This window comes from Furipterus horrens, unplaced genomic scaffold (genome assembly GCF_987537825.1).
Source record: "Furipterus horrens unplaced genomic scaffold, mFurHor1.1.pri manual_scaffold_4, whole genome shotgun sequence".
Classification (NCBI taxonomy): domain Eukaryota; kingdom Metazoa; phylum Chordata; class Mammalia; order Chiroptera; family Furipteridae; genus Furipterus; species Furipterus horrens.
In genome coordinates, this window is record NW_028327174.1 from 168,344,472 (window position 1) to 168,447,368 (window position 102,897).

The 102,897-nt window shown below is 36.9% G+C and overlaps 1 protein-coding gene and 1 non-coding gene across 7 annotated transcripts; both read right to left on the bottom strand.

Annotated features, from left to right (window-relative positions):
- Positions 1–830: 830 nt before the first annotated feature.
- Positions 831–73,467, bottom strand: GKAP1 (G kinase anchoring protein 1). Of its 6 annotated transcripts, none has more exons than XM_090275877.1 (12): positions 73,400–73,467; positions 63,667–63,919; positions 60,817–60,960; positions 40,685–40,762; positions 36,698–36,821; positions 34,413–34,435; positions 20,365–20,517; positions 10,440–10,541; positions 6,965–7,028; positions 4,843–4,913; positions 3,936–4,013; positions 831–1,789 (listed from the first exon to the last, which is right to left on the bottom strand). In XM_090275877.1, exons 2-12 carry the CDS (start codon positions 63,874–63,876, stop codon positions 1,742–1,744), a joined length of 1,095 nt encoding a protein of 364 aa, XP_090132003.1. In that variant the 5' UTR covers positions 63,877–63,919; positions 73,400–73,467; the 3' UTR covers positions 831–1,741. The 6 variants fall into 6 exon arrangements, with proteins under 6 accessions (XP_090132003.1, XP_090132002.1, XP_090132004.1 ...); XM_090275876.1 differs by having other exon boundaries at positions 73,339–73,467; XM_090275878.1 differs by lacking the exon at positions 40,685–40,762 and having other exon boundaries at positions 73,339–73,467.
- On the bottom strand, positions 29,543–29,706 carry LOC150013241 (U1 spliceosomal RNA). The gene has a single exon (XR_016510860.1). It is a non-coding gene; the product is annotated as a U1 spliceosomal RNA (small nuclear RNA).
- Positions 73,468–102,897: the final 29,430 nt, after the last annotated feature.

Consider the following 102,897-nt stretch of genomic DNA (forward strand, 5'->3'; position numbering starts at 1 on the left):
GGAAACTAATTGGGCATTTCTAAGAAAGCACCTGGCCTTCCCACACCCAAAACTAATACAATCCCAAGGGAAGGAAGGGGTGAGCTCTTACCCACCCCCTAAACATACTGGCCTGTGCATTTGCAGGACTTTCTGGCCCTGGAAGCTGCATGGCTAATGGTGGCACTGGGCCCACAGGTGGGTTCCAGGAGAGAGCCTGAGGCTTAACAGTGGCCAGGAAAAAAGCTGAGCTGCCTGGATGACCACTCAGAGGCCACCTGTTGTTCCCAAGTAACAGTATTTTATTTTTTTTAATTAAAAAAAAAATTGCTATGAGCAATATCCAAGATTTAATTTTTTATTTTTAGAAAGCGGTGAAGGGAGAGGGACAATATTTGGTTGCCTCTTGCATGCCCCCAACAGCCTGTGACCTAGGCATGTGCCCTGACTGGGAATCAAACCAGCAACCCTTTGGTTCACAGGTTGGCGCTCAATCCACTGAGCCACACTAGCCGAGGCCCAAGTGATGGTATTTTAAATGGGAGAAGGAACTCTGGACGCTGCCTTTGGTTTTGGCCTGGTTGAGGATGGCTAGGTTTTCCTCTGGGTTTCCTGGTGGGGATGCCATTCTCCCAGATCATGCAGCTTTTGAATAAAAACCTCTTTCCTTTCTCACCATCCTCCACCTCTAGAATTTGCCTATTGGTGGCAGGGGGCAGACAAACCCCCACTTTGGTCCAGTAACACAGTAATTTATAAGGTTCATGCAACCTTGTGGAAGAAGCCAGACGTAAAAACAATGATGACATTGCTTATTTATTTAATAAGTATTTTTTCTTCAAAGACTGTCATAAAGTGGAATCTTTCATGTAATGCTGGTATTAGAGGTCAAGAGCAGTACTGATGTATCTACCTTTTCATACAACCAAAAAAAACCCTTGGTACTTCAAATGAATCATATTTGTATATCACTGACTACCCTGAAAAATGAATCCCATAAACTACAAATTATTCTAGTAATTGATTATACCAACAAAGGAGCTCTCATCCCCACCCCTCCACATCAACACTCGATTCTCAGCATGCCATGTTTCTGTCCCCAACCCAGACTGTTCTTTAAACAAATATTTCAGCCCAGATTTTGTTCCTTTTACCTGGATGCTTTTCAACATATTTACAGAAAACATATCTACCCTCTAAAAACTATCTCATGCAAGTTTTCTCAATTTCCAAACAATGTGATGTCACAATCTAAGTTGTATGGTAATTATTTTTGCGGTTGTCTTTACCCATCCCACCTTCTGTTTTCCCTGAGAATAAGCTACTTGAGGATATCACCATTTTTCACTCATCTTATATGCCACAAAGGTTTAGCATGCAGAAAGGTCTGAGTAAATAGTCACTGGATTTAAATAATCCAATTAATTGGTTGTGCTAAAAGCAAAAATAATACTTTCACATTGTTTCTGAAACTTAAAACATCAAACATATTAATGGAAGAGTAAATTAACTTTATTGACTGATGAAAAACTAAAGTGATAAGAAGTATGAATAGTAAACAATAATCACTGCATTCTGCTGGAATTCTTTTTCTTCTTTTCACTTTATGCCAAAAGGACCAAAAATTATAGACTGTTAGTAAGCTAATCATTTTAAGTATTTCAACAAAAACTGCATAGCTTAGCAGTTGCACAGCATTAAATATATACATTTTTGCAAAACCCTGAAATTTTTAATTTCTTGACCTCAAAGGCCAATGGAATCACCTACACTGGTCGAATTCAGAGTTTCTTTTCCCTTTTCTGCCACCCTGTAAAGAAAAATAGGGCAAATTATTGGGGAAATACCATTTTGGGGACATTTTCAAAGTAAAAATATATGAAACTGAAGGCATTTTTGAGTATGAGAAGAAAGCAATTTCTTTTTTGAGTTTGTTGCAAATTTGAATGTGCATTCTACTAAATTATCTTTACGGGGTTATTTTTCAAATGGTTAAAGTAGTTGTAGAAATCAGTTTTGTCTATTGGAATTAGCCTAGACTTAGTAAGATCACCAATATCTTATTTTTTAAGAGTTCTTGTAGACTGTCCCAGATTGTTTTTAAAATAACAATTCTGATCAATACTAAAACAATTTATTTCATATGATCAGCAAATTAATTATATCAGTTCATTACCCTTTCAAGTAATTCAATTTCTAAAGCAAGTTTTATCTAGACATCTTATCAGATAGCATTAGAAGCCTCATTTTGTTCACACTGGGTTGGAAAGTAGATTGTACTTTTCATATTGCCCAGTGACATATATACATCTGTATTTAATCTGCTCTACATGAAACTCCATCTATGGTACTTGACTTGGACCCAGAAAAGAGAAAGGCAGCTTGAAAGACAAGCAGTATATTACATTAATTAATTTTAACATCAAATTTTCTGCCTTATTCTAATTTTGAAAGTAAATACTCGTAGAAATATGGAAAGTACAAAGAAGAAAATTAAAATTATCCATAACTACTCTACCCCTCCCATTTTAACCATAAATAATGGTTTGATGTATTTGCCTTATAATAATTTTATTTTTTTCTCCATTTTTATAAACTATGGCAATGGTACCCAAATTTAGTTGATCATTAGAATCACCTGAGTAGTAATAAGTTTTAAAATTCTGATGTCTAGACTTTGTCCCAGACCTATTTATTCATAATTACCAAGAGTGGCTGAACTATCTGTATTTCAAAAAGCTCCCAAGTGATTCTGACAATCAGCCAAGTCTGGGAAAGTACATTTCTTAAAATGGTGGTTATATCAGGGGCACTTGAAACCCAGACCAATTTATTAATAATGGTGGCAGTGTCTTTTTTTTTTTAATCTTTTTTCCTGCATATAACTTCCTTTGTTTTAAAAAAATCAAGTCTAAGACCACTGTTATTTATGAGCAAATAAAGCTTTGCAAGAATTCATTCAGAGAAAACAAGTATAGAGAGGATATGTAGGACCTGAGATGTGTAGTGACTGTATTAAGAACAAGATTTATTTCCTTACAGCAGAAAAATAAAAGTAAATTTACCAATGTTATACAGCTTAAAAATCTTACCTTGCTTCTCAACAAGATTAAAAAACATGAACAATTTCAAGAATCATTTTCAAAGCCTCCCAGACAAATTCTACTTCCTGGACTGATGAAATATTAAAGCTGGGGCTAAACAACTTCAATGCTCTCTGGGTCACCACTAGTTTTCAAACTTTTTTTGACTATGACCCCACCTTAATCAACATATTTTACATCATGACTTAGACACATACATACAGATAAATGTATGTGTGTGTGCTTATATGTACATATACACATACACATATACTGAAACAAAGCACTGATATTTTTTTACTGCTTCATCCAGAAAAAAATGCTGAATGCCAGCTTGTGAATGCAGAAGAAATGATAGAATTAGAAAAATCACTATTTTGCAACCACCAAAATAACTGCTGCAAATATCATCAATGGATGCTAAACCATTGGGTAAAAAGAAAAGGATAATCACACAATCTCAAAGCATCACTCCATGTTATCATTTATTAATTACAAAGGGGAAAATATACCTTTACAATGAAGACATCTAAAAGACAGTACTGTACCCAAGTGATTAAACTCACTATATAATGGGACAGATATCATTATGTGCCTTCCTTCAGTCTGAGTCAATGGTATGTATACCACATCACCTATGTAGTACCAAGGATGTTTCTGAAATACTTTAGTTATTGCTAATACTTTAGTTAATACCAATACCTAGAATAACCTTAACATTTTCTAAAATGTAGACTATATAACAAAATTAATAATATTTATGATTAATAAATTTTGACCTAAGAACAAAATAGTGCAATTATTCAATCACACAGTATCTATTTCAAATGTATTATTTGTGATGAAAACACTTTCAAAATTATAAAAGCATACCTGGTATTTGGCTAATTCTGCTTGTAATACTTTCACTTTAGATCTTTCTTGTTCTAATGCAGCATGAAGGGAAGTCACCTATAACCAAATATTCAATTTTTAAAAAAAACTTTTACTGTCTTTTTAGGCAAATACTCTTAATTCTTTTTTTAGCTTCGTGTAATCATATGTGTGTGTATATATATATATATGTGTGTGTGTGTGTATAGTATTAGTTTCAGATTTGAACAGCATAGTGGTTAGACAATCATATACTTTACAAAGTGCTTTCCTCGGGATTTCCAGTACCTGCCACCTGGTACCATTCATATAATAACCTTATTAATATTTATTCACAATGATGATTTTTGACTACTTGATAAATGAGCATCAGAGAACATTCTGTCCTCACCTCCCCAATTTCAATTAGAAATTACTTAGCTATATATTAGATATAGAGAGGAGAGGATAAGCTCACCATTCTAAGACCACATAATAAGAATGGGAAGGGGAGAAAATCAAGTCCAAGAGTAAGGTAAGTTCTACCTGCCCTTTCTATCTCTATATTCATAGTCCACATCACCTACAGTACAACTTATCTTCCCTTATTATTCAGGACACACCTACCTCTCTTACACAGTAAACAATCTTTATTCATTTGCTAGTACATATTGAAGAGTAATAATGAAATATAATTTATATCACTTTTTTTCTTTTTTATTGGATGCATTGGGGTGATACTGGTTAATAAAATTATGTAGGTTTCAAGTGTATAATTCTAAATAGATCATCCGTATACTGTATTGTGTGTTCACGAATTTATATCACTTTCTTGCAGTGCTGATGACTATATTTTTGTTTAGTCAAGTTTCATAATTCAAGACTAAAGCACAGCCAAAGAATACCAGTCTTGTATAGTTTTCCTTACCTGTATAGTCAGCTCATTCTTGATACTCTGTGATTCATCAACTTGCAGAAGTATTTCTGCTTTATCTTTCACTGAAAAGAAAAGGAAAAAGAATAGTATAATTCTTTCAAATCACTCAAATAATTTAACAATACTTTAATGACCCAAGAAAACAATGCAGTCAGGCAAAAATAGTTGTCCTCATACTTAATGAATGTATTTCTTGACCATACATAGCTCTTTTTCACTGGTCAATTCTGATTATACATTATCCCCACAGCAGTTTTCTTGGAAATTTTCCATTTTCTATAGCAGTTAAATATTAATTATAAGGTAGGATGAAACAGTATAAAGGACAAGGAAACAAGAAAATAAAACATTTCACATAGGGATAAAACTTTAAATACCCTGACTAATTTTCAAGATTAAAAAAACGTAGTGTGTTTGTTTTGTTAAATTGTCAGGGTGAGCATACCACAGGCCCACAAAAATTATTTTCATACCAATAAAGCACTGTCAAACATAGCTCCTATCACACAACTGATCATATAACATCTGTGGTCTCTCAGAGCTATTCATTTGCCTAAAGTGTTTTTTTTTTTTTTTCTGTCTTTGGGGAAGCAAGAGATCTAATATTTTGGCCCCCAAGTTTCCTAAGCATTAAAAATCTCCACATGACTGACAAATTCCATGGTAATGCCTACTGAATGAAAAACTAACTCAACTTTAAAACAAGCTAAGAGAGATTGAAGAGGTAAAAGTATAACTGTTACACAGTTTTTATTATATTCCCATCTTTTAAAAATATTTCACTAATGAACTGTTTGACTGTTGTATCTTCTAACTCCATTTTCCCCACAGACCTACGTACTGTATTTTTCATGTAATGATCCTATATCAAATTTTTCTACTTGGATTATTTATAGTATGAGTATGCACACCAATTTTATCTACTTGTAGCCATTTTTAATCCATTATTGAGAGTAAGCTTTTATCAGTTAATTTTCTCACTTTTTACAATGTTTTTTAACTAAGGAATATTTCACATATATAAAAATCATACCGTCAATAATATCCTAAATTTATTCAGTTAGAAACATACCTTGTAAATATTTATTTTCATGATTTTATTCATTAAATGATCTACATGAACTCAGTAACATAAACATATCTAAATGAATCTCAGGAAGTTTGTATCAATTTGTTCAAATAATGCTTTTCCTCATTATTCTTTAACTTCTATTTCATCATAGTTAAGCTGTATAATAGTTATAATAAATAGAAAAGTTATAAAAATAATTCTGAATCTACTTCAAGATATATATTCTGCTCAACTGAACAGGATTCCTGGTTTTTACTCACTGTTTCAATAACTATTTAATAATATAATTAAAATTTTTGTTGAACAATTCCACTTCCACTATCTTCATATTTGAAATAATTGTTTTGGTCTTGTTTACTTATTCTTCAAAGTGAGTTTTACAATTTCTTAAGTGCTATACAGTACTCACAGGAGCTATACTTGATATTTCATTAATAATTATTAACAGGGAAAATTGTTTATTAGACTTCAGAAGATTTTCTCATTTCTTCATGACTTTATGTCTCTTTTATGGTTTTTAATTTCCTTTGCATAAGCTTTATATTAAAAATTAATACACATTTTCTTTTCAAGGTTAAGTGTCACTAAGTAAACATATTCAGGAATACAACTGATTTGTGGGGATTTTCATACATCAACTTTACTAATCTTATTATCTCTTATCAATTTCGATTGGTTTCCTTGGCTTTCTGGAGCTGACCTATTGCTAAAAGTTTAGAGTGGCAGCAAAAATATGAAGAGTAGAGGGTCAGGGAGAAGGAAAACCTCCAATGATGACAGGCCTTCTCCTCTAATAATTAAAAACCAGAATCTTAAGCAAATGTTATTGTTTTCATGCTAACTGTAGTCTAATAATTTATAAAAACTAAAATTTCAAGATTTCTCTTACATGAATAATTGTAAACTTGTATAATACCTAAGGTGCTATAAGAGTGACTTGTAATAAAAAATTACCTGCAACAATTCAGTTTGTATAACTCTGGGAAACTTTTTATTTTGTTAAGATTAACTTTTAATTCTAAAAACACAAAAATCACTTACTTTCACCTTCCTGAAGCATTTTCAATAACTGTGCATTTCTTGCCTTTACTTCTTTATATTTTGCCTAAGTGTCAAAGAAAAAAAGATTTAATTTTGTAAATTATATAATGATTTACTCTCAATTTACGAAGCTATGAGTTCTCAGCTTGCCCAAATACATAAGTTACTTTTGAAAGAAACAGGGTAGAGGGAAGTGTATTCCGAACTGTCCATTACTTAAATTAAATCCCTGATATAATAATAGAATATTATAGGTGACTGAAGAATAAAGAAGAGAGGGACAGAAGTAGATATAACTCAGGATAATATTAAAAGTTTCCTGAAGCCTTTGTCTTTTCTTCCTCAAATAAAATCCTTAACATTTCAAAATAATTTGATGAAAACAAAAAGAAAAATGATTCATAGCTCTCATATACCAGGAGTACCCAGTACTACACTAGAACTTTCTGTATCTGCCACTGTTCAAGATGTGACTATTAACTGCTGGACATGCACCTAGTGTGACTGAGAAAATACATTTTAAATTTTATTTAACTTTAAATTTTGGTACACAAATGTAGTACTTACTGAATTGTACAGCAGCACAGTTACGTCTTCTCAGTTAAAATTAAATTTACTAATCTCTTGCTATTTTATTAACTAAATATTGTTAAAGTAATTTTTGGCTGATGTGAATTAGTAATTTACTGAAATATTTTTTACTTCTCTCTAAATTTTCTCTCCAATGGCTTAGCTTCTTCTCATACTGTGTAAATGATACAATTATACATTTATGAAGAAGAGAAACTGTGTTTCCACATTAACCCCCAAATTCCAGAGAATTTTCACTCTATACCACATTTATTCAACAGCCTTATTTATAAATACTTAATGCATTAGAAAAAAAACAATATATTTAATACATTATAGAAAAACCAGAAATCAGAGAAAGAGATCAGTATAAGAAACTTGTCATTTCCTCTCTCCTCGTGTACACAGATATGTACGGAAGGTACCAGATTCAAAGTCTTTCATATAAAACCAGTTTAATGTATTTTAGAATCAAGTCCAATAAAGATGGCTTTTACTAAATACAGAACAGAAGTAGGCATAATAGTAAATGAAAGCGAATAGACCTTCTGAGCATCTTAGAAATGAACAAGAAAGGTAAGTCAGATGAAAACATAAAAGTATTAAGAAAAAACTTTATGTCAACTACAGCTATATTCACTATGAATATAGAAATATATCCACTGTGAATATGTAACTGTATCTTATGAAATTCTAACTCTCAGGACTTCAATGTTACATTTACCAAACTATCTCTAGTGCAAGTCTTTTGTTCAAGGTCCAGAGCAATGTACATGGAGTCACCTCTTATGGCAGTCTTAGTGTCTCAAGTCAGCACTTAAAGCAAAAATTGCAAATGATCGACATTACCCATGAAAATTCTTTGTATTGCTCGTAAAATAACATATTGAACATATACAATTCTAAATAGTAAATGTATCTATAGAAATATAAATGTATAAAATGCTAGTACCATGCAATTTATAATAAATAGCACAAACAAAATATGCACTGCCCTTACTGGCATTTTTAATGTCATGAAAGAAAGCAATTGAAGTTAAATACACATATGCTCTGACTCCACTGTGCCCTACTGCATCCTGAACACCTATGCTGAATCCACAGCTATTTCAAGATCAACATGTCCAAAATGGGATCTATTATTTCCACTGCCTAAACTAGTTCACAACGTGGTCTTGCTCTTATGCTCAATACCTGTTCATTGTTTTACCAGACTATGTTCACTCCAGGCCCTCAGCTATGTGCATCACCATCCCACAAAACAATTTTCATGTCACTTCCCTTCTAAATTCTGACCCCAACAAACATCTCCAATATCATGTTCTACAACTTCCCATTTCTCTAAAGTTGGTAACAATGCATTTCCTACCATTCCAATTCCATGTCATTGTATGTGCTATTCTCTCTACCTGGAAACCCAATCTTTTCTGTAGTATCCTTACCAATTTTTAATAGCAAAAACTAATTCCTTCCTGTTTCTGTGCTTCTGGAGCATTCAGTCAAATCTCAATTACAAAGTCTACACTGCAATTATTTATATGCTTATCTTCCCCATTAGACTATGAGCTTTTTGCTAACTCATCCTTGTATTCTTTGATCTGGGACATGGTATGTGCTCTACAAAAGTAAAGAAAACTGTAAACAACAACTATAAACATGTCAAGTGAAAGACAAGAGTAGAAGAGGAAAGAAACTGTTAAGAATCATTAGGGCTGGAACTCGATTTATCATTTTTTTCACTATTACATATGCACAGTCCAAAAAGACACTTGAGATAAATAAAAAGATTTTTTTTTAAGCCTAAGGAAGGAAGAAAGAGAGTAATAGATAGGTTTATAGTAAACATAAATTGTATAATTAAGAAGAGTTAGTGACCATGTGGAGAAACTGGAACCCTTGTGCATTGGTAATGGGAAGGTAAAATGGTAGAGCTGTTATGGAAAATAGTTTCGTGGTTCCTCAAAAACTTAAATGTAGAATTGCCACATGACCCAGCAATTCTCCTCTTAGCTATATAACCAGAGGAATTAAAAGCAGGGACTCAGCCCTGGCTGCTGTGGCTCAGTGGATTGAGTGTCGGCCTGCGAGCCAAGTGTCGCTGGTTCAATTCCCAGTCAGGGCACATGACTAGGTTGCACGTCAGATCCCCAGTTGGGGGCGCGAGTGAGAGGCAACCACACAGAGATGTTTCTCTCCCTCCCTTTCCCCTTTCCCCTCTCTCTAAAAATAAAATAAGCAAACAAATAAATTATTTAAAAAAAAAAAAAAGCAGGGACTCAGATACTTGTACGCCAATGTTCATAGCAGCATTATTCATAATAACCAAATGGTGAAAACAATGTGACTGTCCATCAACAGATGAATTAAAAAAATGTGGTATATACATACAATGGAATATTATTCGGTCATAAAAATAAATGAAATTCTGACACATGCTAAAACATGGATGAACCTTTAAAATATTATGCTAAGTGAAATAAGCCAGACACAAGAGAACAAGTACTGTATGATTCCACTTATATAAAGTACCCAGAATTAGCAAAATCATAGAGAATAAAGGTTACCAGATGCCGCAATGAAGAAGAAATAAGAAGCTGTTTAATGGGTACAGAGTCTGTTTGGAATAATAAAAACGTTTTGAAAACAGAAAGTGGTGATGGCTATACAACATTACAAAGGTACTTAATGCTACTAAATTGTACACTAAAAAATAGTTAAATGGCAAATTTAATGTTATATATAATATAAAAATAAATTATATTATATTCCAATTTTATGTCATTAATGAATTTAAAAACCCAAACAAAAGAAACATTATTTCTATCATTCAAACATTAAACATATTTATATATAAGAAAAACAGAAAGTGCAGATTACTAGTTTACAACAGTAAATAAATACAAACCTCCCACTGAGTGATCACATTTCTCAGTTTCTGGATTTCAGCATCTTTCCTTTCAAGTTCCAACTTTAGTCTTTCAATTCTTCCATCTTTCAAAACTACTTCCTGAAGAGAAAAAAAAAAGATTATTTTAGAACTAAGATAGTCTGCTAATTCTGGTTTACAATTTTCTTTTGTGAAAAGTTTAAGAGGAAAAATCCCAATTTTCTCAATTTTAACTCACTTTCTACAGCAACCTTAAACTGTTGACTGCATTTCTACTTTTATTCAGTGGTATAATTATAATTATGTACAAATATGCAAGCAAATAAGATATTATGATTATCTCAAATGACAAACATACCCTAGAATAATATCAGGGCTTTGAGATGATATATTTATAAACAAGCTTATTAAAATTGCTCTGTGACAAGTTTAGTCTATCTTTAAGACCATCAAAATTGCACTTACGATAAAAAATAAAAATAGCTTTTCTTTATTATCAGCAATTAGAAGGTAGAAGATACAACTAGAAAAACCAGTTTCTCCCAATAGCAATAAAAACATCCCCAAGAATAAAATTCAGAAATTTTCAGGATCCATAAAGAAAAGTATAAAATAACAAAAAAGATCCATAACCAAAAAATGTTTGTAGATAGAAAGACTAAATATTACTAAATATATTATTTTTTATAGTCAATACAATTTCAATTGAAATTCCAAAAGGTTGTTGTACTTTAGAACTTAGCAAGATAGTCAAAACTTCATCTGGGAGAATACAGAATGGAAACAAAGTTAATGCAATGAAGAGAAATTTGCCTAACAAATTATACTATACAGGAAAAATAACTAAAATAGCATGGTCATGGCACCCAGGTTGAAAGAGCAGTGTTATAGAAAAGAAAGTCCAGATAGAGATATAAGACATAAAAATTTATTGTAATATAAATATAGTATTTTAAAGAAGTGGAAAACAAAGGCTGAATAATGATAGATTATAGGACAAATGGCTAACTGGGAAAAATCAAGTTAAATCCCTCCGTCTTGCACCATATACCAAATTAAACAAACTTAAATTCAAAAATATCAAACCAAAGTATTATTTTTGATAATAATATAAACTGGTTCTACTTATCTAATGAGTATGTGAAAACTTTAACTTATTCTAAAAATATGCAGTGAGCACCTCACTGCTGCCGGGTGCTGGATATATAATGATGAACAGAACTAAAAGGGTTATTGCCCTGGTGGGACTTGTCTGCTGCAGGAGGCAGATTAACACAAAGAAATGCTGTGGCTTCTGGCCAAGATAGAGATGTAGGGAGACATACTTTGCCTTCTCACACCACCATAAGAAAGATCACAACCAATCTCAAAACAAAAAACAACAAGAACTGCCAGAAAATCAAACTGTATGGAAGTTCAACAAGCAAGGACTTAAGAATAAATACTCATCTAGATGGGCAGGAGGGGTGGAGCCATTGAGACGGGATGGAGATGATACAGTGTGGTGGCAAGGCAGTGATGGCACCCCACAGAATGGGTGGGCAGTCCCACATTCACCTGTGGCAGGTAAAAGCTGGGAGGGACACCTGGGGAGCGATCCCAGACTCAGGCCAGACCACACAGCTCATGGTTCCAGCACTGGAGAACATAAAGTGTCATAGCCTCTGGCCATGAAAACCAGTGCGGGTTGGGACGGCAGAAGAAAACTGCTTATCACTCAGTAGAGTCTCTTCAGAGAGCTCCATGGTCCTAGAACATATGCAAACCCACCCACTCTGGGAACCATCACCAGAGCAACAGCTAGAAGGGTGCCAGTTGCAATAGGGGGGTGGTGAGTGCTAAGCAAGCAGCATTGTTCCCTCTCAGACCCCTCCCCCACATACAGCACCACCAAACACTGAAATGGGGTTGTCCTACCCTGATGAATACCTAAGGCTCAACCCCTTAAAATGTAACAGTTGTACTCAGACAGGGGGTCAAAGCAGCTCTACGTAACACATAGAAACAAACACAGGGAAGCTGTCAATTTGAGGAGACAAAGAAATATGGCACAAATAAAAGAACAGATCAAAAGTCCATAAAAAGAACTTAAGTGTAATGGAGACAGCCAACCTATCAGATACAGGGTTCAAAACACTGGTGATAAGGACGCTCAGAGAAATGATTGAGTATGGTAAATGCATAAAAGAAATGAAGGCTACACTAAGTGAAATAAAGAATAATCCACAGGAAACCAATAGTGAAGGGAAAGAAGCCAGGGTTCAGATCGATAAATTGGAACATAAGGAAGAAACAAACAATCAACCAGAACAAAGTGAAGAAACAAGAATTGAAAAAAACTAGCAGAGAATAAGAAGACTCTGGAACTGTTCCAAACATGCCAATATCTGAATCATAAGAATGACAGAAGGAAAAGAGGAAGAGCAAGAAATTGAAAACTTAGTTGAAAAAATAATGAAGGAAAACTTCCCTAATTTGGTGAAGGAAATACACACAGAAGTCCAAGAGTCACAGAGAATCCCAAACAAGTTGGACCCAAAGAGGATCACGCCAAGACACACCATAACTAAAATGCCAAAAGTTAAAGATAAAGAGAGGCTCTTAAAAGCAGCAAGGGAAGAGTTACCTAAAAAAGTATTCCCATAAGACTATCAGCCAATTTCTCAAAAGAAACTGCAGGCAAGAAGGGACTGGCAAGAAGTATTTAAAGTGATGACAAGCAAGAGCCTATATAACCAAGATTACTCTCTCCAGCAAAGCTATCATTTAGAATGAAAGGGCAGATAAAGTGTTTCCCAGATGAGGTAAAGCCAAAGGAGTACATCATCACTAGCCATTATTATATGAAATGTTAAAGGGACTTATTTAAGAAAAAGAAGATCAAAACTATGAACAGTAAAATGACAGCAAACTATCAACAATTGAATCTAAAAAAAAAAAACAAAAAACTAAGTGAACAACTAGAACAAGAGCAGAATCATAGATATGGACCTCACTTGCAAGGTTATCAGCTGGGAGGGGAAGGGGGAGAATTGGGAAAAAGGTACAAGGATTAAGTAACATAATTAGTAGGTACAAAATAGACAGGGGGATATTAAGAATAGTAAAAGAAAAGAATCCAAAGAACTTATATGTACGGCCCATGGACATGAACTAAGGGGGAGACTACTGTAGGTAAGGGAAGTACGGGGTAGAGGGGGGCAAAGAAAAAAGAATTGGGACAACCTGTAATAGCATAATGAATGAAATAAATTAAAGACAAACAAATGCTTACAATTAGGAACTGAGGTTTTTAAGCTATGAAGAAAAGAAGTATAGTGATTTAAAAAAGAGAATAATTGGATTATTCAGGTAAAGGCCTAATTTGGGAAGGCCTTGTAGACCATAAGAATGGTCTGCATAGTATTCTAAGTAAAATAGAAGTAGTGAAGTATTTTGAACAGGACTGTTAAGATTTACGTTAGATATATGTTTTTAAAGGATGACTTTGGTTGATGTGTGCAAAATAGATTAAAGTGGGGTAAGAGAAGTGGAGAGACCCTTTAACTGCTACATTAAGTCCAGGTCAAAGGAGATTATGCCTTTGAGTAGGGTGGAAGCAGTTTAAGTGGAAAGAAGTGTATCATGTAAGAAATTATTTGGAAATGCAATCAAGAGCATTTGATGAGAGGCTGAATGTGGCAGTTGAGAAAGATGGACACTTCAAGTTTCTAGTGTAAGGAATAAGTGGGTGAACCAGAATTAGTAATATACATACTAGATGAAGGGAGTAGTCAAAGAACATATATGCATGACCCATGGACATGGACAATGGTGAGGGGACTGACTGTATGAATGCGGGGGCGGGATGGTGGAAGGGGGCAAAGGGGGAAAAACTGAGACAACTGAGATAACATAAACAATAAAATATTTAAAAGAAGAAAAAAGGAGAATATAGATACTATTAGGCCCAGGAATCGCATTTCTAGGAATTTATCTTAGAAGTGAGAAGAGTATCTAACATTCACTGAGATTTATTATAACAAAAAATTGGAAAGCAATTTAAATGCCCAACTACAGGATAATATAAGCTATAAAATACATTAACATGATCCCAAAATTATAATGCTATATGCCAAGGAAAAATGCTGGGAGGACATAAAACAAAATTTTAATAACTCTCTTAAGACATGGTATTATGAAAGATTTTCACTTCACTTAAAATTTTCTTTTATCAAAATTGTTTTATACTGAATATATAATCATTGAATGATATAAAACACTTTAATTTTTAAAAATGAAACCACATAAGTATTATAATAGTATCTAGATGAGTATGAGTATCTGTATCTATCATCTTTGAGTAGGAAAGCCCTTCTGAACATGACACCAAAGGGAGAAAACTAAAAAGACAGATTTAACATCATGAAAAATCTCCAAAAATACTATAACAAAATCAAAAGAAATGAAAACTCAGAAATAGTAAGTCATAATCAATATGACAGGCAAACGAGCAAGAAGTATGAAAAAGTATATAATCTCAATAGTAAGCAAGAAATGTTATATCAAACTGGTACTATAAGTTTTTCTTACTGTGGGTAAATGAAAACCATTTAGTTATTAAAAACTCAATTATTTAATGTCCAAGAATTATTACTTAATTACCTAAAATGGTCACCATCTGCATTTTACTAAAAAGTAGTCCATATAGCGGTTTCTACATCACTGGGGGGTAGGGTATATATCCACAGAAAAGTAGGACAACAAAATATACACAGAATCAAATTTCATGAACTATAGATACACTGTGACATTTTTTGTTTTTGTAAATTTTGGTTAACAATCTACTAAACTAATTTCAAAACCTGTTAAATTAGTTGACACTCAGTTTGAAAAGCACAGCCAAAAGACTTGAAATGTCAGGTCAAGGACACTGTAAGTCCTCACTTGAAATCATGGATAGGTTCTTCAACTTTGAGCAAAATGATGTATAACAAAACCAATTTTATCACAAACAAGAGTTAAGTACTATGGCATCATATCAATATTCAGATGAAATAACATCAAATGAAACCACCTCATTCAAGGACCTGCTATAGTTGATTCAACAGATACTGAAGTTTAAGGACATGGAAAAGAAGATAGATTTGAAAAATATTTCAAAGTTTAAAAACTCCAAAGCCTTGAAAAACAGAAAAGTGAAAAACAAAGTTTAGAGTCTGGCTATCTAGATAAAATGATAAAACCAAAAACAGAAATGATGAAAGTGAAGCCAAGCACTTAGTTTGGAAATTAGATGACGAGCCTGAGTTTCAACATGGTGAGTATAAGGTATACACTGAATAAAAGGGTGAAATATATCATAAGGTAAATTAATAAAACAGAGACCCGAAGGCCATTAAGGTGAATAGAATCTGGAGTGCATGAACTACCTACCCAATTCTAGTGAAGTTGTGAGAAATCATCCTGCTGATAGAAGATAATGTTGATACACACCAAAACAACACAGATGTTTATATCCTTTGACTCAATTACTATTTTTAAGAATTTTTTCTAAGGAAATCACTCATCAAAAAGTTAAATATACAAAGCTGTTCAATGAATATCAGGTGACCAATTCTAAACAACCTAAATGTTTGATAACAGGGTACAGACCAAGCAAATTACAGCACGTTGAATTGACAGAATATAATGCATGGTTTACAAAAGGGCTATGAAACTATATTCCTTACTGTTACAATTATTTTTAAATACTTATATATGTGGCATTTTCCTAGAAAAGAAGTATTCAAAAGTGAAACAAAATGTTGTTAAGAATGCCCAAATTAGGGTTGAATTATTTTTCACCTTAAAAAATTCCTGCCATATTAATTAATGTACAATAAGAAAGGATTTTAACTTTGGCAAAAAGAAGAGAGGAGTACAATGGGGAATGGAAGGAGGTAAAGTGGCCCCAATCTACTTTTTTTCCAATTACACTCAATGACATGAGAAAATCTTAAATTTTTAATTATGAAAAATTTCACATATATATACGAATGATACAAATACAGTAAAAGGAAAAATAATGCAATATACAGATTAGGGATTTTAACATTGAAAACAGTATAGAAGATCCTCAAAAATAGTTACCATAAGACCCAGTAAACACTCTTTTGGGTATCTACCCGAAAATTTTGAGAACATTTATTTGCAAAGGTATATGCACCCCTACATTCACTGCAGCATCATTCATGGAAGCAACTTAAGTGTCCTTCAACAGATGATTGGATAAAGAAGATGTGGTACATATATATAATGGAACACTAAGAAAAGATGACAACATGGATGGATCCTGAGAATATCATACTAAGCAAAATAAGTCAGACAGAAAAAGTCAAGAACAGTATGACTTCATTATATGTGAAACATAAAACTGAAAGCAACAAATGAACACACAAGAAAAACAAACAAAAACTCATAGGCACAGATGACAGTATACTGGTTACCAGAGGGAAGGGGGATAGGAGGTATAATAGTAAAGGGTAAAGGGGGTCAAATATATGGTAACAAAAGTGGGACTTTGGATGGTGGGCACACAGTGCAATATAAGGATGATATATCATAGAACTGTACAGTTAAAACCTATATAATCTTACTAACCAAGGTCACCCCAATAAATTTAATGAAAAAAAGAATTTAGACATTACCAATACTTTGGCATCCCATATGTGCCTCTCTCCAGTTATATCCCTATCTCCCCCCTCCTAAAGATAGCTATTATTATAAATTTTATGTTTGTCATTCTCTTCCTATTAGTCTCTTACTACATGTATGTATATGTATACATATATGTATATTCCCTGAAATATATTAAATTTTCTATTTTTTGAAATTTATGTAAATGGTATCAAGTTATTATTCGATAACTTCATTTTTTAATGAAAATTGTTTTTGATATTTATCCATGTTGCTAAATATAGCTATCATTCATTTCTCCTATCAATTTTGTTATTACAAACAGCTGAGTTTTCAACATTCTTTTTGAACATGTCTCCTGGGTTTAATAGAATTTCTAGAACATGCATTTTGCCCATCATCTTCAACTTTAAAAGTTAATGCTAAATTGTTTTCCAAAATGGTTATACCGATTTACATGATCACTAGTAGTATGTTACTGTTGTTTTATATTCATAATAATACTATTATCTAATTCCTATCACTAGTTCTTATCTTCATTTAGTTTTTCCTAGGCACTGCAGTGGAAATTAATATTACTGTATATAAATTCATTCTCTACTCAAAACTTTCAAAAATCCCTTATTATGTACTAAATCATAAGTCAAGCCTTTAAATCCTCCATAATCTTTTTCAATCCACCTTACCAAACTTATCTGGTACTATTCTCCTCTATGATCCTTTTGTTCTAATTAAACTGATTTTATTTCCTCAATACTTTTACTCATGGCATTCCAGTTTCTTCTCCCTGACCTCTGCATGTTCAAATTCTACTGTCTTTTAAATTATAATTCAAAAGTCATTTCCTCTAAGAAAGCCATCTCTGATCTCCATTCATGTGAATTACTATCACACTTCATCCTTTAATGGACTTACTGCTTTCTACCTTGTATAAAAATATTATCTATTAAATGTGTATTGTGTACAATATACTCTGCTAAACATTTTAAATCATAATTGCTAATTTTCCTACTAACAGTGCATGAAAGGCAAGTAATTTCTTCATAATGTGACACAGCTGATAAGCTGCAGCTTAGAAGTTATATTTTGTTACTAAGTTTTTAATTTCAAAGACTTTTGCATTTCTACCATACTGCACTGTCCTATGGTTTTATTAGATCATTAATATTAACCATTTAACTAAACATACATACCCAATTTTGATCTATAAAGGGTTTGAGATATTTGTTGAAATATATTAATATCATTCTTTCTAACCAAAAATTACCTGAGACAGCTTAAAAAAATAACAAGATAGAGCACAAAGGGGAAAATCATAGTCAATATAAAAGAAGAAAGCAAATATGCTAACCATAAATGTTAAATTAACATGGTTGTTTGGACTGTACATAAACTTTTAACAGTCGAGGCAAGACAGTAAAATATTAAATTTAATTCAATGCCAGAAAAGAAGAAGCTCACAAGTACCTGAGGGCAGGCAAGGATTAACCACTACTAAATTGAAAATAGATTTTCATGTAGAATTATGTTAGCGTTATTTATTAACCCAGAGAAGGAAAACTCTGATTCCAAAAAACCTCCGCTGCCTTGCGGCATACCTCTTCAGGGGAAAGGCTAGGGGAGTAAACCCCGACAGAAAATCCGGAGCCGGAGTCCCTAAGGCGGTTTGACGTTGTAGTCAACACCGGCAACTCCTGCGGCGCACCTGAAGCCAAGCTGTATTGACTCCGTCTTTCCCTTGGATCCTTCAGCTGCGAAGAGGGGGGGGGGGGGTCTGCTGCATGGGCAACAGCAGACCCTCCATATCACCCTGCCCAGGCTCTGTAGCTTCAGCTTCACTGGAGAGGACACTCCAGCGACATCGCAAGATGTCGATTCAACACGGGAGGAGACAGATACCGTGTCACTCCCGAGTCGGACTGCACAGCCATTCTCAGCGGTGCAGATAGACTCTTAAGAAGCTACACCATCGTCTCTCGAGACGGACGGCTGCCGACGACGATTTATTAACCAATCTTACTGCTGCATTGGAGTAAATAGTTCTTAAGGGTCTGACTTCTTGGGCCCTATAAAACAATACTGTAGGTGTTTAATTTGTTTAATGACTGAATTTATTAGTCTTTGGAAAAGAAACAAAGAGATAACATTCACTGAAGAGAGTTACAAGATGGGAAATGGGCTTTTAGAATTTGAAATAGCCACTATAGAAATTTGTCAGAGTCAGAAAAAGATGAATCAAAAAAAGACTGTTAAGTAGAATATGTAAAAAAGTTAGCACTCATTTACAGAACAAAATATTAGCACTGTTTTTCAGGAATATACCTGGCAGCCCAGGAATTAAATCCTGCATGTCAGCAAGCAGGGAATGAAAGAAAATCAAGGAAGTAAGGGGATAATGTTCACATATAAGGTGAAGAACAGGTTCATAGTTTAAGAGAAAGATAAAAGACTAGAGGTAAAAAAAAAACCCAAACAGATTTACAGGTCTCTCTATGTGATATCTTGCTTTTTAAACAATAATTTAAAAATGTAAACACCATTCTTATAGCCTATGGAACTTACAAAAACAGACTGCTAACCAGATTTGACTTGTGGGCCACAGTCTACAACCCCTGGTCTATAGGATCAAATTCTAACTTATTTTCACATAGAAAGACCTTCATATAATCTAAATGCAATCTATTTTTCTGGTCCTGTTTTCTCATTCCACTTAACTTTACACTTGTTAGATGTAGTATTTTTCAGTTTCTTGAATATTCAATCTATGGTCTTTCATAACTCTGGGACTTTGTTCTTGCAGTTCTCTTAGGCTTTCTCCATTTCTCAGCTTATACAGTTATTTATCATTCGAAGTCCATCCCAAATGTCACTTCTTTATATATCTTTTACAATTCACCCAAGTGACTTATTACCTTTTCTATTCAAAACCTCTTTATTGTTTATCTCTCTCTTAAAGCCTTCAACATACTGAATGATATTCTTTATAGAGGTCTAACTCCTCCAATCCACACTACTCTGAGTGTTTAAGCAAAGGACGGTCTTAACCATCTTGGTATTCCTACTGCCCTACACTGGAGCGTAACAATACCTAGCATATAGGACATTCTCAATAAATGTTCATCAATGAATGAAGTACTTCACACTTTTTAATATAAACATCTGTGACTAAGTCCTCAAGCTATAACTTAATAGAATCATAATTGGATTCTACTGCCTTTTTATAAAAAAAAGAAAATTTTTATTTTAATTTTACTGTGATTTTAAAATAATTTTCTATTTTACATGCCTGGTTGTGTTCATGAGCTGTGCAATTATCTGTTCCATTATATTCTGTAAGTTGCTCTCTTCTTTTTTCTCTAATAAGAATTCTATGAACATCATCTTCCAGTCTATTGAAGAATCCTCCATCATGTGATAAAGTCTGAGAAGAACTCAATTCCTGTCAAAAATGAATTATTATTTACTATCATTCAACACAAAAGTGTATGCATTTAATAAACCTAGTCAGCCGCTAAAAGGAGAAGAAAATGGATAACTGAGAGACAACCATCTAATTCTTCTCTATTTGAAAAAGATAAACAGTAGTGACACATTTTGAAGTGTTTTCTTCTTCATATTTTTGAGTTTGGTATTGCTTGATTTAAAAAACATTTTTTATCCACATACATTTCACCCATTTACTGGGCACAATTCAATGTTTTTAAATGTGCTCACAAAGTTGTGCAACCATAACCACAATAAATTTTTTAAAATTTTAATCCTCTCGATATATTTTATTGATTTTAGAAAGAGAGGAAGTGAGAGAAAAACATCAATGTGAGAGAGAAATGTTGAACAGTTGCCTCCCGTATGTGCCCTGACCAGAGATCAAACCCGCAACCTAGGTATGTGCCCTGACAGGGAATAGAACCTGTAACCTTTGGTGTACAGGAGGATGCTCCAATGGAGCCACGTGGCCAGGGCCCACAATCAACTTTATAACAGTTTCATCACCCCAAAAAGAAACCCTGAATCTCGTCGTCGGCAGCCGTCCGTCTCGAGAGACGATGGTGTAGCTTCTTAAGAGTCTATCTGCACCGCCGAGAATGGCTGTGCAGTCCGACCAGGGAGTAACACGGTATCTGTCTCCTCCCGTGTTGAATCGACATCTTGCGATGACGCTGGAGTGTCCTCTCCAGTGAAGCTACAAAGCCTGGGCAGGGTGATATGGAGGGTCTGCTGTTGCCCATGCAGCAGACCCCCCCCCCCCCCCTCTTCGCAGCTGAAGGATCCAAGGGAAAGACGGAGTCAATACAGCTTGGCTTCAGGTGCGCCGCAGGAGTTGCCGGTGTTGACTACAATGTCAAACCGCCTTAGGGACTCCGGCTCCGGATTTTCTGTCGGGGTTTACTCCCTTAGCCTTTCCCCTGAAGAGGTATGCCGCAAGGCAGCGGAGGTTTTTTGGAGTCAGAGTTTTCCTTCTCTGATGTGCCCTGACTGGAAGATCGAACCAGCGACACTTAGCTCGCAGGCCGACGCTCAATCCACTGAGCCAAACCAGCCAGGGTAAACCCTGAATCTACTAGCAGTCATTCCCCATTTCCTCCTAATACCACCCACCCTAATAGCGCCAGCCTATGAACCAAAGGATTGCAGGCTCAATTCCCAGTCAGGGCACATGCCTGGGTTGCAGGCCAGGTCTCCAGTCGGGGGTGTGCGAGAGGCAACCACACACTGATGTTTCTCTCCCTCTCTTTCTCTCTCCTTTCCTCTCTCTCTAAAAATAAATAAATCTTTAAAAAAACATTACTTTCGGTATATTCCAGTAAGATTTCATTTTGTTTTATTTTTTAAGATTTTTATTTATTTACTTTTACAAAGAGGGGAAAAGAGGGAGAAAAAGAGGGAGAGAAACATCAATGTGCAAGAGATGCATCAATCCATTGCTTCTCACGTATCCCCAACTGGGGACCTGGCCCACAACCCAGACCTGTGCCCTGACTGGGAATTGAACCAGTGACCTTTGGGTTCACAGGCTGGTGCTCAGTACACTGAGCCACACCAGCCAGGGTCAGTAAGGTTTCATTTTAAAGCAACAAATAAAACATGCTTAAAATGCTGCTGAACTTCTGAGGAAGGAATACCATGATGGTGGCAACTAATCAGCCTACGGATTTCACGTCCCTAACAACTACTTCCAAAAACTAGAGACAGGGGCTTGGATGCATGGAACAGACTGACAGCTGTCAGAGGGGAGGGGGCTGGATGAAAGAAGGTGAAGGGATTAAGCAAAAAAAAAAAAAAAAAACAGCCCTGGCCATGTAGCCCAGGCTGTAGTTTCAATCTCCAGCCACAGCACATACAAGAAGCAAACAGTGAATACATAAATAAGTGAAACAGCGAATCAATGTTTCTCTCTCTGTCTCTCTCTCAAGACAATGAGGGACTGCCCTCAGAGGTTGCCCTGGCTGGGTAGCTAAGTTGGTTGTAGCTTCATCCTATGCACCAGAAGGTTGCCGGTTTGATTTCCAGTCAGAGTACATGCCTAGGTTGTGGGTTTGGTTCACTGTTGAGGCACGTGTACAAGAGGCAACCGATCAATGTTTCTCTCTCACATCAATGTTTTTCTCCCTCTCTTCCCCTTTTTCTAAAAATAGTTAAATAAATTCTTTAAAAAAAAAAAAAGGAGAGCTTTTAATGTTACTGAAGTTAAGCTGCTATATATTTAAATTAGTGTTTTAACTTTTAAGACATTAAATGTAATCTTTGTGGTAATTGCAAAGAAATAGCTCTTGAATATACACAAAAGAAAATGAGAAAAGAACTTACACATTTCACCACACATCAACAACTGAATCTAAAAAACAAAAACAAAAATAAAAACAAACTAAGCAAACAACTAGAACTGGGACAGAATCATAGGTATGGAGATCGTATGGGGGGCTATCAGTGGGGAGGAGGAAGGGAGAGAATGGGGGGAAATGGTACAGGGATTAAGAAGCATAATTGGTAGGTACAAAATAGACAGGGGGATGTTAAGAAGAGTAATGTAAATGAAGAAGCCAAAGAACTTATATGTACGATGCATGGACATGAACTAAAAGGAGGATTGCTGGAGGGAAGGGGGTTACTGGGTGGAGGAGGGCAAAGGGGAAAAATTGGGACAGCTGTAATAGCATAATCAATAAAATATACTTAAAAAAAATTTCACTAGAAAAAAAATAAACTGAACACTAAAGAAAATAGCAATGCAGGAAATGAGAGGTAAAAAAAGCTGTAAGTCATATAAAAAATAAATACCACACTGACAGAAGTCCCTCCTTCTCAACAATTACTTCAAATAAAAATGGATTAAATTCTCCAATCCAAAAACAGAGATTGGCAGAATAAATAAAACATTTTATCCAAATACATGTTCTCTACAGGGACTCAGCTGAGATCCTCATACACAACTAGGCTTAAAGTGAAGGAATGGAAAAGTATACTCTGCAATTATTAATCAAAAGGGAGAAGGAAATGACTATATTAATATTAGACAAAATAAATCATAAATAAAAAATAGACAAAGATTTATATATATGTATATATCTTTAATCCTCACCCAAGGGTATGGTTATTGATTTTCGAGAGACAGAAACATCAACATGAGAGAGAAACACCGATTCGTTGCCTTTCATACATGATCCAACTGGAGACTGAACCCATAACCTAGGTATGTGCCCTGACTGGGGATGGAACCCGCAACCTTTTGGTGCATGGGATGATGCTCCAACCAACTGAGCTACCTGGCCAGGATAACAAGAAAATATAAAATATTGAACATATATTTACATACCTAATGACCATAAAAATATATGAAGAATACATATATATTTTAACAGATTTGAAGGAAGAAATAGTTCTACAATAATAAAGACTTCAATACCCCACTCACAATAATGAATACAATAATCATACAGAAGATACATAAGGAAATAAAAGACTTAACACTATAACTAATAAGAACTAACAGACATAAACAGAACACTACCCACCAGTAAAAGTATACAGATTCTTCAAGTTCATTTTCCAGGATAGCCCACATGTTAGTCCACAAATGAAGTCTCAATAGATTTTAACAGACAGCTATCACACAAAGTATATACTCTGACCACAATCGAATGAAATTAGAAATCAGTAACACAAAGAAAAGTGGAAAATTCACAAAATTGCAGAATTTAAATAACACTTTTAAACAACCAATGGGTCAGAGAAGGAAATCACAAGGGAAATAAGAAAATACTTGGAGGCAAATAAATGCTGATACACAATATATCAAAATGTATGGGACACAGTGCAAGTGGTGCTAAGTAGAAAATTCATAGCTATAAGTGCCTATTTAAAAAACAAGAAAAATAAACAGCTTAACTTTATAATTTAAGGGACTAGAAAAAGAAGAACTAAACCAAAAGCTAGAGGAAGAAAGGAAATTATAAAGCTTAGAGCAGAGATAAACAAAATAGAGAACAAAAAAAGAATAGAGAAAAGTCAATGAAACCAAAAGTGGGTTCTTCTAGCAGGCTAACAGGTGGTGTGTGTGTGGCAGAGCAGAGTGGAGGAATTGAGCAAAAAGAAAAAAGAGAGGAAAAAACTCATGGACACAGACAAAGTATGGTGGTTTCCAGGGGAGGAGGGATGACAGGAGGTGGAGGAGGATATAGAGAGGATGATGGTGATGGAGAGAGACTTGATTTACAGTAGTGAACACACAATACACAGTGTATAGATGATGTATTGAGGAATTGTACATCTGAATCCTGTATAATTTTGTTAACCAATGTCACCTCAATAAATTCAGTAAAAAAATAAAGTTGGTTCTTCAAAAAGATCAATGAACTTGACAAATCTTTAGCTACATAGACTAAAAAAGGGGGAAGACTCAACTAAAATCAGAAATGAAAGTGGGAGCATTACTACTGATTCTACAGAAATAAAGGAGGACTGTAAGAGAGTACTATGAACATGGTATATCAAATAAACTGGATATCCAAGATGAAGCAGACTAATTGCTAGAAACATAAAACCTACCAAGACTAAGGGTAACAGAAAATCTGAACAGAACTATAACTTAGTAATGAAATTGAAATTGAATAAAAAATCTCCCAGCAAAGAAAAGTCCTTGGGACCTTGTGGCTTCACTGGTGAATTCTACCAAACATTTAAAGAAGAACACATTAAAAGAAAACCACAGACCAATATCCCTTATGAACATCAATCAAAAATCCTCAACAAAATACTAGCAAATAGAATTCAGAAAAAAACATATTGAAAGCATACACCATAGCCAAGTCAACCCACAAAATCGTAAAAAATATTTGCAAATCACATATCTGATAAGGGATAAATATCAAGCATATATAACTCCTAAAACTCAATATACAACAAACAACCCAATTCAAGAATAAGCAAGGACTTAAAAAGACATTTCTACAAAGAAGACATATGAACAGCCAATAAGCATATGAAAAGATGGTCGACATACCTAATTATTAGGGAAATGCAAATCAAATCAATAGGGAGATATCACCTCATACCATTAGGATGATTACTATAATAAAACAAAACGAAACAGCCAATAAGTGTTGACAAGGATAGAGAAACATCCCTTCACACTATTGATACAGCCACTGTGTAAAAGAGTATGGTGATTCTTCAAAATATTAAAATAGAATTACTATATGAACCAGCAATTATACTTCTGGTTATATTTCTTAAAGAACTGAAAGCAGGAACTCAAAGAAATATTCATATACCATGTTCATACCAGCACTACTCACAATAGCTAAAGGTTAGAAATAACTCAAGTGTCCACTAACAAATGAATAGATAAGCAAAATGTGGTACACACACACAAAAATGGAGTATTATTCAGCCATATAAAGAAAATTTTGAAATATGCTTTAACATGGATGAAACTTGAGGACATCATGCTAAGTGAAATAAGTGAGTCACAAAAAGGCAAATACTGGATGTACTCAACTTACATGAGGTACCCAGAGTACTCAAAGTCATAAAGACAAAAATAGAATGCTGGTTGTCAGGGGCTGGGGTGTGGAAAGCATGTGAAACTATTGTTTAATAAGCATAAAGTTCCAGTTTTACAAGAGTTATGGCGATGGATGGTGGTAAAGCTGTACAACCATGTAACTGTACTTAATACCACTGAACTGTACACTTAAAAAATGGTTAAGATGGTAAATTTTACATTATGTGTATTTTACCACAATAAAAAAAGAAAAAATGAATCATAAGACTTTAAAGAAGAACTAAAACTATAAAGCTTCTAGAATAGGCAATTGTGGCCTTGAGTTAGGCAAAGAAATATTAAATGCACAACAAAAGCACAATCCATAAAAGAAAAAGTGGATAAACTAGAATTCATAAAAAGACACCATTAAGAAATTAGAGGCAAGTCAGTCTGGGAGAGAATATTTGCAAATCACATTATTTAATACAGTACTTGTATCCAGAATGTGTGAAAAAATCTTACAAAACAGTAAGACAACACACTTAAAATGTGTAAAATATATAGACGTTTCACTAAAGATATAAGAATGGTCGATGAGTACAAAAAATATGCTCAAAATTATGAAAAGAAAAAACTACTGATATAGACAACACAGATGAGCCTTCAAATATTTTGTTGAGGGAAGAGAACCAGACTTAAAAATAACATACTGAATGCTTTATTTTAAATAAAGATACAAAGCTAATCTATGATGATAGAAATCACAAGAGTGGTTGCCTGTGGGAGCAGGGGGAGGGTGTGAGGTATTATAATTACTGGGACAGGGCAGAAGGGAACATTCTGCTATGACAGGGACATGGGCCATACAGATATATGCATGTGTCAAACCTCATCAAACTGCACATTTAAGACCTATGCATTCTATCGTGTGTAAATTATACCTCAATTTAAAAAACAAACCTAGCTTCTCACTGAGTACCTATTTCATAACTGGAGAACACACCATTTATAGAGTAAACTGACAAATATTAATGCTTTGTTCAACAATTTCTTTCATATTTTTTAAGGGCTCCAAATCACTTCCTAAAAGAATATCCTCCCAGCTTCACAGTATCAAGATATAATAGTAACAGGCAAACCTCAAAATGCTTCATCTATATCTGCTATTTGTCTTTTGCCACACTTGGGTGCTTTGAACTTATTCCAAGAGGAACTCTCAATAATGATGTTCTTTAAATGAGCTATTATATTAAAAATGACATAATATGTTTGGTATATCTACTTTCTCCTCTTTCCTAAGGTAGACATTCAAGATTCAAGTCTTGAACTTGATTTAAAACAATTACTTATTAAGACCTTACAATGTAATTACAGTAGTCCCTCTCTATATCGTGGTTCACTTATTGCAGCCTCACTGTATTGTGGAATTTTTAAAAATATTATATTTAATTATCGCAAATTTTTTGCTATATCATGGGAATTTGCAGTACTGTATACGTATGTTGTTAAAGTTACGTAGGTTTAAGAGTGTAGAATATGTTTAAGAACATAAGTAGTGTTTATAAAAGTGTGGAAAAGGTTAATAAGGGAGTGGGAAAGGTTAATAAGGGACTGGGAATGGTTTATAAGTGTGTGGGAAGGGTTTATAAAGCCTTAAAATATATATAAATACTAAAATAAATGTAAGGTTCCTACTTCATGGATTTTCACCTATAACAGGGGCGGGGGGTCTAGAACATAATACCTGTGATAAGTGAGGGAATACTGTACTACTATGCTATGCATAGGCTACTCTCACAGAACTCAATCTACTGACAAAACTAACAAATACAATAACAAACAATTATTAAGCACTCGTCTTTATGCATCAGCAATGGCAAATACTTGTAAGCATGCAGCCACTTATTCCTCTTTTATAAATGATAAACATAATCGATAGTGGCACATTTTCTTCCTGAGCAAAGTATGCAGTCTCAGAATTCTTAATGCAGAGCTCAATGAAGGCCCTAACAATGTGCTTAAGTTGGCAGAAAAAATTTAAAAATCTATGTGCTTCTATTATAATGTTGTAAAACATACCAAAGAAGCAGACCAAAAAAAGGCTAGGGAAGGTTTAAGTAAGAAGGCAGAACATTCATTCATTCATCAACCAACATCATTTGTATTACCTACTATGTGACAGGGCTGGTTTGGCTCAGTGGATTGAGTGTCGGCCTACGAGCTAAGTGTCGCTGGTTCGATCTTCCAGTCAGGGTACAGCAGAGAAGGAAAACTCTGACTCCAAAAAACCTCCGCTGCCTTGCGGCATACCTCTTCAGGGGAAAGGCTAAGGGAGTAAACCCCGACAGAAAATCCGGAGCCGGAGTCCCTAAGGCGGTTTGACGTTGTAGTCAACACCGGCAACTCCTGCGGCGCACCTGAAGCCAAGCTGTATTGACTCCGTCTTTCCCTTGGACCCTTCAGCTGCGAAGAGAGGGGGGGTCTGCTGCATGGGCAACAGCAGACCCTCCATATCACCCTGCCCAGGCTCTGTAGCTTCAGCTTCACTGGAGAGGATACTCCAGCGTCATCGCAAGATGTCGATTCAACACGGGAGGAGACAGATACCGTGTCACTCCCGAGTTGGACTGCACAGCCATTCTCGGCAGTGCAGATAGACTCTTAAGAAGCTACACCATCGTCTCTCGAGATGGACGGCTGCCGACGGGGGACTATGTGACAGGAATTAGGACTACCAGGGAAACTACATGGACAAGGTATGGTCCCATACTTCCAAGAACTCAAACTCTAGTGAAAGAGCAAAACAATGATAAAACAGGCTGTTGATGGCTATGAAGTATACACAAGGTACCCAAGGCATCTAAATAATACCATGATTAGGGAAAGCTTCCAGGAAAGAGGACCTCTTTGGCCAAGTTCTGAAGCATAGTTAGCCAAATAAAAAAGATGGAAGGGGAGTGACATCTTGTGCCCCCCTTCACAAGAAGTTATTCATGGACAAGACAACACTGGAGAAATGAAAGGGCAAAATGAGTAGGCAAGGTAGTATGAAAAAATATACTGGGTTCAGAAAAACTCCAAATACTTTTACAAGGCTTGATACAGAGTCAATCTAAATTGTGAGAAAACATTTTTAAAGTAGTAACTAAAAGGCAATGAATGGCTGGGAGAGTTCTGATTTCATAAACTCTCTTCTACCATTCAATTATTATAATACTATATGCATGTATTGCTGAATTTTAAATTTATTTATTTATTTTGGGGGGTGTTACCAAATTACTTTATTTGAAGGAATGGTACAAATGAAGGACATAAGTGGATGATTTGGTACAAGGTATAGAAAAGATTTAATAAAGAAGCTCTAAAAAATAATAAATCAAAGAAATAATCATTAATAGCTGCTAAAAGCACTGAGTCAAAGTGATGCAAAACTATAATGGCTGACAACACCTGCACCCACTGATCAATTTTTTTTTTTCAGGGGAGAGCACGAACGCAGTCCCCCACTACCACAAATTATGCAGTCGAGTTTCCCACATTTGGGGAAATCGCAGGGGTCAGCACATCCGGAGTGCAATGGATAAGCCTCGCCCTGGGAAAACCACCTTCGTGATCATGGTATCTCCCCTGCCAGGTAAGTATCCCACTGACCAATTTTTTAAATAAACTTTTAAAAATTTTAGAATAGTCTGAGAGAAAAGTTGCTGATAGGACAGTTTCCACATATCTCTCACCCCCTTCTGATAACATCTTACGTTATCTCTGTATATTTTACAACCAAAGAACTAATATTGCTGCATTACTATAACTAGATTGCACTGTCCTTTTTCTGTTCCAAGATCCCATCTAGGATATATTAATTTAGTTGTCATGTCTTCTTAGCCTTCTCTAGTCCATGACAGTTTCTCAGACTTTGTTTCTTATAACCTTGACAGTTTTGAGGAATACTGGTCCTACTGGTCAGGTATTCTGTAGACTGTCCCTTGATTTGGGTTTGTTTGATATGTTTCTCATGGTTAGACTGGGTTACGTGGTTTTTTCGAGGAGGGAGAAACCAGAGTCACAGGCCATTTTCATCATATCATATCAAGGTTACATGCTATCAACATAATTTATGACTAATATTAACATTGGTTACCTGGTCAAGGTTGTGTTTGCTAGGTTTCTCCAGGGTCACGTTACTTTCCCTCCCTTTGTAAACTCTAGTTTTTGGAAGCAAGTTACTATGCACAGCCCATACTCAAGGGAAGTGGAAGAAGTTCTCTCCCCCAGTGGGGGAATATCTATATAAGTTATTAATAATTTTCTGTATAGAAGATTTGTTTCTTCTATTTATTTATTTATTTAATCACTTATTTATGTGAATATCAACTCATGGATATGTATTTTATACTTTGGGTACCAATATTATGTTATTTATTTTGTATCTCAAATTGTCCCAGCTCTGAACATTGGGAAGTACTTTCAGCTTGTTTCCTACAACCCTCTGACATGTCCCTATATTTTGGTTTTTTTGAGTCCTTCCTTACTTCCTACTACCACAAAATGCTCCACGTTTATCTTGTATATCCCCTGTTGCAGCCCTAGAAGCAGCCATATTTTTTCAAGTAATCCTAGTTCCTTTTAACGGAGAATCAATTTTAACATCATTAAAATTCTATTCCCCAAGATATGACTGGAAGCACATCGTACCATCTAGAAAATACTCTTGCTTCCCTCATCTCCTCAAAAACAAACAAACAGAAAAGCAACCCAAATCTATCAAGCCTCAAGAGCTTATTAACAGGTGACAGGATATCCTTTAAAGATGTAACTCTGAGACTCCCCATAATAAAGCGATCTGGCATGAGTGAAGCCAAAGATAGCAACTAAGACTTGGGAGAGAAATGAAGAGTCTCCAAGTTATATAAGTTTCTCGATCTAGTCAACTTTCTCTTTTTCCACTGCTTGGTTACATGAACCAATAAATGTCTCCCTTTTGCTTATGCTGTATTGATTTGGGCTTTTGTTACTTACAACCAAAGCGAGCTAACAAATACAACAAGTACAAATAAGGCACGGCAACAAAAATGAGCTTAGCATGTTGAAAGGAGTAAGATAATAAATTGAACTGCTTGGGTAAAACCAGATTTTAGGTGAGATTTTTAAAGGCTAGGTAGAATTTATTTACTTCTAAGATTTAATGGCCTATTACTGCTATTCTCCTGTGTTTTGGTAGGATTAACTATAGGGCTAACTTTTTTAGCATATAATATTCATTTCAATCACACACTGATCATGTATCATAATCTTGGAAATCAACAGATTCAATCTTCCCTTACTTCTCAGCTAAGATGACTAGGGTCTAAAATTAATAAATTATTTATTCAAGCTCATATATCTAAGGTAGAGATTCTAGAAGCATAATGCAATAAAAATAAAACAGGCTGTGGATCCAGATAGAAGCGGGTTTGTACCCCAGCTCCCTTTTTTTTTTGAGAGAGAGAGAAAGAGAGAGACCAATTTGTTATTCCACTTATTTATGCATTTATTCTTGTATGTGCCCTGACTGGGGACCAAGCCCACAGCCTTAGCATATCAGGGACTATATTCTAAACTCTTATCCAGCCAGGGATTAATATAATTTTTAATAGGTAGTACACAGACATGATAGAAAATTCAAAAGTCTATACTGTGAAAAGTTAGCCTTTCTCCTATCCCTGTACCCCTCCTTCCCCACCCTTCGGCAACCACTGGTACAACTTCTTGGGTGCTCTCCTAGAGACACCTATTCCAGCATATTAAAGATTTGACCTTTTAGACTTTAAGACTTAAGACAGATGATGATCACTAAAATTTTTAAAGATACTGTATGGTACCAGAGACCTGGAATTTAGAAGGGCAGGTAAAAGTAGGACTAAAGAGAAAGGAGTAGCTATGAGATACTTAACCCAGCAGCCCTAGCATTTAAAAAGGTAACATATTAAAATTAAAAACAAACAAAACTACTTCAAGGATCAAATAATGCTATTTAAAAGGCATGGTTAGTTGAGGTTTTTAAGAGGTGTGTACAAGCCCCTACTCTATTACTCATTGTGCTTCTCTAGACTTCTCTTTAAATGCTCTTGACTACACTGTAGTGAAGGGTAGGGGACTGGTGTAGCAGTGGCAGCCAAGAGCTCCTGGACATTAATGAAGAAAAATTGTTTCCATCCTCTGTTCCTGAAAGTGTTATTTTTATTTTAAACATTTCAGGGTGAAAGAGATACAAAGAACTGGGGTTGGAAAGAAAGTACTGAGACTAATAACATGTAATCATAAATTATGAGGTGAAGGGAAAAAGAAAAAGGGGAATGATAAAATTAACCTGAGAACAAGGTTGTCTAGCAGTTAGGTGAATATACAGGCAGTTAAGTAATCCTCATCACCCAGCAATAAAGTAAAAAGTATTTTCTCTTTTGAATTTTATCCAGTAAATATCTGAGTTATGAGAGGAAGGGTAAGATGTGTATTATTCTCCACAGAGATTAGGAGTTTTAGAGTACCCATGGAAAAAAAACCTCTAGATATAAGTAAAATATTAAAGATGGAAAGAATTAAGTCAATTATTCAGCATACAATATAACAAAGACTAGGATATTTTTAGGAGTAGAAAATGTGTCATTTAAGAGTTGAAATCAGAATTTTTTTCAAACTTTTTTGAACTCTCTGAAAAAAGTTTTTCCACATTACTAGAGCAATTGCATAACCATTTAAATATTCAGGTCCCAAAAAGTAATACCTCTAATGGAAATGGAACATAACTTTGGTATAGGCAGTGTCAAAAATAATGTGAATAACATTTTCTTCTGACCAATTTCTTAAAAGTGATATAGGAAATAAATTATAATTAGACTACATTTACAAATACAGAAAACGTCTTAAAAAAATGGCACAACTGTAACTGAATAACCAAAAAATAAAATTTTAAAAAAATAAATAAATAAAATAAAATGGCCAAAAAGAAAAGAATTATTCAAAGTAAATTTTATTCCATATTATTTAATGACAGAAAATTAGAACACAGCTCTAAAATTATAATGCCAGACCAAATATATACTATGCCACATACCTATACTTGTTTAAATACAACTCAGATTAAGTATGTATATTACATAGATGAGATCCTAGTTAGCCTGGTTTTTTCTTAATTCTTTCAAATCAGGAAAGAATAAAAAGCAAGCATGGAGCAGTTTATAAAAATTAGTTTTCCCTCCACTAACAGTTGGGGGTAGTTTCTTAAGAATAAGGTGTACCATTTGTATCTGCTTGCTCATTCACTTAATGCTAACCCCCATTTAAATCAATGGATTAAAAAATGGAATCAATCCAAAAGTACACGTTTTCCACTTTTAAACATAAAATTCATACTCAGTCTATATTTGCGGTCATTTAAATTTAATCGAAGAAACGGTAACAGTGGTTTGTAAATAACTTCAAAAGAATTTCTAGCATCCGTTTTACTAACAAATCAACTCTGCGAAAAGTTAAGAACTATATTATTAATATAGTCACAGTTAGATACATGTTGTTTTCATATACATGAATTTAATTTCCCTGACTTGTCAAGCAAATGCCTGAAACAACAAAAACAATGATCAAAAACCATATATATATTCTAAAGTGAAACCAGGGGATATCTGACCATTTGGGGAAAAAAATCAATTAATGGAATTATTGACAAAATACACACACAATAGAAGAATAAAACTTTCAAATTATTACCTAAAAACCTCTCTTAACAATTTTTAGTACCATCCTCAAATTAAAAGCTATTTTATAGCAGTCTCACTTCCCAATTTTCAAAGGTCTGTAGAGGCTTTATGGAATCTTAAAAAAAAAGTAACCAATAACACTAAGAAGTTATGGCTGCACTATCCTCTAATAGTGAATGGTAAGAAAAGTTCATGATCAGGTTAATCTTATCCATGTGTTTAAACTATGTAATCACAGCTAACCTCACAATTTCTATATTTCCAAAATATCTTGAGACATGGTTTCAGGATGTTTTTAATAAAGGTTAAAATACAGACTAAGCTTCCCTAAAATTTTAACTTACATGCCTTAATCTTTTGGCTCATAGGCACACACAAATTAAGATACTAAAGCCTAATATTAATAGACTTCATGTACATAATCATATTTTTATTCTACCACAATATATTTTATATCCTTATAACTGCCAGAAACATGACTGAGTTTACTCATGAAAAACCTATGGGTTGTCCCTTAAATGGCTATGTCTCAAAAAAGACTTACTGCTATACATTAAAATATTATGCTTAAAATCATCAAGTGTTTCCTAAGATGAAGATGGTTATGACACTTACCTCTGTCCTTTTACTAATGTGATCTGTAAAAAAAAAAAAAATGGTGACACTTCATTGAAGGAAATTAACATATAAAAATATTTTAATATGTAAAAATATTTAAAGTAATTCAAAAGAATTTCAAAATTATAATAAAAATTTCTGAAGTCATTTGGGGATTGCTTAGGATTCATCAGATTTATTTTTCTAGGAATAAGATGTTAAAATTCAGTATAAAACTATTAATTTGTTCAACTTAGAGACTAGGTCTTATATCCCAGTAAATGTCACCCATAACAAAGGGTATTATTAAATTTTAAACATTTGAATTGTACATCATTTAAGTTTCTGGTTTCACAAAATATTTTTGGAATGAGAGAGAACTTGAGGTGGTACAAATATGTCTAAAATCAAATCACAGGATACTATGACTGCAAAAACTATACACAGGCTTTGTGGAATAAAATTAAAAGTCAAATAGTAATTTCTGTCCTTTAAAACTATAATCTGGTTTTTTTATTTTAAAAAATACATCAGGATTTAATATACCATTTAAAAATTCTAAAAATTGATGTATATTTATAGAATGAATACAAAAAAGGCAAAACAAATATATCTAGGTAAACAAATCGCTGATTTAGTAACAGCACAGCATTTGTGAAAAGGGATTACCAAATGAGGTAAAGACATAAGAGAATCCACCCAGACAGAAAGCTGTTACTGAAGTACAAATAGGGAGCAAGTGTTCTTATTTAAATTGAAAATGATCAGGATATCTAATATTTAATAATGCTTCTTATGGACAGCAGAAATTTTCCATTCTCAAGGACTAATAATTGAATAGCTTTCTGGCAACTGAAAATATAAAAGCTGAACCAGTTCTCTAAAGTACTCATTGATGAGAATAGAGTCCATGAACATAGTAAATGTCAAAATCACAAGATTCAGGTCTAACTACTATATCCTGGTATATTACACATTCTACTAGCATGTTCTGCTTAGCATACCATGTGATGCCAACACCTGATGAAGAATGTGTTAGTCATGCCTTGTAAGAGTTGTAGTTTTCCTTTAACAGTATCATACTGATGTCTTTCTCAATCCATCTAATAAATTTATATAATACTTAATAAATCAAACATATGGAAAATAAAGATGTTTTAAAAAACATTTTTTCATGTTTCTGCTTAGTTTCTAATGAAGTATTTCTTAAATAAAATCTTTCTTACTAAAATTGGGAATTTTACTTTAACGTACATCTGTTCTTTTAACCCCAAATAAAGCAATTTTCCTGATCCATAAAGGAAAGCAATATAATCCTTTAAGTTTATTCCTAATTTCACAGATATGCTTGTTTCCGAAAACAGTGAAGTAGGGTTTTTGTTTTTTTTTTAATTATTGCTATGATATTAATAATCCTCACAGAATGAATGCCCAATATATTAAGGCTAAATTCATATGAATCAAATGGGCTACTCTGCCAATGAACTGTCCATTTGGTTAGCAACTACACTGATTGGTATAAGCACAGTACTATACAAAAAAATCTTCTAACTGTGTTGTCTTATATGGAAGCTACTAGTCACGTGCGGCTACTTAGCATTTGAAATGTGGCTAATGCAACAAAGGAACTTTTTATTTTAGTTCATTTTAACTTACATTTAAGTTGCCACACAGGAATAATGGCTACTATAAAATACAGTACAGATCTAGGGTTTTCACCACTTCCAATATTTTTTTAAAAAGAGCTTTGTATTCTGTCTTCAAAAACTTAGTGGATGATATAATTTCCTTCTGTCTTCTCTTTTTGACAAAACAATACATATGTTATTATACTATAAAAAGTTTTCCTGTACTAAGTCTCATTCTAAAAATCTTGTATTTTAATTTTCTAAGATGTAGTTACAGATAACTTGAGGAGGTTGACCAATAATGGAGGAAACCTGAATATACTATTCCCAAACTAGTTAAGGCCAAATCACTTTATGTACAAGGATAATAATATGTTTGTTTCATGATGACTTAAAAACTACAAATGTCAATTTTTCTTTTCAGTGAATGTTAGAAAAGAGACAAATTCAGAAATACAAAAAGATAAATTCTAGTTCTGTGGTGTTTTTATGACTGATTTTAAGTTACTTTAACCCCTAAATGGTTTATTTCCAAAAAGGTGTACATTCTATATTCTAAGTAGCAGATTAACAAAACAATTACTGATTTTAAAAATTAGAAAGGTACTTACAACTTAAGTATACAAAGACTTAGGAACAGTTACTCTAGCATAACAAATTTCATATGTATATTACCTTCAGATTGAAAATCTTTTAGTGGTACTGTGAGAGGTTTGTCTTTTCCCTGATGATTCTTCCTTTTATCTTTTTTATTCATAACCTTTGACTGAGATGAAGCATTTTCAGTATTTTCATTCTCCTGAAAAGAATTATCAACAACCATTAAGCTTAATTTACACTAGTAGCATCAACTCACCAACAGATAATATGTTTATTAAAGGATAAAAGGCAAAAAATAAAAGCTTAGGCAAGCCAACCTCTATAAAAGGATACCTGTTTATTTATATATTCTGTCTTTTGCCTCTTAAACATTAAAATAAAAACAAAAAGCTATATCTTGGTCTATATCCCCTAGTACTTGCCACCTTCTCTTTTTTTAATACTTATTTTTAGAGAGGGGAAGGGAAGGAGAGAGGGAGCGAAACACTGATGTGAGAGAGAAACATCAATTGTACATGCCCTGACCAGGGACCAAACCCACAACCCAGGCATGTGCCCTGACCAGTAGAGCCAGCGACCTTGTGCTCTGTGGGAGGGCACCCAACCAACTGAGCCACACCAATCAGGGCACCATCATCACCAATCAGGGCACCATCCTCTTCTTCATTTCTGGACCAAACTTAAAACAATAATCTACAATTTGCTTTCTCACTCTCCCTCCCAACTCCCCAAATCTGGCTCCTGCTGTTTTCTGACACTAAAATTAATGTCAGTTTCCTTTTAAATGTCAAACCTGAAGGAGATTATTTTTCAAGCATTTCTTGGTTTTCTCAATACATTCCTTACTACCCGAGTCTCCTTTACTAGATTCCCTTTTCCCAACTCTTCTTAAAAATGTAGCTGCTATTTACTATTATTCCATTCTAACCTATTCTTTTTTAACATTTTATTTCTTATGTATTGTTTTTTCTATTACAGTTGTCCCACATTATCTCCCATTGCTCTCACCCCACCCCACCCACCCCTTCTTCCACAGTCAATTCCCACCCCGTTGTCCATGCCCATGGGTCATTCATACTAGTTCCTTAACTAGGCCCTCCCCCTTCTTTTCTCTTCTACCCTCCCACATGGTCACTGTCAGTCTGTTTCTTGTTTCCATGCCTCTGGTTCTATTTTGCTCATTTGTTTGTGTTGTTCATCAGTTTCCTGTATTAGGTGAGATCATATGGTATTTGTTTTTCACTGCCTGGCTTATTTCACTAAGCATAATACTTACCAGTTCCATCCATGTTGTCACAAAAGGTAGGAGTTCCTTTCTTTCTGCTGCGTAGTATTCCATTGTGTAAATGTACCACAGTTTTTTAATCCACTCATCTACTGATGGACATTTAGGCTGTTTCCAGCACTTGACTATTGTAAATAGCACTGCTATGAACACAGGGGTGCATAGGTTCTTTTGAATTGCTGTTTCAGGAATCTTTGGGTGTAATCCTAGCAATGGAATCGCTGGCTTAGAAGGCAGTTTCATTTTTAGTTTTTTGAGGAAATTCCATACTGTTTTCCATAGTGGCTGCACCAGTCTACATTCCTACCAACAGTGCACTAGGGTTCCCTTTCTCCACACCCTCATCAGCACTTCTTGTTTCTTGATTTGTTTACAATGGCCATTCTGACCAGTGTGAGCTGGTATCTCATTGTGGTTTTAATTCGCACCTCTCTGATGGCTAGTGATGCTGAGCACTCTTTCCTATGCCTATGGGCCCTCTGTATATCCTCCTTGGAGAAGAGTTGGTCCATTTTTTAACTGGATTGCCTGTCTTCTTGGTGTTGAGTCATATAAGTTCTTTATATATTTTGAAGATCAAACCCTTGTCCAAGGTATCATTAGCAAATACGTTTTCCCATATGGTTGTTCCCTTTTCATCTTGCTGATGTTTTCTTTCACTGAGCAAAAACTCTTCAGTTTGATGTAGGCCTACTTCTTTAATCTTTCCTTTGTTTCCCTTGCCCTAGGATATACATCAGTGAAAATATTGCTATGTGGGATATCTGAAATTTTACTGCCTGCTTTCCTCTAGGCCTTTTATGGTGTCATCGCTTACATTTAAGTCTTTGATCCCTCTTGAGTTTATCCTGGTGTATGGTGTAAGTTGGTGCTCTAGTTTCATTTTATTGTACGTCCTTCCTTGTCCAGTTTTCCCAATACCACCTATTGAAGAGGCTATCTTCACTCCATTTTATGCTCCTTCCCCCTTTGTCCAATATTAGTTGACCATATAGACCTGGGTTTATTTCTGGGCTCTCTATTCTGTTCCATTGATCTATATGTCTGTTCTTATGCCAGTACCAGACTGTTGATTACAGTGGCCTTGTAGTATAGTTTGTTATCAGGTATTGTGATTCCTCCTCCTTTGTTCCCCTTTCTCAAGATTGCTGAGACTATTTGGGGTCTTTTTTGGTTCCATATAAATTTTTGAAGTACTTATTCTAGGTCTGTGAAATATGTTGCTGGTATTTTAATAGGGATTGCATTGAATCTATAAATTGCTTTGGGTAGTATTGACATTTTAATGATGTTGATTCTTCCCATCCATGAACATGGTATATCCTTCCATTTATTTGTATCTTCCTTAATTTCTTTCTTCAGTGTTCTGTAGTTTTCCAAGTACAGGTCTTTTACCTCCTTGGTTAAGTTTATTCCTAGGTACTTTATTTTTCTTGTTGTTATAGTAAGTGGAATTTTTTTTCTAGTTACTATCTGATATTTTATTGTTGGTGTACAGAAATGCCTTTGATTTCTGAATATTGACTTTGTACCCTGCTATTTTTCCAAGTTCACTTACTAGATCAAGTAAATTTTTGGTAGAGTCTATAGGGTTTTCTATGTATACTATCATGTCGTCTACAAATGACAATTTTACTTCCTCTTTTCCAATTTGGATGCCTTTTATTTTATTTTTTTCTTGTCTCATAGCTGTGGCTAGAACTTCCAAAACTATGTTGGAGAGGGTGAACATCCTTGTCTTATTCCTGATCTTAGGGGGAAAGCTTTCAGTTTTTGCTCAATGAGTATGATGTTGGATTCAGGTTTCTCATATATGGCCTTTATTATGTTGAAGTATGCTCTCTCTACTCCCATTTTGCTGAGTGTTTTCATCATAAATGGGTGTTGTACTTTATCAAATGGTTTTTCAGCATCTATTGATATGATCATGTGATTTTTATCTTTTTGTTTATGTGGTGTGTTACATTTATTGATTTGTGAATATTAAACTATTCTTGATCCATGGAATAAATCCCACTTGATCATGGTGTATGATCTTTTTAACGTGTTGCTGGATCCGGTTTGCCAATATTTTGTTGAAGATTTTAACACCTATGTTCATCAGCGATATTGGCCTGTAGTTTTCTTTATTTGTTGTCTTGCAAGTTAAATAAATTTTATGGATCAAAAATATCCCAATACATGTAAAGGACTAAGGTTGAATAACATGAAGATAATATAAATACTCAATTTAAATATACAAACTGGAAACCAACACTACTGTTTCCTTCAATGTTAATATAGTTACAAGATGTAGAATGCATTTCAGCACATAGCCCCAAAATCACAGCTTAGTGACAAATGCTGAGTTCACAAAACCAAATTATCAGAAATATCCTTCAATTTACTTTAGTTAATTGTAGTGTTATGTCTAGCAGAGGGTATCTTAATGGATGCCCCTGTACTCATACTTATGTTACATTTTTTAATCTATTTATTTTCTATGTTCATTTAAAATAAGTTAAAATAAATCATTTATTATTTATTTTCTTCCCTAATGCTAGGTGGGGGAACTTTTGCAACTAAAAACATTCCCAATAATAAAAGCTTAGTCCACTTGTTTCTGCTGTCTCTCAAAATATGAGGAGAAATCTTATAAAAACTTCATAATAATATTTTGATACTAATAAATTTTTAGGACAAACTTTAAAGAGAACTTTAATACCAAATTCAGGAAGTCTGGTGCTAACTTTGACTACCTAAAGCTAATGTAGCTAAATGAATAAATGTGTAAATACCTTTTTGTGTTCTTCATATTCTAATTTACTTAGCAACAATGCCTTCTCAAGATCTGCTTCAAACATTTCAGATGTCAGCTAAAAAAAAAGTTTCACAATAAACAGATGATAGCATTATACCACATTAGCAAAATAACCCTGACAATACATACAGGAAAAGAAAACAAATATATTAAAAAACAGTCTAGGTTCTACAAAGTTATCTATCCATGCAAAAGTAAGGAGCCCTGTATTTTATAGACCATACCAAAGCATAAACTTCCAATTTTGAAATTTCCATTTCCCCTTCATTGTCAATAATTTGCTGTAATAGCACATAATACTTTTACTTTCATTAAAAAAAATGAATTTGACAGTGCAATGGATGTCAAAGGCACTATGCTGTTCAGGACACTGAAAATATAATAGTGATTACTATTCAAAGTTACAAAAATACTAAAAAATAATAAGCATTATAAAACATACCATTTTCTTAAAATAGACTAATTCACAGGTACAGAATCTTTTAATAACGTGACCAAATGTCCTGGTATATGCCTGATGTTACAGAATAATTACAGTGTATCCTTTTACTAGCCTTTTACTTATATGGTTACCCTACCTTTAAAGTCACCTAACAACATAACAAAATTATTTTATGCAATCTGCATCTTTTGGTTCTTCTTTCCCAACACAAAATCTCACCTTAACTTCTTACAATCTAGCTTCTACCACCCTCTAATCAAATAACTCTCCAAGAATTTTACTCATTGCCAAACAGAATTGCTACAATAGTTAGATGGGACTTTGAGCAGTCCATCATTGGGAATAAGGTATGTCCACAAATGAATATAGAGGATAGTTGCAATGTGACAAAAAGTAAACATCTTAAATTTATGTGCAAGTATTTGTCAACCTATATGTTATGGATAATAATGCATAAATTTAATAGATAGGTCTTTTTCTTTCTGTCCAGAAACCATTCCTTTATTCCTCTGAGTAATAAACTTCATTCCAATGTCATATGATTATAGCAGGACAGCAATCATATAGTCCTATATACCATTAACCAACATATCCACAGAGACATCAAAGCTACTATTATCAACACCAGGGTCACTGCAAGGGATCCAACTTTTTAAATCATTATCCAAGGAAAGAGAAACATCAATCAGTTCCCTCTGGTTGCACCCCAACCAGAGATCAAACCCAAAATCCAGGTATATGCCCTGACTGGGGATCAAAACCACCACCTTTTGGTGTACGGGATGATGCTCCAACAAAGTGATTCACTGGGACAGGGCAGGATCCAACTCTTTTTTGATCTCCTAGGAATTAAATTTTGAGAACACAAAGCAGGTGGGGTTAAATCATCTGATGACAGCTCTCTAAAATTGAATGTACTAGTTCTATATATTAGTTCATGCACTTGAGCACCCCAGAATTCCTTCGTTTCCATCTTTTTTAATAAATTATTTTTTAATATGTTTTATTGACTATGCTGCTACAGTTGCCCCAATTTCTTTTCCCTTTGAGAAATCAGCTGATAGTCTAATTGGGACCCCTTTGTACATAATTCTCTTCTTCTCTCTTGCTGCTTTTAAGAGTTTCTCTTTAATTTTTGACATTTTGATTATAATGTGTCTTGGTGCGGTTCTCCCTCGGTCTAGTTTTTCTGTAACTCTCTGTGCTTCCTGGACCTGTAAGTCTATTTCCTTCCCCAAGTTAGGAAAGTTCTACTTCATTATTTTTTCACATAATTTTTCCATTTCTAGTTCTTCTTCACCTTCTGGCAACCCTATGATTCGGATGTTCGCTCGCTTATAGCTGTCTATGAGGTTTCTGAGCTTCTCCTCATTTTCCTCACTTTTTATTTCCTCTTTCTGCACTGGTTGACTGTTTGTTCCTTCCCTATGTTACGATTTGTTTATTTGATTCCTGGTTCTCCTTCCCTCACCACTTGTTTTGTATGTTTTGTTCATTTCAGCAGGACTAGCCTTCATTCCTTCCCCATTTTGATTAAGATCCTTTGTTATTTCTGAAAGCTGTATTAGAACTATAGCTTTGAACTGAGCCTCAGAAAGATTACCTATTTGTTCATCCGTTAAATCATGTATTTGTTTTCTGATCAGCTGCGTGATTGGGATCTCTATCATTATCCTTGCCATCCTGACAGTTTTCGTTTACCTCTCCTTCTTGGGCGGGGCTGTCACACCTCCTATGCTATCAGGGGCAGAGTCCTGTGCACTCATCACTACTGGGCGACCCTTCTCACCACACTGTGGCACTTTGTGTGGGGGCGGGGGTCCAAGATGGATTCCTGCCTTTCACTCTTCGCTGAGAGATCAGGAGCCGCCTCCTCCTTCCCCACGCCCTCTCGGCCTCACAGTCCAAGGCAATGGGGGTCTACCTTCCCTGGCACTGGAATCGCGAGTTGACAGGTTTGGTCTGCAGCTAGGTGCACTCCCAGGTGCTTCTCTCCTCCCCTTAAATACGGGTGTCTCTGCTTACCACAGTCCCGGCGCTCATGCTGCAGCTACTACCGCCAGCACAGCTTGATCTCTCCACCCCAGCTTCGTGCCTCCTACCCGTCCGGACAAGCACCACTTGTTTATAACTTCATATGTTGGACTTACATGTAGCTTTATTTTCTGGAACTTCTGGTTATTTCTGATTTTGCAGTAGTTGTAGTCCTTCTTAGTTGTGGAGGGAGACGGAGCATGTCAGTCTAGGCCTCCATCTTGGCCGGAGGTCTAATAGTTTATTTTTTATTGTATATTTTCCCACTACATTTTAACCTTATTTCCTCTTCCACCTTCACCCACCCACTACTCCCTGATATCTCCACACTGTTATCTGTGTTCATGAGTCTTGTATCTTTTTTGCTTAATCTCTCCACCTCTCTAACCAGCCCCAAGCATTGTCAGCCTGTTCAACTCTGAATCTGTCCCTATTTTTGTTAGTTCAGTTTGTTCATTAGATTCTACATAGGAGTGAAATCATATGGTATTTGTCTTTCTCTGACTGGCTTATTTCACTTAGCACAATGTTCTCCAGGTCTATCCATACTGTTACAAAGGGTAACACTTTCTTCCTTTTTACGACTGAGTTCTATTCGACTGTGTGAATGTCCCATAGTTGTTTTATCCACTCATCTGCTGATGAACACTTGGGCTACTTCCAAATCTTGGCTACGGTAAATAATGCTGCGATGAACACAGGGGTGCATATGTTCCTTCAATTACTGTTTTTGGTTTCTTCAGATACGCATCAAGTCCCAGAGGTGGAATCGCTGGGTCATAAGGCAATTCCATTTTTAATTTTTTTCAGATAACTCTATGCTGCTTTCCACAGTGGCAGCACCAATCTGCGTTACCACCAACAGTGCAAAAAGGGTTCCTCTTTCTCTACATCCTCGCCAGTACTTGTTTGTTGATTTATGATAGCCATTCTTTCATGTGTGAGGTGATCTCTCACTGTGGTTTTAATTTGCATTTTTTGGACAATTAGTGGTGTTGAGCGCCATTTCATATGTCTATTGGACATCTGTATGTCCTCTTTGGAGAAGTGTCTATTCAGGTCCTTTGCCCATTTTTTTTAATTGGATTGTATGTTTTTCTGGTGTTGAGTTTTATAAGTTCTTTATAAATTTTGGGTATTAACCTCTTATCAGAAATATCAGTGAGGACTTCCGGCCAAGATGGAGGCTTAGACGGACACGCTAGGTCTCCCTCTACAACTAGAGAGGAATACAACTACTTCAAAACAAAGGATAACTAGAAATTCCAGAAAATAAAAATACACGGAAGCCCAACATATGAAGTTATAAACCAGCGGTGCCATTTGGGCAGGTAAGAGTTAAAGAGGGCAGCGCTGTTTGCGGTCACACCTGGAGCGGCGGGGCAGCGAGGAATCCCGGCTGCGGTCAAGCCCCTGGCGGTGCGCGACCCCAGCGCTGGGGAGAGCGGCCGCCGCATCGCCTTGAACAGTGAGGCCCAGGGGGGCGGGAGGACGGATCCCGGTCTCCTAGCTGAATAACTGTGTGAATCCATCTTGGACCCCCGCCCCCAAAGAAAGCACCACAGGGCTGCGAAATAGGTCGCAGACAGGCGCCAGTCGCTGAATTGTGACGCGTACACAGGCACTGCCCCTTACAGCCGGCCCAAGAAAACAAAACGCATCTGTCAAAATGAGGCAGACAACTATAGAAATCCCGGTAGCACAGCTCACCAGGCAACAGATAGAGAACCTGACAGATGAACAGATAAGAAACCTGTCAGAGGCTCAGTTCTGGGCCATTGTTATCAGGTGGCTTACAGAATTCACAAAAGAGCAGGAAAAAGATAAGAAAGAAGCGAAAAACATTCATAACGAAAGGAACAAAACCACATACGAGACAGATGGTGAGGAAAAAAAATCCAGAGTTCATTTCAACAAACTGGAATATGGAGAAGGAACAAGCAGTCAACCAATGCAGAGAGAGGAAATGGGAAGCAACAATGAGAGGATCAGAAACCTCTGGGACAGCTATAAAAGGCCCAACATAAGAATCATTGGTTTGCCAGAGAGCGAGGAAGATGAACTAGAACTTGAAAAATTGAGTGAAAATATAATAAAGGAGAACTTCCCAGACTTGGGGAAGGGAATAGACTTGCAGGTCCAGGAAGCAAGGAGAGTTCCCAAGAGACTGGACCCAGGGAGAACCAATCCAAGACACATTATAATCAAAATGTCAAAAATTAAAGATAAAGAGAGAATCTTAAAAGCAGCAAGAGAGAAGAAAAGAATTATGTACAAAGGGGTCCCAATTAGACTATCAGCTGACTTCTCAAGAGAGACCCTACAGGAAAGAAGGGACTGGCAAGAAATATTCAAAGTAATGAAAATCCAAAACCTACAACCACGAATACTCTATCCAGCGAAATTGTCATTCAGAATAGAAGGACAGAGAAAGTGTTTCCAGGACAAAATAAAACTGAAAGAGTTCATTAGATCCAAACCACTGTTATATGAGATGTTAAAGGGACTGGTTTAAAAAACAGAAGCTAGGGAGATGAAACAAAGGCAAACTAAACAGGCAACGAGAGTGGAAAAGGAACTGTGGGTACGGGAAGCATACTGGGGGGAGGTCAACAGGGAGGGGGAGTGGGGAGAGGGAGGGAGATGATATAGGAATTGGGGATCATGGTAGGAGGGAATGGAATAGACGGAGAGAGGTTGGGAGGAACTGTATGCACAACTAATGGACATAATCTAAAAGGGGGGGACAACTGGAGGGAGGGGGGCCACCGGGTGGAGGGGAGCAGAGGGAAGGGAAATTGGCACAAATGTAATAATTTAATCAATAAAACACATTAAATCTGAAAAAAAAAAAGAAATATCAGTGAATATGTTTTCCATTCAGTGGGCTTTTTGTTGATGGGTTACCTTGCTGTTCAAAAACTAGTTTGATGTAGTCCCATTTGTTTATTTTTTTTGTTTCCTTTACCCAAGGAGATACATCAGAGAAAAAATATTGCTACAAGCAATGTCCACCATTTTACTGCCTATGTTTTCTTCTACGATCTTTATGGTTATAGGTCTAACATTTAGGTATTTAATGCATTTTGAATTTATTCTTGTGTGTAGCATAAAAAGGTGGTCTATTGCATTTTTCTGCACATATCTGTCCAATTTGCCCAACATCATTTACTTAATAAACTATCTTTGTATGTGTTTGCTTCCTCTGTTGAATATTAACTGACTATAAAGGTGTGGGTTTATTTCTGAGCTCTATATTCTATTTCATTGATCTATGTGTCTGTTTATATGCTGTTTTAATTACTATAGCCTTATAGTATAGTTTAATATTAGGTGGCATGATTCCTCCAACTTTGTTCTTTCTCTAGATCACTGCTGCTATGTGGGGCCTTTTGTGGTCCTATATAAGTTTTTGAAGTATATGTTCTAGTTCTGTGAAATATGTCATTGGAATCTTAGATAGGAAAAGCGCTGAATCTATAGATTGCTTTGGGTAGTATGGATATTTAAATGTTGTTAATTTTTGCTATCCATTAATATATTTTGTGCTTCCACTTATTTGTACTTTCAACTTCATTCTTCAGTGTCTTATAATTTTCTGAGTACAAGTCTTTAACATCCTTGGTTAAGTTTATTCCTAGGTATTTTATTCTTTTGGAAGCAATTGTAAATGGGATTATTTTCTTAATATCTCATTCTGATAGTTCATTATTGGCATATAAAAATGCAACCAATTTCTGGATAGTAATTTTACATTCTACTACTTTGCTGAATTCATTTATCAGTTATAGTAGTGTCTTGGTGGAATCCTTGGTGTTCTTTATATACAGTATCATGTCATCTGCAAATATAGAGTTTTACTTCCTCTCCAACTTGGATCTTTTATTTCTTCTCCTCATCTGATTGCTACGGCTAGGACTTCTAGTACTATGCTGAATAAGAGGTCAAAGTGGACACCCTTGTCTTGTTCCCAGTCTTCAGGGGAACACTTGTAGAATCTGACCATTGAGTTTGATGCTGGCAGTGGGCTTGTCATATATGGCCTTTATTAATTTAGGTTTGTTCCCTTTATTCCCACTTTGCTGAGTTTTTATCTTCATCTGGTTTTGGAATTAAGCTAATGCTGGCCTCATAGCCTGGTTAAAGGTTTGTCAATCTTGTTAATCTTTTCAAAGAACCACCTCTTGGATTCATTGATCTTTTGTATTGTCTTTTTAGACCTTATTTTGTTTTTTTTCTGCTCTGCTCTTTATCATTTCCTTCCTTTTACTACCTTTGGCTTTGTTTGTTGTTCTTTTTCAAGTTCCTTTAAGTATAAAATTAGATTATTTCAGATTTTTTATTGTTTGTTGAGATAGGCCTATAATGCTATGAATTTCCCTCTCAGGACTGCTTTCCCTGTGTCCCACAGATTTTGGGTTGTTGTGTTCTCATTTTCATTTATTTCAAGGCATCTCTTTATTTCTTCCTTGATCTCATTGTTGACCATTACATTGTTTAATAACATGTTATTCAGCTTCCATGTCTTTATGTATTTTTCAGTTTTCTTCCAGTGATTGATTTCTAATTTCATAACATTATGGTCAGAGAAGATGCTTGATATGATTTCAATCTTCTTAAATTTATTGAGACTTGTTTGTGTCTAATATGAAGTATATCCTAGAAAACGTTCCATATGCACTTAAAAGGAATGTGTATTCTACTGCTTTGGGATAAAATGCTCTGAAGATATCATTTAAATCCACTTGATCTAGTGTGTCATTTAAGGCTGCTATCTCCTTGCTGATTTTCTGTCTGGAAGATCTTTTGAATTCAATGGGGTGTTAAAATCTCTATGACTGTATGTCTGTCAATCTCTCACTTTATGTTCATCAAGATTTGCTTTACATAGTGAGGTGCTCCTATGTTGGGTGCAGAAATGTTTATTAGGGTTATATCTTCTTGCAGGATTGTTCCCTTTATCATTAGGTAATGTCCTTCTTTGTCTCTTATTATAGCCATGATTTTAGAGTCTGTTTTGTGAAATTTAAGTATTGCTACCCCAGTTTTTTTCCTTTCCATCTGCATGAAATATCTTTTTCCATCCCTTTACTTTTAGGCTGCGTGTATCTTTCATTCTGAGGTGAGGCCTTGAAGACAGCGTATGTATGGGTCTTGTTTTCTTATCCATTCAGCTACACTGTCTTTTGATTGGAACATCAAGCCATTTACATTTAAAGTGATTATTGATAGATACATGTTTATTGACATTTTATTTTTTTAACTATTTTCCTCTGTTTTGTGTTTGTTTTGTTGTTGTTGTTCTTCTTCTTCTTAAAGCAAGCCCTTTAACATTTGTTGAAATACTGGTTTGGTGGTAACAAATTCCTTTAGTTTTTTTTATTTGTCTAGGAAGCCCTTTATTTCTCCTCCAATTTTAAATGACAGCCTTTCTGGGTAAAGTAGCCCTGGTTCTAGGCCCTTGCTTCTCATCACCTTGAGTATTTCATGCCAATTCCTTCTGACCTGAAATGTTTCTGTTGAGAAATCAGATGATGGTCTAATGGGAGCTCCCTTGTAGGTACCTAACTGCTTTTCTCTTGTGGCTTTTAAGATTCTCTCCTGCCTTTCAGCCACGATGGAGGCATAGATAGACATGCTGTGTGTCCCTCCACAACTAAGAAGGAATACAGCTACCTCAAAACTAGAAACAACTATAAGTTCCAGAAAATTGAGCTGCATGGAAGTCCAACAAAGAAAGATATAAAGAAGAAATACTCATCCAGACAGGCAGGAGGAGTGGAGCCAGGGCAGAGAGGACACAGTGTGCAGGCAGCAGCAGCAGTGACACTGGCTGTGGTCAGCCAGCAGAAAGCACAGTCACACATCAAAAAAAGTAGGTAGAAAAACCTGGGGTGCAATCCCAGAACCAGACCACACAGCTCATGGTTCCAGCGCCAGAGAAAATAAAGCCTCATTGCTTCTGACTGTGAAAACCAGTGGGGTTTGGGGTGAAGGAAGAAACTGCTGGTCTCTCACAGGGTCTGTTTTTTCAGAGGCCCCCATGGTCCTAGAACATCCACAACCCACCTCTTCTAGGAACCATGGCCAGGGCAATAGCTAGAGGGGCACCAGTCCAAATGGGAAGTGGGAGAAGGGCCTGGAAAAGGGACAAGTACTGAGTAAGCAGTATTGTTATGTCAGAACCCTGCCCTACATACAGCAGCACAACATGGTGAAATGGGTTGCCCCGCACTGACGAATAACAAAGGCTCTGCCCCTTACCATGTAACAGGTGATACAGCGCTACCTAAGACACAGAAGGAAACACAGGAGCCTGTCAAATTGAGGAGACAGAGAAGTATGGCCCAAAAGACAGAACAGAACAAGGCTCCAGTGGGAGAACTAAGCGACGAGGAGACAGCCAACCTAACAGACGCAGAGTTAAAAACACTGATGATAAAGATGTACAGACTTAAGAGAGATGCTTGAGTATAGGCAAGCACAGAGGGGAAGAAGTGAAGACTATGTTAAGTGAAACAAAGGGAAATCTACATGAAATCAATGGTGAAGGGAAGGAAACCAAGGTTCAAATCAATGATTTGGAACATAAGAAAGAAATAACAATCAACCAGTACAGAATGAAGAAACAATTGAAAAAAAATGAGCAGAGGCTTAGGAACCTCTGGGACAACTTTAAATGTGCCAACATCCGAATGGAGTAAAGGAAGAGCAAAAAACTGAAAACTTATGTGAAAAAATAATGAATAAAAACTTCCCTAATTTGGCAAAGGAAATAGACATACAGGTTCAGGAAGCACAAAGAATCCCAAACAAGCTAGACCCAAGGAGCACCACACCAAGACACAGCATAACTAAAATACCAAAGGTTAAAGATAAAAAGAAAATCTTAAAAGCAGCAGGAGAAAAGAAGGAGGTACCTACAAAGGGTACGTATAAGTCTATCAGCTGATTTCTTAAAAGAAACTTTGCAGGCAAGAAGGGACTGACAAGAAGTATTCAAAGTGATGAAAAGCAAGTACCTACAACCAAGATTACTCTAACCAGCAAAGCTGTCATTTAAAATAGAAGCGCACTTCCAGCCAAGATGGAGGCTTGGATTGACATGCTCCCTCTACAACTACAAAGGAATACAACTACCTCAAAATAAAAGATAACTAGAAATTCCAGAAAACTGGACGGGTAGGAGGGGTGAAATCGGAACCTGAAAGGAAAGGTCGGCGGTGCTGTTTGCAGGAGCAGCAGGGGGAGCAATCCCAGCTGCAGTCGAGCCCCGGAAGCTCGCCACCCCAACGCGGGGAAAGGCAGCGCCCCCACTGCATCAGACGGTGAGGCCCAGAGGGTGGGAGGACAGATCCTGGTCTCCCAGCGGAGAATTAAGGCAGGAATCCATCTTGGACCCCCGCCCCCACACAAAGCGCCACAGCGCGGTGAAAAAGGTTGGGATCACAGCCAGTCATTGGGTAGTGATGAGTACATGGGGCTCCGCCCCCACAGCCTGCCCAGGAAGCAAAGCAAAACACAAATCTGTCAAAATGAAGGAAACAACAATTGAAATCCTGGTGACACAGTTCACCAGGCAGCAGATGAAGAACCTGACAGATGAACAAATAAGAAACCTTTCAGAGCTATTGTTAAAAGGTGGCTTACAGAATTAACAAAAGATTTGCAACAGGACAGGGAAGGAAAGAAAGTCACTCATACTGAAATGAACAAAAAAATGTACGAGACAAGTGAGAAATAAAATCCAGACATCAAATCAACAAACCAGAACATAGAGAAGGAATAAACAGTCAACCAGTGCAGAAAGAGAAAACAAAAAGTAAGGAAAGTGAGGAGAGGATCAGAAACCTCTGAGACAGCTATAAAAGAGCGAACATCCGAATTATAGGGTTGCCAGAAGGTGAAGAAGAACTAGAAATGGAAAAATTATGTGGAAAAATAATGAAGCAGAACTTCCCGAACTTGGGGAAGGAAATAGACTTACAGGTCCAGGAAGCACAGAGAGTTCCAGAAAAACTAGACCCAAAGAGAACCACTCCAAGACGCATTATAATCAAATTGTCAAAAATTAAAGATAAAGAGAGAATCTTAAAAGCAGCAAAAGAGAAGAAAAAAATCATGTACAAAGAGGTCCCAATTAGACTATCAGCTGACTTCTCAAGAGAGATCCTGCAGGCAAGAAGGGACTGGCAAGAAATATTCAAAGTAATGAAAAGCAAAAACCTACAGCCACGAATACTCTATCCAGCGAAGCGGTCATTCAGAATAGAAAGGTAGAGAAAGTGCTTCCATGACAAAATAAAACTGAAGGAGTTCATCAGATCCAAACCACTGTTATATGAGATGTTAAAGGGACTTGTTTTGAAGAAGGAGGATCAAAACTATGAACATTAAAATGAAAACTGCATCACAAGAACCAACAACAGAAGTTAGGGAATCAAAACAAAGGCAAACTAAGTAGGCAATGAGAGTGGGAAAAGAACTATAGGTATGGGGAACATACTGGGGGGAGGTCAGCAGGGAGGGGGAAGAGGGAGAGGGACAAGAGATGGTATAGAAATTAAGAAGCATAGTAGGAGGGAATGGAATAGACAGGAAGAGGTTGAGAAGAACTATATGCACAACCAATAGACATGGACTAAAACGGGGGGACAACTGGAGGGAGGGGGGCCACCAGGTGGAGGGGAGCAGAGAGAAGGGAAATTGGGACAACTGTAACAGCATAATCAATAAAACATTTTAAAATAAATAAATAAAATAAAATAGAAGGGCAGATAAAGTGCTTCCCCAAGTAAAGCTAAAGGAATTCATCATCACCAAGCCCTTATTATATGAAATGTGAAAAGGACTTACTTAAGAAAAAGAAGATCAAAATAATGAACATTAAAATGACAACAAACTCACAGCTGTCAACAGAACCTAAAATAAAATAAAAACAAAAACAAACTAAGCAAACAACCAGAACAGAAACAGAATCATACATATGGGGATCCTTAGGAGGGTCACCAGCTGGGAGGGGGAAGATGGAGAAATGGGGAAATGGTGCAGGGATTAAGAAGCATAATTGGTAGAGACAAAATAGGGGGAAAGGGTGAACCCAAAGAACTTATATGCACGACCCATGGACATGTATTAAGGGGGTTAGGATTGCTGGAGGGAAGGGGGGGTACTGGGAGGAGGGGAGCAAAGGGGCAAGAAATTGGGTCAACTGTAACAGCATAATCAATAAAATATACTTTAAAAAAAATTCTTTCCTGGTCTTTAAGCTTTGCCATTTTAATTATGATGTGTCTCAATGTGGGAATCTTTGATCCACCTTGTTTGGGACTATGTGCTTCCTGGACTTGTGTATCTTTTTCTTCACCAGGTTAGGGAAATTTTCAACCATTATTTCTTCAAATAGTTTCTCAATCCCTTGCTAACCCTCTTCTCCTTCTGGCATCCCCATGGTGCGGATGTTGTTATATTTCACATTGTCCCAAAGGTCCCTTGAACGCTCTTCATTTTTTTAAATTCTTTTTTCTTTTGCTGCTCTGATTGGGTATTTTTTCCTACCTTGTCTTTCAAATTGCTGATTCAGTCCTCTGTTCCATCTAACCTATCATTTATTCCTTCTAGCGTATTTTTTCAGACACTGTATTCTTTATTTCTGACTGGTCCTTTTGTATGGTTTCTATGTCTTTTTTCATGCTGTTGGGCATCCTTATAACTATTAATTTAAACTGTACCTGATAAATTGCTTGCCTCCATTTATTAGCTCTTCTGGAAAAATTCCTTATTCTTCATTTGGGGCCTGTTTCTTTGTCTTCCCATTTTGGCTGCCTCTTTATGTTTATTTCTATGTATTAGGCAGTTCTGCAAAGATGCTGGTGCAGTCCTATAATGGACGCTTTTTGTGACTGCCTCTGGGCAACCTGTTTGCAGCTATCAGCGATCCACATTCTTGTGGCTCCTGCTGGACCTGGGTGTTTACTGAACGAACCAAGGCCGGCTTTTCCTGTACGGGGCTGGGAGAGGGTCAGCTCAAGTCTTAAAGCTTCCAGAGATTTGCCTTCACCTGCAGGCTCTTAGGCTTAATCACTGAAAGTGCCTCCAGTTGTACTCCTCAGCAACCAAACTTAAACTGCACAGGGTAGGAGGAGAGAAATTCCTGCAGGTGGGATTACTGCTCTCCTCAGTGCTGTTGCAGCAGGGAGGGGATGGTTCTGTCCCCTGTAATATGGGAAATGACTGAACACAGGGATCCTGGCAGCTGACCCTTCAGTTCTCTCCTCAGAACCACCAACCCCAGAATCTTCCATGCATCTCTAGTCCACTCTGCCCTTCCTCTGCTGTAACCTAGGGTAAGAGGCTGCAAACAAAATTTTTTGCATTGGCCCTTTAGGAATCTCTCTGCATCTCTAGCTATCCCTCCCTGGAGGACAAAAATCCACCGAATGTTATTTGGCTTCCTTTCCCGGTTCTGGTGCTCTAGGCTGGGAAGCCCAGCTTTGGGCTGAACTCCACACTTTTCAGAGGGAACCCCTCTCCCCAGCCACTGAAATATCCCCCTGGAGCTTCATCTACCTACCATGGAAGCCCAGACAGCCCTCTCATGTTTCCACCCTCCCTTCCAGTCTCGATGTGCTGGTATGGTTTCTTCTGTTAAGTCCTTGGTTATAAAGCTTCTCTCCAGTTAGTGTTCAGTTGGTTATTCAAGTTGATTTTTCTATAATTTAGTTGTAATTCCAGTTTGGTCCTGGGAGGATGTTAGTGTAGCTTCCACCTATTCCAATACCATCTTGATCTCTCCTCCATCTTTCTTAAGGCCTAGCTGTTTCGTTCTTAATTCAAATCTGTGAATCACCCAGAATCCTTCTGACAAATTTTTTGCCAAAGTTAATCAGAATTGTTTACGTTGCTCAAGAGTAAAAAAACAGAAACCAAAACCAAAACCACTAAAGCCCTGGCCAGTGTGGCTCAGTTGGTTGGGGTGTCATCCCATAGCCAAAGGACTGTGGGTTCAAACCCCATTTGAGCATATACAGCAGGAAGCCAATCAATGTTTCCCATTTCAAAAGTTTCCCTCTTCCTTTCTCTCTAAGAACTGTCCTTGGGTGAGGACTGACTAAACTAAACTAAAACAGAAACCAGCTCCAAAAAGGAGTATGATCTGTATCGATCTGATATGCTGAGAACTAGAAAAACATTAATAATATTTCTTTTGAAAGCATCTCTTCTAATACTATACTAACACAACAAAAACAAGGGGAAAAGATTAAGTTTATCACCGAAAAAAATCAATCTAACTCAGAGAAAAATAAATTTAGGATTACGTTGTATAACACAAGCAAATCTGGTTAAACCCAGAGTAAATTCTGTACATATTCTTTTCTAATGAATAACTTCAAAGAATCAAGTAATTCATTTAATCCAAATTAGTAACAATCAGGAGAAAGTAACAAATTCACTTTGAAATAATTATATAAATGGATATTAAAAAATAAATGGTTATACAGCAAAAACAAATATTCATGTTAATGTTATACACACAAAGAGCTGGTATCAACTACTTCACCTAAACTGAAAGCAAAATGAGCAAAAGAAGTATTTCACTGTAATTAATGCATAGTAGTAGTCACCCCAATGTAGGGAAAGTTTACAAGGAAATAAAGTTGGCAAAAATGATTTAAAATTCAATTTAAATCTTTAAAAACTAGAAAAAATCTTCCCAGAATGTCACTGTACGATCAATTAGCCAATAAAGACTTATAGAAAACCTTCTACATATATGCTTTGCCTATAGGGCTTTAAAGAAGCAACATAAATTTGTCTTTGCCTTCAAAGAATTTTTCTACTCTATATGGGGACAGAAGCCTAATATGTAGGAAGTACAAAAAGCAAAATGCAATATGAAATTGCTACAAAAGCCAAGGGAAAAAAGAGAAATAAACCGAACTCAGAGTAGGATATGGAATAGAAACTAACTTAAGCTGGTCCTTAAAAGATATACATAACTTGAATAGGTAGAAAAAGAAGAAAGTTTTAGGAAGAAAGAGCCATATGAACAATGGTATGATATTTGGAATATATATACAGGTAAGGCAAAAATCAGTTTACAGTTGTTTGTATGGGAAATAATACAACTAATAAATGATAAAATGAGAATGAACTGTTTTGCATACTCACAACTCTAAATGTACTTTTGCCCCGCCCTATACTGTAGTATGGGATACCAAGGAAAGAGATATCTGATAAAAGGTGAATTCTATACAAGAAATGTGGTAAAAACACAGCCTTTGGGAGATCACAGAGGTGGACAATTTAAATTCCCATTCCATTCATGCTACCTTTGTCAAGTTATATAACTTGTGAATCTCAGTATCTTCATAATGTATTTAAAAAAACAACACAAAAAACAAGAAATATCGATCCCAGCTGGTGTGGCTCAGTGGACTGAGCAGCGGCCTGCAAACCAAAGGGATGCTGGCTCAATTCCCAGTCAGGGCACATGTGAGAGGCAAACATTGATGTTTCTCTATCTTACTTTATCCCTCCCTCTCCCTCTCTCTAAAAAAATAAATAAAATCTTAAAAACCATAAATTTAAAAATAAAGAAGAGTAATACAGTGAATATAGAATGTAAATCTGTATGTGTCATAAGAGTGATATCATAGAAGCAGCTGAAAGGAAAATTATAAATAGAAAATTAATATAGTGACCACCTGGAACTTTGATTCATTTAGTTATCAATCTATTGGTTCCTAGCTATGAAACATGGGCAAGACTGTGGCATGAAGACACAGTTTTTGTTTCACTTTCAAAGCACAATAACCTGTATGTCTTTCCAAGAACAAGTACCAACTAACTGCTTTACAGAACAAAAGTGATGAATATTACTGCTAAAGAAAAAGCTAAAAAGCAAAGAAGATTTGAATTTGCACTCTAAAGGAAAACCAAGCACAAGTCAAACTATTGCCAAGAGATTCATTATACCAAAGGACTTAATGTTAATGACAAATAATCATGCTCACAAACATAAAACAGAACAAGCTATTAGCAAAACACCTTTATCAGATGGACTGGAAAACAATTACTATTGTGCACATACTAGTAGATACTTTGCTTTAGAACTGGACAAAACCAGTGATGTGTGGAGTTTGAATTAATACAATAAGAGGAAGAAATATACAATAAAATTTGATCTGTTTACCACTGAAAACCCGCAAGAAGAGATTTTTCTATTAAGTTAATTATTTGTGAGCCATGAAGTAGACTTAAAAAAAAACACTGGAATCAGTAATATCAATGTGTCATGAATAAAGAGGTTATTCCTGAACAACATCTATTCAGAGATTTGTTTCTAGGAAACAGGTGTTAGTGAATAATATGTATCTTGACCTTGATTCAATATTAAAACAGTAAAATTAGAAATACAATCTAATCAAAGCCATGACCTATTCATCTTTTTTTAAACACTAAGTTTTCCTGAGATATTCACATATTTTACATATCTCATATCACATAAAATTTACCCATTTCAAGTATGAAGCATATACTTCCTTTACTATCTGTCCACGCTGAAGTATGCTGAAATAGATACAAGTTTATGAATGGAAAATGAGATTTTTTAAAAAAATTTCTTTATGACACAAATAACAAAGATCATCTCTATATATAATTTCCAGCAGCTTTGGTAGCATAACTCAGCAAAATATAGAGTCTCTGGAATAGCCTGATCCTATCCTTTTAGGGGAAATATATCATGATTTTTAATGTTGAGAAAAATATTAGAATTAAGATCAAAATATGGTTCAAACTGTCTCAACTGGTCTTCATCATATAATGAGTAATTACAATTATCTATATTTATTTATAAACAAAGTGTTTTTATATTATCCTTTTTTATATCCATTTTTAGCCTTATTTCAAAGGCTTTCTTGCAATTTTCTTTGCTTTACACATTTTGCTATATGGGCCATGTTTTTACTTTTTTTCTTAAAGTGATTTAAAACTCAAATTGAAAAGTCTTATATATAAGTAGTTCTCTGTAAATTTAAAAAGCACACTTGGAACTAATCATAACCATATTTTGTTACCAACCAATATGAAAAAATTTAAAATACCTATTGATTCCTCTGACCTATTCCTTCCTAATTTTTGTATTTATAAATAGGGATTTTCCTGTGAGCCAAGTGTCGCTGGTTCGATTCCCAGTCAGGGCACATTACTAGGTTGCACATCAGGTCCCCAGTTGGGGGTGTGAGTGAGAGGCAACCACACAGTGATGCTTCTCTCCCTCTCTTTCTCCTTTCCCCCCTCTCTAAAAATAAATAAATAAATAAGTTATTTAAAAATTAATTAATTAAATAGGGATTTTGTTTTAGACACATTCTTCAAGTGAGCTATGTTCTTTCATTCACTCACTGGTGTAAACCAAGATTTTAATTGCCCCAGTCTCTGAAGTGACTTCATCCCATGAGAGGTTCTGTCCATAAACAGGGTGGGGGAGAAGTAGATTTAGAGTTATGACTATGTGAAAGTTAATTCTTGTATTATTTATTAATCGTTGTATTATTTTTCATACAAACAACTGTAAACCTACTTTTGGCCCACCCTGCATATATAAATACTCAAGTCTCCCAATCTCAGTGATCCATTTTTCATGACTATGATAGCCCCTTTGAGTAAACTCAGGACTAAAGATAAATCTGTAGGGTTCTCTCACTTTCTGATTATTTCCTGATATTGAAACCAAACCATCCTCTAAAATTTCCAAGAGACTGTGTTCCATTTTTCCACACCAAAGGTATTTAAAGATTTAAAGCAACTTTATAAGAAAAATATTTCTTTCGTGAACTCCTGTCATTTTAAAAAATTTTTTCATTTAAGTATGGTTGGTATACAATATTATATTAGTTTCAGGTTACAGGTTTGTTCTTTATAATAAACACATTTACAATCACTATTTAGAGTTAATCCTATAACAAACTAGCTTCAATATTCACCACTGGTGCTTTCCAATTGCTGTATTCTTTATTTATATTTGCTTTTTAATTAGCAGGAGCGTATCTCAGAAAAATTTGCAGAAAGGTTACTGGTGGTATGCTTTCTCAGCCCTTGCACAGCTGAGAATGTATTTCTTTAGCAGTCACACAAATAACATGTTGGCAAGATATTGAATTTTTGGCATTATTTCAATTCTGGCATTTAAAGTAGACAGCCTGAATTTTCATCCTTAGGAGGCAACGTGTTTTCTCTCATGCGTATGTTTATAGTATTATTTCCCTGTTTTCTCATTTTTTAAATTAAAAACTTTTGAAAGATTTCATTTTTTTTTTCAAAAAAAACTTCAATTCTTCTTTCAGGCTCAAATTCAAGTCTTTAGCTTAGGAAAAATTTTTATCAACATTATCTTTGACTTCCTCTGTTCTGCTTGTTTCAGGAACACTAATTATGGCTCTGTTGGATTTCAATTCTGTGTTCCAATCTATCATGTCAATTTACTGACAAAATTTATCTCAAATTTTCCTTCACACAATTGACTCAATTGTCTTCAGTGTATACTGTTTTTTAGTTCTTCTAAGGAAGTTTTTAATACTGCTATGATTTTAACTTCCCAGATTTTTTATTTTACCCATCTCCCTTTCCATTTCTGTCTCTTAAGTCACTTTTTCATCTCAGTCTATTACCTTACCTTGTTATATAACATTACTATCTCCCCTGACTTTTACAAAGTTTTCCAGACTCTTGGATTTTATTAAAGAAAAAATAATGAACGTCTAAAATCAACTTATCCTTCCTGTAGCATATCTTTTTCAAAGTGTAAAGGTCTAGTCAGGAACTAGTATAAATGACCCGTGGGCATGGACAACAGCGTGGGGACTGACCACGGGAGTAGGGTAGGGGGCGGGGCACTGGAGAGCAATGTGGGAAAAATTGGGACAACTGTAATAGAAAAACAATTAAAAAAGATATTTAAAAAACAAAACAAAACAAAATGTGCATTCACTTTGGTCACAAAGTACAATGTTCTTTTCCTTTCATGTGGCAGAAACTTTTCTTCAGTTGACTTTAGATCAACTAAGATGATTCTTTACTGTCTATCTGGTTGCTGTTTAATGACAGTTTTCAGATTTTATGCTGAGGCTTAGCTGTTATAAATTAACTATTGCTTTGGTGATTTGGGGGTAGAGAACTTTCTCTTTTGTGTTTGAATTGAGCAGCCACATAACAGGCAAAATATCTATATCCAGCTTTTTATACCTGGAATTTCTCAGGGATGTTTTCCTACTGTGTCAGAAAGAAAACCCACCGTAACTGTATGCTTTCTGCCTAGTATAATCATTGCCTGGCCCCTACTTTTAAAATCTATTATTCCACAGAGTAAAATAGATTCCAGGTGGAATACTGTCCGTCTGTCCTTATATGGGGTTAGGGTCAACCCAATTATTTCTTTTCTGTAATTACCATGTCATTTTGGCAGCAATCAGTGGTGGCAGGAAAAAGATCAAATACCTGTGCTCAAGTTTCCATATTACACAGAATTTATTTTGGTGCAAATTTATATAGTTTTCCTTCATTAATTTTCCAGTGCCCTCAGACCACTGGGAGAAATTCTCTCTGGTGAAGACACTGGTAAATTCTATTACTGTCTAAACAAACAGATTATTACATTTCTATTTGTAAACCAGAAGAATGTGGTGAAAAGGAAAATAAGAATCAAAACCTCTAGAATAATGCAAGATGATTTAACCAGTATACCAGTGCCTAGAAATATCTTTTGAACAGCATTTTTGTTAATTCTAATAACTGACTCTCACAATGATAAGCCTGAGGCAGCACTACAAAAAATCCTAAAGAAAATGTTATAATTAACATAGGCTATGTTAACAGCATAGTTTAGTATGGTCTAATTCTTTTAAAACTAGTAACCCAAGCATGATAGGTACAGTCACTTTATTAAGCCAAACATCTGCTAGAGCAATACCTATTTCCAATAAATCAAATGACAGTTAAACAGATAATAAATAACTGTTCATTTCCCACACATAGAGCAGCTCCTGGAGTACATTTCAAGCCCCTGTATGTTATGTTCTTGGACACCAAACAGAAAAAAAAAAGAAATTGGTCTTATTTGATTTGGTTATTAATGATATTTAATAGAGGCACAGAAGAACAAAATATCATGTAAATAGGTTAAAAAAACAAACAAATGCTATAAACCATTTTACATCAAGGTTGAAAGGAAAAATTTCCCCTCAAAGTCTTTTTTAGGCAAAACTGTCACTCAATATTTTTAACAAGAGACCTCAGGCCCTACAGATGTAATTTTTTTACTTGAAATGATTTAATTCTGTTGTTCTACCTTCCCTATCTCTGCCTTATTTGTAAAAAGGCAGATGAATTAAAAACTCTCAAAATAACTCTTTTGAATTGTTAAAACTAACCAAAATAAATGTATCAGTCTGTTTCCCTAGTGCACAAAAAAACAGAACCTCTCATTAAAAGCTGCAAACACATGTGAATTAATCCAATACAAAAAAACTCCTCAGAACAGTGGTGTCACAGACTCACATGCAATGCCAACTTTAAAACGCATATATTCATTGAAAAATCAAAGCAAAATAATCTGATTTACTTAGCTGTACCTGCTCATCTCTTTGTCTCCACTCTTGCCAATTTTCTTCTCGTGAATCCTTCTGTGCTGGGTTTGTTAAAGAAAGCTCAAGTTGAACATTACAAGCGATATGGGAGGACTTCTGGGGAATTTTCTTAAATGCAAGATTCCTGAGCTATGAAACAAAGAATATATTAAATTCATTAGTATCTCAATCCTGAGATACTAATGATTTTTTGGAAGTTAAGAAATCAACAATATTTTTACACTTCTAAATACAACTCCAAACACTATTAATTTTGCCAGCATTTGAGATGATGTTAGATTTCTGGATGAAATGATTAATAAGTAAAAATGGACTGTACCCTAATATACCATCATTTTAGTGATTCTGCTTTACTAAGGGGAATAAGTTTATAGGAGTAGAAAATTGGATGTGTGCTTTTAAAATGCAAACAATAAGATTCAAAAAGATTAAAGTTTAATAGCTTACCAATTTAAGTTTAAATAGTGAGAAAGATATCTTATGCAATTGTAACAACTACTTTAGTAGTCCTGAAAAATATAGGGGCTATTCCTCAAAGTAACATGATGAACTAAAACTGACCTGGCTAAGCCACTTCCCAACAATAAGACTAATCTGAGCCACACAAATTGAAACAAGAAAGAAATATTGAGAGGTTGTTATGCATTGAATTGTATTTCCCAAAAGATACGTTGTAGCCTTAACCCTCTGTTGTCTGTGAATGTGACCTTATTTGGAAATAGGGTCCTTGCAGATGTAATCAAGATGAGGTGATAATGAATTAGGGTAGGCCCTAATCCAATATGACTGGTATCCTCATAAGAAGAGGTGAAGAGACAGATACATAAAGAGAATGCCAGGCACGTAATAACAGAGAAAAAATTGGAGTGATGCAGCTGCACGCCAAGGATTGATGGCCACCACAAGAAGCTAGGGAGAAGCAAGGAAGGATTCCACTTTGAGTCTCAGAGAGAACATAGCCCTTGTTGACACCTTGGTTTGGACTTCCAGCCTCTAGAACTATTAGAGAATAAATTTCTGTTGTTTTAAGCCACCTAGTTTGTGGTACTTTGTTATGACAGCCTTAGGAAACTAATAAAGAGGCTTTAAATCAAGGACCAACAGTTTTAACTATCAAATCCTGCAAAAGGCAGTGGTAAGATGCAAATACCTCTTTAAGTAGCTGGTTTCTGCTGTGGAAAGGACATTCAAGAGGAGATGCTACTGGAGATGAAGCAATAGCAAGTAGACTGTTGCGTCACAGAAAGTAAAGACTGATAGAACTACAGCCATCGAAGTGGAAAGGTAGGATCATCAGGCTCATTCTCAGTTACACAATTTCTTGTTTTCTAATGTAAACTCCATTATTACCTTATTTTCTGTTCCTCCACATCATCATTAATTCCAAAATGAAAGTGGTGAACAATCAAAAGTTCTGAAAGATTGGACTTCTGAAAGAATATGTGGTGCGGAAAATGTCTTTTAAAGTTATTCTCTATGTGGCAGCATTTTAAAGAGATATTTAGAAAGCAATGGTGAGGAAAATGTAATAGAAACAAACTGAAAAAGCCTTTTTCCTAAGACTTAGGCCATTATAAAATGAATATAGGGGAAAAAACTTTATTACTTGTCTCATTAAATATTAAAAAGGTCCTCATATATCCAACTGTTCCTTGTATTAAAAGACAAAGAGCTGTTTTTCAGCATTTCTTTTAAAAACAAATGGGAACATTAAGTACTGGTCATATAGCTCAGGAGAGAGGAGCCTGCCGTAAACTTATTATGCTAAGGAAAGAGATGACTATCTGGAAGCAGCCCAAGTGTCCATCAGTAGATGAGTGGATAAAACAACAACGGGACATATATACAAGGGAATACTATTTGGCCATATAAAAAAAGGAGAAACTTTTACCCTTTACAACAGCATGGATGGACCTGAAGAACATTATACTAAGTGAAATAAGCCAGTCAGAGAAAGATAAGTACCATATCAGTTCACTCATACGTGGAATCTAATGAACAAACTGAACTAACAAGCAAAGGAGAGCAGGCTAATAGCTCTGGGGAAGGGGCGTAGTTAGGGGGCTGAGGTATCAAGCAAAAAGGAAAAAAGACTCATGGACATGAACAGCAATGTGGTGATTGTTGGGGGAAGAAGGGGTAAAAGGAGGTTAAATGGTAATGGAAAAATACGATACAAATAAAACAATAAAATAAAATAAAATGAGATGACCATCAAATGCATAAAAATGTATGTTCAGGCTAGTCATAGGATTATTGGCTATAATAATAAAAAAATGGGAAACAACTTAAATGTCTATCACAAGGGTTAAATTTAAGTATGATATAGCTATACAATTAAATAATGTGGAGTCATTTAAAATAATGTAGATCTTTATTTACTAATATGGAAAACTGCTCATGACTAATCCGAAAAAAGAAGCCAGTATCAAAGTCTATTATATAATCCCATTTTTGTTTTGGTAAAATATGAATATAGATGTTTACATATCTATATATTCATATAAATATATACATATATATGACACATACCAAATATTAATTGGTTATAACTCTAGTTATATTTACAAACGGCCTTTGTTTCCTTTTAAGACTTCCTTAGCTTTTGGAATGAGCACATTAGCTTCCATAATCAGGAAAAAATATATAAGTATTTAGAAAATGTTCATTACATTGATTTGAAATATACACAAATTTACCTCCATTCCTTCAAGTCATATTTACTAAGTACCTATGGACCAACTACTATGGATACAGGGGTGAACAAGATAGTTCCTGCTCTCATGATGCTTACAGTCTATTGGGAAATCAGACACAAATAATTATAATTGTTACCTCATTTGCTTCACTCTGTTGCTGTTCCTTCTTTTTTCTTCTTTTCTCTCTCTTTTTCTCATTTGTAGCTGATTTGCTTGTTTGAGACTTTCCAGTATTCTGACCTTTGCCTTTTCCAGGCTCTGAATCAGAGCCACTGCCGCTATCCACTTGCAACAGGGCAAAACGAGAAGCAGTAGTGGGAACAGAACTAAGAACTGCTGAGGCCATTGTAAATATTTTTCTTTTAAAATACTTCTCTCAATAATAATTCCTGTGAAAGGAGAAGAGGAGGCAGGTAAGTAAACATAGTTATATACATATATTTCTCCAGACACTGGATTTAGTATTTGGATTCATACCCACAGTCCTATGGGCAATAACATACTTTTTAACTTAAAACAACATAAAACTGTATAATACAACATAGAAAATGATATATTGAGATTTCACAGACTACCACCAATTCAATGTAATCGTTTTTCCATATACAGTTTTCAAAAATTCATGGTTTTTGTTTCTTTTATACACTGCTATTATATATATATATGTATATATATATATATAAATCCTAAATCAACCTGGTTTAAAATAGAAAAGTGTATGTTTATCCCCAATTTCCAAAACAGGAAAAAAAGAAATAGAGAAGGAAGAACAGTCTTATATACAAAAATGCTGCTTTAAGTTTGATCCTTGATATTGCTACTAAGTCACAGAGCTAAAAGCAAAATAAAAACTTAAATTTTCCTCAACCAAAGAAAAGTTTTCAAAATCACCTTCCATATTATGTTTTAGTTCACTAGCCTCATGCATCCTACCATTCCCAGCATAAGTATGTGGGAGTGGTTTCATTTAGTGTTTTTTCAGTTTTTAAAGAAACTTTTAGACTTAGGATATTAAAAGTCCTCTAGTAATTTCTAACCCAAATTCTCTAGCTTTAGAGATGAGGGCCCTGGTGCTTAGACTGCTTAAGTGACTTGCTGGGAAAGTCAAGACCTGAACCTAGACATGTTGAACCTGACTCTATAAATTCAAAGTAAGAGGCTAAACTACTTTGAAAGAAGGCTAAGTACTTTCATTTCAAAAGGTAACATTTTAAAAAGAAATTGTGAAACTCAGACATTTATTCATTTTATTTTGAAATGTAACAGGTACACAACTGAATAAAATATTAGTTTTCTAAAAAAATAACTAAACATTCCAAGTACCCAACATTACAATGAACAGAACATTAATCCACCCCATACGCCCCCCAACAGAATCCCCTCACTCCCTCTGTCCAGAGATAACTATTATTATGATTTTTTAATTACTTATTCCTTTGTTTTTCTTCACAGTTTTGTCCTGTCTCAAGCCACAGTGCTCGTATCTGAACAAGCTACTATCATTTCCACAATATCCTATTGTTTGCATGGGTCCACCCTATTCAGTGTGGGAGGGAACTATGCAAAACTGTGAATACTAAGAGGTAGGAATAATTAATATCCATTTTGAAAGCTAAAAGCACAGTATAGTTGTATGTTTTCAGGAGGGAACAAAAATGAGAAGCATGTGTTCAATCTTCCATCTTAACCTAAGAATCCAGAAAATTATTTGAAAAATTTTATTTTTTTTTGTTAAACAATGAAGAAAATCAAAACGAGAGTTGATATTTGAAGATATTATCTAGTAGTTATTAAATCAAAGTATTTTAATTATAATACCATCTTAAGACCTGCTTCTATGCTCAGAAATAACACACATCAAGATAAAATACCACGACATACAGAGATGGTATCATGCTGATAAATTATGACATATTTTTAGGCTTAAATCTTTCCTGCAAGCATGAGAATGGAGGTTTTTTTTTTTTTAATTACTAGGGAAAAAAATATTACAAAATGAAACAAATTCCAGACTCAAAAATATTATAGAATACATTAATTCTACTAATATCCTATTAAGTTTTAGTTGCTTTGAACCCTTTAAGTACAATAATCCAACAAAGTTATTCAACAATTATATATATATATATATATATATATATATATATATATATATTTTAAGATTTTGTTTAGAGAAGGGAGGGAGAAAAGAGGAGAGAAACATCGATGTGTGATAAGATACATGGAGAGGTTGCCTCTCCCATGTCCCTATCTGGGGACCTGACCTGCAACTCAGGCATGTGCCCTGACAGGGAATTAAACCTGTGACTTTTCAGTTCACAGGCTGGCAGTCAATCCACTAAGCCACACCAACCAGGGCTGTTATATTTAATTTTAACTGTTGGGGCTATAAATTGCATTTGGTAGCTGTTCACAAATATTCACTGTCCCTCCCTGAAGGATAATTATTTATCCTTTTCCTGCTGAATGCAGGAATGACCATGTGACTGATTTTGGCCAGTGAAACATAAGCTTTAAAAGCCAGAACATGGTTCACCATGTTCTCTTTTCCCATTTCTGTGATTGTGGAAGCATATGATGAGACAGAGTCTCCATCAACCAAGTTGGAGGGAGTCTAAAACCACAATGAATAAAGTCTCCATACTAATCTGTGATGGACACAGGGTGGGGCAAAATTAGGTTTACAGTTGTGAGTGTAAGAAACAGTTTATTCTTATATTATTACTTATTAATCATTGAATTATTTTCCATATGAACAACTGCAAACCTACTTTTGCCCCACTCCGTATGTAGCTTGATCAAGAAGGCAACTTTACTTCTTTAAGCAACTGAGATTTTCAGGTTGTTATTGCAGTATAACCTAGCCTTACCATGACTGATAGCCTACACAAATAAATTTCTTTTCCATTCTAAGACATATCAAAATCTCGAATTTCATATTGGACTGTTTTGCATGAGTTAAATGTTCACAGATGTCAGTTCTAAAACAACTCTCCAAAGCTCACAGAAATTTTCTTTCTGTGGCACAGGGCAGAGCTACCTTACCAATGTATACTCAGAGTTTCCCTTTGTCCTTGGGGCAGCCAAGAAAATCCTGGAGAATGCAGAGACTCTGGGTCAGTCACCACCAGACGCAAGCAGCCTTATCTGATGCTCTCCAGAGGACAACTCTGTGCATATTGCATATACCGCTCTGTAGTTGTCAACTGGGACATGGGAAGGGCTTGAGCCCTTGGAAATCTACTGACAGCTGCAGAATACATTGCTGCTAGTCATGGGAGATAGGTTATTGGAACTGTTGGAAGAGTTTCTAGTCTAGGTACCCAAAACGCAAGGTATGCAGTATAGAAAGCAGCAGTTGTGTCAGGAATGGAGATGCAAAGAATCTCTAAGTAAGCAAGGTTCCAAGCAATGGCCTGAAATCTCTACATTCACAAATAGCAGACATTACCCCTGCCCCCTGGTCCACCTGCCAGTGACATGCCTTTTATTTTCACATGCCATTACTTTTTTAATATTCACCCAAGGATATGTTTATTGATTTGAGAGAGAGAGGGAAGGGGAGGGAGGGAGAAAGGGGGTGGGGAGAGAGAGAAACATAGATTGGTTGCCTCCCATATGCACCCCTACTGGGGATCAAACCCAAAACCTAGGTATGTACCCTGACCGGGGAGTGAACCCACAACATTCTGTTGTACATGAGGACCACTCCAAGTAATCTAGCTGCAAGGTGACTGCTCAAACAATGCATATGCTTTCTGCAAATTAAGAGTTTCATCATTATTTTAAACACTCGAAGTTGGAAAGTTCAACTGAATTTGAACTCCTTTCATTTTATTGCAAGAAATTTTATATTATTAAATTTTGATGAGAAAAAGATTTCGGGTTCTTTAAAAATAATTTCAATTGTTATAAACTATTAAATGGTTATATGACAAAAGTGGTTTATTATTTACTTACCCAAACAAAATTTCAATGGCAACTCAATTTCCATTGAAGAAAGCAGTACTTAAAAGCCTGAATAAGAAATTGTATATTCTTATTTCATAAATAAATTTTACTTAAAAATTTATGTTCATGAAAGCAAGCACAATTTTCTCACTGAAATCCCCAAAAAGATTCTGAAGTTGTTTTATCTATCCTAATCATATACTATAAAGAAAATGTAACACATTTTTTTCCCACCTAGTTCTATATAGACACTGTAGATCTCTTCCTAACTTGGGGACTATGGGATACCTGTGGTTCTTTATGTTACTAACGTACAGCACACGTCAAACAGAAGAAAAGCACTAGACAAGAATACTGACCTGGAGCAAGAACACCTGGACAAACCCAGCTTGTTGCTTACTATGAGCTCCTGAACAACCTACTTAATCTCTGTTTCCTTATCTGTGAAACTGGGACAAGAGTGCCCAGCTCACTGAGGTGTTGAGGTTAAATAAGTTAATGTACTTCACATACATTAACAGAACAAGAGCTAGTATAGCAGGAGCACTCAGATATAAACATCTCCTGGTATTCTTAATTATTAACTGAAATTCATCTTGAGGTCCTATGAGGCAGAGGAGAACTGCGACAAACTATTTAAAATTTGGCTAAGCATGTCTGACTTCACTGCAAAAATGTTTTCAACTTAAATCAACATCTGGCCATTCCAAAAGCTAAGGCTTTAATCTTTAGCATGAAAGGAAAAAGCTGTTTGGCATTGAGGAGTTAAGTGTTGAGCAGTGAGCCTCTGGAAAAAGTCAAAGACCTAAAGATTACACCTAATATTCAGCTGAAAGAAAACACCAATCTACCTGAAACCCATGAATCATAGTAGGGACTATGTCTTAAACAGTGGGCATACACACTGGACAGACAATGTGTCCTGAATGAATTTAAAAATAATAAAATACAGAAAGACAAAGTAAAAAGAAAACATTAGAACAAATACTGTTAAACTAAGAAAAGAATGATAAACACTCAAAAGACAAGACAAAATAATTATTTTTCTGAGGAGACAGCTACTTATGCTATACCTCAGCAACCCATGTATCATTTCAACTTATGAAAGGATAGAACAAAGAGGGAGAAATGGTCACCTATAATGATCCCTTGTTTGGTCTGCAGAAGGAGTGCAAAAAAGGAGAATAGGATAGTGGCAATCACTGGCACTATACATAATAGTAAATATTAAAGAATAGATCTACTTAGTAGCTGAGGGAGTAGAAGATGGGACAACTGGACAGGCTCAATCACCTGTGCTAAATGCTGCACATGACAAATAGCCAATACATAATCTACCTCAGTAGCTATGAGAGAGATCTACATATCATGTCAAAATGTACACTAACCATTACTTCAGAAGTGGAAGGTGGAAAAACATAAATTTTAAATTAAAAGGGAATAAAAATATAAAAATAATCCCCAATCAGTAAATGTCTTATTTATATACATACCAAAAAGAAGAAAATGCATGGGACTACTCATTACGCTTATTTTCCTTTCTACAATTTTCACTATTTCCCCAAATATTCTATAATGACCATATTTTTTCTATAAGAAAAAAAAAACCTTATCTTGAAAAAGGAAAATGGTCTTCTATACCCAAATTCAAAAAGGTAAACACGATATAATCAGTGCCATATTGAGTTTTCTGCCCTGTGTCAAACTTAGAGAGGGCAACTGCAGGTCAGAATTGACAATGAGATGCCTTTGGTCCTTTATGCTAGTGATGTAAAAAACAAATGACAGACAGCAACTGTCAAAGACTATTATGTTGTATGTTTTTAAGGGAACATTAACTTTATTAACAAATTTTTCAGAATTTTCAAAAAATACTCCTGTTATACAATCCAGGAATTCATTATTTTTTTAAACCCTGAAGAGAAAAAGGAATAAACAGACAGACTATGACAACATCAGGCTCTTTAAAGATACTTCAGGTCATGGCTATGGCTAATGTTCTTTCAGTCTTGTCCTAAAACTCTTGTACCTCCACCTACAGTCATATTTAAAACACATTAAGAGAAACAGATTCGAACAGAGCCCTTTTCCCTCCCACTACTATTATTCCCTTTCTCTCTCACACAGTCTTTAATATCTCTGACATTTACATACATTTAAATGATGTGGACTTAAGGTATACAACGCAAAAAAATTAGATACACTGGACATCCCCTGAACTACCTACATTGGTCAATCTCCAAATGTGGAGGCTAGTGCTATATATTAAACAGACATTTACATAACACTAAACTACACAAATTGAAATCTGATGATTATTTCTTATGTTTCCCTCTTCCCTTTGAGCCTCCTTTTACAAATAATTTAAAGGCTAACTTAAGTAGTAAAAAGAAGACAAAATTCACAAAATAATTAAAAAATAAATGACTCAGGTCAAAAAATGCACAAGAAACAAGTTCACAAATATAAATATGCAGGTAGCCCATCATATGTGTCGTCGTCGGCAGCCGTCCGTCTCGAGAGACGATGGTGTAGCTTCTTAAGAGTCTATCTGCACTGCCGAGAATGGCTGTGCAGTCCAACTCGGGAGTGACACGGTATCTGTCTCCTCCCGTGTTGAATCGACATCTTGCGATGACGCTGAAGCTACAGAGCCTGGGCAGGGTAATATGGAGGGTCTGCTGTTGCCCATGCAGCAGACCCCCCCTCTCTTCGCAGCTGAAGGGTCCAAGGGAAAGACGGAGTCGATACAGCTTGGGTTCAGGTGCGCCGCAGGAGTTGCCGGTGTTGACTACAACGTCAAACCGCCTTAGGGACTCCGGCTCCGGATTTTCTGTCGGGGTTTACTCCCTTAGCCTTTCCCCTGAAGAGGTATGCCGCTAGGCAGCGGAGGTTTTTTGGAGTCAGAGTTTTCCTTCTCTGCTGTACCCTGACTGGAAGATCGAACCAGCGACACTTAGCTCGCAGGCCGACGCTCAATCCACTGAGCTAAACCAGCCAGGGCTCGAATATCACACATCATATGTGTAATATTTAGTAATTTCTTAATTATTAATACTACCATTAGTAAAAACTATTAATTCCTCTATACTTGACACTGCAGCAATGTCAACATATAGTGAACTCTCCATTTTGTATATACTCATTATACCCATTATTTAACTTATTAAATATAGTATATGTTAGGGCTTTTTAAAACTATCCTTCCTCAGATTTTGCTCCAACAAAAATACCTACATTTCCTAAACACACATTTAATTTTATTTTTTCATATCTTTATGCTATTCCCTTTGCCTAAAATGCCCTCCATCTCTTCCACTTAAAAACTGTATTTTAACATAGTTCCCTTATACCACCACCCCCACCTCCACAATCACCACACTGTTGTCCATGTCCATGAGTCCTTTTTCCTCAATCCCTCCACCCCTTCAACTCCCCCCCTTAGCTGTCATCCTACTCTCTATGAGTCTGCTGTATTTTGTTTGCTAGTTCACTTTTTTCGTTAGATTCCAAATATGAGTGAAATCATATGGTATTTGTGCAATATTTTTTTTTAAAAAAACTTCTACTCATTTTTCAAAATCTGCTCAGGGGCTAGCATCTCTATGAAGCTTTCTCGGACCTGCTCCTTAAATTAATTATCCTGTCCTCTGTCATATTTCTGTACTTTTTGTCTACTTTTATTATTGAATTAATTCATTTAAAATTATGTTTACTGTTTTGTCTAGCCCCCTAAAACCCAGATTTCAACACCCTGAAAGGAAAGAGCCTTTTCTTTTTATCCATAACAAATACCACAGGACTTGGCATACAAGAAATAAATTTATTAAATTTGGATATTTTTTTTGTTTTTTTTTTTGTTTTTCTATTACAGTTGTCCCATTTTTTCCCCGTTGCTCTCCTCTACCCGGCCCACCCCTCTCCCATATTCAATCCCCACCCTGTTGTCCATGTCCATGGGTCATTCATACTAGTTCCTTGACTAGACCCTTCCCCTTCTTTCCCCCTTTCCCCTCCCCCCTGGTCACTATCAGTCTGTTCCTTGTTTACATGCCTCTGGTTCTATGTACAGCGCTACACATGCACTGAAAGATGTGTTCTAAAGTAAAATGAACAGCAAAAGAAAATGCAAAGTGCTCTACAGATAATCCTCAATTCCCATAGTGCAAATGTGAGTTCAAGATAATTAGTATTTCAAAGCTGTTCCATTATAAGTGCCATTCTACCAACTGATCATCACAAATAATTTTTTTTAGAAAACGTATTTGTTTAGGAAAACATAGTTGGTTTTAAGTGTTGATTTAAAAGAATTAGGCTGTATCAGGTGCTTAAACTATTTCTAAAAACGAATGGTCTAAACTGCAAGCAGCAGGATTTCAAAAGGGATGGCAATACTGGTCTCTCCCAAGGTTCTGAAGACTACTGCCTTTATGACTTCCTCCCGCTAGACTATGATCTCTCTATGGACAAGATAGATAATAGTTGTGGTCATACTTCAGTCCAGGGACACAATTAGAGCACCTCAAAACTGATATATGTATAAAATCCTCAATCAAGGACAATCATATTTATTCCTTTTTATAAAATAAATAACAATCATATTCCATTAACACTATCAACTAGTTAGTTCGGTTATTGTAGCCTCATTTAAATATAACTTAACATTTTTAAAAAACAACATAAAATGGCCCTGGCTGGTATGGCTCAGTGGACTGATTGCCAGCCTGCAAACCAGGGGGTCACTGGTTCAATTCCCAGTCCAGGCACATGCTTGGATCACAGCAAGAGGCAATCACACATTGATGCTTCTCTCCCTCTCTTCCCCCCCCTTCCCATCTTTCTAAAAATAAATACATAAAATCTCTTTTTAAAAAAGCATAAAATGAAATGGCATTGAACATCAGTTATTGAATACCTGGTGAAATTAAAAAATTGTATTATTTCATGTTCTTTTCCTCAACACAACCAAACAGTACCTTTCACTTTAGCTTCTAATAAACTAAGATTCACAACCAACAAGCGCCAAATGTATACCAAAACTTTGCTCCCAACACAATTATTGCAAACAAACCATATAAACTTAATGGGTTTGCCTTAAATTCCATTTTTTCTTCTCAAACACTGCCTCCCCTTTCCAACCTGCAGTGCCTATTTTCTGCGGGCTGAAAAATCTAAGCAAAAAGTACACACAGGTATTGTAAAGGGACCTACGGGATTCTCACGTCAATAAAGTACGTGTATTTTCATTTGCCCCAATGTTCTTTTGGTCAACTTGAACGTTTTTGCTTTTAGTCCACAGAGTGAAGCCATTATTTGATATCTTATAGATAAGCCTGTGGTAACCCTTTATGACAATTAAGTACATCTTCCATTGAATAGGATTTGACTAATATGAACTACAGTGCTACAAACCTGTTGAGGAAAAAGACCCTATATTTCCACAGATTAAAGATTTTAATATCTTAATTTGTCATAAAGTTTCTCTAATATTCTTACAGCTGCAAGTCAAATTTATTAAACTGATGATTCAGGTTGTAATCACAAGCACATTTACTACATAGACAATAATGAATGGTGGAGAAGAACTTTCATTAGTGCTTCCAATGGAAGCCGCAGCAATTATAAAATCTGACTAAGAATAAAAAATCTAAAAGAAGCTGGAAAGATCATTTAAAAGGGCAATTTTGTCACTACTGTTCAATATCTACTAAGTATCCTAAATTCTAGAGTTCTCACAGTCCGCTCGTTCCAAACAATAACAGAAGAAGAAAAAAATTAAACAGCCTTCTCATTTACTTTTCAACAGCTAGCGAAAAGGAGGAGGAACACTTTCCTCAAAAAGTAATTCACTATATACCTCACTCATGAATGAACGCCAAATTTCACCCACAGGCGGTTAACCGATGCTCCAAACTTACTCTCACAAAGTACGTAGAGAAAGAAATAGGGCTGGGCGAGACCTAACTCGAGCAAAGCATCAGCTTCAAACCCTGAAAGGGAGAAAACAGCGAGTTAGGTCGTCGCTCCAGAAATTTCCGAGCGCCCGGCTCCGCGGGAGGGAGCGCGATGCCCGCGACGGGGAGGGGGCGGCGGCACCTGTCACTCGGCGGCTCTGCGACCGCGGTAGACCCTGGGCCCCGGCGGGATCTCAGGAGGCGCAGCCACCGCCCCGCAGCCGCGGTCTGGGGTCGGCGCGGGTCTCTCTCCGCCGCCCCCGATCTCTGCGCCGGGCGTCGGGGCCGTGGCCCTTCCCGAGGAGCGGCCCTCCCGCGCCCTCTGCCCTACGGCTCCGGCCAACAGGGCCCGTTACCTCAGGCCGAATCCCCAAGCGCCGAGCCCGAGGTGCACAGAGCAGCACCGCCGAGTCACCACCACCACCACCACTTCAGGGACGCTGGAGAGGACCCCCGCGAACCGGGCCCGCCCTCGGCGTACTCACTGGGCCTCCCTGGTCGCAGGCTCGGCCCTCCTTTCCCTCCTCCCTTGCCGCCGTGACTCCCGCGGCTCTCTGGGCGGCCGCCCTAGGCGTTGGGACTGGGCTGGGTCAAGGGGCGGGGGCGTGCTCGCGCCTAGCGGGCTCGCGCGGTGGCCCAGCGAGCGGGCGCCGGGCACTAACGGGCCCGGAGGCGGCGGTCCGGGCGGTCCGACTAGGCGGTCCGCGGCGGGGAGCGAGGTTACGGGCAGCGCTGAGGGGCGGGGAGCGAGCGGCTGCGAGAGGAGAGCGGGAGGGAAGTCCCAACGGCAGGGGCGGTGTGAGAGCCGCGGGGCGGGGCAGGGGCGGGGCTTGGCGCGCCTGCCGCCGCGCGCGGGGGTTTGTTTATTTTCTCGGTTGGTTGCGGCGCTGGCGCGTGGGTAGAGGTTCGCGGGTGACGCTAGCGCCCCGAATCGGGGGAGAGGACCAGAACCACCTGCTGGAGAAGGGGAGCTACGGGGGCCGGGCAGGGTCCAAACGTCTCTCGTAGGCGGCGGCGCCGCAGTCTTCGGGGTGACCGGGAAGAGAAGGGCTTTCCCAGATCGGGTGGAAGGAAGGAGGCCTCCCGAGAGAAGACGACTTAAGGCCATTTCGCCGCAGTTCGGCGGCTTCTCCTGCATCGCGGAGAGCAGTTAGAGGGCTTGGAGTGGAAAAGAGCCGCGGGATTTAGTGGTCCGGGTTCCCCGCCACTCGGGGTCTCGATCTTTAATTGGTGAAGTAGGAATGGTCCTGCAAATCAAGATTTGAATGGCAAGAGAGCATCAGATCTCTGTAAGGGAAATAACGAACATTGCTCATTTCTCTGTGGAGTTAACACAGCACATTCACGTTATCTCCCCTGGTGCTCTATCAGATAATATTCTCATTTTACAAGCCAGATTAATTGACTTACCCAAAGCGTCACGCTAATAAATGGCAGAGCCGGAATCCAGCTGGAGTGACTTCAAATTCTGCGCTGCTTACCTTTGCATCATATTAGCTCCCTAATCACTTTGATTCAACGAATAGGAGGCACACACGCCTTTATAGGTAAGATGCTGCAGGGTTACAGAGGAAAGTTGAAGATGTCATCCTTTCTTTCAGAAAGGAAGGAATAAAACAAAATAAAAACTCAAAAATAAAAGACAAACTATGATAGGTGCCATATGAAAAACACAGAGTACTGCAGAAGATCACAGAACTGCTCAAATCTGTCTGGGGAATCAGGAAAGAAAGGAAGTATGGAGAAGGCCTTTGGGACTGACCATAAAAGAGATGAGGAAAGTTTTACAGCAAGAAGGGAAAAGCTTAAGAACATACGAAGGTGAAGTAATGAGAGTTATATTCAGGAAAAAGCAAATGGTAAGACTCTAGGGCATGTTGAGAAGTGGCAGAGACAAAAGAGCATCGGGCCTGTGATGTCAACTAGAATTTGTATTTTAGTATTTTTAGGTTTTGTGGTTTAAAAGTTTTGGGGAAGAAAAGCACAGCTTTCTTTGACTTGTGAATGGATACAGAAATTAGAGTTGGGAAAACTGCCAGACAGACCTACAGTTGGTCAGATGAAAAGTAATGATGAGTCTGAACTAAAGGTAGGACAGGAGGAATTTAAAAGAGCATGGTTTAAAGATGATGTGGAAGCAGAATTTGGCAATTGATTAACTGAATTTACAGCAAGAGGGAATAGCATGAGGACATATATGAAAGGAAGAGAAAGATCAAAGAGTGAAGATGTTTTGAGTTTGTAGATAATTATATTGTAGAAAATAGAAAAGAAACCATTAGAGATTGGAGTAGAAACGTTTAAAAAGAGATCAGCTTAGATTTGGCCATTTTAAAGGTTTAAAAGCTTGTCAAGACAGCCAGGTAGAGGTGGACCCTAAAAAGTTAGACATAAAGGCTTTGAAATATAGGAAAGAGGATTGAACTAGAAAATAGACTGGGAAGTTTATCTCTCTAGCATTGATATCACTGAGAAAAGAAAACAAAGGGCAGAATCTTGTAGAACATCTCTTCAGAGCCTTGCTATTCAAAGTGTGGTCAATAGCTCAGAGGCACTGGCATCACCAGGGAGTTTGTTAGAAAGGTGGAATCTCAGCATTCCCCACCCAAGACCTGTTGAATCATCGTCTTCAGTTTAACAAGAACCCCAAGTGATTTGTATCACATTAAAGTTTGAGAAGCTCTGACCTAGATGAGAGAAGCCAACAAAGTAGGGGGATCTAATTTAGATGAGAGAAGCCTGCAAAGCAAGATGGAGGAGGAAGTGGAAGGAGAACCAAGGTAATGCAAAATCTCCAAACAAGGTAAATTGGCAATTCACAAAGGCAGGGGCAGGAAGGATTGTTGATCAACAATATCCCAAACAAAAGGGGCTGAAAAGCACAAAGAAGGAAGGTATACTTGAATTTTGTAATTAGGCATGTGGTCATTATGACCATGTTCTAGTTGAAAGCTTGGAAACTGCCCCTTTGTTATCAGGGACAGCCTAGGAATCTAAACCCCTCCCTCCAGTGCCCACATATATAAGACATGTTGAAGTAGGTTTGTGGACTTGATAGCAGGACAAAGTAGAAGTTCTTTTCTAGTTGCTTCTATTTTCCCGGTGAAATAAGAAACAAGATTATTTTGGCAAGTTGTTAATTGTCCATCACAATTTATTCTCCCCTTCTTCCTTGGCAAACAGACCTTTTTTTTTTCCAGTCTCTCTTTCAGTTAGGTAGGGTTAAGTATTAAGCTGTTGCTAGTGGAATGTGAACAGAAATGATGTCTGCCACTGCCAGGCCAGTGTGTCTCTTTCATGCATTTTTTCTTTCTGTCAGCTGGATTAGCACATGACTACAAACCCTGGGGATTGATAGAGCCACGGAAGAGAAGAAGGTGCCCAAATGAAGGAGAGCTGCCTACTGACCTGAAACACCCACTCTGGATTATTATGTGAGCAAGATATAAATTACTATTGAGCTGGAACCATAACATTTGGAGGTCTGTTTGTTATAGCAGTGTAGCCAGCTCTAGCTAAAGTAGTCATTAACTGAAAAAAGGAAGGGGGCGTTTGAGAAGAGGGAGGAAAAAAGAAGAGAGATGAAATAGTAGTCTATAAGTGTGGGAAAAGAAATTGACTAGGATAATATAGTAAGGTTTCCAGGCACTACTAAGGACCCACCTGAGTGAGTGGTCATGAACTTATAGTGAGACCAGTCAATATGGTTGTGCATTTTTCTCCAGCCATATTCAGTTGCTTATGTGCAGGCACTGAGTAGGCAGTTTTGAATTAACCAGGACTGAGATGTGGCCAGCAAGTATGATGGGAAGAAAAGAGCAAAGTAGTTGGGAGCAGAAGAAAAGGAGGTACTATAATTTCAGATGCAGTAATAAGTAAGGCTCTCAGAGGAACGGGGAACTATGAAACAATGGTAGGGTGAATAGATTGGTGTTTCTGATCAGGTTGAAGAATTGTTGCAGTTTAGGTGCTGTAGAGAATGACCTGAACACATAAGAGATGGGTTGAAGAGCACAAGGCTTAAAATTTAAATTATCCGTAATGTAAAGGTATAGGGGATAATCATGAAATTGGGGACCTGAAATAGCAGAGGGTACAGATCATCTGAAGAGTGGTAGTCAGGGAATTGAGAGGCAGATAGGTTTGACAGGGATATATATAATCACAAAGAATTATCCACAAAAGTGATAGTAGCATCGGAATGGAGAGAGTGATAAAATCTTCAAAGAATGAGGGTTGAATTATCTGAATTAGGGCATTCAAGGCCATCAGTGATTTAACATGTTCCACTCTTGCAGATAAGAGTTTTCATTTAAACCAACACTTTAAAGTTTTATATTACTAATGTGGGGTTTCTAATTGCTTCTCTTTGACCTCTCAGATTACAGATGGTAACTGCTTTCTTTGAAAGGGAAAATCCATATTGTCTATATTATAAAACAGACACATGCCAGGCTTCCCAGTTTAAATGACTATGCTTTAAAATGTGTTATAGACTACCCCCAATAAGTATTTCTGGATAGACTTGTCAGAAGTGATGCTAGCTTTGCCACATCAAATGTGTGGTTAATGTTCAAAATATACATGAAAAACTTCAACTATAACTTAATAAACAGGGATTTACTACAGTCTTAACATTAAAAATAACAAGATTACCTGTTGTATGAAAATGATGTACTATGTCTTATAGCACAGGGGTCTGGTGTCAGATTACTAGGGGTTGAATCAAAGCACCTATCTTATGGGGCTATGGTGAGGATAAAATATGTAATATACATTATACATATAAGCATTTAAAAGACTGCTTAGCACATATAAGCACTCAACAGAATTGGCTACAGTTATTTTATTATTGTACTTATATCTAGTTCTTATGGAATTGCCTATAAATATACTTGGAATTTTCCTACTTAGAAATATGTTAATTACAACTGTACCTGTTAAAACCTAATAGTAAGGAGACTTCTGATTAAATATGGTGCATTGAACACATGTTTTTCCCTACTCAATCCAGATTCCTCACTAAAATGACAGTGAAGGAATAAAAAAGGTATAAACCAATAAAGACATAGCGAACAAAAAGAGGTTTCTGCTGTAGAAGGATCTCAACAAAACTTAAGAACATGGAAAGCAAATGGATGCGTGATACCCAACCTACCAAAACTAAGAAAGTGAATACCTAAGCTTTTGGGAGGAGGTAGAGCCAGCCAGGTGAAACTATTCACATCACAGACCCTGGAAAGGCTCTGAAACTATAGCTGCTACACTTCTGAAAGCAGAGGTAGAGTGGGCTGCAGACCAGAATTCATCATGAAAGTTTTAAAAAGAACGGTGGTATACTTTATTCCCCCTAATCCCTACTCCATTCCATGCCGCCTTAACTCTGCAGAGGATGGCAGGTTTACTATCTGTAGAGCTCCTCTGGACACCAGGCAGGGCTGAGAACAGGGACTCACTCCAAAGAAAAGCAGAATTAAATCAAGTTATACTTGCTGAATTGTGAGCCATACCATACCCCAGTTTCATTCCCAAATCCAGGTTCTAGAATACTGGGATCTTTGTTTTTTTTCCCCCTATTTTAAGCCTCTCATATCCTACTCTGAAGTTTTGTGTGTGTGTTTTTGTTTGTTTTTAAGTATAGTTTATTGATTATATTGTTACAATAGTTCCTAGAATACTGGGATCTTATCAGGAAATTTGGAACATCCTCTTAGGGAAGAGGCAGCTGGTCCAAGAGAAAAGGCCTACAAATATTGACTTTGAGGGTCCTATAATGGAGAATGTGGCTTGTTACCTATCTCTTTTTTAAAGTATATTTTATTATGCTGTTACAGTTGTCCCAATTTTTCCCTTTGCCCCCCCTCCTCCCAGTACCCCCTTCCATCCAGCAATCCCACCCCCATCAGTTCATGTCCATGGATTGTGCATGTAAGTTCTTTGGCTCCGCCCTTTCCTATACCATTCTTAACATCCCCCTATCTGTTTCATTCCTAACAATTATGCTTCCTGTTCCTTGCACAATTTTCCCTTTTATCCCCCTTCTCCCTCCCAGCTGATAACCCTCCAAGTGATCCCCATACCTGTGATTCTGTTCTTGTTCTGCTTGTTTCCTTAGTTTGTTTTTGTTTTTTAGATCAGTTGGTGATAGTTGTGAGTTTGTTGTCATTTTAATGTTCATAGTTTTGATCTTCTTTTTCTTAAATAAGTCCCTTTAACATTTCATGTAACAATGGCTTCGTAATGATGAATTCCTTTAGCTTTGCCTTGCCTGGAAAGCACTTTATCTGCCCTTCCAGTCTAAATGATAGTTTTGCTGGATAGAGTAATCTAGGTTATAGGTTCTTGCTTTTTAGCACTTTGAATACTTGTTGTCAGTCCCTTCTTGCCTGCAAAGTTTCTTTTGAGAAATCAGCTGATAGCCTTATGGGAACTCCTTCGTAGGTAACTCTGCTTTTCTCTTGCTGCTTTTAGGATTCTCTCTTTATCTTTAACCTTTGACATTTTAATTATGATGTGTCTTGGTGTGGTCCTCCTTGAGTCTAGCTTGTTTGGGACTCTGTGCTTCCTGGGCTTATCTGTCTATTTCCTTCGCCAAATTAGGGAAGTTTTCTTTCATTATTTTTTCAAATAAGTTTTCAGTTTCTTGTGTTTCCTCTTTTCCTTCTGGTACCTCTATGATTCAGATGTTGGTATGTTTAAAGTTGTCTCAGAGGTTCCTAAGCCTCTCCTCCTTTTTTTCAATTCTCGTTTCTTCTTTCTGTTCCAGATGAATGTTTATTTTTTCTATTTGTTCCAAATTGTTGATTTGAATCCTGGCTTCCTTCCCATCACTGTTGGTTCCCTGTATATTTTTCTTTATTTCACTTTGTAGAACCTTCACATCTTCCTTTATTTTGTGGCCATACTCAATGATTTCTCTGAGTATCCTGACCACCAGTGTTTTTGCCTTTGCATCTTATAGATTGGCTATCTCCATTTTGTTTAGTTCTTTTTTTGGGGCTATGTTCTGTGTGGGAGACCAGTATGTATGTTACAAAGGGCTGTAGCCACTGTGCCCCACATGCCATGCTGCTGGTCCCACACTCCAGGGGGATTTTAGAAGTAGAATGGGAATGCAATGTACTCTTTGAAGCTGATGAAGCCTGCTTGCTCTGTGTAGCCCCAAATTCTTATCAGTAGGATGTAGAAACAAAATGTTTAAGAAAAAAGAGGCTCTGGCGTTCTATGATACGCCTTGGCACCTCACTGTCTTGCTACCTATCTCCTTATGTTTATTTATGCCTTCCCTTTATTCTTACTCTCAACCATTTGGTGGAAATCTGCATGCTTACCCTGTGCATTTCTGCACGTAGCAAACTCAGTAAAAACCATAACTTAGAAAGGAGAGATCAGTGATCTCCTATGAGAGACACTCACCCTTCTCTCTCCTCAGAAAATTTGTTTCTGAGTCAGTTCTTTCATCCACGCTGAGGAAACTGTGAGACAGGGAACCTCTCAAGTGGCACAGCGAACAGGGCCAGCGAGAAGGACTTGCTGGGAAACCTAACAGTTCTTTCTTTCATTGGGCCATATTTCTTTGCCTCCTCACTTTGGCAGCTTCCCTGTGTTTTTTTTCTGTGTATTGGGTAGAGCTGCTTTGACTCCATGTCTTGGTATTATGGCTTAATGTAGTAGGTGTCCTGTAGGGTTCAGTGGCACATCCTCCCCTATCACCCAAGCTGGTACTCAAGGTGTGCTCTTCATGTGGACTGAGTACACACTCCTCTTTGTAGTAAGGCTTGGTTGCTATTGACAGATCCATGGGAGGGATTTACCCAGGTGAGTTAGCTGCAAGGACTGGCTGTGACCACTGACCACCAACCTCCACCCTCTATGGAGTATCAGCTGTGCAGGAGCAGGGCAGCGGTGTCCAACGTGGTCTATAGCTGCCCATTGGGTGCACTGGCCCTGGGGTTTCCCAAGTGGTGCAGGCCAAGGTCAGACCCAATCTGTGTTTTGCCGAGGATGCCCTGCCTGAGCTATAAAGCAATCTGAGATGGATGCTACTTGTGCTGGGTTTGGAGATTCCCAGGTAAAGCCAAGCTGTGAATCTAAGCTGGCTGCTGATAGTGCCATGCCTGGAGCTCACTGAGACCAGCTGTTGCTTGTTTGATAGGATTTAGGAAGTTGTGAAGCAAGAACCAACACCAGCCATTCATATGGGAAAATAGCTTGGACGGGCCTGTAAGCTGGGTGGGGCCGAGTCTCTGGGGATCTCCAAGGTAAGGCAAACAGTGTTAGACAGGTTGAGGCAGTCTTAGATATGGCACCAACTTGCTGGCTCTGTTGGGGGAGGGTTTAGAAAAAAGACAGTGGCCTCTGCTCACCTTGATGCCAGAGACTTCAGTTTCTCCCCGTATATCACTGGTCCCTTTCAAGCTGTTACCCTGATGCTGAAACTCAGAGGGATTGAGTCTGAGTGGGTGAGTCCATGTGTGCATTCTTTAAGAGGAACTGCTTGGAGCTCCAGCAATTTCTTCCACTGACTCAATCCCTGCTGGTTTTTGCAGCAAAAAGTTGTAGGGACTTCTGGCACTGAAACTTTGGGTTGTGGGGCCTGGTATGGGGCTGGGTCTCCTCGCTCCTGGATATCCCTCCCTAATTTTTATCTACCACACGTGGATGAGAGACCAGTCCATTCCGCATCTGCACCTCTCCTTCCTTCCCATCTTGATGGATGTGCTTTCTTTAATTCCGTAGTTGTCAGACTTCCATTCAACTCAATTTCTGACGGTTCTTGCTGGTGGTTGTTCTATATTTTAGTCATAATTTGTATGTGGTTGTGCAAAGAGGTGAGCCATGTCTGCCTATGCCACCATCTTGATGTGGGTAGCCATTGGTTTCCTGTTATCTATCTCTTTATAGTGAAACGCAATACTAGACAAGCCCTGCCCATCCAGCAGAGGCTCTAATCAACTTTTTACTATCTCATTCTGAAATGTGGGTGTAAAGTCAAGGGTCTCCAGATATTTGAAGAAACTTTCTCACATGAAAGCCTCAAATGGACAAACAAGGGTGGGGGGGCTATGAATGAATAGAGAAAAAAAAAAGAAGAAGAAGAAGAAACCAAGGAGATAAAGCCAAGGCAGAGAGCAGAAAAAGATGTCAAAATGAAAAAAAAAAATTCTCAAAAGTTTTGACTCACATATGCAATGAAGCTACTAAAATAAAGTGTAAACCAAGAAACAGAAACACATAGGGCCTGGTAAACAGGATCTCTAACAAGAAAGAAAACAAAAAGAATTCCTGGGATGAAGGTACAGAGAAGTTCCAGGATGACAGCTGTGAAGCAGGTCTACAGAGCACCCAGTTCATTCTGATAAAAGAGGGTGGAGGCTGCAGAGGGGATGTCTCCAAGGGAAAGAAAATCAAAAGTGATCGATGACCTAACATGTTTGAACCTTATGAATATATAAAGATGAAATTATAGGTATAGATAAACTAAACAACCCAAGAAAGAGCAGATTATAAAGTCCAGGGAAAACAAAATATTTATCGTGAACTGTATGATCGTTTAAGAATAGTTGATGTGAAGAGATCCAAGATAGCGGAGGAGTAAGTGGAAGCTACACTAACCTCCTCATAGGACCAATCTGGAATTATACTACATTATGGAGAAATCATCCTGAATAACCAACTGAACACTTGCTGGAGAGAAGCCTTATAATCAAAGACAGAAGAAACCACTTCACCACGAGACTGGTAGGGAGTGCAGCGAGGTGTGAGAGGGCTGGCTGGGCTCCCATGGGCAGCAGCTGAAGTTCCAGAAGGATGTTTCAGTGGCTGGGGATTCCCCCTGCGAAGTGTGGGGTCTAAACCCCAAGTTGGGATCCCCATCCGAGAGCACCAGAGCCAGAAAGGAAACCAGATAACATCCAGTGGTGAAAAGCAGCAGGGTTTCTGTCTGCCAGGGAGAGATGCCTGGAGATGCAGAGAGTCTCTTAAAGGGCCAACTCAAAATTTCATTTGCACCTACTTATTCTGGGCTCTGGCAGAGGTAAGGCAGAGTGGACTAGAGACATATGAGGAGAGTCTGAGGTTGATGGCTCTGGGGAAAAAACTGAAGGAACAGCCATGTGCTGAGTCATTCCCCATATTGCAAGAGCCATCACTCTCAAGTGAAGAACTCTTCTCCGAATGACATCATCCTGAGGAGAAGCAATAGCCCATCCACAGGAATTACTCTGCCCTACCCCGTGGAATTTAAGCCAGGCTGCTGATTACAACTTAATTAGTTTAACAGCATATCAGCTTAACAACTGATTAGTTTAACAACTAAGGCAGAAAATACAAAGAAATAGCCAAAGTGGGAAGGCAAAGATACAGATCCCAAATGAAAGAACAAGAGAATTCTCCAGAAAAACAAGATGAAATGGAGGCAAGCAATCTATCAGAGATATTAGAGTAATGATTATAAGAATACTCAATAGCATGAAAAAGACATATAAAGCATAAAAAAGGACCAGTTAGAAATAAAGAATGCAATATTTGAAATAAATAATACACTGGAAGGAATAAATAGTAGGTTATATGAAGCAGAGGATAGAATCAGTGATTCGGAGAACAGGGTAGAAAAAAACATCCTGGCAGAGCAGCAAAAAGAAAAATAATTTTTTAAAACTGAGGAGAGCTTAGGAAACATTTTGGACAACATGAAGCATAACAAATCCACATCATGGAACTACCAGAAGGAGAAGAAAGCAAGCAAGGGGTCAGGAACCTATTTGAAAAAAATAATAATCAAAAACTTCCCTAATCTGGTAAAGGAGAAAAGAAGTCCAGGAAGCACAGAGAATCCCAAACAAGTTGGACACAAATAGGCCTACACCAAGACACATAATAATTGAAATGAGGAGAGAATCCCAAAAGCTGCCGAAGAAAAGTAGGTAGTTACCTACAAGGGAGCACCAATTAGACTGGCATCTGATATTCAACAGAAACATTTCAGGCCAGAAGGAAGTGGTGTGAAATATTCAAGGTGATGAGAAGCAAGGACCTACAACCAATGCTACTTTACCTAGCGAGGCTATCATTTAAAATCAAAGAAGAAATGAGCTTCCCAGACAAGAAAAGGCTAAAGGAGTTTGTTAACACCAAACCAGTACTGCAACAAATGTTAAAGGACTTGCTTTAAGAAGTAGAAGAAAAATAGAAAGAAAAAAAAAAAGGAAAACAGTCTTACAATAAAGCATTTTCTCTGACTACAATGCTATGAAACTAGAAATTCACAAGACGAACACTGAAAAACATGCAAAGACATGGAAGCTAAATAACATGTCATTAAACAATGAGTGGGTCAATCACAAGATCAAGGAAGAAATCAAAAGATACCTTGAAACAAATGAAAATGAGGACACAGCAATCCAAAATCTGTGGGACACAGTGAAAACAATCCTAAGAGAGAAATTCATAATATTGTAGACCTATCCCCCTAAAAAACAACAAAAAACTCAAATAAACAATCTAACTTTGCACTTAAAGGAACTTGAAAAGAACAACAAACAGGGCCCAAAGTGAGGAGAAGGAAGGAAATAACAAAGATCAGAACAGAAATAAATGAAATAGAGTCTTCAAAAAAGAATTATACAGGACTTCCGGCCAAGATGGAGGCTTAGACGGACACGCTAGGTCTCCCTCTACAACTATAGAGGAATACAACTACTTCAAAACAAAGGATAACTAGAAATTCCAGAAAATAAAACTACACGGAAGTCCAACATATGAAGTTATAAACCAGCGGTGCCATTTGGGCAGGTAAGAGTTAAAGTGGGCAGTGCTGTTTGCGGTCGCACCCGGAGCGGCGGGCGGCGAGGAATCCGGGCTGCGCAAGCCCCTGGCGGTGCACGACCCCGGCGAGGAGTCCCGGCGGCCAAGCCCCTGGCGGTGCGCGACTCCGGAGCTGGGGAGAGCGGCCGCCGCATCGCCTTGAACAGTGAGGCCCAGGGGGGCGGGAGGACGGATCCCGGTCTCCTAGCTGAATAACTGTGTGAATCCATCTTGGACCCCCGCCCCCAAAGAAAGCACCACAGAGCTGCGAAATAGGTCGCGGACAGGCAGGCGCCGGCCGGTCGCTGATTTGTGACGTGTACACAGGCACTGCCCCCAACAGCCGGCCCAAGAAAACAAAACGCATCTGTCAAAATGAGGCAGGCAACTTTAGAAATACCGGTAACACAACTCACCAGGCAGCAGATAGAGAACCTGACAGATGAACAGATAAGAAACCTGTCAGAGGCTCAGTTCTGGGCCATTGTTATCAGGTGGCTTACAGAATCCACAAAAGAGCAGGAAAAAGATATGAAAGAAGCGAAAAACTTTCATAACGAAAGGAACAAAACAGCATATGAGACAGAAGGAAAGGAAATAAAATCCAGAGTTCATTTCAACAAACTGGAATATGGAGAAGGAACAAGCAGTCAACCAATGCAGCGAGAGGAAATGGGAAGCAACAATGAAAGGATCAGAAACCTCTGGGACAGCTATAAAAGGCCCAACATAAGAATCATTGGTTTGCCAGAGAATGAGGAAGATGAACTAGAACTTGAAAAATTGAGTGAAAATATAATAAAGGAGAACTTCCCAGACTTGGGGAAGGGAATAGACCTGCAGGTCCAGGAAGCAAGGAGAGTTCCCAAGAGACTGGACCCAGGGAGAACCACTCCAAGACACATTATAATCAAAATGTCAAAAATTAAAGATAAAGAGAGAATCTTAAAAGCAGCAAGAGAGAAGAAAAGAATTATGTACAAAGGGGTCCCAATTAGACTATCAGCTGACTTCTCAAGAGAGACCCTACAGGCAAGAAGGGACTGGCAAGAAATATTCAAAGTAATGAAAATCCAAAACCTACAACCACGAATACTCTATCCAGCGAAATTGTCATTCAGAATAGAAGGACAGAGAAAGTGTTTCCAGGACAAAATAAAACTGAAAGAGTTCATTAGATCCAAACCACTGTTATATGAGATGTTAAAGGGACTGGTTTAAAAAAAAAAACAGAAGCTAGGGAGATGAAACAAAGGCAAACTAAATAGGCAACGAGAGTGGAAGAGGAACTGTGGGTACGGGAAGCATATTGGGGGGAGGTCAACAGGGAGGGGGAATGGGGAAAGGGAGGGAGATGATATAGGAATTGGGGATCATGGTAGGAGGGAATGGAATAGACGGAGAGAGGTTGGGAGGAACTGTATGCACAACTAATGGACATAATCTAAAAGGGGGGGACAACTGGAGGGAGGGGGTCCACCAGGTGGAGGGGAGCAGAGGGAAGGGAAATTGGCACAAATGTAATAATTTAATCAATAAAACACATTAAATCTAAAAAAAAAAAAAAAAAAGAATTATACAAAAGATCAATATATCCAAGAGCTGGCTCTTTGAAAATATAATAAGATTGACAAACCTTTAACCAGACTCATCAAGAGAAAAAGAGAAAGGACCCAAATAAATAAGATTAGGAATGAAAGAGGAAAATAACAACTGACACCAAAGAAATACAAAGGATTGTAAGAAAATATTATGAACAACTATATGCCAACAAACTGGACAACCTGGATGAAGTGGATAAATTCCTAGAAACATACAATCTTCCAAAACTAAATAAGGAAGAATCAGAGAATCAGAATAAACAGATTACACCTAGTGAAATTGAAGCAGTAATCAAAAAACTCCCAACAAGCAAAAGCCCTGGGCCAGATGGCTTCACAGGTGAATTTTACTAAACATTCCAAGAACTAACATCTCTCTTTTTTGAACTATTTCAGAAAATTCAAGAGGAGGGAAAGCTCCTGAACTCATTATATGAAGCCAGCATTATCCTAATTCCAAAATCAGATAAAGACACTACAAATAAAGAAAATTATAGGCCAATATCCCTGAAGAACATAGATGCTAAAATCCTCAACAAAATATTAGCAAACTGAATATATTACTATGCATCACAAAAGATCATACACCATGATCAAGTGGGATTTATTCCAGGAATGAAAGGTTGGTACATTTGCAAATCAATAAATGTGATTCACCATGTAAACAAAATGAAGGGTAAAAACCACATGATCATATCAATAAATGCAGAAAAAGAATTTGATAAAATCTAGCACCTATTTATGATAAAAAAAGAAAAACTTTCAGCAAAGTGGGAATAAAGGGAACATAGCTAAACATAGTAAAGGCCATATATGACAGACCCACTGCCAGCATGGGCAAAAACTACAAATGTTCCCCTTAAGACCAGGAACAAGACAGGGATGTCTGCTTTCACCTCTCTTATTCAACATAATACTAGAAGTCCTAGCCATAGCAATCAGACAAGAAGAAATAAAAGGCATCCAAGTTGGAAAGGAAGAAGTAAAACTGCCATTATTTGCAGATGACATGATACTGTACAGAGAGAACCCCAAAGATTTCCACCAAGAAACTACTAGAACTGATCAATGAATTCAAAGTAGCAGAATGCAAAATTAGTATCCAGAAATCAGTTGCATTTTTATATGCCAATAACAGACTAACAGAAAGGGAAATTAAGAAAACAATCCCATTCATAATTGCTTCCAAAAGAATAAAATACCTAGGAATAAACTTAACCAAGGATATATAAGACTTGTACTTGAAAAATTATAAGACACTGAAGAAAGAAATTGAAGAAGATACCATGTTAATGGATAGCAAGAATTAACAACATTAAAATGTCCATACTACTCAAAACAATCTATAGATTCAATGCAAGTCCTATCAAGATTCCAATGATATATTTCTCAGAACTAGAACAAATATTTCAAAAATGTATATGGAATCACAGAAGACCCTGCATTGCAACAGCAATCCTGGGAAAGAAGAACAAAGTTGGAAGAATCACATTACCTAATATCAAACTATACTATTAGGCCACAGTAATCAAAACAGCATGATACTGGCATAAAAACAGACACATAGATTCAATGAAACAGAATAGAGAGCTCAGAAATCAACCCACGCCTTTATAGTCAATTAATATTTGACAGAGGAAGGAAGCACAAACAATGGGCTAAAGATAGTTTATTCAATAAATGGTGTTGGCAAAATTGGACAGATACATGCAGAAAAATGAAACTGGACCACCTTCCTACACCACACATAAGAATAAATTAAAAATGGATCAAAGACGTAAATGTTAGACCCAAAACCATAAAAATCCTAGAAGAAAACATGGACAACAAAATCTCAGACATTGCTCGTAGATATTTTTTATTGGATTTAACTCCCCAAGCAAGGGAAACTAAAGAAAAAATAAACAAATGGAATTACGTCAAACTAAAAAGGTTTTGTATAGCAAAGGAAATAATCAACAAAATAAAAAGACAACCCACAGAATGGGAGAAAATATTCGCCAATACATCTAATAAGGGTTTAATATCCAAAATGTATAAAGTACTTACAAAACTCAATGCCAAAAAAACAAACCACCCAATTAAAAAATGGACGAAGGACATGAAGAGACATTTCTCCAAAGAGGACATACGGATGGCCAAAAGACATATGAAAACATGCTCAATGTGACTAATTATCAAAGAAATGGAAATTAAAACCACAATGAGAAACCATTTCACACTGTTAGAATAGCTATCATCAATAAATTAACAAACAAGTGATGGCAAGGAACCCTTTTGGACTGTTGTTGGGAATACAGACTGGTGCAGCCACTGTGGAAAACAATATGGAGATACGTCAAAAAATTCAAAATGGATCTGCCTTTTGACCCAGCTATCCAACTTCTGGGAGTGTATCAGAAGGAACCCAAAGCACTCTTTTGAAAGAACATAAGCACCCCTATGTTCATTGCAGTATTCTTTATAAACACCAAGATATCAGTAGATGAGTGAATAAAACTACTATAGGACATTTACACAATGGAATACTACTCCCCATACAAAAAAAGAAAATTTTACCCTTTGTGACAGTATGGATGGACCTAGAGAACATAATGCTAAGTGAAATAAGCCAGTCAGTGAAAGACAATCATATGATTTCACATATATGTGAAATCTAATGAACAAACTGAACTCACAAGGAAAACAGAGACAGACTCATAGATGGAGAGTAGATGACAGCTAGTGGGGTGGGGTGGTTAAGGGGAGGAGGGGTTGAGCAAAAAGGAAGAAGGACTCATGGACATAGACAATAGTGTGGTGATTGCTGGGGAAGGGAGGTATATGGGGATGAAATGGTAATGGGAAAAAATGCAATAAATATTAAATTAAAAAAGAATGTTTGATGTTACCTCCCTGGAGGAAAATTATACTTCCCTGACCTATTGATGTCAGACTTGGCAGTATGAATTACAGCAGCCAGTGAAATAGGGGCACAAGTGAATATGTCACTTCCAGACAAAAGCTTTAGGAGCCATGTCTCTGCCCCTGCCACAAGATGGGCACTACTCAGATAGGGGCTGCCTCTGGCCATCTGAGTCATGAGTAAAGACATCGTAGAGCAGAACTACAAGCCCACTGGACAGGCAGCATGAACAAGAAGTGAACCTTTATTGTTGTAGGCTGCTGAAGTTTTTGTGGTCATTTGTTAATGCGGCATAATTAACCTCTCCTGACTGATATAACATGGGATGCTGTGGACAATAAATAATAGACATTAAAATATACATAATAAACACTGAACAACATCATATAAGCATATTGGGAAATTAGTAAATGGCATAAAATGGCTAAAACTGAGAAACTTAGACATGGCAGTAGAAATGTGCTCTTTAAAAGTGTAGAATTAAATAGCAGAACATCCACTTTCCTTTGGGAAGCAGGCATGAGTGATGACAGATGAAGCAGGGCCTTCTCTTTATTATGAGCCTTATAATTATTTGAGTCTGAAACCATATACATCATCACCTTGAAAAAAATTAACTATGAGAGAAGGGAAAGTTGTAGTATTGTTTTTAATTCAGCCAATTAAATAGACTGACCATCATCCCACAGTAATATTAAGATGTAAGTAGAACAAATTCTTGATTAGTACTTTAAAAATACCTTTTTCAAGAAATACCTTTTTCAAGCTAAATTTTTCATTCTACCTTCACATTGTCCACTGTAAAATAGAAATGTTTATGTTGCTTTTCTAGTATTTTGACTCATCTACCACCTTCGCTTGCCCTTACTATGGTGTCATTTATAGTGTAATACTTATATGAAGTCATTTATGAACTTGAATTTGAAAACAAGCTACATAATTATGGAATTGTTATAAAAGGCTATTTTATTTATTAAAATTTTTTTATTTTTACTGATTCTAGAGAGGGGGAAGGGAGGGAGAAAGACAGGAAGAAGAACATTGATGTGAGAAACATTGATTGGTTGCCTCTTGCTCGTACCCTGGCTAGGGACTGAATCCGCAACCCAGACTCAAACCCACAACCTTTCCGTTTGTGGTCCAACGCCCAACCAACTGAGCCACACCAGCCAGGGCTGAAAGGCTACTTTATACTTTTAAAAGTAATTAGACAAAAAAAAATCTGTATTTTCCTCAGGAGCCCTGCAGTGATCAAAATGAATGTTATGTACACATAAATAGATGTGTATATAGATATAAATAACACCTGTAAATTATTTGCAAATAGTTAGTTCTACTTAATGGGCTTTCACTCTCTTCTGGTATTTTGTACATCATTTGTACTGTTGTGTCTAAAGAAAAAGGATTTGGGACAGCAAAAGTAAACCAGTCCAATCACTGTATAAATTGTACAGACTAAATGCAGCAAGCTCTCCCTATTCTTTCAATTCTTCAGTGTGTCCGCTTTGTGATCTTACCCACCTTCCTATCCTCACCTCCAGCTATCACTTTCACTTAGCAGATACTTACTTAGAGTCCACAATGTGCTAAGCCTATTAGTAAACTGCTTGCAGTTCCCAGAGTATATGATGTTGGCTGCCACTTCTTAGATTTGCCAATGGAATTTCTTGATTTAAAATGTTATTCCTCTTATTCCTCTACCTTCTGAAAGCCAACATGTCCATTAAGACACAAGGGGCGCTTTCTTAGGGAATTTTCCCTTATCCCTAAAATAAAAAACCCTTCCTCCATATTCTCCTAGTACCCTCTACATTTTTACCAGAACCATTATATTCTCCTTTCTATTTTGAGCCCCATTAAAACAGAAACCTGGCCTGTTTTACTCACTGGTATGTGACCTCAGTGCCAGGCTCATTGTATGTATTCAAATGGTCAAAATGTTATTATCTATCTTTCCTCAACATGCTATATATTATATGCTCCTTGGTGGATGGGTCTGTGATTTATTAAACTTTTCACTTTAGTATTTAGCACTTAGCTTAAGACTTAGAAATCTGTTGAATAAATTAGGTTTCTCTGCATTACCATTAATCTTTAAAATATGTAGCTTTGAGAATTATAAAGTATCCTCATATTACAGAGAGATGGGATGCTGAGGATTATTGCTTTTGTGTTTCACAAGTGGGAAAAAAATACATGTGAAAGACCTGAGACTGTAGACTACAAATGCCAAATTGTGTAGCTGTGCTTTATGCTCTTACCACCCTTAACCTAGAAAGAAGAAAATAGAAATAATTCTTAAAGGAATAATCTTGAAATAACCAGATAAAAATTTGCCAACAGCAAAAAAGTTGGGATTTCTGCTTAAGTCAGTTTTTATGGATAAACATTACCCAACTTCCTTGATTCATAGCATGGTGTGTTTCTAACCCAAGTTTACTATCCACCAAAAACAAATTGTGATCAATATAGAAAAATTAGTTGTATTTCTCTACACTAGCAGTGAACAATCGGAAACTGAAGTTGTAAAACCAAACCCACTTATAATAGTACCAAAAGGAATAAAATATTTAGGAATAAATTTAATAAAAGAAACATTAAAAGAAATTAAGCATGTTCTAAATAAATGGAAAGGCAGCCCATGTTCATGGATTGAAAGACTTAATATTGTTAACATGACAATAGACTCCAAATAAAAGTTACAGAGTCAATGTGACTGAAAGGCCGTGATCAAAAATGCTGATATGTCAGAGGTGATGCAGCAGATCTCAGGGGAGTGTGCTACTCAGGCATTGGAGAAATATAACATAGAGAAGGACATTGTGGCCCATATGAAGGAGTTTGACAAGAACTGTGAGCCCCCACCAGGCACTGCATCATGGGAAAGAACTCTTGATAGTTATGTGACACATGAAACCAAACAATTCAACTACTTCTACCAGGGCCAAGTTGCCGTTCTTCTGTTCAAATCTGGTTCAAGCATGGACTGTGTCACACACCCAGTTATCCATCCAAAAACAGGGACAGCAGCCTAGATTCCAAATGCCAGGGATGAAATCTTCAGCTTTGTCTAAAGGAATACCTTGATCTTGAACTTTTATTGTATTGTTTTGTACATGGCATTCTCTGTGCTCATTGTTGTGGTTATAAAACAATTAGCAAAACAGCTTACATTTGTATTTATTTTCTATTCTATACCTCTCTGCTCCATGTTTTCTTTTTCTCCTCAAAATCCATTCCTTTCCAAAATAAGTAAGTAAATCTGTTGGAGAAAAAAATTCCAACAGGCTCTTCTGCAAAAAAGGGTAAGCTATTCCTAAAATTCATATGAAAACTCAAGGGACCCCAAATAGCCAAAAACAACATTGAAAAAGAACAAAGCTGGTAGTCTGACACTTTCCAACTTTAAAATTTACTACAAAACTATAGTAATCAACTTCCCAGACTTGGGGAAGGGAATAGACTTGCAGGTCCAGGAAGCAAGGAGAGTTCCCAAGAGACTGGACCCAGGGAGAACCAATCCAAGACACATTATAATCAAAATGTCAAAAATTAAAGATAAAGAGAGAATCTTAAAAGCAGCAAGAGAGAAGAAAAGAATTATGTACAAAGGGGTCCCAATTAGACTATCAGCTGACTTCTCAAGAGAGACCCTACAGGCAAGAAGGGACTGGCAAGAAATATTCAAAGTAATGAAAATCCAAAACCTACAACCACGAATACTCTATCCAGCGAAATTGTCATTCAGAATAGAAGGACAGAGAAAGTGTTTCCAGGACAAAATAAAACTGAAAGAGTTCATTAGATCCAAACCACTGTTATATGAGATGTTAAAGGGACTGGTTTAAAAAACAGAAGCTAGGGAGATGAAACAAAGGCAAACTAAACAGGCAACGAGAGTGGAAAAGGAACTGTGGGTATGGGAAGCATATTGGGGGGAGGTCAACAGGGAGGGGGAGTGGGGAGAGGGAGGGAGATGATATAGGAATTGGGGATCATGGTAGGAGGGAATGGAATAGACGGAGAGAGGTTGGGAGGAACTGTATGCACAACTAATGGACATAATCTAAAAGGGGGGGACAACTGGAGGGAGGGAGGCCACCGGGTGGAGGGGAGCAGAGGGAAGGGAAATTGGCACAAATGTAATATTTTAATCAATAAAACACATTAAATCTGAAAAAAATAAAATAAAATAAAATAAAATGCAGATTCTGATTCAAAAAAAAAAACAAAAACTATAGTAATCAAGACAGCATGGTACTGGCATTAGGACAGCTGTGAGCCAATGGAATAGAATCAAGAGTCCAGAAACAAATCCAAACATCTATCATCAACTAGTTTTCAACAAGGGTGCCAAAACAGCTCAATAAGGAAAAGATTTTTTTTTCTATAAATAGCGCCAGAACAACTGGATATGCATGTGCAAAAAAAATGAAATTAGACTCCAGCCTCACTCCACATACAAAAACTCCAAATGGACCTAAGACATAAATATAAGAGCTAAAACTATAAAACTCTTAAAAGAAAACATAGGTGTAAATCTGCAGGATCTTGGATTAAGTAATGGTTTCTTGGATATGACAACTAAAGCACAATTAAAAGAAAAAAGATAAATTAGATTTCATCAAATGTAAAAACTTTTGCAATGAAAAGGACATCATCAAAAAAGTGCAAAGACAACCCACAGAATAGGAGAAAATATTTGTAAATCATATATCTGATAAGGGACTTTTATTAGAATATATAAAGAACTCTCACAACTCAACTTTGACCTGGCCAATTAAACTGGCATAATCAGGGCTTTACATAGTTCCCCTTCTTATGAGAGCTAGTGAACTTTGTAATAAACTTTACTAAGAGGACCTCAATATCACTGAAGGTAACTTCTTCCAGGAAAACTGTTGTTAGGATTCTCCCGCTCTGATTTATTTGCTCACAATCCAGTAGAATACTTATGATTGTAGGTTCCATTACTCTTTAAGTCTTGGCCTTCTCTTTAATTACTTGGCTGTGCAGGTCCTGAGTGCTTTGATCTAAAAAGAGACAAATTATTCCTTAACATTGGCAGATATTTTCAAACTAAGGGGAATGAACTTGTCTCAGAATGCTTGTAAAGGAGAGGCCACCATGGTAAGGTCAGATTTAATTCTAATATACTTATTGTATATAGCAGCTAAGAGAATCAAATACCAAAGACTGACTACTGTTAATTTGATCACATAACTATACATGTACCAAAAAATCAACTTATTTTTTTACAGTTTCCTTGAGGGGGTAAAAGTGTTTTCAATATCTTTGTGATTACCTCATGGAAAACATTCCTCTTTGTTTTTAAGAAAACAAAATTTTTTTTTTTTTTAGATTTTATTTTGTAGAAGTGGGGGGAAAAAGGGAGAAAGAGAGGGAGAGAAACATTGCTGTGCAAGGGAAACATCAATCAGTTGCCTCTTGCTGCCTGCCTATTGCTGCCTCTTGTGGACTCCCAACTGGGGACCTGGCCCGCAACCCAGATATGTGCCCTGATTGAGAATCAAACCTGCAACCCTTTGGTTCACCAGCTGGCACTCATCCACTGAGCCACACCAGCCAAGGCAGAAAATTTGTTTTCTAGCCAGAGTTCACCAATTAGTCACAAATGTAATTGTTACTAAGGAAATAAGCAACAAATAGTCAAAAACTGGTGGTTTAAAGGCCACTAAAAACATATTATTTCATTCATAATCAAAGAAATAGTCATGAAGCACTTCTTATGGCTCTAAAAATACTCAGCCAAATCTTTGAACATATTTTCCGGTGAATTGGACTTAACATGAAACTTGCCAGAGAATACTGTTTTTTCTACTGTTGCTGACATAGAGGACTAAAATCTGAGAATTTGTTTAAAAGTTTTATGATATATAAAATAAGCAACCAACTATGTACTGAAAAGGAAAGCCTTATAATTCCATCACAAATACATATAATACTTTGGTTTTCAAAGTGTTTTCATCTATTTATTTGATAGAGCAAAAGGCTATATTTACCATGTAGTAAAAATAGCAGTTTCCCTCCCAATTAATTTATTAAATAATTCTTTAAGTTGCACTTGAAAAATAAGATTTTAATTTTTTAAGTATATTTTATTGATTATGTTGTTACAGTAGTCCCAATTTTTTTCCCTTTGCTCCCTTCCACCCAGTACCCACCTTCCCTCCAGCAATCCCACCCCCCTTAGTTCATGTCTATGGGTCATGCATATAAGTTCTTTGGCTTCACCCCTTCCTATATTATACTTAACTTCCCCCTATCTATTTTGTACCAACCAATTATGCTTCTTAATCCCTGCACCATTTCCCCATTTCTCCCCCTTCCCCCTCCCAGCTGATAACCCTCCAAATGATCCCCATACCTATGATTCTGTTCCTATTCTGGTTTGCTTAGTTGGATTTTGTTTTTATTTTTTAGATTCAGTTGTTGATAGTTGTGAGTTTGTTGTCATTTTAATGTTCATAATTTTGATCTTCTTTTTCTTAAGTAAGTCCCTTTCACATTTCATATAATAATGGTTTGGTGATGATGAACTCCTTTAGCTTTACCTTGTCTGGGAAGCACTTCATCTGCCCTTCCATTCTAAATGATAGATTTGCTGGATAGAGTAATCTTGGTTGTAAGCCCTTGCTTTTCATCACCTTGAATACATCTTGCCAGCTGCTTCTTGCCTGCAAAGTTTCTTTTGAGAAGTCAGGTAAGATTCTTATAGGCACCCTTCTGTAGGTAACTCTCTGCTTTTCTTTCGCTGCTTTTAAGATTCTCTCTTTATCTTTATCCTTTGGCATTTTAATTATGATGTGTCTTGGTGTGGTCCTTTTTGGGTCTAGCTTGTTTGTGACTTTCTGTGCTTCCTCGACTTGTATGTCTATTCCCTTCACCAAATTTGGGGAGTTTTCCTTCATTATTTTCTCACATAGTTTTCAATTTGTTGCTCTTCCTCTTCTCCTTCTGGCACTCCTATGGTTCGGATGTTGGCATGTTTAAAGTTGTCCCAGAGGTTCCTAAGCCTCTCTTCTTTTTTTCAATTCTTATTTCCTTATTCTGTATTGGTTGACTGTTTTTTTCTTCCTTATATTCCAAATCATTGATTTGAACCCTGGTTTCCTTCCCTTCCCCACTGTTTTTTTGTGGATTTTCCTTTGTTTCATTTAGTATACTTTCACTTCTTCCCTTATGCGTTTGCTGTACTCAAGCATATCTGTCAAGCCTGTGAGCATCTTTATCACCAGTGGTGTGAACTCTACATCTGTTAGGTTGGCTATCTCGTTGTCTGTGAGGTTAGCCGTCTCCTTGTTGCTTAGTTCTCTCACTGGAACCTTGATCCATTCCCCCTTTTGGGCCATACTTCTCTGTCTCCTCTTCTTGCCAGGCTTCTGTGTTTGTCTGTCTCTATGTCTTAAGCAGAGCTGTCACACCTGTTACATTGTAAGCGGCAGATCCTTAGGTATTCGTCAGTATGAGCGACCTGTTTCAGCACATTGTGGTGCTGTATATAGGAGAGGGGTCTGAGAGGGAACAATGCCGCTTGCTCAGCACTCGCCCCTTTTCCAGACACTTCTCCCACTTCTATATGGGACTGGTGCCTCTCTAGCTGCTGTCGTTCCCAGAGTGGATGGGTCTGTGGACATTCTAGGACCATGGGGCCCTTTAAACAAGCAGACTCTGCTGAGAGACTAGCAGTTTCTTCCTCTGCCCTAACCCGTACTGGTTTGCAGTCAGAAGCAATCACGCTTGATTTTCCCAGATGCTGGAATCGTGAGCTGCGCAGTCTGGTCTGGAGCTGGGAGCACTCCCCAGGTGTCCCTCTCCTTTTTAAAACATGTGACTATGCTTTCTGCTGGCCTGTTGCTGCCACCACTGTTGCTGCCACCACACCACACCCTCTCCGCCCCGCTCCACCCCTCCTACCTGTCTGGATGAGCATTTCTTTTTTATATCTTCATTGGACTTCCAGGCAGCTCAATTTTCTGGAACTTCTGTTGTCTCTAGTTTTGAGGTAGTTGTATTCCTTCTTAGTTGTGGAGGGTGATGCTGGAAATCAAGGTTCCTAAACTGAGGCATGTTCTCATGCATCTCGGTCCAGGTGTTCTATGACCTGAGCTGGCGAGCTGGACTCGCTGGCACCGACAGTCTTTAACTGATCAGGCCTCAGGGTTTCAAGACATTCTGTGACTTAAAAGAAATCTTGCTGAGTACTCCATCTTCCCTGATGTTGACAAGGAAACCAAACAAAGCCAAGCACAGGTAGTGCTTAACCCTCCATACTTTCTGTTAATGTTTAAGGAACAGTGTAGCTGTTCCCATAGTCTTAAAAGAATAGATTATTGAATTCCTGTTATTTTCTGTTTTTGAATCTATAGATGATATATAGTCTTGTTTGTCAGGAAGCATTCTTTATAGTTTATATGTTAACCTCCTTTTATTGTAATCCCAAGTAAGTAATTGTATATTGTAATCAATATTGGAATGTGCCTGTGAGCTCATTCCTTACCCTCCCTATTGATTTCTATACTTGTAAAACTCACTAAAAGGAGAGGTCTTTGCGCAGCTCATCGCTGACCTGCCAGAGCAAGCGGCAGCCCTCCAACCAACTCATTCTCCTTGCTGGAATTACTTCCACGCCCTCGACCACATTTAATACAACAGGAGGGAGATGCAGCATGTCTGTCTAGGCCTCCATCTTGGCCAGCAGTCCAAGATTTTGATTTTAAATGTAAGGGAGTGGTTCATATCTTCCTTTTTTTTTTTTTCTATTTTAGAAAATATCATTATTTAATGTATTCCATTAATAAGATTATAACCTGGGTCATTCTGGTCATGTTCCAGTTCCTGGTGACACCTGGTACTAGCTGGGAAATGATCCAGTGCAACAGATAGGCCTAGTTCCAGGCTTTGAACAGAACAATTCAGATGCTGCCCAACCCCCAGGTAATGGGAATTTCAAAAAACAATTGACCTCTCAGTATAAAAATACCTTATCTTTTCCCCACTCTTCCCATCTAGAAAAAAGGAATCATGCTAGAAAGAAACAACAAAACATTGGCAATTTTTATACTTATAAATTATCAGAATTATAAATCAGTTGAATTGAGATTAACTCCTCACTCTTTTTCAGGGTAAGATAGAGCAATACTGCTGCAGGCCACAAACAAAAATGAATAACATCAATTCAGCCTCTCAAGGCAAGCCAAGAGCTGCTGGTTTGTAATCATGAATGTTAGGTCTTTATACAGAGGTTTTCCAGTAGAAAAAGTTAGGAATACTCTAGCAGAGACCAAAATTAACCAAAATGATTAAGTATTGTTTTAAAAAGATAAATGTCATTAATAATGCCTACAGTATTTGTTTTGGCATGCTATTTGTGGTTCTTCAATGGTAAAATCACTTAACTCCTGTTTTCTTTGGTCTATATTATGGTTGTTGAAATTTATCCAAAACTGTTTCTTATAATTCTCTATTAAATGGCTCCACAATTTTCATTCAAATATTGCTTTTCATATAATCCTGAATTCATAATAATCACAGAAAGAAGAACCAGTATAAAAACCAGGATGTATATTTTCAAATGGAAAAATCAATACTACCTGGGACTATTCTTTAGGATTTAGAGATAGCCAAAGATTGAAGTTGTGTCTGCCATTGCCAGAGAATTAAAATATATTTGCTCAGAATATTTTTCAAAATTCCTTGATATATGAAATGCTTTAAAATAAACCTCTTTGTCTCCTGTTCTTATCAGAGCTATTTGAATCCTGGGACATTATGGGAATGGGGGGTAAGTAAAGCTATAGTTTGCCTATAATTTGTTGGTAGTAATTGGAGAGGCGGTTGGGGTCAGAGTAGTTGTTCTTTTAAAAGACCCTTCAGTTTAAATTAATTCTAACATTTATAACTTTGTACTTGGAAAATTATATCTTGCTTTGTCTATACTGTAATAAGCTTGAAAACACAGTAATACAGTATATGAATATTATTTTTAAAAACATGTCTTCTGGTCTACTTTAATTACACAAGTATTAATAAGCAGCTTTTTAAAAAATGTTTTATTGATTATGCTGTTACAGTTATCCCAATTTCTTTTCCCTCTGCTTCCCTCCACCCAGTGACCCCCCTTCCTCCAGTTGTCCACCCCCCTTAGTTCATGCCCATTGGTTGTGCATATAGTTCTTCTCAACATCTTCCTGTCTACTCCACTCCTTCCTACTATGCTTCTTAATTCCTGTACCATCTCCCTCCCTTTCCCCCTTCCCTCTCCCCATACCTACATTCTTTTTTCCCTCTCATTGACTACTTAGTTTGCCTTTGTTTCGATTCCCTAGCTTCTGTTGTTGGTTGTTGTGATACAGTTTTCATTTTAATGCTCATAGTTTTGATCCTTCTTCTTCTAAAGAAGTCCCTTTAACATCTCATATAACAGTGGTTTGGATCTAATTCACTCCTTCAGTTTTACTTTGTCCTGGAAGCACTTTCTCTGCCCTTCTATTCTGAATGACAGCTTCGCTGGATAGAGTAATTCGTGGTTGTAGGTTTTTTATTTTCATTACTTTGAATATTTCTTGCCAGTCCCTTCTTGCCTGCAGAATCTCCTTTGAGAAGTCAGCTGATAGTCTAATTGGGACCCCTTTGTACATAATTCTCTTCTTCTCTCCTGCTGCTTTTAAGAGTTTCTTTTTAATTTTTGACAATTTGATTATAATGTGTTTTGGTGCGGTTCTCCCTGGGTCCAGTTTTTAATGTGTCTAGGTGTGGTTCTCCCTAGGTCCACTTCTTTTGGAACTCTCTGTGCTTCTTGGACCTGTAAGTCTATTTCCTTCCCCATGTTAGGGAAGTTCTGCTTCATTATTTTTTCACATAATTTTTCCATTTCTAGTTCTTCTTCACTTTCTGGCAACCCTGTAATTCAGATGTTCTCTCTCTTATAGTTTGTCCCAGAGGTTTCTGAGCTTCTCCTTTTTTCTCACTTTTTCCTTCCTTTTTCTGCACTGGTTGACTGTTTGTTCCTTTCCTATGTTCCGATTTGTTGATTTGATCCCTGGTTCTCCTTCCCTCACCACTTGTTTTGTATGTGTTTTTGTTCATTTCAGCAGGACTAGCCTCCTGCTGTTATTTCTGTAAGCTTATAACTATAGCTCTGAAGTGAGCCTCAGAAAGGTTACCTATCTGTTCGTCCATTAATTCATGTATTTGCTTTCTGGACAGCTGCGTGGTTGGGATCTCTATCATGATCCCTGCCATCCTGGCAGTTTTTTTGCTCCCTGGGCGGAGCTGTCACACCTCCTACACTATAGGGGGCGGGGCCCCATGCATTCATCACTACCCGGGGACCCTTTTCACCACACTGTAGCGCTTTGTGTGGGGGTGGGGGCCCAAGATGGATTCCTGCCGTTCTCTCTCTGCTGAGAGACCAGGAGCCTCCTCCTCTGTCCCCACGCCCTCTGGGCCTCACAGTCTGAGGCAATGGGGGGTCTGCCTTCCCCAGAGCGTTGGAAGCGCAAGCTGATGGGTTTGGTCTGCAGCTAGGGATGCTCCCCAGGTGCTTCTCGCCTCCCCTTAAATACGGGTGTCTGTGCTTACTGCAGTCCCACCGCCTGTCGCCGCTGCTGCTGCCACCAGCACAGCTTGACCTCTCCGCCCCAGCTTTGACCCTCCTACCCGTCCGGATAAGCACCACTTGTTTTTAACTTCATACTTTGGATTTCCAGGTAGCTTTATTTTCTGCAACTTCTGGTTATTTCTAGTTTTGCAGTAGTTGTAGTCCTTTTTAGTTGTGGAAGGAGACAGAGCATGTCAGTCTAGGCCTCCATCTTGGCCGGAAGTCTCTAATAAACAGCTTTAAATTTCCAACAATCATAAGCATATATAAATTTTTTTTAACGTTTAGTTTTCTATTCTTTCGTGTGAATGGTTTTGTTCCTTGGGAATATAAGGATCTTATTATATCAAAGTATGTGAGATGGCTGTATTTTTCTTTTAAAGTTCTATAGCGATAACTCTGTAGAGCTGTGTGTAATAATTTACCAGCAGAACCTAATACCTAAGTCTAGGTCAGTATGTTTAGGTTCAATTAAATTACACTGCTAGCATTTCAAATAGTGGGAGTTCACTTAAGTCATTCTGGGAATTCCAAGAAAAAATATAAAAAGAGTTAAATAAGAACTATGCAGAATAACAAAAGCAATATTATGCCTTAGCCTGGTGGGTCAGATGGCTGGAGTGTAGTTCCATACACCAAAAAGGTTGTGGGTTCAGTAGATCAGAGCACATACCTAGGTTTCAGGTTTGATCCCTGGTCAGGGTGCATATAGGAGGCAACCAATCCATATTTCTCTCTTTCTCTCCCTTCCTTTCTCTCTAAAATCAATAACATATCCTTGGGTGAGGAATTTTTAAAAGCCAATATGATAACATCAAGTTTTTCTGAGGTTTCTATATTTTTTCCTGTTGTAATTAACTCCACATTGTGATATTCTTGGGGTCAACATGGTCATTATAAAAATCAAACACCATTCCAATATGTGATGCCATGTATGCACTGTATTTCCAAGGGCAAGGAATGGTGCAGGCAATAAGGAATGCATTGTTTGTAGAGAATTTAACAACAATAAAACTTACGAAAAGTCATCTTCCTTTTATTTTCAGGATCAAGGTAAACAATGACAATGATAAAAATATTCCTCCCAATTGGGCAGTCTCCCACCACCCCACCCTTTGAACACTACTGCTCATATGAGCTCAAAAATACAACTCACCCAATGCATTTGAGATATTTATTGTGTAGAAGAATTTCATTTCCACCTTTATTTTCAATTTTTGAAAATATAAGTGTAGAAGAATGTTATCAGTACTAATGAAGGCAGCTGCAGCCTGTAATAGCTTTAAATGTAAAATATACATAATGAATATTTTTTAAAATTCCAGTGAAGTTGAGTGGAATTGTGGACATGAACTTATAGATATTGTAGACATGGAGCATTCAGATATTAATAACCCAGTGTTTTAAAAAGTCCTAAGTATGTGCCTAAGGAAATAACAGTAAAAACAAAATATACCACACTTGCATTTAATGCATGAGAATTTGTGATTATAGACCCAAACTCCCACTAAGGATTTGACTGCTTAGA

Coding starts and splice junctions, on each gene's coding strand:
- GKAP1 (XM_090275877.1), bottom strand. CDS start 63,876: ATGGCCTCAGCAGTTCTTAGTTCTGTTCCCACTACTGCTTCTCGTTTT. Junction 60,961..63,666: donor AACAGAGTGAAGCAAATGAG/GTAACAATTATA, acceptor TTTGTTTCATAG/CTCAGGAATCTTGCATTTAA. Junction 20,518..34,412: donor ACATTAGTAAAAGGACAGAG/GTAAGTGTCATA, acceptor CATTTTTGACAG/GAATTGAGTTCTTCTCAGAC.